Source organism: Equus asinus, chromosome 6 (genome assembly GCF_041296235.1).
Source record: "Equus asinus isolate D_3611 breed Donkey chromosome 6, EquAss-T2T_v2, whole genome shotgun sequence".
Lineage (NCBI taxonomy): Eukaryota > Metazoa > Chordata > Mammalia > Perissodactyla > Equidae > Equus > Equus asinus.
Genome location: NC_091795.1, coordinates 43,406,006 through 43,549,737, shown reverse-complemented (window position 1 = coordinate 43,549,737; position 143,732 = coordinate 43,406,006). Strand labels below are relative to the sequence as shown.

At 41.0% G+C, this 143,732-nt stretch overlaps 5 protein-coding genes and 1 non-coding gene across 26 annotated transcripts; 1 reads left to right on the top strand and 5 right to left on the bottom strand.

Moving 5' to 3' along the window:
* Nucleotides 1–6,607: 6,607 nt before the first annotated feature.
* On the bottom strand, nt 6,608–43,181 carry C6H2orf42 (chromosome 6 C2orf42 homolog). 3 transcript variants are annotated; one of them, XM_014836699.3, is made up of 10 exons: nt 43,077–43,181; nt 31,835–32,118; nt 30,618–31,452; nt 29,311–29,421; nt 26,514–26,618; nt 25,050–25,154; nt 21,561–21,668; nt 20,187–20,287; nt 17,877–18,039; nt 6,608–7,744 (listed from the first exon to the last, which is right to left on the bottom strand). In XM_014836699.3, the coding sequence occupies exons 3-10, from the start codon at nt 31,438–31,440 to the stop codon at nt 7,536–7,538; spliced, it is 1,725 nt and encodes a 574-aa protein (XP_014692185.3). In that variant the 5' UTR covers nt 31,441–31,452; nt 31,835–32,118; nt 43,077–43,181; the 3' UTR covers nt 6,608–7,535. The 3 variants fall into 3 exon arrangements, with proteins under 3 accessions (XP_014692185.3, XP_014692186.3, XP_014692184.3); XM_014836700.3 differs by having other exon boundaries at nt 43,024–43,123; XM_014836698.3 differs by having other exon boundaries at nt 42,886–43,079.
* A 12,696-nt stretch (nt 43,182–55,877) lies between these two features.
* Nucleotides 55,878–88,300, bottom strand: TIA1 (TIA1 cytotoxic granule associated RNA binding protein). 18 transcript variants are annotated; one of them, XR_011503944.1, is made up of 15 exons: nt 87,923–88,300; nt 80,727–80,823; nt 74,722–74,820; nt 73,910–73,964; nt 73,705–73,737; nt 72,988–73,106; nt 72,389–72,476; nt 70,051–70,154; nt 69,124–69,199; nt 62,709–62,817; nt 62,240–62,335; nt 62,040–62,124; nt 61,541–61,664; nt 60,335–60,480; nt 58,216–59,399 (listed from the first exon to the last, which is right to left on the bottom strand). XR_011503944.1 is itself a non-coding variant. In XM_014836694.3 (13 exons), exons 1-13 carry the CDS (start codon nt 87,946–87,948, stop codon nt 59,273–59,275), a joined length of 1,161 nt encoding a protein of 386 aa, XP_014692180.1. In that variant the 5' UTR covers nt 87,949–88,300; the 3' UTR covers nt 55,878–59,272. The 18 variants fall into 18 exon arrangements, 9 of the variants coding, with proteins under 9 accessions (XP_014692180.1, XP_014692181.1, XP_014692183.1 ...); XR_011503945.1 differs by lacking the exon at nt 70,051–70,154 and having other exon boundaries at nt 56,697–59,399; nt 62,575–62,817; XR_011503943.1 differs by lacking the exon at nt 70,051–70,154 and having other exon boundaries at nt 56,697–59,399.
* Nucleotides 88,301–88,480: 180 nt separating this feature from the next.
* On the bottom strand, nt 88,481–88,551 carry TRNAG-CCC (transfer RNA glycine (anticodon CCC)). The gene has a single exon. It is a non-coding gene; the product is annotated as a tRNA-Gly (tRNA).
* A 5,544-nt stretch (nt 88,552–94,095) lies between these two features.
* On the top strand, nt 94,096–114,014 carry PCYOX1 (prenylcysteine oxidase 1). The gene is made up of 6 exons (XM_044772636.2): nt 94,096–94,281; nt 95,289–95,495; nt 96,516–96,690; nt 109,313–109,524; nt 109,873–110,025; nt 110,453–114,014. The coding sequence occupies exons 1-6, from the start codon at nt 94,170–94,172 to the stop codon at nt 111,106–111,108; spliced, it is 1,515 nt and encodes a 504-aa protein (XP_044628571.1). The 5' UTR covers nt 94,096–94,169; the 3' UTR covers nt 111,109–114,014.
* Nucleotides 114,015–114,126: 112 nt separating this feature from the next.
* Nucleotides 114,127–123,236, bottom strand: SNRPG (small nuclear ribonucleoprotein polypeptide G). Its single transcript, XM_014836693.3, has 4 exons — nt 122,723–123,236; nt 120,091–120,113; nt 119,026–119,150; nt 114,127–114,481 (listed from the first exon to the last, which is right to left on the bottom strand). The coding sequence occupies exons 1-4, from the start codon at nt 122,752–122,754 to the stop codon at nt 114,431–114,433; spliced, it is 231 nt and encodes a 76-aa protein (XP_014692179.1). The 5' UTR covers nt 122,755–123,236; the 3' UTR covers nt 114,127–114,430.
* A 1,066-nt stretch (nt 123,237–124,302) lies between these two features.
* FAM136A (family with sequence similarity 136 member A) lies at nt 124,303–128,843 on the bottom strand. 2 transcript variants are annotated; one of them, XM_014836691.3, is made up of 3 exons: nt 128,652–128,843; nt 127,621–127,761; nt 124,303–125,780 (listed from the first exon to the last, which is right to left on the bottom strand). In XM_014836691.3, exons 1-3 carry the CDS (start codon nt 128,736–128,738, stop codon nt 125,592–125,594), a joined length of 417 nt encoding a protein of 138 aa, XP_014692177.1. In that variant the 5' UTR covers nt 128,739–128,843; the 3' UTR covers nt 124,303–125,591. The 2 variants fall into 2 exon arrangements, with proteins under 2 accessions (XP_014692177.1, XP_044628573.1); XM_044772638.2 differs by lacking the exon at nt 128,652–128,843 and adding an exon at nt 127,859–128,020.
* Nucleotides 128,844–143,732: the final 14,889 nt, after the last annotated feature.

Below are 143,732 nucleotides of genomic sequence, written 5' to 3'. Positions count from 1 at the left end.
TGATGGGCCCCATCTCTCAAACACCTATTAACCAAGTTCACACACAGGCTGAGGAGCATACAAACCAAATGCCAAGGTACTGATTCACACCAAAAAATAGTGGCCATTCTAGTGGACTGAAATGCTTGAATTGACCTGACTGGCTGATTTTTTCCTCGTGAGCTAAAGATTGCTTGGTGAATATCGACTTAGAACAAAAGTGACCAATCTAAAGTCATGTCTCTCCTTTATGGCACAGCCCCTCTTCCCTGCTACACGGAAATCATGGAGCTGAAGTCCCTTCAGTCAAGACCTGCCTTTCTTAGGCAGTGCCACAGCTGACTTCTGTACTTCCGAGGATGGCCCAAACCCTTCTGCTCAGTTCTCCAAACTGCTTTATAACACAATCCATTAGACTTAACCTAAATTACAACCACTTTCCAGCCCTTCCGTCCTGAGATTGCTCCCAGCCGTTTGACCAGTATTTGGGGTGTCCTCAAACTTTTAGGCAACAAATTTACAGGTAATTTCTAGGTTTATGTTCATGGAAGGCTAGTCATCCATTACATGTGAATTTTACTGGTCTGAAGGCAAACTTATTTCCTGTCACTTAGGTACACAGGCTCTATCAACAAAACAGAAGACCTTTCTCGAATTAGACTGTAAGTACCTGCGGGTCCGGGCCTTGTAGGTTTCAAGTATGTTAGTATGATTCAGAGCAGGAAGGACTGCTTTGGCAGAGAAAGAGGAAGAAAAACCTCACTCCTCACTTAAAATGGCCCTTGGTCAACTAGGCTTATCTGCTCTCTTGATCTGAAACACAGAAGCTATCTGCCTTGTTCAAAACCAAGGAGTATTCACCTACAAAGCCCTGGGGTTGGAGGAGCTACTCCAAAATACCTGGGCCCTTATTAGTTTGCCTTATCCTGGGAATTTCTCTATTGCAGGCTCTAGCTAAAGTTCAAGACTTTAAAAAAGTGAAAATGGAGAGGGGACTTCTGCCCTTGTTGCCTTTCTTGTCTCCTGCAACTCCACATACAACTCAGCTGCGAGTACGAGCTGCCATTCTCACGACATAATACAGAGAACACAACCGTCCCTGAGGTACATCAAATCCAAATTACAGCCATCACATTTCTGCCTTCTGCACTGCTGACTGGGAAATGAGCAATGGTTTCTAGAGTAGAGCAGCAGGTGCAAGGAGAGGTGGCTTCTGCCAGATGGTTCTAAAAAAAGGTCCAAGTCTGATACACAGGAGTCTTTCCATTAACCCATCCATGACCAAGGTAATGTGAGGGGGAGGTTGCCCCTTTTGGGGTTCTCAAGCCCTGCTGCCCTTGATCCATCACCTAACCTGGTTTTGCCTTGATACAAAAGGCCGGTGTGGCCAAGGGAGTGGGGATACGGAGGGGGAAGCCCACAGTGTAATTTGCCTTCTCTCGTACCCTCTAGGATGGTCCTGAGCATCCCATACCCTAGAGGAGGGCTGACTAGGTAGTGCCTCTTTCTTGCCAGCACCCTGTTACCGAACCTTAACATGGCCTCCAAGAGCACTGGCCCTACCATATCCTTGCTGCAAGATGTGAGGCTTGTTACCGAACCTGCTGAATCAGTGTCCTCCTCTATATAAAGGCATAATTCCACCTAGCTCACAGGACCAGTTGTGGGAATCAAATGAAATGACAGCTTGTTTGAAAAGCCTAATACAGTCCCTGACCCATGCTAAACAAGCACTTCAGGACACATTAGTTTTCTTCCTTCCAGGAGCTAGTCTCGCACTCTGTCAGACCAGCCTCATATAAACTCCTGGAGGCTGGCTTGTCTCCAGGGCTGAGGCCATCACAGGAAAGATGACTTGGCCAAAGCAACGTAATATGAGTGAAAGATTCTGGAAGGGGCAGCAAGAGGAGAAAAACAACCGAAGGGTGCCCGAAGGCAGAGTGTGCCCTAGACAGGGCTCCCAGCAAGGAATTCTGTGGTCTCTCAGGTAAGTAGTTTCACACGTTCTGGGGCCCAGAGAAAATTCCAGTAACCACTCCTCCCTAGATTCTGATCAGGCCTCAGGTTCAACTCATCAGATCACAGATGAGCCCTCTGCCACCTTTTCTTCCAAAGCCGCTGGGCAGGCGAGGGAGCTCACACTAAGATAAGGGAAGTTTCTGTCCGTTAAAAACCAGTACAGAGAACACACAACGCCTTTTTGTCCTAAGGACGACGCAGGGATTAAGGCCCTTGCAAACTGGCTCTAAAGCACCTGGTGCGAAAAGGAAATTTTATATTTTGACTTACCACCTACCATGTGCTAGACTAGTAAGTCTGTGAAGTGGATGGTACTATCTGTATTTTACAGGAAAATCCGACACTCTGAGATACTGAATGACTCAAATTGCTCAACGCAACTGTGGCAGGCCTGGATTCGAACCCAGGTCTCCTTCCAGAGCCGCGGCTCTTTCTTCTCCCACCCGGCGGCCCATAGCAACCGGGGGAGGGGTGGCCCGCCCTGGGCAGGCGGGGAGGGCCCTGGGCGGGGGCGCGGCTGCGGCCAGCCCCACGTGCTCCTAGCCCAGGCCGCTGCCCCGGGGGACCCGGGGGCCGGAGTCCAGGCTCGGGCCAGCCCGCACGAGGGCGCGGCCGCCCAGGGCGCCAGGAAGTCGGTGCCCGGTCTAAAAGCGGGTGTGAAGGCCCTCGGGACACGGGGGGCACGCCTGGCGGCGGCCTGGCCACCCAACAACCTCGGAAGAGCCTCGTGCAGGGCCACGGCGCCCCGCCCGCCCGAGCCCGCTTCGTCAGCACCTTCCACCGGCTAGCCAGCCGGCGCTCTGGCCGGGGCTCGCCCTGCAGTGGGTCACGAGGCGGGCGCGGCCCGGTCAGCCCCGGCGGGCCAGCGCTGGGCGCCGCACCCCTCCCCCGCCGTCCCCTTGCTCCCCCCGCCGCCGCGCCACGTACCCGACCCCGCCCCCGCGGGCCACGCGGGGAACCCCGGTGACGTCACCACCCTCCAGCCCTCGCCTTCCCGCGCTCTCCAGAAAAGACGCGAAGGTGGTGACGTGTCGCGGGTGGGGGGCGGGCAGTGCGGCTGCGCAGGAGGCGACGGCAACAGAACGTCCTGCGGCGCCGCCTGGTGGAAGAAAGAGCCGCCAAACCGGCCGGAACCGGCGGCGCGGGCGGGAGGAGAGCGTGATGACGTCATCTCGCAGAGGAGGAGGGGGCGCCGCGTGACCGGCCCCCGCCCGCCGCGCCCCGGCTTCTTTCTCTTTCTCTTCCTTACAGTAGGGTGTGAAAGCTTCATTTTTATGCCCCTTCCTTTAAGGTTATAACCTTGCCTTTTTTCGAATTTATTAAAGTAAGTAAATTGTTCATTGGAAGACTTGGGGAGAAAAAGATATGAAGAAAATGAATACCAGCTCCGCTCCCTTTCCTGTTTACTTCTAGCCTTTCTTTTACAGTAAACAAAATTGTGATCTTGCTTTAACAGCGGTGTTAAGTATATACGGAAATTCTTAAGGAGGGACAAAGCACTATGGGAGCGAGCCTCGAGACTAAGTTAGCAAAACAGGGTAGAAGAGGAACGGAGCAGTGCAAACAATGGGCGAGAGGGGAATGGCTAGTATTTAATGAGCGCTGCACACACAGTCTTCTCTACGATGCACATCATCCAGAGGAGGAAACGGGCGCAGAGGGTTAAGTAACATGCCCAAGGTCGCACTATTAGTCAGCGGGTGGCAGAGTTGAGGTTTGAACCCAGGGCTTAAAATAGGAACCTTAAAATGGCAGGCGTGGGGAGGACAATGAAAAAGCCGGGCTGGGGAGAAGGGAGAAAAACCGCAGGAAGTGCATTTGATTACTGACCTGTTTGCTAGTTCTAACTATCGAATGGGGACTAGTTCTGGGGAGCAAGGCTGGTGCCTCCCTCACTTGGCGCTCTTTGTGGGAGAGCGCCCTAAAGCACCTGGCACTGACAGGCTGCCGTACACCTAGCTGCATGCTGGCTAGTGCCCTAGCTACGTGCAAGGGCTGCTGAGTGTCACCGGCGTCCAGCACTGCCGTCTCCCGTTAGTGGCAGTGGAAGGTGGGAATCGCAGTACTAGTTCAGGCATCAAGTCTTGCTTCTCAAAGTGCGGTCTGCAGTCCAGCAGCATCTCTGCAGTCCGGCACTTTTGGCCTTCAGCTTGATAGAAATGCAGAATCTTGGACCCCACCCTAGAACTTCTGAATCAGAATATTCGTTCTAACTAGATCCCTGGGTGATTCCTATGCACATTCAAGTCATCCTGCTCCCATGGTGAGCTAGGTGAGATGGTGCAAAGACGTACAGGGAGCTTGCAGAGCTGGATGGGGGGAGGGCAGGCAGACTAGGAGCAAATCTGTAAGGAGGTTTAAAAAAGAAAATCAAATAGGGAGTGTCAGAAAATATCACAAGATGCAAAGGAAGAAAATCAGGAAATCAGACTCCGGGAGATAAAAAAGAAAAAAGAGGGAAATAGGTTGAGGGGGTAAGCAGATCCATCTTGGGAGAATTCACACAAAAAATCAGACAGAAGGGCTGTTCTCTAGCTGATTTTTCTGTGTTGTCTGTGACTCACGCGTGAGAGGGTTCAATTCGTTCAAAGGGCTGCAGGAGGGCAGCCCCTACCCCTTCCCTCACCTTCAGCAGATAGAGTGGGGTTTCCCTGGGTTCTTTTAGTGGAGGGCAAGGTCTGGGCTCTTTCTGACATGGGAGAAACAGAACAGTTTCTCTTGGATGACTACCCAGGCTGCACTCTGTAGGTGATGAGGGCTGGGGGCGGGAGTGTGTGGGATGTGTGTGCCCGTGTATGCACATGTGGGCTGGAGGGAAGCGCAGGTTATTGGTAGACTGGCTATAACAGGAATCAGTGAAAGAAGGGGTGGACTTACATGACTGGGAATCGCTGGGCCCATAGGGCCACAAGGCTGAGGACATCTGGTACCCAGAGAGCCAGGTGGCAGGCCTACAGACCTTCACTTAGGTGGGGGGTTCTTGGAGTCCGATTTCCTGGAGGTCTCCCAGGGACCTGTCACTCCTCTAAATACTAGCAAGCTGAGGGGATGATAGCAGTTCCGGTAGAGGCAGGGACATGATAAGTTAGAAACAAAGTGGTGTGTGTGGAGGAGTAGCAAAATCGTTCTCACGATGCCTGGGATGTTAGGGGCCAAGCCGTGTTGCCTGGAGAAGGACTTAAGGTGGCATTCCCCCTCTATCCATTAATACGCTCAGTCTGAGGACTCTGTCTCTGCATTGGCAGGAAGCTGTGTGGACATGGAGGGTTTTGAACTGTTCACTCCAGAATACAAATGGTGGTTGCAGCCTGGAAAGGCAGCAGCCAGGCAGCCCTTAGAGCGCTTTCAGTGACTAACAGAGGAGGTGTGCAATGGGTAGTACGGATGGCAGCGTGTATGGGGAGGCAGATGGGTGCAGGGTTTGAAGAGCACTGTCCTGGTGAGAGTATCTAGGACCACTCTGATTGTGTGGAGTGAATCTGAGATGAGGTCAATGCTGGTGTCCAGGGGTGTCTGGACGCTGGGAGCAGGTACAGCCATTCTACTAGTACTCCTAGGCCCATGCTTGACCTGGTAAAGAGGGTGTCAAATTAGAAAAAAGGGTCAAAGTAACTCTGAACTCCATTCCGGATTCTGATGGGCTGGGGTGGTCCTGGGTGAAGCACTTGAGTGGGGGCCTCTGGGCAGATCATTTGCCCCAACCCTGTGTTTTATAGCCCCAGTGGTTCTAGTCAAGTGCTGCTAGACCCAGGCATTTGCCTGTCATTCACAGGTTTGTCTTGGTCAAAATGCTGTGAGTGATGTCCTCAAAGTACTCAGGATGAAGGATTTCTCAGAATGAGCCAACCACTGTGTTTCCTTGGGTGTTCTTGCTTTTCAGGCAGGCTCTCTGCTTCACTTAGTTTTAATTTCTCCTCTTCTCTGTACTATCCAAACCCTTCCTCTCCTTTAAAGCCCAATGCAAGCTCTAAGTTCTCCGTGGACTCCTCTGGATTTTCCTCGAAGGTTTCCCCCACTGTCTGAAGCACTGAGGAGCTCTCCACAGCACCTAGCCCCTCAATCATACAGGATAGACAACACTTAATTTGCCTTCCCATGCCCCTCTTGTAGGGGCACGGCTCCTGTTAGCAAAAAAGCTCACACCCCTCTCCCCTGCAAATTAGGCCAATCAGAGCCTTGCTTGGAGGTTTTTGCTCTTTGGATCAGGCACAGAGCAGAGGACTGAATCCTGCTCTAGAGTGGAAGTGGAAGCCACACTTGCAGGCACCTCAGGAGCCAGAATTCCAACTAGAAGGAGCTGCTCTGTGCTCAGAGTGAGTGAAGCCCCTGCAGAGGCACAGTTGGGGCAGATGGATGCTGGCTCCGGGAGTCGTGAGGCCTGGCCACACCCTAGCTCCACCCCAGGATGGTTGTCCATGAACCAGTCATTCGTTCCTATTTTTGCCTCAGCTGGTTAGAGTTGGGTTTTTGTTACTTGCAAACGAAAGAAAACCAAGAGCCTACTTCATATGGATTTTTCTTGTCTTCCCAAGGACGATGAATTATAAGGAATTTATGTCAAAGCAACATGATAAAGTGGGATAAAGTGGAAAGAACATGCACTTGGGAGTAAAATGAAACATTTTTAATGCTGTTTCCAGCAAGATACTTAACCTCAAAGAGGCTGTTTCTTTAACTTTATAAAAGAAGGGGTAATGCCTAAACTCAAAGAATAACGAGGACTAAATGAGAAAAATGATTAAGTGAAAATGCAAATGAAAGTGCCTGGCACACAGCAGGCATACAGGAAACATTCATCCCTCCTTTTCTTCTTGAGGACAGGCTTCCACTTCTGTGTCTTTCAGTATCTCCATTCTGTGATCAATGAACTCAGAAAGAGGAATTGAATTTTACCAGCTGTTAAACTTTTTGGAGAATAAAAAAGGAAATAAATATCAAGTGAACAAGCAACTACAAGCATTAGTTTGAAATGTCAGTCTTCCCTTGACACCGGGACCTCTTTTTCCTATTTCACTATCACCTAAATCTCCCAAGAAAAATCATCAGGCCAACAGGAGATAGAATTTGGAAAAACTAGTGACACTGTGCTATATTTGGGAACAGAATAAAGGGGCATGACTGGAAGTCTGCCAGGATGGTCCCAACATTCTGCCCTAACCAGAGTATCATTAACTTTCCAACACTGTTGGTGTAAGGCGGAGTGTTGCTAACTTCTCAGAGAGTTAGAAAAAACTTGAACTTTAAAGGTGAGTCCTTTAAGAAGGAAAGTGAGCTGGTTTTCTTTTTGTTCGTTTAAAAACTCTAGCCAGAAATACTACCCAATGTATAATGAAGGCTATACACAGCAGCACCGAAAGGCTATGCACAGGAAGGGTTTTTCTTCTTCACAGAGTCCACTTGAATGCGTTGAGAAACTGCATCTTAGCTAAGAGCAGTTCACTAAGGAACAGGGCCATCTAAGTGCCTAATTAGTATTTTAAAGTTGTCAAGGGGTGGGGATGTGCAAATTTAGCAGCAAAAGACTCTTTCGTTTTGCCTCAAGGGAAAGTGATGGTGGTCAGAGGGGCCAGTTCTAAGGGCTGGTCCAGGGGTGGCCGCTGGTCTTGGTACTCTGCCACATGCCCGTTCCGGTGGTGACCGTACTCAAACTTGATCCGCAGCTCGCCAATCTTGGATTGGGGAAGGATATCTGGGATCCACTCGATGATGAAAGGTGTTGGCTCCTTTTGATCTGGGGAAGTGTTGCCTGAAGACAAAAAAAAAAAAAAAAAAAAAAGGAACATTGATTAGGACAATTCCAAAACTTGAGTCAGGACAGATCTTACTCTGTTCAGGAATAAAACAGGAAAAGAAAAAGAAATTAACAAAAAAACTATTTGAGAGAGAAAAAAAGGGAGAAACAACAAAAAGAATCAAGCAAAGGGAAAAGCGATTACTGCTGTATCTATCCAAAAGAAAATTTCAGGCAATTGTCTGGCATTGTCAAAATAAGACCCAGCCTTTATGAAAACTGGGCCAAAAGAATCATAAGGAGAGCCTGGACTGAGAGGAAAAGACAGCTGGATGAGATTAAAAGGGAGACTAGCAAGAAAAGGTCAAGTTTCAAGGAAACCAGGAAGAAATAGAATTAAAATCTACATGGTTCTACAAGTGTGGTACTGGCATATGTCTAGACAGATTAAAAGAACAAAACAGAAAGATCCAAAATGGACACAAATAGAACAGGAAGTTCGCCTAGGGTAAAGGTGGCATTTATAATTAGTAGAAGAAATACAAGGAAGTGTTTCTTATGATAAATGGTGTGCATCAACCAGATAACTATCTGGAAGAAGATAAAAGGTGGCAGAGTCTTACCTCATACCTTACATCAAAATAAATCCCAGAGGATTACCTAAAGCAATCTACTGATTCAACGCCATCCCAATCAGAATCCCAATGACATTCTTTACAGAATTAGAACAAAGAATCCTAAAATTCATATGGGGCAACAAAAGACCCCGAATTGCTAAAGCAATCCTGAGAAAAAAGAACAAAACGGGAGGCATCACAATCCCTGACTTCAAAACATACTACAAAGCTACAGTAATCAAAACAGCATGGTACTGGTACAAAAACAGGTGCACAGATCAATGGAACATAATTGAAAGCCCAGAAATAAAACCACACATCTATGGACAGCTTATCTTTGACAAAGGAGCTGAGGGCATACAATGGAGAAAAGAAAGTCTTTTCAACAAATGGTGCTGGGAAAACTGGAAAGCCACATGTAAAAGAATGAAAATTGACCATTCTTTTTCACCATTCACCAAAATAAACTCAAAATGGATTAAAGACCTAAAGGTGAGACCTGAAACCATAAGGCTTCTGGAAGAAAACGTAGGCAGTACACTCTTTGACATCAGTATTAAAAGGATCTTTTCGGACACCATGCCTTCTCAGAGAAGGGAAACAATAGAAAGAATAAACAAATGGGACTTCATCAGATTAAAGAGCTTCTTCAAGGCAAATGAAAACAGGATTGAAACAAAAAAACAACCCACTAACTGGGAAAAAATATTTGCAAATCATATATCTGACAAAGGCTTAATATCCATAATATATAAAGAACTCTCGCAACTCAATCACAAAACATCAAACAACCCAATCAAAAAATGGGCTGGAGACATGAACAGACATTTCTCCAAAGAAGATATACTGATGGCCAATAGGCACATGAAAAGATGCTCATCATCGCTGATCATCAGGGAAATGCAAATCAAAACTACACTAAGATATCACCTTACACCCGTTAGAATGACAAAAATATCTAAAACTAATAGCAACAAATGTTGGAGAGGTTGCGGAGAAAAAGGAACCCTCATACACTGCTGGTGGGAATGCAAACTGGTGCAGCCACTATGGAAAACAGTATGGAGATTCCTCAAAAAACTAAAAATAGAACTACCATACGATCCAGCCATCCCACTACTGGGTATTTATCCAAAGAGCCTGAAGTCAGCAATCCCAAAAGTCCTGTGCACCCCAATGTTTATTGCAGCACTGTTTACAATAGCCAAGACGTGGAAGCAACCTAAGTGCCCATCAACAGACGAATGGATAAAGAAGATGTGGTACATATATACAATGGAACACTACTCAGCTGCAAAACAGAACAAAATCATTCCATTTGCAATAACATGGATGGACCTTGAGAGAATTATGTTAAGTGAAATAAGCCAGCAAGAGAAAGATAATCTGTGTATGACTCCACTCATATGAGGAATTTAAAACTATGGACCAAGAACAGTTTAGTGGATACCAGGGGAAAGGTGGGGTGGGGGGTGGGCACAAAGGGTGAAGTGGTGCACCTACAACATGACTGACAAACATTAATGTACAATTGAAATTTCACAAGATTGTAACCTATCAATAACTCAATAAAAAAAAAAAACTGAAAAAAAAAATAAATAAATCCCAGAGGATCAAAGATTTAAATGGGAAAAACTCAGGTGAAAGCATGCTTTTGAAAAAATATAAACACTAACAGAATTAAAAATAAGAATATGGTATTCAGGGATGGCCTGGTGGCATAGTGGTTAAGTTTGTGTGTTCCACTTCGGTGGCCCAGGGCTCGCAGGTTCAGATCCTGGGCACAGACCTACACACCATTCATCAAGCCATGCTGTGGTAGCATCCCACGTACAAAATAGAGGAAGACTGGAACAGATGTTAGCCTAGGGTTTTGCCCGGACAACCTTCCTCAAGCAAAAAGAGGAAGATTGGCAACAGATGCTAGTTCAGGGCCAATCTTCCTTGCCAAAAACAAAAGAGAGAGAGAGAGAATATGGTAAATATGGTATTCAAAACTATGGAGAAAATAAAGCACAGAAAACAGTTCATTTAACAAAAAACAGAGAACAAAACAAGAAGACAGAAGACCAACTATATCAATTATAATAAAAATAAAGGGGGGGCCAGCTCCGTGGCTGAGTGGTTAAGTTCGCACGCTCCGCTGCGGCGACCCAGGGTTCGGATCCTGGGCGCAGACATGGCACTGCTCGTCAGGCCACATTGAGGCGGCGTCCCACATCCCACAACTAGAAGGACCTGCAACTAAGATATACAACTGTGTACGGGGGGGGGGGGGGGGGGGGTTGGGGAGATAAAGCAGAAAAAAAAAAAAAGAAGATTGGCAACAGTTGTTAGCCCAGGTGCCAATCCTTAAAAAAATAAAATAAATAAAATAAATAAAAATAAAGGGAAAAAACCTAAAATTGGAGAAAAATCAAAACCAACTATATAATGTTGATAACAGAGTCAACTAAAACAAAGTGTCACAAAAAAGTTACAAGTAAAAGGATGGCAAACATATCAGAAAAATGAAAAACAAAAGAAAGCTGATGTCACTGTTGTGATATTAGTCAAAGAATCTAGGGCAAAAGTGATTTTTACATTGATAAAGTATTGCTATGGACTGAATGTTTGTATCCTCCCAAAATTCATAAATTGAAAACCAAATCCCAGGGCCGGCCCGGTGGTGCAGCAGTTAAGTATGTGTGTTCCACTTTGGCAGCTCGGGGTTCGCAGGTTCAGATCCCAGGTGTGGACATGGCGCGGCTTGGCACGCCATGCTGTGGTAGGCGTCCCACATATAAAGTGGAGGAAGATGGGCACGGATGTTAGCTCAGGGCCAGTCTTCCTCAGCAAAAAGAGGAGGATTGGCAGCAGTTAGCTCAGGGCTAATCTTCCTCAAAAAAAAAGAAAGAAAGAGAACCGAATCCCCAATGTGATGGTATTTGGAGGTGGGGCCTTTGGGAGATGATTAGGTCATGAGGGCAGAGCCCTGATGAATAAGATGAGAGAACTCAGAGACCTCCCTCGCCCTTTCTGTCATGTGAGGACACAGTGAAAAGACTGCCCACTGCCCTCTATGAGCCAGGAAGCAGGCCTTCACCAGACATGGAATCTGCCAGCATCTTGATCTTGAATTTCCCAGCCTCCAGAACTGCTAGAAATAAATTTCTGTTGCTTATAAGCCACCCAGTTTATGGTATTCTATTATAGCAGCCTGAATGGACTAAGACAATATAACTTAAACTGACATCTGTCAGTAACTCTGATGTACCAAAAACATTGCATTACAATACTTAAAAGACTTTTCAAAACATAAGAAGACATTCAGAGAAACATAATTGTAGTAGGAAATTCTATCACGACTCTCTTTGCAGGTCAAAGAGATAAAAAATGAAGACAATGAGGACTTAAATAAAATAATATGGTTCATTTTAAAGCTATATAAGACTATGTTGGATAAATAACGTCTTTGCTAGTACAAATTCATATCATATGTTCCATTAGTGAGAAAGTATTTTTAAATACCTAAGAAAATAGAAATTCAAAAAGCACATCTTCTGACCTCAAAATAATAAAACTAGAAATTGATACCAAAGAATATAAAAATCAAAAGCCTCAACCAGGGGCTGGCCCAGTGGTGCAGCAGTTAAGTGTGCATGTTCCACTTCTTGGTGGCCCAGGGTTCACCAGTTCGGATCCTGGGTGTGGACATGGCACCACTTGGCAAAAGCCATGCTGTGGTAGGCGTCCCACGTATAAAGTAGAGGAAGATGGGCACAGATGTTAGCTCAGGGCCAGTCTTCCTCAGCAAAAAGGAGGATTGGCAGTAGTTAGCTCAGAGCTAATCTTCCTCAAAAAAAAAAAAAAGCCTCAACCAACTGGAAATTTTAAATACTAAGTATTGGGGACATAGAGAAACTAAACTATAATTATAGACTATTTAGATATTAGCAATAGTAAGAACCCTAAATGTTATTGTCAAATATGAATTTAAAAAATTAACTGACAATTCCATTTTAAAGGCTATAAAAATAAAATAATTCCAAGAAAATGTTAGAAAAAAAATTTTTTTAATCAGTTAAATCTTTCTTTCTGTGAAGAAGACTGGCCCTGAGCTAACATCTGTTGCCAGTCCTCTTTTTGCTTGAGAAAGACTGTCCCTGAGCTAACATCTGTGCCAATCTTCCTCTATTTTATATGTGGGATGCCAACACAGCATGGCTGCTGATGAGCAGTGTGTAGGTCTGTGCCCAGGATCCAAACCTGTGAACCCAGGGCTGCCAAAGCAGAGTGCGTGAACTTAACCACTATGACACTGGGCTGGCCCCAGAAAAATTTTTTAAAAGAGTTAGAAGAAATTATTACAGGCAAAAGCAGAAAATAGTTTAAAACAGAAACTTAGGGGCCAGCCCCATGGCCAAGTGATTAAGTTCATGCACTCTGCTTTGGCAGCCCAGGGTTTCGTCAATTTGGATCCTGGGTGCAGACATGGCACCGCTCATCAAGCCATGCTGAGGTGGCGTCCCACATAGCACAACCAGAAGGAGAAGAAGAAAAAATGAGGATTGGCAACAGATGTTAGCTCAGGTGCCAATCTTTGGAAGAAAACAAAGACACTTAGAACAAGTGATAAATATATACAAGAGCCAGTTCTTTAAAAAAGACCACAAAATAGATAAAATTCTGGTGCAGTGTATAACTACAGACTTAGAACAGATTTTAAAAGTTATGTGAGGGGCCGCCCCAGTAGCCCAGTGATTAAGTTTGCACGTTCCGCTTTGGGCCCAGGGTTCGCCGGTTCAGATCTCGGGTGTGGACATGGCACCGCTCATCAAGCCATGCTGTGGCAGGCGTCCCACATATAAAATAGAGGAAGATGGGCACGGGTGTTAGCTCAGGGCCAGTCTTCCTCAGCAAAAAGGAGGGGAATTGGCAGCAGATGTTAGCTCAGGGCTGATCTGATAAAAAGTTATGTGATTACCATCTGTAACCAAAAATTACTAAAATGTACACAATTTAAATTTTGGATGAAAACATGAATTTTGGAAAAAATATGAATGACAAAAACTGACTCAAGAAAAGATAGAAACCATGAATACAAATGTAAATCAGAGGAAAATGAACAAGTTTTTAGAGATTAAATTCTTGTAAACATCCAAGAAATGGCTATTTCTGGGGCCAGCCCCATGGCGTAGTGCTTAAGTTCGGTGTGCTCTACTTCGGTGGCCTGGGTTTGCAGACTCAGAGCCCGGGTGCAGACCTGCATCACTCATCAGCCATGCTGTGGTGGCATCCCACATATAAAATGGAGGAGGACTGGTACAGATGTTAGCTCAGGGACAATCTTCCTCACCAAAACAAAAAAAAGAAAGGGATATTTCCTAAGCTATTTAATTTGATCCAAAGCTTTCTAAAATCATTTTCTATATAACCATTACCAAAACCCAAAAAAGATAGCCTCCAAAAAGGAACCTGTAGGCAGTTACCACTTATGAACAGATACTAAAACATCCTAAATGAAATATTAGCAAATAGAATCTACATATATATTAACAGAAAAAAGACCAAGTAGGATTTATTCCAGAAATGCAAGATTACTTCAATTTAGCAATTTATTAATAAAATTCACTGAACTTACGTGAAAAGACAAACCTCAATAGATGGCAAAAAGGCATTTCAAAAATTTCAATACTAGGGGCCAGCCTGGTGGCGCAGCGGTTAAGTGCACACGTTCCGCTTCAGTGGCCCAGGGTTTGCCGGTTTGGATCCCGGGTGTGGACATGGCACCACTTGGTAAGCCATGCTGTATTAGGCGTCCCATGTATAAAGTAGAGGAAGATGGGCATGGATGTTACCTCAGGGCTGGGCTTCCTCAGCAAAAAAGAGGAGGATTGGCGGCAGATGTTAGCTCAGGGCTAATCTTCCTCAAAAAAAAAAATTTTCAATTCTAGTTTCAAATAAAAGTACATAATAAACTAAGAATATGATATGTTGGGGGCCAGCCCATGGCCTAGAAGTTAAGTTCGGCACACTCTGCTTCAGCAGCCCACGTTTGGTTCCCAGGCATGGACCTACACCACTCGTCAGCCATGCTGGGGTGACAACCCACATACAAAATAGAGGAAGACTGGCACAGATGTTAGCTAAGGGCTAATCTTCCTCAAGCAAAAAGAGGAAGATTGGCAACGGATGTTAGCTCAGGGTGAATCTTCCTCAGGAAAAAAAAAGTATATGATATGTTCTTATAATAATAAAAAAAATTTATCTGAAAATAATAACCAATAGTTCATTATTTAATAGTGAAACATAGAACAACTTTTTTCCAGAAAAATATCCTATGAAATGCTAATGGTATTCCCCTGAAAAGTGTTCACTGGTCAAATAAATTTGGGAAACCTTAGGTTAGATAAAGTTTTTTAAAAACTTTCTTTTTTTTAGAGAAAGGTGTTTTTATTTCAGGATCTTTTTAATAGGCAAACGTATGGCATAAATTTCTAAGAGAGATAAATTATATTCTAAGACACTACTCCCTACTGCCTTCCTACTCAACTGTAACATTTTCTGAGATCTGAGTGTATCTTACAACCAGGGCAGTTTTCATACAGCAAAGTTTCTTTTCTTTCTCTTTTTTTTGAGGAATATTAGCCCTGAGCTAACATCTGCTGCCAACCCTCCTCGTTTTGCTGAGGAAGCCTGGCCCTGAGCTAATATCTGTGCCCGTCTTCCTCTATTTTCTGTGGGATGCCTGCCACAGCATGGCTTGCCAAATGGTGCATATGTCCACACCTGGGATCCGAACTGGCGAACCTGGGCCACTAAAGCCCTGCTGTGCCACCAGGCTGGCCCCCAAAGTTTCTTTTCTTATCAAAAAAGTTCTTACTAAATTTACTGAGCATCTTACAATCAAGGGTCTTAGAATCAAATATGATACGTAGCATTTCTCAAATTTATCTGACCATGGAATGTTTTTTTCACAGGATACTTATCACTGTCTCTTCTTCAAGACGAAGTTGGAAACTGGTCCTGGAGGAGTCTTTACTATAGTCTAAAATAATTGTAGCTGTTAGCTTTACTATTATTCATTGTTGCTCTTGAAATCATAGCTAATATAAAAAGAAAAAGTGATGAGATATAAACATTTGATAGGAAACAAAATTATCACTGTTTTTCAGGTGACATAACTGATTTCCCAGAAACCAGAGAAAAACAACTCTTACACTACTAGGAGCTCATTAGGAAGGCCAATTTGATAGGTATACCAATAATCAGGAGCTTCCCATACATCAGCAATAACAAGCGAGAAACATGATAAAGGTCTTATTCACAAGAGCAGCAAAAAATATATGTAGGAATATATTCACAAAAATTTGACAAAATAATTACAAATTCTAAATTTCTCCTAGAAGAATAAGTACACAATTAGAGACATGAAGGGGACCACTAGGCAGATCACAAAGCTAAGGTAATTAAAATGATGACTGGCATTCATTCATTCTTCATTCAACAAGTCCTCACTGAGTGCCTGTCATGGACCAGGCACTGTGCTATCTTGGGGAGCAGTGATGAACAAGGATGACATCGTCCACTGCCCTGGAAGAGGTTGGAGTCTAGTCAGTGGAAAGACGGGTGAGCGCCAGAGGGCTAGGAGTGCAGGCTCCGGCATCCAAGACTGCCTGGGGCTGAGGATCAGCTCCGCCCTTACTAGCTGTGTAACTCCGGGCAGGTGACTGCACCTGTCCTCACCTCAGTTTATGCGTCTGTAAACGGGGATCAGAGAATCTACCTCTCAGTGGGTTGATAGGCATTCAAGGAATTAATGTATGTAAAGTACTTAAAATAATAGCTGGCACAGAGTAAGTGCTTGTTAAGTGCTACTTGTTATAGTTGTTATTATTATTAGATTATTATACAAATACCCCAGTTAAAAATAGACAAAGCAAAAGCAATTCATCAAATACAAATCACTAATATGAAAAGTTTAGTCTCATTAATACTGAGGGTAATGCAAATTAAAAGAGTGAGATAACATTTTTTGCCTATCAAATCCACAAAGATTAAAAAAAGAGGCACTCTTTTTTTGGCTGGAGTAAACTGTACAAATATTACAAGCTTTCTGGAGACCATTGTGACGAAAACAATCAAAAGCCCTAAAAATGTACATAACCTTTGACCCTCCAATTTTGATTTTAAGAATTTATCCCCAAAAATATTCTAAATAATTTAGGAAATAATTAGGGATATAAAAGGCTTATCTAATAGGAAGTTAACTCTAAAAGGAAGCATTGTTTATAACAGCAAAAAGTTTGAAATAACTTAAATTGAGGGTCGATTAGAGTGAGTTACCTTAATGAATGGATTTTATGCAGCTGTTAAAAAATGTATTCACAAGAGCCAAAAGGCAGAGGCAACCCAAGTGCCCATCAACAGATGATGGATCAACAGAACGTAGGACATGCATATAATGGGATATTATTCAGCCTTAGAAAGGAAAGAAATTCTGACACCTGCTACAACATGGATAAACCTTGAAGACATTACGCTAAATGAAATAAGCCAGACACAAGAGGACAAATACTGTGTGATTCCACTTACATGAAGTCCCTAGGGCAGTCAAATTCATGGAGACAGGAAGTAGAAGGGTGGTTGCCAGGGGCTGGGGGGAGGCAGGAGTGGGGAGTGAGTGTTTGATGGGTATAGTTTCAGCTGAGGAAGATGAAAAAATTCTGGAGACAGATGGAGGTGACAGTTGTACAACACTGTGAATGTACTTAATGCCAGAGAACTATACACTTAAAAATGGTTCAAATGGTAAATTTTATATTATGTATGTTTTATTACAACAAAAAAACGTCAAAAGACAATGCTGAAGACAGACGTAGAAAGCTGTTCATGATATATTTTTAAATGAAAAAAGCAGGGGTCAGCCCCATGGCATAGTTGTTAAAGTTTGGCGTGCTCCGCTTCAGCAGCCCAGGTTCTCAGGTTTGGATCCCAGGTGCAGACCTACACCACTCATCAGCCATGCTGTGGTGGTGACCCACATATAAAGTGGAGGAAGACTGGCACAGATGTTAGCTCAGGGGTAATCTTCCTCAAGCAAAAAAAGAGGAAGACTGGCAACAGATGTTAGCTCAGGGCTAATCTTCCTCAGCAAAAAGAAAAAAAAAGTGAAAAAAGCAGCTGAGGTATGATCCCATGTTTTGGAAACTTCTTGATGCATGGAAAAGAGTCTGAAAGGGTATACACTAAAATCGTGATGGTGATGTCATCTATGGTGGGTGGGACTACAGACGGTTTTTATTTTTCTCCTTTATGCTCTATAATGAAATCTATGATTTCTGTATAATGAATGTGTATTACTTCTGTAATTTTATTTTAAAAGTAGGGGCTCAAATGAAACAAAACACTTTATCCCATGATTGTCTTCACAAGATGAATGAATATGTCTTCTCTGTTTAAGGTCAAGACCCAAAGTCTAGGACAGAGTCATACACACAGTTGACCCTCAGAGGAAGATGTGCTATTGAAACCACTGATGCACTTACCAACTTTGAGAAAAGTTTTCAGTTCCAAGGGTCGCAGCACTGGTTGCTTTTCTACACGACCATAGGTTTCTGCTATGCTCTCTACTTCCACTTTAGGGCATTTAAACAGCTCATAAGTCCCATCCCGGTTCTGGATAAAACTCCGGGTGATTTCCAAGGGCATCTGGACATGGAGATGATACCAAGAAAGGTGAGAAAGGAAAAACTGTCAAAGCAGACAAACATTTGGATGACAACAGATCTTTTTTTTTTTTTCCAGATGTACATTGTAATACATTTCGAATTCTGTGTAGACAATAGATCTTTTACTTATTCATTCTTTCTTAAGTGCATTCACGTTAATTAACACTTTCCCTTGTATTTTCAAGTAAATTGTGTCAACAGATCTGCCTCTTCTCCCATACATCATTCCTGGCCTTCCTTTTTTTCTCTGTAACTTTAATTCGAAGTCCAGCCAAACCACACTGAACTGAACTGCTAACATCCTCAGGGTTACATGAGAGCTACTGGCACAGACCTGCTTTAAAATCTGTTTTATTCCTTCCCCTACTGCTCTGCTAGCAGCACCCTTCTAAAAACTCTGTTGACAGCACCTAGAGCTGACCTCACATCCCGTGGGCTTCACACCATCCTTGGGACTGAGCCAGACAGAACTTGAACTGAATTTTGTCTTTGCCACTAAAGAGCAGGGTGAGCTTCTCAGAGCCTGTTTCTCATCTGCAAAATACAGTCAACACCAACACATGGCTGTGAGGCTGAGGGAGGTGATATAGGTAGATAACACCCGACAGACAGAAGCTCAGTGATTCCTAGCTCCTTCCCTCACTTGCCTTTGCTCTGGGTTGTTCAGTGCCTCCCCAACACCGCCCATTCCAGGCTAGACACTGCCTCCCCGACGCCCTGCATTTAAAGAAGTTCCTCAAGGATCTTTAGTGCTACACAGGCCTCCTCTAGGTGCACATGTAAGTTCTACAGCCACCAAACAATTCATTATTTTTCTGAACATAATGCCTTACAATTAAGCTCATCTTAATGTATCAAAGCACATTATGCTGAATTTTCTACAATATTCCATTATGGTAGGAAGGGAAAATCCTCAAGTTTTCAGGATCTGCTGGAAAAAAGCGTTTAAGAATGTCTAATATTTCCCTTGTGAAAAAGAAAACAAGGGGCCGGCCCTGTGGCACAGCGGTTAAGTGCACACATTCCGATTCAGCGGCCCAGGGTTCGCCGGTTCAGATCCCAGGTGCGGACATGACACCGCTTGTCAAGCCATGCTGTGGTAGGCGTCCCACATGTAAAGTAGAGGAAGATGGGCACCGATGTGAGCTCAGGCCAGTCTTCCTCAGCAAAAAGAGGAGTATTGGCAGTAGTTAGCTCAGGGCTAAGCGTTCTCAAAACAAACTAATGAAGGGTCATTTCTCTAATGAGAACTAAATTGCAGTGTGGGGAGGAGAACTTAAGTGTGTTGGGCTCACTCACTTCACCAATAGGACAGCATCTCAAACTATTTATATACTTCCTAGCCGCCTGCCAGTTAATCTAGGGCTCACCACAGATAGTAAGGGATCATTATTTAATTTACAAGAAAAATCATCCCTGTTTTCTGATTCCAAAAGCAAAGAAAAAGGATACTCCAATTTAAGATACTTTTTGTGTGTGTGTGTGAGGAAGATTGTCACTGAGCTACTGTCTATGCCAATCTTCCTCTATTTTATCTAGGATGCTGGCACAGCGTGGCTTGACGAGCAGTGCTAGGTCTGCGCCCAAGATCCGAACCTGTGAACTCTAGGCCGCTGAAGCAGATCTCACGAACTTAATCACTATGCCACCGGGTCGGCCCTTTAAGAGACTTTTTCAAGCTACAGGGAATATCCATTAAAATCAGAGTCAGAGGGGCCAGCCCGGTGACTCAGTGGTTAAGTGTGCACATTCTGCTTTGGTGGCCTGGGGTTTGCTGGTTTGGATCCCAGGCACGGACATGGCACCGCTTGGTAAGCCATGCTGTGGTAGGCATCCCACATATAAAGAAGAGGAAGATGGGCATGGATATTAGCTCAGGGCCAGTCTTCCTCAGCAAAAAGAGAGGAGGCTTGGCAGCAGATGTTAGCTCAAGCCAATCATCCTCAAAAAAAAAAAAAATCAGAGTCAGAACTATAAAGACTATAAAGCCATGAAAATTTCTGAATAATCTCTTAGTATGAAAAATCTTTGATGTCTGTAACTCAAGGAACTGTGCAAACATACTTCCCACACTTGCTTCTCTCTCTTCCCTCTCTGCCCTCCCACTATTGTAGAATAAACTCTTACCTCTGGGGTATCTAAGATTTGTTTAACTTGCAGGATATTAGTGATATGCCAGGTATACTTGGAAAAGGTTCCCAGAGGCAAGGCGTCTTTTCGAACAAAAGCTTCAATGTAAAAAGGGGACAAAATTAGACGACCAAAAAATAACATTCTCCTTCACTGTATTTGTTATCCAGTTTCTAGAGAGTTCAGTGCAGTACTATTCCTTCTTTATAGAATCTCAGCATTTTTAAAAAGGAATTCTAGAGGCAAATATATAACAGGTTTTGGCAGAACTGTGACAAATCAAAAGACATGTATAAAGTCTCCGAGGCTTCTTTGAGATGCGGCTTGTTTTCGCTACCTTAGAAACTTGTTTCTTTGTTGGTAAAGCTACGTGCATAGGACTCCATTTTAAAACAGCTTCTTACAACCTCTTTGACCTTAGATATATCAGAGGTCAAATGATAGTCCTTAAAGTAATTATGCAGAGTTTCAGTCTGCTAATGTGGTTGCCAATCCTTTGTTCTGCCTGCAGGATTATAAAGGGGTTCCACCGAAGGGCCTGCAAAAATAGCTAAGGGACGGGTTGAAACTAATGTGTTAGGGCCTAAAGTTTTAACTGGAAGAAAGAATCAACGCTGCCTCTAAAGTCAGAGAGAGAAGCTGCGAAGACAAAGATTTTCATGGCCCTCAACACAGTGATTCACAGCTTGCACTATTCAAAACTAGAATGAAATCTCAACAGTCACTATTATATCATCAAATAACAATCCACTGAAGAACCAGCACTGATTTCTAGCCGTGGTGACTCCGGGGCTATGTGCCCTGAGCAAGCTTTTCCTCTTCTTTTCTCTCCCTTCCTTCCTTATATTACTTAATGAGTATCTTGAGATCTCTAATAGAAAGACGTTATCTAAAACCAAGAAATAAGTACCAGAATAATGTCATTATAAAGTGTTCCAAGCCTAAGAATTACTCTACAAATAAAATCTTCCTTCACCAAAAACTGGGAATCATGAAAAACAAGGTTTAGTTTTTGATACGTATTGGACTATGCTTGCAAGAAGCTGGCCCAAATAACAATTGGAGCCCGCAACGCTTTTGTTGAAATTGGTTCAGATCTAGAAAATACCAGACTTCTCGGTGGGCACCTTCATTGCACCTCATTGCTATTCTTCACCACGCGTGCGCTGTCTGGATCTTTCCAGCACCTTGGACTGGATAAGCATGGGGCCTGGGAAGAGTGTGATCAGTATTCCAAGAGGTGACTGGCTAAAGCTTCACGCTCTCAGCGTTAACTACAAGTCCTAATCCTGAAAATTCCACACGATTTTTCCAAACATAATTCTCTACGGTCAAGACATCTATTGCTATTCCTGAGGAAAAATCCCATACCTGTGGTGGAGTTGGGAAGCCGTTTCTTTGCACTTCCTATAGATATTCTCTGCTGCAGGGCATCAAAAAAGGTCTGAGGGATGTGGAACACCAGGGGCTCCGGTTTGCCTACAGGAAAGAAGAAGAAACTCATTTAAAGAAAGTCAGTGGGCTTCCTGGTGTGTAGGGAGAGGGGGCAGAAATGAGTTGATGGGCAGTAGTAACTAAAAATGCCACTGAGATTTCCTGATGCAGAGGCAAAAAGAAGGCTCCGATTGACCTTTGTAAGTCAAGCACCGTCACCAGCCCTATTCTTGAACCCTTGCAATCACAAAAAATTCAGCAGACCTTTGTCATTCACCAAGGATAAGTTTCAAACCCCCAATTTTGTAAACACCACCACAGAAGACTTTTCCCTTTAAAGGGCATATGAAGTGAGATGAGAACAATGAGTCTGAGCTGAGAGTAAACTGGATTCACTGCCGCTCACCATCTGTCTCACTTGCTATCTGCCTGCAAGTCTAAGCAAAGTCACCGCATGCTCTCACTCCGATGGCCAGGACCACGAAGGCCAGAGACCACAAAGTCAGGACACTGTTTATCCAATGAGCATCAGTCTTTCTGTCTGAATATGATCTTTTTTTTTAATATTGGCAACAGGTGCCAATCTTCTCTTTTTCTTCTTCTTCTTCTCCTCCCCAAAGCCCCCCAGTACATAGTTGTATATTCTGGTTGTAGGTCCTTCTGGTTGTGCTATGTGGGATGTAGCCTGACGAACAGTGTCCTGTCCATGCCAAGGATCCGAACCAGGGAAACCCTGAGCTACCGAAGCGGAGCGCGCAAACTTAACCACTCGGCCATGGGGCTAGTCCCTGAATGTGATCTTAAGGCAGGTAAAATGTTTGAAAATACATAACAAACCTCTTAAAAGAAACTTGCAAGGCATGAATTCAACAGAAAGACTGTTGGGGGGAGGGGTTGAAAGAGTTCAGAGTTTTCCTTAAAACTTTGCCTGAGGGGCTGGCCCCAGCAGAGGGAAAACATCCAAAACCATATGGGTAAACATGTAACCTCTACCTGCCTGGATACAACTTAAAGAATGGCTCTTGGGGCTGGCCCCGTGGCTGAGTGGTTAAGTTCATGTGCTCTGCTTTGACGGCCCAGGGTTTCACCGGTTCAAATCCTGGGCACAGACATGGCACTGCTCATCAAGCCATGCTGAGGCGGCATCCCACGTGCCACAACTAGAAGGACCCACAACTAAAAATACACAATTATGTACCAGGGGGGCTTTGGGAGAAAAAGGAAAATAAAATCTTAAAAAAAAAAAAACAAAAACGAATGGCTCTTAAAGACACTTTAGATGCCTTTTTGAAACAAAAGTCAAGCCAGGAAAAATAAAAGTGAAAGGTTTTCTAGAATTCCATAGACTTTACATTCTTTCAACTAATTTTGCCTAGTTTACTGAATGCAGAATGTCAATGACAAAACGGTCACTGCTTTTGAGCCACTAACATATTAGTATCTGGGCAGTTTAGAGACATCACCACACAAAGACTTTTTAAATCTTTCACCTTGCAGTTAGATTATGGGCTACACACAGGTCAGTACAGCTCTAAAGAAGTGCTAACTTGAGCCAGCCCTGGTGGTCTAGTGGTTAAGATTCGGGGCTCACCACTGTGGCCCAGGTTCATTTCCTGGTCGTGGAACCACCCCACCCATCTGTCAGTTGTCATACTGTGGCAGTGGCTCACATAGACAACTAAACTAACAACTAGGATACACAACCGTGCACTGAAGCTTTAAAAAAAAAAAAAAAGAAGTGCTAGCTCACCACAACTCAGCTGATGTGAGGCTAGAACTTAGGTTTAAAAATTAATCTTTTTTTTCTCAAAGTAAACATTTTTATTCTCAGTTTTGCTTTAGCTGTCTTTAGTTTTGAAGCTAATCTTGAAAAGCCCTCATAAAAGACAGACTCACAGTCTGGAGCTGATGGTGACTTGGACAAAGGTACTGGTACTGGAGATGTGAGGGGGGTGGTAGGGAAGCGGGAAGGAGGAGGACCACAGAGTGTAGCTTACACTACTGTCAATGTTCTATTTTCTGTTCTGGGACGTGGGTTGCTAGGTATTTATTATATTATTTCAAACAATAAATAAATAAAATTTTAAAAGAAAAACATAGACTCTCTCTTTAACCCTCCTTAGCTTATTTGATTTTCTAAAAACTAACTTGTAAAGTTTTATTTATTCTGAATTAATACAAATAAAACTAATCATGTATTTCAAGACCTCCATTCTTGTCACTTTCCTCATCATGAGGCTATAACTGTTCTAATCCTTCAAAACTCATTTTCCTTTTCCTCTTTTTTTCTTTCTCCCCAAAGCCCCATTACATAGTTGTACATCCTAGTTATAAGTCATTCTACTTCTTCTACGTGGGATGCCGCCACAGCATGGCTTGATGAGTGGAGTGTAGGTCCACACCAAGGATCCGAACCAGTGAACCCTGGGCCACCAAAGTGGAGCGCATGATCTTAACCACTCCGCCACAGGGCCGGCCCCCAAAACTCATCTTCTTTTACTGAGTGTCTGCTGTCATGCTCCTATTAGTTTGTGGTGCTTTATTTTCAAAATGATATTCATAAGCTGCAAGACATTCAGCAAAGAATGTCAAAATGATATGAGGTCTGTAAACGTGCCATAAGGAGGCTTTGAAAACATGAGATGTATCACTTGGAACAGAGAAGACCTATCAGGCAGGGCAATAGGTGGGTACCCAGTGGCAGGGACTGTTATTTGGAAACAGGAACAGACCTAGTCCACATGGCTAGAGCATAGACCGAGAACCAACAGGAAGTATTATAAGCAAATATTTCCACTTAGCATGAGGAAGACCTTTCTCAGAGCTATCACTTCCAACAATGTTATGAGCTGCCTTACCATCTATCAAGGATGCTTTTAATGATATGGGAAGAACTAGCTGAATGGTCCACCTCTGAAATTGCTGAGGTTCCATGAGGCTATCACAGTCAACCCAAATCCAGCCTGTGTCCTCCACTCTTCCTTAGTATGTCTACGTAATTTCATATAACTATCTTAGTCTCACACTTTTAGATTTTCTCTAAACCTTTATCCCCCTTGCTTCGATTTTAAGTTTGAGGGTTTGAATGATCTTCTAAGGTTTTGGTATCTCCCTCCCCCTCCACACACACACACACATGCATGCATACACACACGTGCATGTACACCAAGATCAAGGCTATCTACCTTCACTGAATACCTATTTGCTGCATTTTTTTCTCTTCCCTCTCTAAATTCATTTTGCTGGTCCTGCATTTTAATTATGTGATTGTTCTTTCTTTCATTTAGACTTCTACTGTCTTGTGGCCCAATGCACTCTGGACTGAAGCCCAATTACTTTTCCTATCACAACAGAGTAGAACTAGAACACAATTAGTTTAATTTCTCCTCCTTTCAGCAACAGCCCAGCGGGATGAGCAAGACTCACCATCAAACTGATAGTGCATGGTCTGGTGGATGCGTTCTGTGACGCTGGCCAGCCAGTCTTGGAAGGATAAAGTCACTTGTGTCTCATCCAACAGCTGACCACAGGCTAAGAAAAACAAAAAACACAACTCTTCAGGAACTTTTATCTTTCCTTACAGAATAAACAGTTAATTGAAGTTTCAAAAGTTGAGGAGCATGTAAAGAAAAAAAAAGAAGAAACTGAAATTCAAAGAAATTAGATGCATTAAGTGAAATGGAAGATTCTAGGATTTTTTTTTAAGAATCCATCTAGGAAAAAAGAAATGAAAAGCTCCAAGACCCTATTAGGTTCAAGATTACAAACCACAGAAAGTTTGCCATCTGTCAACACTAACCTGCAAACTGAAGAAGGGCCTTGTATGGCTGTTTTAGGAATCTATGAATTGGCCCTACTCCTAATGAATATGTCTGTACGCCCACAGACCTACCATTCTACTCCCTTCCTTCTCCTGAAACGCCTTCACATGCCTGAAGAATGTTCCCTTTTGTAGAGATAATGAAGCTATAAGTACTATTCATTTGAAATTAAAATTCTCATAGGTAAATGCATATAGTGATAATTTGGATTAAAAGCTATTTCCCTTTTTCTTGATGCCAAAGGAAGTGATACAAATTTGTTAAAAATCTTCTGCCTGATACAGTTGATCTGTTTACTTCCTGACCCTCCAAAAGTATTTATTCCTGGAATGTATAAGTTCTTAATCAGTTAATTAAGATTTGGTCTTGTATTGTTTGCTGTTTATGTATTTGTCTTATCTTCGAAACCAGAGTATGAGAGCAGCATAAAAACATCTAGTGTTTAGTCACCCACCCACATCACAGCAAGTATTCTATAAATACGACCAAAACGGAACTATTTTTTTACAATGTATAAGGAGAGTTAAGAAAATGCCGATCTCCAAAAGTATAAGCTTAATCATTCTGAGCAGAAAAGTGACACACATAAATATTGAAGTTGTGTTCAAATTAAGTCATTCTTTCTGGTAAATTTAGAATGACAGCCATGCAGTTGCTTTTAGGTATATTTTCAAGCCTCACTAACTCTGGAGAACAGGTTATATTTGTCTTTCTCAACAAATATTTACCCTTGCATGATTGTAAAATCTGTTTCTTCTTCAACTCTGAATCTCCACCTCAACTGCATGTGGGTAAGAAGCAACAAGAGGAAAATATCCTACAAAGATAGCCGCGGCCAAACACGTCCATCACTTTTGCTACATTCGTTATTTAGAAGGCACGATTTAGAGCTGAGCATGGTTTGAGACCACGTTACACACTAAGTCGTGTGACAGACCTCAGCCTCAGTGTCTGGAGCGTCAGCACTCCTTGGGGGACAACATGCAACATGTCGTTTGCTCACGTTGCTTTGGGCTTCTTTTGGATGCTCTTCCCTCTCTTCAGCCCATTCTGGGGAGGGGAGACTTACCCTGCCTTTTTAAAGAAGAAGCAACCACAGGCTTTTTCAGGCCGCTTTTCCTTAGATTACTGCTCACTGCATCTTGCGGCAACAGTGAACTGTTCGTCTGTGCACCTAAACCACAAATCATTATAGGGTTTAACAACATTTCTGCAGAATACAACTCGATTTGATTTTAATTTCTGAAGAGTCTAAAACGTATGAAAAGTCTTTGCTAATTTCTAAGTTAGCTTTAGTTTCTAGTAGGAATTAGCATTAGCCATTATATATAACATTTTCAGTTTCTTACACTGTTTGTAGGAAATTGTGTGGGGGAACCAGAAGTGAAAGGAAGAAAAAAATTCACCTCCACTGCTCCCTCCTCTCAGACAATCACTATTAATTTTTTGGTGAACTATCTTTCATTTTCTTTTGTGTGAACAGTTTTGCTGGTTTTATGATTTTAAGTAACTGTGATTCTATATACCAGGATTGCTAGATTTTTTTTTTCTTGCTGAGGAAGATTCGCCCTGAGCTAACATCTGTTGCCAATCTTCCTCTTTTTGTAAGTGAGCTGCTGCCACAGCATGGCCACTGACAGACGAGTGGTGTAGGTCTGCACCTGGGAACCAAACCCAGGTTGCTGAAGCAGAGCATGCCGAACTTAACCACTAGGCAACCGGGACTGGCCCCAGGATTGCTAGATTTAGCCAAAAACTTGTTTTTTAAATTTCAAATAAATGAATAAATTTTTAGTATAAGTACATTCCAAATATTGCATGGGAGCTACTTATACTAAAAAATTACTCATTGTTTATCTGAACTTCAAGTTCAACTGGCCATTCTGACTTTATCTGGCTACACGAGTGATTGAAACACTTCCCCAAATTCTTTTTTCTATTTGAGGAAGATTAGCCCTGGGCTAATATCTGCCCCCAATCTTCCTCTTTCTGCTGAGGACGATTGGCCCTGAGCTAACATCTGTGCCCATTTTCCTCTCCTTTATATGTGGGACGCCTGCCACAGCATGGTTTGATAAGGTGGGTAAGTCTGTACCTGGGATCTGAACTGGTGAACCCCGGGCCACTGAAGCAGAGCATGTGAAGTTAACTGCTGCGCCACCAGGCTGGCCTGTGCCCAAATTCTTTATAATCATTTGTAATGGCTGCTGGATAGTCTACCAAGTGGCTTTATCATGCTTCATTTAAGTATCCTAAGTGGTTGGCCCTTTAGTTGTTTGTAATTTTTCAGTATTATAAATAACCATAAAATGAGCATCTCTGAACAAAATGCTTTTCCTATACCAAGGATTATTTTCTTAAAAAAGATTATTTAGAAGTGGAACTACTGGGGCTGGCCTGGTGGTATAGTGGTTAAGTTCATGTGCACCACTTTGGTGGCCTGGGGTTTGCCAGTTCGGATCCTGGGCTTGAAGCTAGCACTGCTGGTCAAGCCATGCTGTGGAGGTATCCCACATAAAATAGAGGAAGACTGGCACAGATGTTAGCTCAGCAACAATCTTCCTCAAGCAAAAAGAGGAAGACTGGCAACAGATATTAGCTCAGGGCCAATCTTCCTCAAAAAAAGAAAATTTTTCTTGAATTTCAAGTTTTTGTAGGAAAGACCAATAAGTAAAATTTAATAACAATTTCTGCTCTACATTGCTGCCAGAATTACCTCTCAAAAACACAGAAATTACCATGTCACTTTGTTTCTCTATCTTTCTCCAACTTCCCAGCACCAAAACGCCTGTCATGACCACCTGACCCCCTCCAGCAATACTCCCTATGGGTAGGAACATTTTTTTTTTTTTTTTTTTTTTTAAAGATTTTATTTTTTCCTTTTTCTCCCCAAAGCCCCCCGGTACATAGTTGTGTATTCTTCGTTGTGGGTTCCTCTAGTTGTGGCATGTGGGACGCTGCCTCAGCGTGGTCTGACGAGCAGTGCCATGTCCGCGCCCAGGATTCGAACCGACGAAACACTGGGCCGCCTGCAGCAGAGCGCGCGAACTTAACCACTCGGCCACGGGGCCAGCCCCTGGGTAGGAACATTTTTAAGGCTCTTAACAGATACTGCAAATTACTTTTACAAATGGTTATAGCAACTTACACGACACTAGCCATGCTGAAGAGCCCTGATTCACCTCTGCCTATGGTTGCGTCATTTAAAAAATATTTGCTAATTTGGTAGCAAAAAGTGCCTTGTTTTAATTTTGCATTTCTAAAATGTTTGCAGTCCTCTGTTCACGAGTGAGTCTGGAGTTTGTCCCACACGTGTGGACCAGATAATATTTCCCTTTTGTGTAGAGTCTAGGTCTGTTGACACATCTACTAGGGCACTTCAGCATTTCATATTGATTTATATGAGTCTTTGACGCTAGTACTATGTGATTTGAAAACGAAAAAAATATATATATATGGTGCCACATGCTGAAAATGCAAGTATATTCCTAAATTAGTGCAAATAACAATAATTAACCATTGTCACAAGTCTTTTTTAAAACACACTATGGATGAAAACTTCATAACACTGTCCTAAGATAGATTAAGGTCTAAGACTACTCTGAGTGTTTAGGGGATAAACAAACACACACAAGAATAAAAGTGGAGCCTGCTTGGATCTTATTCTTGGCCAGCAGAACCAATGCTTAGCTTGACCTGACAAAGAATCATCAATGGAGGGTAAAACTTTTTTCAGGAAAAAACCCATAAAAAGTCTTTCATGTAATGGCTGAGATTCAGTGAAACACATAATACACAGTAAAATAATGTCTCAAGATAACACCACCAAACAAATAAGCAAACCAAGAAACCAAACAGCATCTCACCAGATCCCTCATCCTTTTTCCTCTTCTTTGGCTTTGAGGCCGTTGACTCACAAGCTGATACTGTTGATTCTGAGTGGCAACTTAACTGGGGCACAATCATCTCTTTAAGACCTAAAATATAACAGAGTTCTGAATTATTAACACTATCCAGGAGTAAGTATGGGCCCCTACCTAGAGAAAAATTAATTTATAAAAATCCAAATCCCCAAAACAAATTATGGAGCAACTGCCTGAGTTAAAATAAGTTCCTTTAAAGAACTCCCTAAAACATGTTTTTGTTGATAGACCGTTAACTTGATGGAAGGCTCTACAGAGAAATGTAAAGCTAAAAAGTCGGGAGCTGCTGCCAACTAAAGACCAGTAAGAAATGAAAATAAAAGCATTTACAAGATAAAAGTATGTTAACAACAAAAGTCTTGATCTAGAAACTTTTAAAGGTCTTTTGAGCAAGGTACTGGTTTCCCCCATCTTCAAAGATAAGAAACAAGCACGTGGGGCGGCCCTGTGGCTGAGTGGTTAAATTCGCATGCTGTGCTTGGGCCCAGGGTTTTGCTGGTTCGGATCCTGGTCATGGACCCAGTGCTGCTCATCAGGCCATGCTGAGGCAGCATCCCACATAGCACAACCAGAAGGACCTACAACTAGAATACACAACCATGTACTGGGGGGCTTTGGGGAGAAGAAGGAAAAAAAAAAAAGAAGATTGGCAACAGATGTTAGCTCAGGTGCCAATCTTTAAAAAAAAAAAAAAAGAGGGGGCCACCCCAGTGGCACAGCGGTTAAGTTTGCACATTCTACTTTGGTGGCCAGGGTTCGCCAGTTCAGATCCTGGGTGTGGACCTATGCACCGCTTGTCAGGCCCTGCTGTGGCAGGCGTCCCACATACAAAGTAGAGGAAGATGGGCACAGATGTTAGCTCAGGGCTAATTTTCCTGAAGAAAAAAAAAAAAAGAATAAAAAGAAAAAAAACCAGCAAGCAAGCCAAAATAAAAGGGATTTTTTGGTTCTTTGTTTTTATTAACACGGGGCATCCATGGAAGAGTAAAAAAAATCAAAGCAAAGCTAACTTTGCTAGATTCATCATCTCAATGAAAATACCCGAGTTTCTTGATCGTTAATTTCAACCAACCAACCAACCAACTTTTATCCAAGTGTGCTGACTGGGATTAAAAGAAGGAATGCTTTTCACTTGAATTATCTAGCAACTGCTTCTGAGGGCTGCTAGGACAATCTCCAAATGCCATCAGTGGAACTCTTTCATTGCCATTTTAGAAAAACAGACTAAGTGTGTCAACCATACCACCTACCGCTGGAATCAAAATTTAGGAAGTCTGAGAACTCCTGCGCCAATGTCTCGTCGCTGGCAAAGGCACAGATGCAAGCGAAGAAATGAATGCATCTCTGGGCTGCCTCCTCCTTGGAGGCATTCGACTTGTGTGATTTCAGAGTCTGGCATGAGCAGAAGAAACGGCGCTCGGGCGAGCTTTTGGCACTGATCTTCTGCGCAAAGGATGTATGCAAATACCCCAAACTATGCTTCTGGCTTGCCTTGCATTTCACCACCAAAATGTTTTTAGTAATCCTCTGTACCAGGGGACCTGTGGGTTCTGTGGCCAACTGCCAGATGGTCTGCTTGGTTTCTGGGGAGGCCTGCATTGCGTTCAGGACCGAGCTCTTTAGGGTCAGAGGGGTGGCTTCTGCCTGGCAGTTCACTGCCAGCTTGATGTGCTGGCACTGGTTTTCCACAACACCCTGGGTGGCAGCTTTCAGGCACGAGGGGACATAACACCGTCCAGAACTCAGCTGAGTGATGATCGTCCCATCCACCGTCTGGATTGTTGTCTCTGAGACACCTAGTTCCACAAAGCAGCGGTAGTCCGGGCCCCGGTCTCTTTGCCGCACTGAGTAGACCTGCAGATCGGAGCCTGTGATGATCTTGACAGCTTCAATACTGGGCTGCTTCCGCGCACCATAGCGGAATATGGTTCCACATGTCTTGTTCTTACAGCTCAGGCCCCGGGTTCCATTGTAGGTGCCGCATCGGGGACACTTTCTGATACCCCTCAGTGTGGCCTTCCCCAAATCAGATAAGAAAGCTGGGACTTTAGTCCTCAGAGAGTTTGGTTCCATTTTTCACAGGCCCTAGAAAAGTCAATATGCCCATCAGGACAAGCATACATTCACACACACACACAAAGTTAAAATCACTTACGATATTTAGTACAGAAAGTGAAATGTACAGAAGCTACCTGCCATTTTCAATTGCACCCTCAAACAGAACATCAATTTAAACCCTCAAAAAAAAAGTGGGAGAAAACTTTGCCTTTCATATCTCTACATATTTTTAAAAGTCCTAATGTAACAACCAAAGCATTTTTCTAGGTTCAGTCCTGTTCTATACAACAACCTAGATTAGTTACCTAACCTTTCTATGCACAGATGTTTAACTTGAGCGAGGACTGAAAATGGGAAAGATGAGTTCTCCCCCTTCCACCACTCCCCACAAAACCCAGTCCAATCCTACCTGCATCAGCTGCCAGCACATCTGGAAAACAGTGTAACCTGAATTCATAAGACCTAAGAGGTGTTTCGTTAGTTTGTGAGGATCATAGAGCACAGGCGAAGACATAATCACTTGCAGGGTAAATGATACTGCTTAACCCAATGTCTTCTGAAGTTTGAACTCTGTGGTGAAGCGATGCAGACATTCTGCCTCCCTCTTCTTGGCCAGCCAGTGGCAAAGCTCCTGCCCAGTGTCCCACAGTCAAAGAAGATTCCCAGTGCTCCCAGTGGAGGTCTTGGCAGTCTCTAAGTAAAACAAGAAAACATGTTAAAGTCATACAAAGACAGGATAACGCTTTCCTCTTAGAAATCAGATACAATAGGAATCTAAGTCTCTCACAAATATTTGAGCAATATTTGACAGAAATTTTTATGCAAGTAGTTAAGTGTTTTGTCCTTCCAGTTGCAAGAAGGTAAAACAGTGCTAACGTCATCACACAGGGAGTTGTCAGGAACCCCTAGAGCCAGGGTATGTAATTGGTCAAACCCTCAGCCTTCCTCCTAGTCATGCATTACACTGTTAGAGCGCTTTATGCTTTTCAAAGTGCATTCCCATTATTTCATTTGAACCTCACAATATTAGCATCTCATTTGAGCCAGACAACAACTGCTCTTCAGATAAAAATTAAAAAGTTAACTAACTTGCCTGAGGTCCCCCAACGAAATCAGCAATGTGGTTTCCACTAACCCACAGTGTCTGCCAAAAAGAGTATGAATCTCTGCTTTTGCTTTTCCCCTCAATATTATGAAAATTTTCAAACATATAAAAAAATACAATTATACAGTGAACTTCCATATACCCACCCACTAGATTCTATAATTAACATTTTACTATATTTGCTTTATTACATACCTATGTATCGATCCCTTTCTCCATTCATCTGTGCCCATATTCCTCTATTTTACATGTGGGATGCCTACCACAGCATGGCTTGATAAGCAGTGCATAGGTCCATGCCAGGGATCTGAACCAGCGAACCCCAGGCTGCCGAACTGGAGCACGCACACTTAACTGCTAAGCCACTGGACTGGCCCAATCCCTCTTATTTATTTATTTTTTTGAGGAAGATTAGCCCTGAGCTAATATCTGCTGCCAATCCTCCTCTTTTTGCTGAGGAAGACTTGCCCTGAGCTAACATCCATGCCCATCTTCCTCTACTTTATATGCGGGATGCCTGCCACAGCATGGCTTGACAAGCGGTCCAAACCCAGGATCCCAACCGGTGAACCCTGGGCCACCAAATTGGAAAGTGCAAACTTAAGCACTACGCCACCTGGCTGGCCCCCAATCCCTCTTGTATTTTGATGCATTTCAAAGTAAGTTGCAAGCATCAGTTCAGCATGTATATTATTAACTAAAGCTCATTTTAATGCTTTTTTTTTTTTTAAAGGGAATCTGCTTGCGATTTTGAAACAGGCTGTGAGCACTGCTTTTCCCCCCGATCCCAAGGATGGTCTCAACAAAATATTTTCCCTTCACATTTTCTATAGTCCATTGATTAAAAAACTGGAAAGTACAGATAAGAATAGCCCAGGAATGCCCATCTTTTCAGTGGTGCTGTGAACTAATCCCCAACTGTAATATTCACTAAGTGAATAAAGCTTTGTGACGTATGATCTACAGCAGGCTTTCTCCACCTTGGCACTACTGACACTGGGGGCTGAATCATTCTTTGTTCTGGGGGCTGTCCCATGCATTGCAGGATGCTAGCAGCATCCCTGGTCTCTACCTATTAGATGCCAGTAGCAGTCCATCCCTCCTCCCCAAGTTGTGAAAAAACAAAAATGTCTCCAGCTATTGCTCAATGTCCTCTGGGGGCAAAATCACTCCAGTTAAAAACCACTGATCTAGAGGCATTAGCCTGTTTACACATTTTCCTCCCAGCTCAATGAGCTTCTCTGGTAGGCATTCCCATTCAGCCAAACGTGTTCTTAGAAGACCATGTTGTTCCAAAGTCAAAAGATGGCAAAATTAGTTTTCGCCCTTTACCATCAATTATTTCCGTGACCGAGTCTTTTAACTTCCGAGCTCAGGTTTTTTATCATTTGCATAATGGAAAAAATATATATACACACACACACAGACACGCACACAATTATATATGAAAGAGCTTAGCAAAAAATTAATCAATTAAAAAAATTATGTTGATGATGCTGATTTAACTTATCATTAAAGTGAGAAAAAAGAAGAACTTCTGCTCCTTAAGTGAGGAATTGCTTTGCCAGTTGTGGTGAAGCCCTACGGCGCCGGAGGTCAGCATCCTCACGGGCATGCCACTCTTTCCTCTTAGGTTTTCTTTTACTTTTTTAATTATGTTCTGTAGCGGGCAACTTGTTACTATCTTTCAAAATTACAAAGGCATATTTCCTTCTTAAAAAAACTTTTAATTTTGGAATTGAGATTTACAGAAAAGGTACACAGATAGTACAGAGTTCCTACATGCCATTCACCCAGCTTCCCCAAACGTTAACATCTCAAGTAACCATGGGACATTTGTCAAAACTAAGGTTTTAATATTGGTACAATACTATGAACTCTACTACAGACTTTATTTGGATTTCACCAGTTTTTCCACTAGTGCCCTTCTTTAAGAATACATTTTTTATTTTAGAATAATTTTAGATTTTCAGAAAAGTTGCAAAGATAGAATAGAGAGTTCCCAGATACCTCTCACCCAGTTTCCCCCAGTGTTAACATCATATACCACTGGGGGACAGCTGTCAAAACTAAGAAACCAACCTTGGTAGGTCATTACTAACTAAACTCCAGATTCCATCCCCTTTCTGTTCCGGGTCCCAATCCAAGATGCCACGCTGCATTTATTCCTCGTCTCCTTAGTCTTCTCAGATCTATGAGTTTGTCTTTCCCTGTTTTTCAGAATCTTGACAATTTTGGTCAGGTATTTTATAGAATGTCCCTCAATCTGGGCTTGTCTGATGTTTTCTCTGCATATTCCTTTAGACCCAGAAATTCCACTAATAAGAATTTATCTTACATACATACTCCCACATGTAAAATGAGGGACATATAAGGCTATTCACTGACGCATTTTAGTCACAGCAAAACATGAGAAACAACCTAATGTCCATCAAAAAGTAACTGGTTAAATTAGTTATGGCATATCCTTATAACGGAATACTTAAAAAAATACTTTTACAGCTATTTTAAAAAAGATTGAGGAAGTTCTTTATGTATTGGTCTTTAAGATCTTTAAGAAATATTAAGTGGAAAAGCAAGGTGTAAAACAGCATGTATAATATGTTGTCAACTGTGTATAAAAAGAAGGGGAAAACTATATATATTTATATATATATTTATATTACTTTGTAATTGAAATACAAATTTTTTTTTAGATGTGCACAATTGTCTCACCCACCACTTTTATTTGTTTATTTTTTTGGTGAGGAAAACTGGCCCTGAGCTAACATCTGTTACCAATCTTCCTCTTTTTTTTTGCTTGAGGAAAATTGTCCCTGAGCTAACAGTCTTCCTCTATTCTGTATGTGGGACACCACCACAGCATGGCTTGACAAGCACTATGTAGGTCCGTGCCTGGGATCTGAACCTGCAAACCCTGGGCTGCTGAAGCAGAGCATGCGAACTTAACCATTACACACCGGGTAGGCCCTGAAATACAAATATTTTTTAAAAATCTCCAAAAGAGTAATCTAATAAGTGTAGTTACCTTATTGGCAAACAGAGGACAAGTGTGGGAGGGAAACTTTTTACCACATACATTTTATAGTTTAATTTTAAAAAAATAATACAGTCACCTTACAAAATTATAATGCAAAAGCAGACTAAAAAGCTAAAGACCCCTTTCAGTCCCATTCCTACCACCACCACCATCCCGATATCCCACCCCCGCCACCCGGCACACCAGATCCCCACTCCTCAAAAGTAACTACAGTTAACAGGCTGGCGTATATCCAGCAGGTTATTTTCTTTACGTTTATAAATAAACAAATACATGCACAGAAGTAGGTTTTTGTTTTTAGAAAAACGGAATCAGACACATTGCTCTGAAGTTTGCTTTTGTCACTGAACATTTTATCATAGATTTCTTTCCATGTCAGCACACCTTTTTAAATGGTTGTACGATAATCTGTAGTGTGAATATACCATAGTGTAACTACCTCTACCAGTGTGTTCTTAGTTCTAGACAATGCTGCAAGGAACATCCTCAATATTTATCTTAATGCATAGATGTAATCATTTCAGTAGAATAGATTCTGAACATTGCTTCTAGTTTTCTTAATTTATTTGGGGGGGCTGGTCCAGTGGCATAGCGGTTATGTTTGCGCACTCTGCTTCGGTGGCCTGGGATTCACAGTTTTGGATCTCGGGCACGAACCTACAAACTGCTCATCAAGCCAGGCTGTGGCAGCATCCTAGATACAGGAAGACTGGCACAGAAGTTAGCTCAGCCACAATCTTTCCCAAGCAAAAAGAGGAAGATTGGCAACAGACGTTAGCTCAGGGCCAATCTTCTTCACACACACACACAAAATAATAATAAATAAATAAATAAATGAAGGGAATTTTAAAACATTTAATTTTAGAGGATATCAGAGTGAAGATGGCCTAAATAACACAAAACCCAGAATCCACAAAATATTGATTAAATTTTTCCTGGGTATATAATTTTTTTTTTAAAAAAACAGCTTTATTAAGATATACATCACAAACCATAGAATTCACTCATTTTAAGTGTATGATTCAACGACATTTATGAAGTCTATAGAGCTGGGTATCCATCCCTACAATCCAGTTTTAGAACACTTCCAATCATCCCCAAAAGATCTCTCTTGCTGTTTGCAGCTCGTCACCATTCCCACCCCGAGGCAATCACTAATCTGCTTTCTGTCTCCATAGATTTATCTTTCCTGGACATTTTATACAGGTGGACTCATACAATAAGTGGCCTTTTATGTCTGGCTTCTTTCACTCAACATGATGTTTTCAAAGTTCAGCACACTGCAGCACGTATCAGTACTTCATCCCTGTACACCGCCGAGCATCATTTTGTTTATCCATTCACCCATCTGACAGACACTGAATTGTTTACAATCTTTGGCTATTACAAACAGTGCTGCTGAGAACACTGACACGGCAAATTTTTGTGTAGACAAATGTCTTCATTTCTCCTGGGCAGATACCTAGAAGTCGAATTGCTGGGTCATATGGTAAGTTTATGTTTAATTTTTAAAGAAAATGTCAAAACCGTTGTCCAAAGTGGCCGTACCATTTTACATTCACACCAGCAACATAAAAGCGTTCCTGTTTCTTCACTTCCTGGCCAACATGTATTACAGTCTTCTTGATTACAGCCTTTTGATTACAGTGGGTGTGAGTGGTATCTCACTGTGGTTTTTTTGTTTGTTTGCTTTTTTTTTGTTTTGTTAGTTTTTTTTTTAAAGATTTAATTTTTCCTTTTTCTCCCCAAAGCACCCCCAGTACATAGTTGTATATTTTTAGTCGTGAGTCCTTCTCGTTGTGGCACATGGGATGCCACCTCAGCATGGCTTGAGGAGCGGTGCCATGTCCGTGCCCAGAATCCGAACTAGCAAAACCCTGGGCCACCAAAGTGGAGCACGTGAACCTAACCACTGGGCCCTGGGGCCGGGCCCATATCTTGAATTTTGATAGAGATTGCATTGTATCTGTAGATCAACTTGGGGAGTAGTGCCATCGTAGCAATATTAAATCTTCTAGTCCATGAACATGGACTATCTTCCTATCTTTAGATCTTTAATTTCTTTCAATGACGTTTTGTAGCTTTCAGTGTACAAGTCTTACACAACTTTTGTTGCTCAGTTTATTTTCTAAGTGTTTGGACTTAGTTTATGGTGCTTTTCTCTATGCAGGAAGTGTTCATTTTCATTTTAATCAAGCATAATTGGTCTTAATTTTAAAATGGGCAAAATATTTGAATAACTGTTTCCCCAAAGAGATAAGCAGATGTCTAAATAGGCATATGAAATGTTGCTTAACATCATTATTCACTAGGGAAATGCAAGTTAAAACCACAGTGAGTTACCAAGCCAGCCCTGATGGCCTACTGGTTAAAGTTCAGCGTTCTCACCACTCTGGCACCCCGGGGGTTGTTTTCAGGTTGCGGAACACCACCATCTGTCTGTGAGCAGCCATGCTGTGACGGTGGTACACATGGAAGAACTAGAAGGACTTACAGCTAGGATATACAACCATGCACGGGGGCTTTGGGAGGAAAAGAAAAAAGAGGAAGATTGGCAACAGATGTCATTAGGCCATGCTGAGGCAGTATCCCGCATGCCACAACCAGAAGGATCCACAAGTAAAATATTCAACTACGTACGGGGGGAATTTGGGGAGAAAGAGCAGGAAAAAAAAAAAAAGGAAGATAGACTGGCAACAGTTGTTAGCTCAGATGCTAATCTTTAAATAAAAAAAAAATTTCTAGATAACTTTTTGCAGAAATTGACAAGATGATCCTAAAATTCATATGGAAATGTAAAGGACCTGGAAAAGCCAGAACAATCTTGAGAAAGAAGAACAAAGTAGAAGGACTCACAGTTCCTGATTTCAAAACTTACTATAAAGCTACAGTAATTAAGAAAATGTGGACAGAGAAGGACAAATACTGTGTGATACCACTTCTATGTGGAATCTAAAAAAGTGGAACTCATAGACACAGAGAATAGAATGGTGGTTGGTAGGGGTCGGGAGGTGAGAGAAATGGGGAGATGTTGGTGAGAGGCTACAAGCTTCCAGTTATAAGATTAAGTTCTGGAGATCTAATTTACAGCATGGTGATTATAGTTAATAATACTGTATGATATACTTGAAAGTTGTTAAGAGAGTAAATCTTAAATGTTCTCACCACAAAAAAGAAATGGTAATTATGTGACGTGATGGCTTGTTAGCTAATGCTAGGGTGGTAATCATTTTGCAATATATAAATATATCAAATCTACATGTTGTACACCTTAAACTTACACAATGTTATAGGTCAATTATATCTCAATAAAGCTGGGCAGGGGAAAAGGACAATGTGGTACTGGAATAAGGACAGACATACAGATCAATGGAAAAAATAGAGAGTTCAGAAACAAACTGTCACATTTACAGTCAACTGATTTTTGACAAGGATGCCAAGATCATTCAATGGGGAAAGAACAGTCTTTTCAACAAATCATGCGGGGACAACTGAACATCCACTTGCAAAAGAGTGAAGCTGGACCTCTACCTCATACTGTATACAAAAATTAACTCAAAATGGATCATAGACATAAATGTAAGAGCTAAAACCATAAAACTCTTAGAAGAAAACATAGGAGTAAATCTTTGTGACCTTGGATTAGGCAATGGTTTCTTCGATATTATACTAAAAGCATAAGTGACAAAAGATAAAAATAGACAAATTGGGTTTCATCAAAATTAAGACATCTGTGCTTCTAAGGTCACCATCAAGAAAGTGAAAAGATGGGGGCAAGCCCTGAGGCCAAGCGGTTAAGTTCTTGTGCTCTGCCTCAGCAGTGTGGGGTTCATCAGTTCAGATCCTGGGTGTGGACCTACACACCTCTCAGCAAGCCATGCTGTGGTGGCATCCCACACAGAAGAACTAGAATGACTTACAACTATGATATACAACTATGCACAGGGGCTTTAGGGAGAGAGAAAAAAAGAGGAAGATTGGCAACAGATGTTAGCTCAGGGCCAGTCTTCCTCACCACAGAGGGGGAAAAAGAATTCTACACTTAAAAAAAAAAAAGAAAGTGAAAAGATAACTGACAGAATGGAAGAAAATAGTTGCAAATCATACTTAGGATACGGGACTTGTATCCAGAATATAGAAAGAACACTTACAACTCAACAATAAAAAGACAAATAACCCAATTAAAAAGTGAGCAAAGGATCTGAATAGATATTTCTTCAAAGAAGGTATATAAATAGCTAATAAGCACATGAAAAGATGTTCAACATCATGTCATTAAGGACATGCAAATCAAAATCACACCAAGGGGGGCTGGCCCAGTGGCAGAGAGGTTAAGTTTGTGTGCTCTGCTTCAGAGGCCCAGGGTTCACCAGTTTGGATCCTAGGCAGACCCATGTACTGCTTATCAAACCATGCTGTGGCAGGTGTCTCATATATAAAATAGACAAAGATGGGCATGGGTGTTAGCTCAGAGCCAATCTTCCTCAGCAAAAAGAGGAGGATTGGCAGTGGATGTTAGCTCATGGCTGGTCTTCCTCAAAAAAAAATAAAATAAAAACAAATAAAAGTAATATTAAAATAAAACACCAAGGTGCTACTTCATAGCCACTAAGATGACTAAAAAAGACAGATGATAACAAGTGTTGGCATGGATGTAGAAAGACTGGAACCCTGATACATCATTGATGGTACTGTAAAATGTTGCAGCCATTTTGGAAAATTGACAGCTCCTCAAAATGTTAAAAAGAGTTACCACATGGGGGGCTGGCCCTGTGGCCGAGTGGTTAGGTTCGCGTGCTCCGCTGCAGGCGGCCCAGTGTTTCATTGGTTCAAATCCTGGGCGCGGACATGGCACTGCTCATCGGACCACACTGCGGCGGCGTCCCACATGCCACAGCTAGAAAGACCAACAACGAAGAATATACAACTATGTGCTGGGGGGTTTTAGGGAGAAAAAGGAAAAAAATAAATAAAAATCTTAAAAAAAAAAGTTACCATATGACTATCAAGAGAATAGAAAACATATAAAAGTTTGTACATGAATGTTCATAGTAGTGTAATTCATAATAGCCAGAAAGTAGAATCAATCCATTTGATTTATCATCAGTTGTTCAACTGATGAATGGATAAACAAAAGGTAGTATATCTATACAATGGAACATTATTTGGCTACAAAAGGGAATGAAGTTTTGATACATGCTACAACATGGAAAAATAAACCTTGAAATATCATGTTAAGTGAAAGAAGCCAGACACAAAAAGGTCACACATTGTATGATTCCATTTATTTTTATTTATTTATTTATTTTTTGAGGAAGATCAACCCTGAGCTAACCACTGCCAATCCTCCTCTTTTTGCTGAGGAAGACTGGCCCTGAGCTAACATCTATGCCCATCTTCCTGTACTTTATATGTGGGACGCCTGCCACAGCATGGCTTTTTGCTAAGTGGTGCCATGTCTGCACCCGGGATCCAAACAGGCGAACCCTAGGCTGCTGAAGCGGGAACACGTGAACTTAACCGCTGTGCCACTGGGCTGGCCCCATGTATGATTCCATTTAAGTGAAATATCCAGAATAGGCTAATGCACAGACACAGAAAGTAGATTAGTGGTTACCAGGGACCAAGGAGTCACAGCTAAGGAGTGTGAGGTTTCTGTTCGGGGTGATGAAAACTTGTACAATTCTATGAATATACTAAAATCACTGAATTGCAACAATTTAGAAGTGGATTTTATGTTACGCGAATTATATTTCAATAAAGCTGTTACTAAAAATAGAGAAAAAATATTTGGAATGTAAATGCCAAAGGGCTAATTTCCTAAAATGAATTTTTACACAAAAATAATAAAAAGAAACAAACTCACTAGAAAAATGGGCAAAGGACATGAAAGGACAGCTTGCGAAAAAGAAAAAAGAAAAATGACTTTAGAAGTGCGAAACATCCTCACAACAAGCAAGAGGCAAATGAAAACAAGACAATACTTTGGCAAAGTGATAAAAAGATAAATGTTATCATCATGTTCATGAGAAGGTGGAAAAATAGGCACTCTACATTGTTGGTAGGACTATAAGCTGCAACATGCTCTCTGAAGGAATGTAAATGAAATAAATGTAAAAGACACTTTGACTTGGCAATTCCACTTTTGAGGTTGCATGAGTTATACTCTCACATGTACACAAAGTATGTACAGGAGTACTCGACGCAAGGTAGTCCACAATTGTACAAGAATGGAAACGGTCTAAGAGCTGACTAAATAAATCATGGCGTAACCATACAATATGCCACTATAAAGCCATGAAAAAGAACCAGACAGACCCATATGTACTGATAAGGAACAAATATCAAGATAGACTGTGGAAAAAAGGTGTAGTATTTCATGTATAATATGATAGTCTTGGTTTAAAAAAGACAAGACAGGGGAGATATATATACACACACACAAACATAGAATATTTCTATTGCCTCAGAAGTGACTTGGGAAATAGAAAGTGGGAGGGACACTTCCGTTGCACTGTTTTGTATTATTTGAATTTTAATCGTGTATCTAGTACTAGTATCACTAATGACAGACTCCATATTCAAAGCATATACAAACAAGTAACACAACCTGTAAAGAACCTCTATCTAACTCCTGCCCATCAAAAGTACTCCCCTTGTCGGCGAGTTCACAAAGCCTCCTCAGCAAGAGCGTGTAAAGAGACTGGTACTGGAAGAGTTAACCGACGAACCCTCCCTGGAACTGCTGGGTTTCCATCCAGGTACTATTTGCCTGTAGAGCTATATACACAGTGTGGTGGATGCTGTTTAATACTTGGGAAGCACAGGAAGTGGAGAACGAATGATCACCATGAGTAAGACATAAAACTTGCTAACGTTTATTGAGTACACTCCATATTAAGCCCTTCCCGTGCATTTACTCATGTATTGCTCACCACGATCCTGTGAAGTAGCTACTATTTTACCCATCTTAGAGATGAAGAAACTGGCTCAGAGGAAGCAGTGATCTGATGAATATCTCACAGTCACTGGGTATCTAACGTGAGTTTGGAATCTACTGGATTCCTTGTCAAACCACAGGGAAGGGAAGGGAAAAGTCCAGAAGCCAGGCCTCCCGAGTCCTGGCCCAGGGTGCTGCCATCAGCCTCGCGCTGTTTCTGAGAAGCAGAGAATGGCCGCCAGGGCCCTGCAGCCACGCGTCCGGGTACCGGGCCTGCGGGACGCACCCCGCCCGCCCCGCTTCCGGGATCCGCCCCGCCCCTGGAAGCACCACCGAGGACCTGCTTCCCGGCATCCTCCCCGCGCGCCCACTCACTTCCGGTCCTAAGTAGGCCCAGGCAGAAGCATCACCTGGCCGGCACCCTGCTGCTTGGACACGCTCTCCGTTGGGATCCTCAACTCTCCGCCCTTATCCTACCGCCGTCTCCACCCTCTGTCAACACGGCCCGCTTACCTGCCTTGCGCCCCCCCGCGGCCCCAGGGCCCCACGCTGACGACCGCCCTCACCTCCTCTCTCTTCGCCTGCCGGGCCCTTTTACAAACGCGGCCAAACTGTTCGCTGTAACAACAGCCGCTATTGGTCGGGGCCGCCCACGTGCGGCAAGGGCCCGCCCCGCTCAGCTCGTGTTGTCTGCTGGGAGTTGTAGTTCCTTCTTCCGGGAGGCCTTTGAGAGTTGCTGCGGAATCTGGTGGGGGAATCTGCGCCTACCTGGTGGGTGGAACGGTCGGGTTCTTCTCTGGGGCTGGCGTGCTTCTGGCTGGTACGCAAGGCACCGACACAGCTCTAGGGCTGGTCACGACTGCTTCACGCCTGGGAGAGTCGTGTTTCTGAGAGTTCCATTAGTAATTGATGCAAAAATCGCCTGAGATTTTCTAGTTAGTAGCAGATGTCGGCTGCGATTTATTGTTTTGTCAAGGGAGGTCTTGTCCACCGCAGTATTTGCTGTTTCTGTAACTTGTGGGATTATATCAAGTTATCTTTTTCTCCCTTCACTACACTCTGACATGTTACTTGAACGTTTTCCCTTAGTTGAAATCGGCTTCCTGTGTGTCCTACCTAGTTCTGGTCCTTGGAGTTGTTGGGGCCCAGGGCAGGCAACCCCAAAATATCCCACAATAGCATATTGATTTTGAATTCAAGTTGCTTGTCTCTGTTCCCCCGAAAGCAGGAAATAAATCTCCCGCGTGAAAGGCGCTCTCCCTGCGTCCTGATCCCCAGAGCCAGGGGACTCAGGGCCAGAAGCCCGCAGAAACAAACCTTGCTAATTGACTACCTCAAGTCGAAACTCTGCTTAAATTCCTCACTATTTATGTCCCTCAAATCTGTTTCTTTGTCCTGTCATTCCTCACAAATTTATTCTCTTTGCGTAAAAGATATATATATACTGCTGCTTTGTTCACTCTCCGAGCATCGTTTTTAATGGTCTCTAATACAAACGTATTAAACTGGATTTTTTTCTCCTGTTAAGCTGGTCTTGTGTCAGTTTTATTATAGTCCAGCCATAAGAACACAAGAAGGGAAGAAAACGGATTTTTTCCCCTGTCCTGACAGAATCACACAGAATAAACTGAAATGCTCTTTGATCACGAGTGAAGAAAGCTCCAGAGTCCACTGTGTTAAGGGTGAGGCTTGTGTGTAGTGGAAAACTCGGGCATGAGATTTCCTGTACCTTTGGCCCTGGTCCTGCTACTTACTTAAGGTGGCGCTGTGGGCAGATTGCCTGAGTCTTCTCAACTATTAGTAAGAGAAATGATCCTTTCCAAGATTGAGGTGTGTAATATCGTTTCTTAAACTGGAGGAAGGGAGAGAAGGGCACACTTTGTTCCAGGAGATTTTCTAATTTTGTCTTTCCATTTTGACTGTAAGTTTTTAAAATGATCATCAGTATATACTGGGTCATCTGGATGATCACCTAACAGTACTGCAGGGTTTCAATGCCTGGTTGTGTTTATGATTGTATTGCTGCCGAGTGATTATCTAAAGCAGTTGTTCTCAACTGGGAGGGCTGCTGCTGGCGTCTGGCAAGTACACCCCGCGGGTGTTAAAGATCCTACAGTGCACAGGACGGCCCTCACAACAAAGAATTATCTGGCCCAAAATGTCAGAAGTGCCAAAGTTGAGAGACCCTGTTGTAAAGACAGAGGGTTTAACTTTTTTTCAGTGGAATCACCCAAATGCATCCTAAGAGATCTGGATTTTAAGTTGAGACATTATGTGGTCCAGTCAGGAAGGCAGCCATCAAGCCACCCCATTCTAAAAGAGGTTTCTTTCTTCCAAACACTCAGGGTTTTTTCATTCCTTCTTCAAAGAAGGGCCTTTGAAGAAGTGTTGCCATCACAGAAGTCCTTTCTGAGCCCTCTCTTCATGAATAGATTTCTCAGAATTGCATAATACTCTCAAGTTATGGTTGGACACAGTAAGCCGCCTTTCTCTGTTCTCTGAGCATCATGATTTCAGCCTTGAGGTAGATTTTTGTTGTGATGCCTGCGTCAAGCTATTAATTCACAGTGAGCCTCCCTGGCATCATGATATATTGTAATAGTATAATTATTATACAAGGAAAGGAAAATGTTAGAGAAGTGACACTGTAAAAGTTCCAATTATGTGGCAAACCAGGATCTGAGAAAGAATAGTGACTGCTTATCACCTTAACCAGCACTTAACAATGTTGCCTGCTCTGTGCTAAATGTTTTTTGTGTTAATGTCATTTAAGCCTCCTAACAACCAGAATTTCTATGAGACAAACCAAAAAAATAGCATATCATGTTTTCTGATCATAATTAAGTTAGAAATCAATAATAAAACATGGGAATCCAAAAACACAAATAAATAGGGTATGTTAATTTTCAGTATGTTAATATCTTTTCCTCTGCCATCTTACTGAATTCTCACAGGCCGCACCCAGGCCGCTGAAGCAAAGGGCATGGAACTTTAACCCCTCGGCCACGGGACTGGCCCCCCTCTGTTACTTTCAAAGATAAATGCTACATTTTTTCTGCAACTTGCTTTTTTTACTTAATATAATATATCATGGTTCTAAGTCAGTACATGCAGTTGTACCTCATTCTGGTCTGACTGTAAAGTATTCCGTGCAGCTGTATCAATCAAGATAGGCTGGACTCTAACAGTGACAAACAACCCTCAAATCTATGTGGCTTGAAACAACATTCCTCAATGTTTAGGGTCAACAACCTTCCATCAGCTGGGGCCTCCGTCCTGCATTATCATCTTCCTCTAGCTCCAGCACCCAGGCTGGCAGAATACCCCCCATCTGGAACACTGCTGGCAACCATGGCAAAGACATGCTGGCTCTTTAGAGTTTCTGCCCAGAAATGTCTCAGGTCACTTTCACTCATTTTTTTGGACTCCCAACAGATGCCATCAAGTTATTCCTTAGTGAAGCTGGGCTTATGATTTTTCCTTTCTCCTACTTGTCTGTTTTGGTTTCAAGAATTTCAGTCCTCATAAAATAAGTTTGAGATTATTCTCTCCTATTCTCAGGAAGAGTTTGTATTGTTTTATTGATTAAATCCTTTATTCATTGTAGAGTGTTTGGTAGAGTTCACCTCTAAAGCTATTTGTGCCTGCTTTTGGGGAAGTGGTGGTGGTTTTGTTTTTTTGCTATCCAGATTTTTAACTACTGCTTTGAGTTCTTTCATGGTTATTAGACTATTGAGGTCTTCTATTTCTTCTTGGAATTATCTTTTTTTTAATTCATAAACTTTGTTTTTTAGAACAGTTTTAGGTTTACATAAAAATTGAGCAGAACGTACAGACAGTGCCCCCATACTCCCTATCCCTCGATACCACCTTTCTCACTGTTGACATCCTGCACTGCATGGGACATTTGTTACAATCGATGAACCTACAGTGACCTATCATTATCACTCAAAGTCCATAGTTTACACTAGAGCTCACTCTTGGTGTTGTACATTCTATGGGTTTTGACAAATGTGTAGTAACACGTATCCACTATTATGGTATCATAGAGAATAGTTTCACTCCCCTAAAAATCCTCTGTGCTCTGCCTGTTCATCCCTCTCTCACTCCTAACTCCTGGCAACCACTGATCCTTTTACTGTCTCCACAGTTTTGCCTTTTCCAGAATGTCATATACTTGGAATCACACAGTATGTAGCCTTTTCAGATTGACTGCTTTCACTTAGTAATATGCATTTAAGTTTCCTCATTATTTTTTAAAATCTTGACAGTATCTATAGTAAAAGCCCCTCTTTTATTCTTTTTTTGTTGTTGTTCTCTTTTTTTCTTGATCAATTTCACCACGATGGGGGCCGGCCCGGTGGTGCAGCGGTTAAGTGCGCATGTTCCGCTTCGGCGGCCCGGGGTTCGCCGGTTCGGATCTCGGGTGCGGACATGGCACCGCTTGGCACACCATGCTGTGGTGGGCATCCCACATATAAAGTAGAGGAAGATGGGCACAGATGTTAGCTCACGGCCAGTCTTCCTCAGGAAAAAGAGGAGGATTAGCAGCAGATGTTAGCTCAGGGCTAATCTCCACCCCCCCCCCCCAAAAAAAATTTCACCACGATGTTATGTAGTTTATTAATCTTTTCAAAAGAACAAACTTTTTGGCTTGTTTGAGCTGGTTTACTATATCTTTGCTTTCAATTATATTAATTTTTGCTGCTATCTTTATTGCTTCCTCATTGTTCCTTTTTTTTTTAAAGATTGGCACCTGAGCTAACAACTGTTGCCAATCTTCCTTTTCTTTTTTGCTTTTTCTCCCCAATTCCCCCAAGTTCATAGTTGTATATTCTAGTTGTGGGTCCCTTTAGTTGTGGCATGCATGATGCCCCCTCAGCATGGCCTGATGAGTGGTGCCATGTCCGCACCCAGGATCTGAACCCGTGAAACCCTGGGCCGCCAAAGTGGAGCGCGCAAACTTAACCCCTTGGCCACCGGGCCAGCCCCTCTTCTAACTTCTTACGCAGGACACGGAGCTCATTAATTTTTAGCTCTTCTTTTCTAATATAAGCATTTAAGGTTATACATTATTTTCAAGGTGCCATTTTACCTGCATTCCACAAGTTTTGATATGTATTATTTTCTTTAAATATTTAAAAATTTCCACTACGGCACTTCTTTGACCCATAAGTTATTCACACACATATTTTGGAATTTCTACAAATTTTTGTTACTGATTTCTAACCTTTTTTATGTCCAGAAAACATGATAAGCTACTTTTTTTTTTTCTTTGTCTGATGGAAACTCTGCTTTATCCATCTGTTAATATACAAAGAATAGCTCCTGATACGTAAAGGCATTTTCAATCAAAAAGAATTTGTGTGCTATTTGCACAGTAGAACAAATACTCACAGTTCTTTGATTTTTGACAATTGGTAGTAATTATCTTTCAACTTCCCTCACCCTTCCAGCCCCTATGATCTTTTCAAACCAATTATTGTCTTCAGTATTCCATGTGTACTTGAGAAAAGGTGCGTATTTTGTTTGCCATTAATTTGGCCACATCAGCGTTGTTTATGGTTTCCTGGTATGTATTTTTCTGTGTACTTTTGTTTTAGATGTTACTTAAGAGTAGCACATCTATCTAGATTTTGAAAATCCAATCTTTTAAAATTTATTAGCTTAAATATCAGCTATGGATATTTGATATATTGTGCTTATCAATCTATTTGGAATTATTTCTACTGTCTCATTTTGTGATTTGTTTATCTGGCTTTCTCTGCATTCCTTTTTTTGCATTCGTTTGGACTTCTTTTTTTACTGCCTCTTCTCATTTTGGAAGTTACATGCTCTACTGTTTTTTTTAGTGATAGTCCATTCTCTCTGAAAAATAAAGATCTTAGAACCTTTTAATCACTGCTGTGGTATGTTATTGTCTAGTATTTTAGTTCTTAGAAAAAGGCATTATTGTTGTTTTATACAGTCAGTAGATTAAATTACATATGTACAGATTTCTTTGCTTATCATTCCTTTTTGCAGCTCAGATATTTGTTCTGGGATTTTCTTCTTCCTGAAATATATGCTTTAGAAGTTCACTTAGACTATGTAGGTAAGTATGAACTTCATTTTATTTATCCTTCTTGGGATCATCGTGGTTTTTGAATCTGAGAATTCCTTTTAACAATTCTGGAAAATTCTCAGCATTATCTCGTTGAATATGGCCCATCTCACATTGTTTTCTCTTTATGGAACTCCAGTTTAAGTATATTTTAGACTTCTCATTCTATTCTCCATGCTGTCTTCATTTTCTACCCTTTGTAGTGTTCCAATTTACAGATTCCATCAGCTGTATCTAATTTGGTTGTTTAGCCAGTTCATTGAATTTTTTCTTTTAGCTATTGTATTTTTTTTTGGTAAAGACTGGCACCTGAGCTAACAACTGTTGCCAAGCTTCCTTTTTTTTCCCCTTTCTTCTTCTCCCCAGAGTCCCCCAGTACATAGTTGTGTATTCTAGTTGTGCCTCTGGTTGTGCTATGTGGGATGCCGCCTCAGCATGGCCACCAATGAGTGGTGGAGGTCTGCGACCGGGAACCAAACCTGGGCCGCTGAAGCAGAGCATGCTGAATTCAACCACTAGGCCATGTGGCCGGTCCCTGATAGTTTTTTATTGTGAGCTCCAGTTGATGACTTTAATTTGAGGTAATCCTGAGGGGCCTGGGTGGAGGATACGTTCTTCCAGAGAGGATTTGTGGGTATCCAAACTACATAAGGGATTCCTGGGGCTGGCCTGGTGGTATAGTGGTTGAGTTTGTGCGCTCCACTTCAGCAGCCTGGGGTTTGTGGATTTGGATCCTTAGTACAACCTACACACTGCTCATCAAGCCATGCTGTGGTGGCGTCCCACATACAAAATACAGGAAGATTGGCACAGATGTTAGTTCAGGGACAATCTTCCTCACCAAAAAAAACACAAAAAACAAAAAACCCTACACAGGAGATTCCTTCTGATTGATAAAAATAATCAATCTAATCAAGAAATGGACAAAGTATGAACAGACATGTCACAAGAAAGAAATGCAAACACCCAATTATCATAGGAAAAAGTGATTAACTTTACTTGCAATCAGGAAAATACAATTAAAGAGATCATTTTACACGTATCAGTTTGGCAAAAATAAAAGCTTAGCAACAATCAGCATTAGTAAAAGTAGGGGGAAATGAGTGCTTTCTGACATTACTGGTTGGAGTGTAAAATGGTATCGCCTTTTAAGAGGGCAATATAACAACACAGAATACAATTTTTACAATTCACATTTCTTTAACCCATCCTTCAATTTCTACATATCTGTGAGAAACAGTATACACATGCACAAAAACTCATTCTTCGACTGTACTCCCAATTTACTTTTTATATAAAAAGGAGATGAATGTCTTTTGTTTTGTATTTCTGAATGGTTGAAGGCTGGGGTTGTTTTCATGGTGGTCGTTCCTTTTGTGGTTTATTCATAGTTTACTGTATTGAGATTTAAAAAAATTATTGCTTCTTTAAACCCATCTCCTTTCTTCTTCCTTCTCTCTACAGCCAAATGACCCGACAAGGCAGTCTGCACTAGCTAACTGTTCTCACCTCCCACTCCTTCACGCACTGTAATCCACATTTTGCTCCCACCACTGCACTGAAAATGCTCACTTTGAAGCCACCAATTATGTCCTTATTGCTAAATTTAGTGGACTTTTTTTTCCATTTCTTGTATTTTTCCTCTCTGCAGTATTTGACACCCTTGACTACTTCTATTTCCGTGTATTTTTTCCTCTTTGATTTCATCATGGAGCCTCGGTAATTCCTCCCACTGGGCAGGCAGCTCTTTTGCATTCTCCTTTGCACACTTCTCTGCCTCTCCCTGGGTGATTTCCACCCCATGGGTTGAACTAGAAATGCGGAAGACTTCCATCTCTCTGTTCAGCCTGGATCTCCCTTCTAAGTTCCTTATCATTACCTACTGGGTATTTCTACCTGAATGTCACACATGGCCAACCTCCACATTTTGTAGTCTTTTTTATTTTGGAAGATTAGCTCTGAGCTAACATCTGCAACCAATCCTCCTCTTTTTGCTGAGGAAGACTGGCCCTGAGCTAAATCCATGCCCACCTTCCTCTACTTTATGTGTGACCCCTGCCACAGCATGGCTTGCCAAGCGGTGCCACGTCTACACCCGGGATCCGAACTGACAAACCCCAGGCTGCCAAAGTGGAATGTGTGCACCTAACCACTGCGCCACTGGGCCGGCCCCATAAGCTCCACATTTTGAAAGATGGAACTCATCAGCTTTCAATTCCTGCCCCCTAACGAGTGTCTATCCTTGCTCACCCTCACAGACTGCTCCTCTAACTTTTCTCACCACCCATTTAACTGCTCAAGCCAGGAACCTGGAAGACAGCCTGGGTAAACACAAATTAGATCAACGGCTCTCTAGAACGTTTAGGATAAAAAAGTTCAAGGTACTTGGCATGGCATAAAGAATTGGCCATGATTTGATACTTCAGTTTTAGCTCTTATCACCCTACACACCCAGTACTCTAGCTGGCTGTACTATCAGCACATGGCAGAAAGCCATCTGAGCAAAAGCCAGATTGTTTGAGACAAACATTCATTCATTCATTCATTGAACAAACATTTACTGAGCACCTCATTTCCCATGTACTGGATATATACAGCATTGAAGAAAACAGTCACCAGCTTCTAGTTTAGTGGGGAACAGGTTTTAAAGATATAATCACACAAATACATAATTAAAAATTGTGACAAATGCTATAAAGGAAAAGTATAAGATGGTTTGAGAGGCTACTGATTTAGATTGTTGGGTAAGAAAGGAGGGCCTTTTGGAGGAAGTGACATTTAAGTGGAAACTTGAAGAAAAAGATCAGGCAAAAGGCATTCACGAGACAAGGCCCTGCGATGGGAGTGGAGTCTCTGTCCCCAATCCACCTTGCTTTGTGAAACATTTCTCCTTTGCCAGTTGCTTCAGTGTTAGACTTTGTCAATAGAGGGCACTGGGGGAACAATGCATAGTGGTGGGAAGGCACTTCCCTTATGGGTTCTGGTTCTCTTCTCTTTTTTTTAAGAGGAAGACTGGCCTTGAACTAACATCTGTGCCAATCTTCCTCTACTTTATATGGGACGCCGCCACAGTGTGGCTTGATGAGTGGTGCTAGGTCTGCGCCCAGGATCTGAACCTGTGAACCCCAGGCTGCCCAAAGTGGAGCAGGCAAACTTAACCACTCTGCCACCAGGCAGGCCCCTCTCTTCTTTTTATTCAGTGCAGGAGCCAGTGGAGCACTGTACAGAAGACCCAGTGGCACTCCCCTCAGCAATCCTTGGGACCTGCTCCAGCTACCTCAAGCCACTCTCCCCACCTGCAGCTGAGACCACGGCAGCTTTCATAACACCAGCCTGCAACTGTCTCTAGGACTGATGGATAAAATACAGGATACCCAGTTAAATTTGAATTTCAGTTAAACAAGTAATTTTTAGTCTATGTATGTTCCATGCAATATTTGGGGTTCTTATTTGCTATATCTGGCAACTCCAGCTGTCTGCCCCCACATGGTGGACCATTTCTATAGACCATCTCCAGCCTGCCCATGCTCTCTGGCAATGGTAGGTGGCTTCTAGGGACCACTTCTGGCCCTCTGTCACGTGTCTTCAGCAGGCAGTATTCCTGTGGTAATCAAGCCCTCTTTGGAGAGGTCAGAGTCTCAGGCAGGGCTCTCCTAAACCCTTAGTTCCTTCATTGTCCACTCTCTCCCTAAGTAGTAGATGCTTTATTTTTTTTGCACCTGCCACTTCTGGATCCCTTTGAGTCCTTGTTTTACCCCTTTTGGTAGTGAACCACCTTATTTAACAACTATTCATGTTAAAATTTCCCTTTTCAAATTTTTGTGTTGGTCTGTCTCCTGAGTGGACCCTCACTGATATAAAGTGTTTATTTCCTCAAGAAACTGAAAGATGAGTGTGGAGTGGAAGGGCTTCTGGGAGAGTGGGGTGGCCTCCTGTGAAGTTGCATAAGTAAAGATTACACTTTAGAAGGCACTACAGGCCATATTAAAGATTTTCGATTACATCCTAAATGCAATTTGAAGCAAACAAAGCCTTTCACGCACTGGAGTGTCATGATCAGATTTACATGTTTAAAAGATTCCTTGGGCTTTTGATTCTGGTAAAAGCGTTTGCAGCCTGGTTCTGGATCTTTTCACTTCTCCTTCTGGAAACCACTAGAGAGCAACAAAGAAAATATATGACCACTCACCTCCACAAACAGTATCTTGAGTGAAACTAGGGAGGCACAGAAAACTTAAAAATTCCACATTGAGTGAAAGGGTGGGACTGGAGGGGAGGCCAACAGAGTGCAGTTGGGGAAGAACAGAGGGTGAGGAGGGGATGGTGGTGGCAGATCGCAGAAATCACCATCAAATATTCACATTCAATATTCACTCTGAGAACACAGCCAAACCCTGAGTGGAGCCTGCTGTGAGAGGACCTGAACAACTGTGTGAGCACTGGGGGAGGCAGGGAAGGAAGGTGTGAGAAGTGACTAGGAGGTCCAGAGGTGACATCTTTCAGAAAGCAAGTTAGAGGATCTTCTTCTTCTTCTTTTTTTTTTTTGAGGAAGATTAGCCCTGAGCTAACTACTGCCAGTCCTCCTCTTTTTTTTTGCTGAGCAAGCCTGGCCCTGAGCTAACATCCGTGCCCATCTTCCTCTACTTTATATGTGGGACGCCTGTCACAGCATGGCGTGCCAAGTGGTGCCATGTCCACACCCGGGATCCAAACTGGCGAATCTCAGGCTGCCAAGAAGCAGAATATACTTAACCGCTGTGCCACCAGGCCGTCCCCGAGGATCTTCTCGAAAGACAGGGACAAGATCCCTTAATGAACAGAGTAAAGAACCAAGGGAGCTCAGAGCTGGCACAGAATCCCTTCTGAACAAAGTCACATTCCAAGAGAGAGAACTCATGCTATACTTCTAAGTAGAGTATTCACTGTAGCCAGAGAGATGAGAAACCTGGAGAGAGTCCCTCCCCTTCATCCTCCTGCTGGTACTTGGTCTAGCAAAATCCAACTGTTTCAAATATAAACAAACAGAAAGGAATAAGCATGGCATTTGTACAATAACACTCTAAAAATAGGAGTAGCAAAACTTACCTAGAGTTTCCCTGGAGAAAACTCCCAAGGAAAATGTTTCCACAAAGCAACTGAAAATAATAAACCAAGATTCCAACAAGAATTTTTAAAATCTAATGCAGCTGAGAAATACAAGAATTCAGGGAAGAGATGTCCCTGAAGTGAAACTGGTAGAACTTAGGACACAGAAAAAGACAAAACCATCTCAGAAATGAAGACTAAATTAAAAGGATCACAAGCAAGTCTGGATACCACAGGGAAGTATGATAATGGAGAGAGTTCAGAAATGAGAAAAGTAAAAAAAAATAAAAATAAAAGGAATTAAGAACAAATCATAGAAACAGATGATAGGCAGAGAAGATCCCACATACAACTGGAGTTGCCAAAGAAAACCGAAATGGACATAGCACAAATATTTATGGATATAATTCAGGAAAACTTCTCTAATATTAGTTTAGTGCATGCACTTCTCAAGAAGGAACTTTTTCTTCCTCATGCAATGCTTCTCCTGACAATTGCCCCTTTTCATTTGCCTGATTTTCTTCCAGCTTTTAAGTCTTCTCACATCCTCTACAGCTCTGTAAAATGTCTCCTCACACAATTATCTGCATGGCCCAACCTGTCAGATAATCAGGTCTAGCCCTCGGACCATCAGTCTGCCTGGCTGCCGGGTCACTTCACAGCTCTTATCCTGGGACTTCCCTTTATCTCATTCCTGTTTTGGATCCCGTTTCTAGACACTACATCATATTTTTTCTTGATTTACTCTTGTTTTGATGGAGTATATCCAGGAGCTGAGAACCAGTGAAAGGAAGAAAATCTTTTGAGAACTTGCATGTCTAAAAATGCCTTTATTCTGCTGCCATACATGACAGTACAGCTGGATATACAATTCCAACTTCTGAGGACAGTATTCCATCGACCCCTGGTTTCCAATGTTGCTACTATTATTCTCAATCCTTTTGCTAGCTGGTAAATTTTAGAATATTCTTATGTCTAGTGTCCTAAAATTTCATGGTGGTATGCCTTCGTATGGGTCTTTTATATTTATTGTGCTAATTCACTAACAGCCTTTTTTCTTATTCTTTTTTACGTAACGTGTTTTTTTTAAAGATTGGCACCTGAACTAACATCTGTTGCCAATCTTTTTTTTCTCTCTCTCTTTCTTCTCCCCAAAGCCCTCCAGTACATAGCTGTATATTCTAGTTGTAGGTCCTTCTGGTTCTGCTATGTGGGACATTACCTGAGCATGGCTTGATGAGCAGTGCCAGGTCCACGCCCAGGATCTGAACTGGTAAAACTCTGGGGCCTGGAAGTGGAGCACGCGAACCCAACCACTCCACCATGGGGCCAGCCCCACTAACAACCTTTTGTCAATCTTTTTTTTTTTTTAAAGATTGTATTTTTTCCTTTTTCTCCCCAAAGCCCCCCGGTACATAGTTGTATATTCTTAGTTGTGGGTCCTTCTAGTTGTGGTATGTGGGACGCTGCCTCAGCATGGTTTGATGAGCAGTGCCATGTCCACGCCCAGGATTCGAACCAATGAAACACTGGGCCACCTGCAGCAGAGCGCTCGAACTTAACCACTCGGCCACGGGGCCAGCCCCTTTTGTCAATCTTAAGACTCATCATTTCATCAGGGGAATTTTATTTTCTAATAAATTCTATCCTCCCCTATTTTCTCACTTCTCTTCCTGGAATTACTGTTGATTATATATTAAACCTCCAGAATTGATAGGTATTTCTTCCCCTTCACTTTTGATTCTGTTCTAGAACATTTCCTTCTTTTAATATTCTCATTATACTCATATTTTAATTTCTTGTTACGACATTTTAGTCGTATCCTGTTCTAGTTTCTTAAATACAAGTATCTTCTTTTATCTGAGGATATTATAGTTCTTGGAATTTTTCTAATTCTTGAGAGTTGCTTTTTGTTTGGATCTACCTTTCACAAAGTTTTCCTCAATTTCTGCTGGTCTTTGGCCATCTTTATTTAAAAGGGAAGCACTACAAACCTGTCTGGAGGATTGGAGTATGGGGGCAGGGCTTACTGACTGGCACACTCCACTGTAGGGGGATTGGTTGCCAGGTGGCTTTTTGGTGGGGACCCTCAAATGTCAGCATTGGTCTTTCCTCTCAAGAGTTTAGTTTTCCACAGAAGGATCCTCCACATCCTGCCTGGTGTCTCTAAGTGTGGCTCTTGGTATCCTAGAACTGAACAAGGATAAGGAGCTAGAGATCTCATTTATCCAGTATGTAAAATTGTGCTTAATCGCTATTTTCTGTACAGCATCTCAACCTAGCCTAGTAACCCTGAGTCATACATCTATTTTTTCCTTTTTTAGTTGAATTACTATGAAAGTAATTTCAGCCTCCAACCTTAGAGGCCATAGTGTAAATGCTATTTAATTGAGACATATTCACATATATTTTATTAAAGCTCTTAAAATTTGTTGTTTTTGGAGGTATGTTCTTCAAGTTCTAAACACAGCAATCAACATGTAGTGACTGGAAAAAATGTAATGATCCCCTACAAAAATGATTTGTTTTTATAAATCATCACTCTTTCATTGAAAGGATTTGCTTTTTATTTCCTATAAACACATTTTATTTTTCCAACTCAACTGTAACCTCAAGGGCACCCTAACTCTCTTTGTATAATCAATCTAGTCCTTATCAACTGCCTTCTCAAATGCAACACAACTCTAACACACAAAAAGGAAGATGAGCAAGCACAGGGACAAAACACAAGAACAGAACACTAGGATGTGAATCTTATTTTCAACAGGGAGAGCATATCAACAAGGAAAATGAGATCCTGGTTTCAAAATGAGTTAAATCTGCAGAATGCCAATTATTTGTGCTATTAAACAGTAACCAAGTACAAACCATGGTTTCTGAAATGAGATTTCTCTTTTAAAAATCTAACAAATATCTGGGTGAACATAACAATATGGCTAGGTCAAAAAGAAAAAAAAATCTCTCACACACAATAATAACTGCAAGAAGATCTCACAGGTTATAGAAAACATAAATGAACTTTAATATCGAAACAGTCAGGGCAAAGAATACTGGATTAATGACCCATTAAGTGTGAATCACTTCAGGTTCTTTACAGTACCAGATATTTTTAAAGTAAAATCTGAATGCATACTGAAGAGAATGAAACCGTTTTTAAACTTTAATTTCGTACTTGATGCTAATACCAGCATGATTTTTTAGACTGAAAAATCTTTATATGATTTGTTTTAACACTAAGAGTGAGATTTAAACCAAAGTTAGCAATGTTCCTGAAATGTGAATTTGTTCAGTAGTAACCTTTTCATCTGGGTAATATACCACTTTCTTCTCAAAAAAGTAGTCAATGTACATTTTAAGATTTGTACAATAAGAAAATATACTGGCTAATAAAAAGTGTTACTGTTATTATTATTTGAGAGTCTAGATGAAAGAAAAACTGCATTTTTGCTTAAATTATTTATGCCCAAATAATTTACCCTGCAGTCCACAGATGTATAGGAAATAAAATCTTTTTGAATAAGAGAAAAATAATGAGGGTCCTAAAATAGAAACATAATCCAGAAGAATCTAAAAACAGCTTCCTGATATTTTCTCTTTTGAGTATTTCATTTAAGCTGCTTTAGGTTGCATGCCCTGATCTGTAGAAGTTAACAAGGAAATAAAATTTCCAAGTATTTAAAAAATTTACTCATTTTCCATAAAGCAACTTTTAATCTATCAACACTTAAAAATACACAGTGACTTAATGAAACATCAGTACAACTGCATAGAATTGAGCTCCAGAGAATTATACACTTATGAGCTGTCTTTCCTGGGCTCTGGTTTACAAGAGTATTGGCTTAGAGACCAGCTTAGAGTCATTTGCTCCTACCTAGAAGGTACAGGCCAGGAAACTTAAAGATTTCACAGGCCTTTTCTGTTTCTAAATAAAATGCTAGGAGCTCTCTGAAGGTCTTAAAAACAACCAACCAGCCGAATATGTATACTGGGGACCATTCCCCTTTGTGAGTCAAGGAAGAACGGAGTTTATGACTTTCACTGAAAACAAAACAAAATCTCCCACAATTCTTCTAAGAGACTCTGAAATGTACTAGAAATTTCAAAACTAGAACAATGCCATCAAAGATTAAACCTCTTAATGCTCGGAGCCACCCCAAAATAATAAAATTGGGAACTCCAGGAAAACAGGTACCAAAAGAATCAAAATAACAATTGCACTGAGGATTCTCCTCTTTGAAGGCTGTTTAAGGAGGTAGGATTTTAAGGGTTTTTTTTGTTTATCTTTTGGCCTCTGAACATTTAAAAAATGCTTTGCCCGGCTGGTCCTTCAGGCTAATTTTGGAGTTCACAACGAACCCCAAGCCTGACATAAGGATATTCTACAGTTTCACAGCTATCATTTGTACATTAAGTTGATTTACTCTTTTTGAGTAAATATAACTAGAAAATGGCAAATTAATATATTCTTTACATACAACTTTGTGTCTTAAAATTCTTGAAAAACAAGAGCAGATGACTTTGTATTCAAAGACTACCAAAGTGTGTATTTGATATTCACATGCAAACAACTTAAAACTTTATAAATCTCCTGTCAACTCTGCATGATGCCTTTAAGAAGAAAATGACATACAAAGTTTGCTAACTGTGCAAAATATTAAATTGCTAAGACATTTTACATAATGAAATAATACATGTAAATGTAGAAGCTGACACATGAAATTAACACAGGTTCAAAAGAACTTATCACATTTCAGAGATTTTCTTTAGTAACAAGTTTTTGTTTTTATATTTCCTGGTACACAGCAAAGTTTATCACAGAAGATAAAAATCCTTTTAAACAAATCCAACAGGGAATTCTTGAGGCACCTTCTCATATAAAACACAAGATGAATGCAATTATCAATCCATCTGAGAAAAGTTTTCAATCTACGTGAACATCATTTTTTTCATTTATTTTACACAACTTTAATAAGGCAAGACAAATTTGTGAAAAAAATGTAGATACAAAAATGATGTAAACTAATAATTTATATTTAAAAACCCCAAAGGGAAAACAGTGAAGATGGGACAGTTCAAACAATGCCTTTTTTTAAAAAAACCTAAAACAGAATTGTGCACAAGCTGAAGATTACAAAGAACTTCTAGACTCTGCACAGTTTTGGTTGTTGGTTTGTTTTTTTTTTACATCTTTATATTACATGTTTTAAATCATATCAGGAATGCAAACTAGAACTGCACACTACCTTAGTGGAAAAAAGTTCAACATTGTGCAATTTTCTGCCTCTTAATTTAAAAAAAGTGGCAGCAATCCCTGCATTTGTATTTGAAACAAGGATCTGAGAAACTTTATCAAAAAAGGTAATGAAGGCAAAAATTGGCAGACATCCAGCATCTTGTTTCTTTTTAAAACAACGTGGATGATAAGTAATTTCATGATTAAAAAATGAATCTTTTAAATAAATACATTGTATCTGACATTTGCACTGACTGATTTGATAAATCTTTAAGTAAACAACGGCTTTACTACACTCCCTGTAGCCTCAAGCCACTGGCTTTAGATTCTGAAGTCCTTTTTCACTGGGTTTCATACCCTGCCACTCGATACCCTGCAGGCTGATTAGGCAACATGCTGCCATTTTGTCCTGGAGGTGGCTGCACTCCGTAATTTGGTCCCATCCATGGTGCAGAAGACTGTGTCTGACTGGTAGAGAATGTCAAAGAAGCAGAGGGCAGGGGAAATTCACTGATTAAAATAAAACGTAATGCGAAGAACAAATAACACATACATATGGGAGATATTCTTTTTCTTAAGCTCAAATGTAACAATAATTGTTATGCCAGGGAAAGCAAAGGCAAAAGTTTTTTCTCTTAAAAATTAGTATCCTCATGAGGCTTAGTTTGGGCAGTTTAATTTTGTTAGTTTAATTACAGCTAAGGAAATACCCTTAACCTGTAAACATTTATCCCCTTTGACTCAGAAAAAACTTCTCTCTCATCTCAAAAAGAAAACTGTCCATTTGGGTTGGACACATGTTGAACAACCCACTACCTGAAAGAAACTGGATCATTTGGTATGATAAGGACTAGCATTTATATTACTCAAAGAAGAAATCAAAACAATCATCAGCACACGTAAGCTCATAAAGTTTTTTCAACATTACAAATACAAGATTCTTTTTAATAAAAACTGCAAAGTATTTTAATTTCCAGCTTATTTTTAGAAATTTAAGTAAAACTGCATTAATTTAGGGTATATAAAGAAGCTTCCATATAACAATGTATGAACAAACTCTTTTGCGCAGAAAAAAGTGTAATGAATAAAACAACTAGCAGTGAAATAACTGTATCGAAGAATGGCTAGGTGACCATTATCAAGTAAAAAGCTTAACAATGATCAAGCTCTTATTTTCTTACTTAAATATTAGTTAATTCATTACCAAGCATTACCAAAATTCTTCTAATGCTGGTTATATCTCAGGGCAACATATTTCTAGGCAAATCTTTAAAGAGATATACTTAAAACTATAAATGCCTTAAACAAGACAGCGACATTACCTACGGACTACTTAAAATCTCCTCCCAAGTTCTTGACATTTTCAAAGGCTAATAACAAAGGAAAAGAGCAAATGTGCTTACTTAAATCCCTGTTGGTTCCACGCCTGGCCATACATTCCATATGCAGGTACTTGCCAACCATTAGGCATATACTGGCCAATTTGTTGTGCATTTCCATACCACTGGCCCCACTGGCCATAAGCTTGTGGATATCCAATTTGATTCTGCTATTAAGTAAAATTATAACAGATCATTTACTATTATTTGAAGTTAAATGTACATATACAGTCCTAATATATGACAAATACAGAGCCATAACACACAGGGCCATCATTACAATTAAAATGAAAGATAAACAAGAGTTTAGAAAGTGACTGCTAAAAAAAAAAAGTGAGGTTATATTGCTGTAAGTCTATGTGATGCCCTGAATGGCATACTCTTTGTAAGGTAGGCAGGAGGTAATACCCCAGTAATAAATATTAAACTCAGTATAACGTTTAAGTGTTTTGTAAACTATCTACATGACTGTTTCCTTTAGATAGGGAAGATACAAAGATTACTTATCCCTATATTCAGTTTACTTAAGAAACATATATAGAGTCACGACTGTATGTCGACATTCTGGTCAACGATGGACCGCATGTACAATGGTGGTCCCATAATATTAGTACCATATAGTGTAGGTGTTTAGCAGGCTATACTATCTAGGTTTGTGTAAGTACACTCTATTATGTTCCCACAACAATGAAATTGTCTCCATTTCTCAAAATGTATCCCTGTCGTTAAGCATCAAATAACTGTAGCTTAGGATTTTCTTACTCCTATCTTGGTGCTCCATTTACAATTTCCTCATAGACATCTTTGTGGGATCAAGTTTGAACCACTAAAGCTGCCTGGAAAAACAAAAACAGCAAAATCTGGAAGAAAATGCCAAGGCTCTCTATACACTTATAGCTTTATTTTTGTTTCAATTGAGTCAAGCATGCTTGTGAGTTCTCCAAATAGTATGTGAATAAAGCTACCAAGTATTAAGAAAAAATTTAATACCCTGTTAGGTTTGTCGGAGCATTTTAAAATCCACTTTGTGAGCATGAGTCAACTGAGGCAGTCACATTCATCATGTCACCACTGTAATCCATGAACCAGCACTCTGGAACTATAATACATGTAGGAAGAGCCCTTATATACTCCCATTTAAGCTAGAAACTTATTAACAAGGATTATCAACAATTTCATTTTAAAATAACCTTATTATTAGCCCAGAAATTACTCTGAAAAGTCTCTCACCTGTTGCACGGGATTTATCATATCAAGAGTTTCTTTGCCCCAATAGCATTTCACAACATGACCTTCAATGGTAGTTCCATTAACAGAGACAATTGCATGTGCTGCACTTTCATGGGAATTGAACCTATTGAAAACAATATTAAGAATCACCCATATAAATTATTTAAAATACTTATGAATAAAACCTATTTTTAAAAATCAAGCTGAGCCTAAGTTAAAACAGGCAGTTCAAATAAAAGAATCAAGAAAATGGCATATTTTCATTGCTATTTGTTTCTCAAAGATCTTGTAGTTAGGCAGAAACTTCTTTTAATAGAACGTGTTTTATTGGCCTTGTTGGAAGCAGGGAGCTATTAAAAAACAGTGGCAAATAGGCTAAATACTGGAGAAAATTTCTATTTCTTTATAACCAAGGTACATTGTTAAGAAAACCACTAAGTTAAATGTTCAAAAATGACTTTGGGGGAAAAAGTTTTTTTTTAAAAAAACCCACTCATACCGAACAAATGAATATCCTTTATCTGGAAAGACTCGAATTTCCATTATTTGTCCAAATGGCGAAAAAGTCTGACGCATTAGTTGTTCTGTTAGACAGAAAACAAAAACAAACCACACTAAGTTACATTAAAATCTCACAAATATCAAGCTTTTCAGGTCAAAAATTCATCTCAAGATGCCACACAAATAAAGCTCCCATACCTGTTAGCCCGGAAGTGACACCTCCACAGTACACAGTACAGTTGCTTGGACTAGACTGATTTACGACCTCATCATATGATAGCTGTTTGGTGTTTGCTGGGGAAGGAAAGTTTTATATTTTTAATTCATTACATAAAATGTTCAGAAAGAGAAAAGCAGCATTAACTACACTACTGCAATGGTAATATTTACCTTGTTATATATATTACATTTGAGAATTAAACCTCCCCCAAGAACGTCTAAAAAATTACTCAGTATTTTCTATTTAACAGGAGACTTGACATTAGAGATATCATCAGTTATTATTTATAATTACAAAAATGAAAACTAAGTACATTTTTGAACAGTAGTCTTGATTTGCTTCTCATCTATTTCTGCAATAAGTCTCCGGGGAACAGCTCTAACATTTAAAATCTAGCGTATTTTCCTCCAAAATTCCACATTTCCTTTTCTTCTCCAATACACCTACACTCATATGTACTCTTTGGAGCTGGAGGCTTTCGGGTTGCCCAGTTAGTTCTGATTTGTCTTCCACCAAGCCACTGGCCACCCATCTGCTGAATGGCGTTTTCGGCATCCTGTTCCGTACAACATTAGAAATGACAAAGAAGCCACTATTAGTTGATGTTAAACAACTGTTAGCAGTAGAGAAAACTCATGGTTGCATTTCACAAATGTTTTTTGAATGAAAATGCTTTATGACATACACAGTATAATAGTTTTCCTAAAATGCAAGAGTGCTTTTAAATTATCTTCCTTTTATTTGCATAGCAGACTTTGGGAATGTTAATCACCTGAAAAAGTCCAGAGCCCAAAAGCCCTTAGGAGGTGGCAATTATAAAGTTCATGCAACAACTCAGACTATTATGGAGGAAATCTCCCCTTAGACAATCCAACAAGCTTATTATAGACAGTATTTGGTTTCTCATTCACCCATCAAGTAAACATTGAACAGCTATCATGTTCTAGGCAGCAGGTTAAGTACTAGGGATATGCTGCTGAATGAAGCAGACGTGGTCTCTGCTGCGATGGAGCTTACATTCTTTTAGGCGGACAAATAAAGTAATTACAAATTGTGGTAAATGTCATGACAGAAGCAAAAGACTGAGATAAAGAATATGGGCATGGGAATCTATTTTAGACAGCCTGATTAGGGAAGGTCTCTCTGAAATGACATGTTAGCTGAAATCAAGAGGAAGAGGAACAAGCCAAGTCAAAACACTGAGGAAGAGGGGTAGCCCAGTGGCGTAGTGGTTAAGTTCTCACACTCCGCTTCGGTAGCCTGGGGTTTGACGGTTTGGATCCTGGGTGCAGACCTAGCACCACTCCTCAAGCCATGCTGAGGCGGCGTCCCACATAGAAGAACTTGAAGGACCTACAACTCGGATATACAACTATGCACTGGGGATTTAGGGAGAAAAAAAAAGAGGAAGATTGGCAATAGATGTTAGCTCAGGGCCAATCTTCCTCACTAAAAAACATAAAAAAGAAAATCCTTAACTGTTGAGTTAGAAATAGTGCTTATCACCACCAGGGAGAAGCCAAAAACAAACACACACTGAGGAAGAAAGCCCTAGTAGAGGTAAAGGCAGTGCAAAGTATGTGAAGGCAGGAGTTTGATTTGCATCTGAAAGCCTGTGACAGACAACTACTTTCAGTGGAATCGGCCAAGCAAGAGGGAAGGATGCCAGAGGAAAAAAACTGACAGGTTTTAAGTAAGAGCTTGTCATAATCTAATCTATGTTTTAAGGCCATTCTTAGTGCTACAATAGTTTAGAGACGGGTAGTAAAAAGAAAAAGACACTTTGAGACTAATGCAATATCCAGATTTAAAAACATGTTGGTGGCCAGGACTAGGGCAGTAGCAGTAATCTAAAAGAAGATCAACAGAAGGGTGGGGGGGCGCACAGTTAAGTAAAAGGGGAGGAATCAAAGATAACTCCTAGGTTCCTGCTTGGGCGGCAGGGAGGGTAGTGCTAGCATTTATTGAAATGAGAAGCCTGGGAGGAAAGAATGGAACAGGTCTGAGGAAGAAACAAAGAGCTCCATGTAAGACACTTGAAGTTTGAGATGACTGTAAAACATTTAAATTATGATCATTGTTAGTAAGTGTGGAGCACAGAGAAGTAACCTGAACTGGATATAAAATTCAGACTCATGAAGAAAGACTACAGAGAGAAAAGAAAGCATCCTGGGACAGAGCCTGAAAAACAGCAAAATCTAAATATTGGGTAAAGGAAAAGCCACTAGCTAAGGTGACTAAGAAGGAGTAGCCAGTGATGAAGGAAGAAATGCACAAAAATGTACTGTCATGGAGCCAAGGAATCAGAAATCAAGAGGTGAACTTGAAAAAAGTAGTGTTGGTAGAAAGGGAGAATAAAAGCCAGCCTGGAGCGGCCTGAACAGTAAATGGCGTGCAGCTTTGGTTTGCATGTGTCAAATGTGGGCTCAACCTAGCACAAAAGAACAGGCAAATTCAAGGCTAAAAGCCGTTCCTGAGACACACAAAAAGCAAATGCATATTCTTAAAAAGAAACAAACACTGTTTACCACACAAACCAGTTTGAACTCCATGAGATGTTTAACTACTGTTGTGATTGAACTGTGTCCTTAAATTGATATTAAGTCCTAACTATTCACCACCCCCCAACTGTGAATGTTACCTTATTTGGAAGGAGGGTCTTCGCAGATCTACTAGTTAAGATGAGGTCATACTGGATTAGGGTGGGCCCTAAAACTATGACTGATGTCCTTCTAAGAAGGGGAGAAGCTGACGGATGTGAACACACAGAGGGAAGAAGGCCATGTGAAGATGAAGGCAAAGACTGGAATGATGCAGCCACAAGCCAAGGATGCCAAGGATTGCAGGCAACCACCAAAAGCTAAGAAGAAGGCAGGAAGGATTCTTCCACAGAGCCTTCGGAGGGAGCACAGCCATGATGACACCTTGACTTTGGACTTCCAGCCTCCAGAACTTTGAGAGAATTTTTGTTCCTTTAAGTCGTTCAGCTTATGGTACTTTGATACAGCAGCCCTAAGAAACGAATACAACTACTTGCTCACAAAAGAGGGAAAAAATTTTTATAGGGTGTGTTGTGCGTGTGTGTGGGGGGGGGATAGTGAATGGGAGATGAAGAAGTGGAAGCATATGCAAACAACTCTTCCGAGAAGTTTGATTTTGAATTATACCAAAGAAATGGGGATACAGGTCAAGGGATATGGGGTCAAGTGTGGTTTTAGTTAAGAGATACTAGAACATGTTTTTTGGTTGACGGGAATGATCCAGTGAAGAAGGAAAGACTGATGCCACAGGACAAGAACAAGCACAGCACATATTATACAATTCCATTTATAGAAAATGTTCATAACAGGTACCTCTATATAGACAGAAAGTAGACAACAGTTGCTCAGGGCTGGGGGGAGAGGGTGTAGAAGGAAAAGGATAGTGACTGCTAATGAGTATGTAAGTTTTTTTGGGGGAAGGTGAAAATATTCCCAAATTGTGATGATAGTTGCATAATTTTGTGAATATTCTAAAAACCACTGAACTGTACACTTTAAATTAGTGGGTTTTATGATATGTGAATTATATCTCAATAAAGCTGCTGTAGGAAAAAAGGAATAGGCACAGGATCAAAGTCCTTGAAAAGGCGGGAGAGGTGGGATCTCACTCATAAGTGATTTGGCCTTTTTCAGGAAGGACCTTTCCTCAACTGTCACAGGCGGAAGAAGGGGAAGGTGGATGACTTTTATGTAAGTTTGGTGGTTGAAAGCCGAGAGAATTCCTGTATGATAGCTTCTGTTTTCTCAGTGAAGCATAAGGTTGACAGTGTGGGGTGATGATGGAGAAAACAGTGAGAAATATTTGAGGAGACAGGAGGGGGGCATGAAATAGTTATCAAAGAGCAGGAAATCAAACTTACTAGAGAAACAAAGGTTTGCAAAGATAGTACCATGTACTCATCTAACTGTGTGACCATTAAATTAGAAGCAAGACCAGGTGAGTCAGTTTTTCTCTAGCAACATTCAGTTATTTCAGTAGGCACAAAAGCTTTGTTCAACCAGCACTGGGGCTTGCCTAGCATGCACAACACGGGAAAAGAGGCAAAGGAGTTGGGGGTGGTTGCAATCAAGGCTGTGGCACTTGATAACACCAGAGAGTGCCTGCCAATCATGTATCACAAATTTTATAGAAGCTGAAATGTAAATTCAGAAAGAATATATTAAATCACTTACTCAAAGTTATACCTATCTGATGGTTGTCAGGATTCAAATCCATCTGGCTGACTCCAGAGGCCACATACAGACATCCTTTGCTATATGACTCTATTTCATACTAAATATGCATTAAATGGCGATTTTTATACAGCGGGGACCTATACTCAACAATCTTAAATGGAAAAAATGAGTTCATGGCCCACCCAAAGCCCCAAACCTATTTCCCCAAATAGCACAAAACACTAAAATCCTATATATCAATCCTCTAATGAACTCACAGTAAATTGTGGCTATCAACCCACTGTATGAAATCACTTTTCTACTTTTCCGAAATATTATGTTGTGATAAACAGTAAAGCTTTCAGAATCAACTCTACTTTTATAGTTTTTTTTTTTTATTTTTTTCCCTTTTTCTCCCCAAAGCGCCCTGGTACATAGTTGTATATATTTTTAGTTGTGGGTCCTTCTAGTTGTGGCATGTGGGATGCCGCCTCAGCGTGGCTTGATGAGCGGTGCCATGTCCGCGCCCAGGATTCAAACTGGTGAAACTCTGGGCCGCCAAAGCGGAGCGCTCAAACTTAACCACTCGGCCACAGGGCCAGCCTCTACTTTTAGTCTTTATTTTCTCATCTCACAGAAAAAAAAAAATAAAAGCTTACAACTGGTAGATGGGACACATACATGAGAGAACTTTTATCTTTTCACCTCTCAATATGTTTTACCATTTCCAACTTTTCTTCTAATTTATGTGTTTTTCCTGACCTCTTAGGCTTGTCCACTTTCTTCACCAGTTTTTCTATTTCCTAGAAGACGTCTTCACTTGCCGAGAGGAATGATAGCTATACTGTTTAACACATTTAAACAATCCGATTGCAAGATACGATGTTACTGTGCGAACAGGTGAGATACAATTGCAATATGTTCTGGTTCTCTTGCCTGAACTTGAAAGCCACGTGAACAGATTTCACAGATTTTTGGGGCAGATTTTTTATTTGGAAAGTAAATTTTGGGCAAAATGGTTGCAAGCTGTTATAGCAGGTATCTGGATAGTAAGAGCTCATAGTGAAGAATAACCAGACATTAGTTCTAATGTAAGCAGACAAAGGAACTAGAAAAAAAAAAGTTTTGGTATTATTTGGCATAATTGCAAACAAATGCACCTTTAAAAAACCCTAGAAGGAACTGGCATAAGAAGTGACGCTCATAAATTTGACCTAAAGTCGTCAAGAAATGACATAATATCTATTTCAAATACTCCAATAACTAAAGAAAAGCCTTTCTAAAATACATTTCATATTATCAGAAACTTTTAATGGCTCATTCTAATGCACTCTTACACAGACAAGTATAGTGTTTCTGTACTTATCATTGGCAAAGTCATAACATAGAGGCAATACAATAAAATCCAAGGTTAATGAAATCTTAGTGTATACTCCAAGATTAGTATATATAAATTCTCCCACTATTCACCCCTATATTTTTGAAGATTTTATTTTTTCCCTTTTTCTCCCCAAAGCCCCCCAGTACATAGTTATATATTCTTAGTTGTGGGTCCTTCTAGTTGTGGCATGTGGGACGCTGCCTCAGCATGGCTCGATGAGCAGTGCCATGTCCACGCCCAGGATTCAAACCGATGAAACCCTGGGCCGCCTGCAGTGGAGCATTCGAACTTAACCACTCGGCCACGGGGCCAGCCCACCCCTATATTTTTGGAAGTGTGACATCTATGCATTTAACTGTTTTGAACATTGAGTTATTACACTAAAAAAGTTTATTATTTATTTGAATTTGTAATATATTTACAAGGTTCAAACTTCAAACAGTACAACATAGCAAGAAGCTTCCTGTCCTGCCCCCCATCTGCCTGTCTCATTGCCTACCCTTAATTGCAGGAGACCCTGCAACAAGTTTCTTGTTTATCTCTAAAGAGGGAAAAGAACACAAATACACACGTCACATAAATATACGCACGCTTCTTTCTTACACAAATGAGCTTTTTCATCTAACAATATGCCATGGAAATCCTTCCACAATCAGTACTTACAGAGCTTCCTCATTATTTTTTTTATTTAAACAATGGTACAGTATTACTCTGTATGGAGGACATGTCAAAGATTTTATCCAGTTGTCACACTAAATACGAGCCTTTTCCTTCTTTATATATGCTATTATCACCTCTCATTTGATCAACTGCACTACCCTTCCTCTTCTCTGCAAAAACTAGAAAGTTCAAGCCCATGCAAATTGGTGTTCAGTAAATGTTTGTTAAATGAAAGAAATGATGAAATATTTTCAAATACATTAATATACAGATTTAAAAAACCCCACCCATTGGAACATTGCATTAGCTATTTTTAAATTATCATGGGAATATAAAACAGGGAGATAATGAATTAAATACATGAGATTTTCAATATCTACCTTTTTAAATAATTAAACAATTTCTCCTTTCTATTTTCTGAAAAGATTTTGTCCGTATTTTGCATGCATCAGGTGATAAATAAATGCTGAATAAATGACCAACCAGGAGAAAGAAGATATCCTCTAGTGAGGTTGTTAATTACCAGTGAAATGAATGGTAGATAAAAGATTAATACTTAAAACAAAATGAGTATCTTAGTGCTTTACTCTCAGAGCATTGCACATGCACTTTTTATTGAGCTCACCCATTTGTTGAAAAAGGAGACAAAGCCATATCCCTTAGACTTTCCTGTTGCCATGTCTTTTACCACTCGGGCATCTCTGAAATTAGAAACAATCACAAGTTTAGGTTTGTAAACTCTCCTCTGGATACCAGAAAGAATTTCATACACAACTCATTTTCATGTTTCATCTTCATTAAAATGAACCTTTAATGCAAATTCACCTTTTATTCTACAAAATTTATCATGTATTAGCAAATAAGGCTTAATTTTATAAACATGCAAATCAATAACTTCTTAAATATATATGTATACATTGTACAGAAATTGCCTCCCACTTCAAAAAGTTTTTAAACTTTTAAATATTAAGCATGGTGAAAGCAGCTATTTACGTGAATTACTTAACCTCTTATAGGGTTCACAGGCACATTAGGTGAATGGCTTTCTTTAACCATGCAATTTATAATTTGCTATTTGATACCATATACTACCCTAATCATTAAAAAAATAAATAGAAAACTGGAAACTAAAAGAATAAAAAAGTTGTATATTCCCTGAATTAATTAAATTATTCCATTTTCTCAGATCAATTCAGACCCCCCTTTTGGACTATGGGTAAATTTCGAGAACTTGACATTTTCAGAAATGCTAAATCATTGAAGAAAAATACTAGACACACATTTTAGTTTTAAACTATATAAGAAAAGATTTTATACTGAATTTTAAAATAGCAATCATATAAGATTGATTGGAAACTACAAGATATAAAAGCAAAATTTTTAAAAGTCAGAAAGTAAAAAAGCACGCCAACATTTATCCACTGTGAACCGTAGCTTGTAGTTAGCCAGGGCAATTCTGTCCATTCTTCAGAGATACTCTGCAAAATAACCAGAGCCCTATTATTTGAGATTGAGTCAAAAAAACCCAGCCATGATAGCTAAAACTCCATACCTCAAAAAATTGGACTCAAATTGTGCTTCACAGGCAATCTGCTTTTAAGTTAGCCAGGTATGTCACAATGCTTGTTCTCTCAGGACACATGAACAAAACAGGCACTTTTACAACAAAAACCCAAGTCAGAAAGCCATGCAATATAATTTTATATTAAAGAATACATAAGCATATTTTGATCAATTTAGGAGTGATTTATTAAGTGTTTAGGATCAAAATGACAAAGAAGTGGTGCTAAAGAGGGAAAACAAATGCAGGTTACTTCTCAATATGTAAAAATACTTATTAAATTGTCTGTATGGTACACATGCATTTAATTTGGTAGCTGATTCACTTCTATACCAAAATATGTTAGACTACCCTAAACTCAAGGAACAGGAAGAGTTTAAACTGTATAAAGTGGGGAAAGAAAGTACTTTTTTTTAATACCAAATATTTCAATAGGCCACCATTTACTGCATACCTTCTATAAATCAAGCACTGTCGTAGGATCTCTACAGAGAATATCTATCATGAGAACCTTTTAACATATAGTTACCAACTTATCTCTTTTAACAAAAAAATCAGGAAATGATGCTACCAACTGAAAATGGTTCTTTTAAACTTAGGAAAACAAACTCCTTGAGTAGCCTAAAGTTGACACATTATACATTATCTCAACTGAAAATTATAAAATTTAAAGAAAGGCCTTACCAAAAAAAACAAAAAAAATCAATAATCATGGTTGACCATAAGAAAATCTACAGACTAATTACGCTACCAACGTATTTAACAAAAAGAAATTATTGACCTATTATTAAGAAGTCAAGAAATTGCTAAAATTTGAATGTCATTTAACTTACCCTCATTGTTAAACACTCTTTATCTAATCCCAAACTAAAATTCCCATGTTTTCAGAAAAACTACTTGAATCAAAATCAAAGCATTTAATAAAACAGCTAATCTGTTAAAATTTCAGAAAATTATTTTCTTCTTAAAGTTTCAGGAAATGTTAGCCTTGAAATATACTTAGTTCTTACTTATTTCTGAAAAGATTCTCTAAAGAAGCAGCAGCAAAGATCTAGATCAGGGTTCTTTAATCTTTCCTTAATCCTTTTATGATCCTATCACTACTCTGAAAATAAGATACAACTTAACAAAGATACTCCACACCAAAATGAAAACAAATACAAAATTTTGCATACAGAGACTTATAGAGCCTTTAAGAGGTCAAAGGTTAAGACCTCCAAGTCTAGATATTTGAAAGCAACCTAACCATCATTAAAACCCTAAGACAGACTGAAAGGAACAATTAAGAAATTAGAACTTATTTTTCCTAATCAGTTATCACAGATGATGAAAAACGTCACCTAACAGAAGAATTCATTTATAAACCCTTATCTTGTAACTGCCTTTAAAGTTGACTCCTTACTTATGACCATTCCTTCGTCACTATACATTTTTATCCCCCTACCAATGAACTACAACTCTTCAAATGAAAACTCCCAAAATTCGTCACCAATACTACTAGCATTTACTTTCCAAGTCTCCTCACCTTCTCATCTCTGCTGTTGGTCTGTTCATCAAACCAAACCAAAGCTAGTGTTTCCTTTTACTACTCTTCTAGCTGAAACAATAATAAAGCAACCAGAAACCCTAAAAAATTTCTGTTTTCTAAATTCAACAATTACTTCTAAGAAAGTACTATAATCAACTTACTATTCTTTATTACAGTATGCTTTTAAAAATATTAAAGTTCTTTTATGACAAATACTACCTTGAGTGAGCTATTTACAAAGGGCCTAAAGTGTATGATTAATAACATATGCAAGCAGGACAGTGCTTTACAAAATACTAAAAGGTATCATTATTATTATTATTGTTAACTGTAACAACAACCAAAGGGCAGATACTTGGGAATTAACACTTAATAACTGCTTTTTAGGTTGAATTGTTAAAGTTTCTTTTTGTTAAAATATATTAACACAAAATGCATGGTATCATAGAAGTGCCCAAAGGGTCTAAATTCCTTAGACACAGCACAAGTTTTGTACTAAAGATTATCAGCAAGCTATGAAGACACTTACATAAAAAGCAGTATGTACAATAAAGCAAATTTGTCTCTTAAAAGCTAATGCTAATTAAAAATGGATTTTAAGATAATTGAAGACCAAAGATTTATTTTATCAATGGGAAAACCATCTTTGGCTGTTAACTGCTTGAATAGTCCCTAAACAATGTAATACATTATATTCAAGTGTTAAAAGTAATGTCCAAAATTCACAATAGACTTTCAAATTACTTCTACATAAGATGGTTTCTAATTAAAAGCACTTTAAATTTATCTTCTGTTACTTACGATATTCTTCCAAATGGTGCAAAAGCAGCTTTTATATCTTCAGTTGTAATTTCTGGACTGAGATCACCAACAAAGACATGGAAATGATCTTATAAAGGGAAGGAAGGGGAAGTGAAAAGAAAAATAAAATTTTAGAATTTAAAAAATACTAAAATCTATTCAATAAAGTATTCTTAAAATAACTTACAGATTATAGTAAAGTATAAGTAAAACACTATCCTATATCTATAACAAATCCTATCAATTTTAAACATAATGAATCAAGGTGACAATACAGGTAAGCTTCTCCTAAAGACTGTGATATGCCTAACTGGAAACTGACAGTTATATTTCTACTTACAGCCATTTATTATACTGTTCTAAGAAAATAAACTAATAATATATAAGTTCTGCAAAAAAATTAATGACTTAATTACCATTCTCATAGTAATTATTACATTTATTCAGTTTACCACTATATTAATGCTTTACACATTAAAATAAAAGTGGTATTGTGAGTTATGAAGACTAGACTCGCCTCAGTTAAGACAATTTACTGAAGCTAGCTACATGATATATTTGGTTTAACCATATTTTGTGAAGAACAATCAAAGAAATACCTTGCATTGCAACAGTTTGATGTTAAAGTATTTGACAGTTTTCTCAAAAGCCAACAGTTTTGGTTGCCCAGACATTACACCATTCAGTTTATGTGAATCCATGTGCAAGTGAACTAAGACTGAAGGCAACAGAATGAAAACAGTAATCCCTTCACTTTATATCAGAGCCACTAAAAAAGCATTGGAGAGAAATAATGATCCCATATGTGAAGTTTTTAAAAAAAGACAATGCTCAAAAAAGAAACACTTTAAAAATACAAAATACTTGGATCAACACTTTATAAAATGGACATATATATCAATTTTGACAAAGTATATTTGGAAAGAAAAGTTACCCCCACTTGGCAGGCCTCAAGCAACACACTGGGTTGCCATTTGGGAAACAGTTTCAGGAGCAACTCAAGCAATCAGAAGATCTGGGTATGAAGCACAGATTGTGACCTCAAGGAAGCAGGGTATCTTGCCCTTTAGTTGGTGAAAGTATTTCTAAGGCATCAACTGCTACCAAGGGGGTCAGAGAACTTGAGATAGCACCAAAGTAGTGGACGAGCCACACTTGGTCAACACTGAGAAAAGGGGGAAAATATTGCCAGAGATACAATAGAAATACGACCTCCTCCCTCCCCACTCCCCCCAATATCAAACAAAAAAAAATTCAGGTGGTTAGTGAATACCCTTTCAAGAGATTTCATTTTATGTTTAAGAAGATACAATTACCTTGTGAACGCTGTGTGCTGACAACGGTACTACCTGATGACAAAGATTAGATTTGTTCTTAAATTTATTAACACAAACACATTCAATCATATCTTAGGATAACGATCAAAACATTACTGCAAACATGTATGATGTTTATATGCTTTACAATAAAACTACTGTGTACAATAAAAACAAACGTTCAAAGAGTATAAAATATACTTACTGCTTGTATCTTTCTTTTGACTGCTGGGGGTTGTTGCCCAATTCACTTTGACTTCCTAAAAAAATTTTTCTACATTTATACTCCATAAAATAAAGAGCTCAAAATAAGATATTACAACATTTGCATCTATGAACACATAGGAAGGTGTTTGTTCAAAGACTGTTTTTTTGTTTAAATTTTTCCTTCTTCTCCCCAAAGCCCCCCGGTACATAGTTGCATATTTTTAGTTGTGGGTCCTTCTAGTTGTGGCATGTGGGACACCGCCTCAGTGTGGCTTGATGAGCAGTGTCACGTCCACGCCTAGGATCTGAACCAGCAAAACCCTGGGCCACCGAAGCAGAGCACATGAACTTAACCACTCGGCCACGGGGCTGGCCCCTGTGTGTTTGAGATGAAACACTCAAGGGGATACCAGTTCTGGTCAAAGTTTCAATACTTATCTTTTAACCTACACTGACCCAAATAATGCTGACAAACGCTAATTTAACATACTTCTCTGTTAACATTCAACTAACCTTTCTTATCTAAAGTACCAATAAATTTTTTTCCTTTTATTCTTCCCCATTAGTATCCAATTGTCCTAGATGTTTCATCCAGGCTTGAGTAATTCAACAAATATTTTAGTATTTATCAGGTGCAAGTCACCATGAAGGATACTAATATAAACACACCCTCTAAAAGCTTTATCTCATCTTTTTAACATTACATGTGATCTTTTGCTGTAAAGTGAATAAAATGCTTCTAAAAAGGAAACAAGCTATATGCAACTTAAAATTTTCCAGTGCAAGTCACCTTTAATTATGACAGCTTACCTTACCCATTATCTTCCGCCCATTCATAGCAGCTAGTGCTGCAGCTGCATGACGATGCTCATAAAACTCCACAAAACAATATGGATCATTTCCAGCTGTCTGTTGAAGGAGGAACACAAAAGCCAATTTTAAGTTTTATATTCCCATTAACTTAAAATTATGGAAAGTTTTATACACCTCAGTTATCAGGCCATGGAGAATGAAGGGTCCATTCCACAAGTAAATCTTTAGCTAAGGAAGTGAACACTCAAAAATGAACTATTTTTATAGAAAGCTGTCTTCTTCAACAAGTCATAGTATACTAGTATATATAATTTAATCTTTTACTAATGACTAAGTGTCCTAATTATGAATGGATGAATATATAGCTATATTATATATATACACGTGTGTGTGTGTGTGTTCTCCCCATCACCATATAATATAATCACTTCTTTAAGCTACAGAGGTTAAGTCTGGCTATACTCCTATGTTCTCAAGTCTTGGTGTTGGCTTTTAATAATTTTTCTGTCCCTTCCATGTTACATGTTACTTTTTATTGCTATAAACGTGCATATATCCTTGCTGCTTCTAACTAGCTGAGCAGCAGAAAATGCCAGCCAACCTTCTTAAAACTGTTTCTAAAACATAAGTAAATAGGCTTTGAAATCTGAAGAGGTTCTTTGGTAAGTAAAGTTTTAGAATAAGTTTTAGAATGTGGATTTTCTAACATTAAATTTTTGTCTGCTTAGCAGTCTTTTAAAAATTCTCTCCTCTAGAAATTACAATGGATACCACAGAAATACAAAGGATTACAAGAGAATACTATGAAAAACTATATGCCAACAAATTGGACAATAGGGAAGAAATAAATTCTTAGACACATACAACCTCCCAAAACTGAAAGAAGAAATAGAGACTCTGAGTAGACCAATCACAAGTAAAGAGATTGAAAGAGTAATCAAAAACCTCCCAGAAAATAAAAGCCCAAGACCAGATGCCTTCTCTGGAAAATTCTACCAAACATTCAAAGAAGATTTAATACCCATCCTTCTCAAACTATTCCAAAAAACTGAGGAAGATGGAACACTTCCTAACATATTCTACAAGGTTAACATCCCCCTGATACCAAAGCCAGAGGAGGAAACACAAAGAAGGAAAATTATAGGCCAGTATCACTGATGAACATAGATGCAAAAATCCTCAACAAAATACTGGCACACTGAAGACAGCAATACATTAAAAAGATCATACACCATGATCAAATGGGATTTATACCAGGGACACAAGGATGGTTCAACATGTGCAAATTAAACAATGTGATATACCACATTAACAAAATGAGGAATAAAAACCACATGACCATCTCAACAGATGCAGAGAAAGTATTTGACAAGATCCACATCCATTTATAACAAAAACTCTCAATAAAATGGGTATAGAAGGAAAGTACCTCAACATAACAAAGGCCATATAAAACAAACTCACAGCCAACATCATACTCAACCAGGAAAAACCGAAAGCCATCTCTCTGAGAACAGGAACAAGACAAGGGTGCCAACTCTCACCTGTTAGTCAACGTAGTACTGGAGGTTTTGGCCAGAGCAATTAGGCAAGACAAAGAAATAAAAGGAATCCAAATAGGCACTGAAGAAGTGAAACTCTCACTGTCTGCAGACGACATGATTTTATATATAGCAAACTCTAAAGAATCCATCGGAAAACTATTAGAAATAATCAACAACTACAGCAAAGTTGCAGGGTACAAAGTCAACTTTGAAAATCAGCAGCATTTCTATACTCTAATAACAAACGAACAGAAACAGAACTCAAGAATACAATCCCATTTACAATCTCCAACAAAAAGAATAAAATATCTAGGAATAAATTTAACCAAAGAGGCGAAAGACCTATATGATGAAAACCATAAGACATTATTGAAAGAAATCGATGATGATATAAAGAAATGGAAAGATACTCCATGCACATGGACTGGAGGAATAAATATAGTTAAAACGTCCATACTAGCTAAAGCAATCTACAGATTCAATGCAATTCCAATCACAATCCCAATGACAGTCTTCACGGAAATAGAACAAAGAATCCTAAAATTCACGTGGGTAACAAAAGACCCTAAATAGCTAAAGCAATCCTCAGAAAAAAGAACAAAGCTGGAGGCATCACAATCCCTGACTTCAAAATACGTTACAGAGCTATAGTAATCAAAACAGCATGGTACTGATACAAAAACAGGCACACATATCAATAGAACAGAATTGAAAGCCCAGAAATAAAACCACACATCTACAGACAGCTAATCTTCGACAAAGGAGCTGAGAACATACAATGGAGAAAGGAAAGTCTCTTCAACAAATGGGTACTGGGAAAACTGGACAGTCACATGTAAAAGAATGAGAGTAGACGATTCTCTTATGCCATTCACAAAAATAAACTCAAAATGGATCAGACTTGAAGGTAAGACCTGAAACCATAAAACTTCTAGAAAAAAATAAAGGCAGTACACTCTTTGACATTGGTCTTAGAAGGTTCTTTTAGAATACCATGTCTACTTGGACAGGGAAACAAAAGAAAAAATAACCAAGTGGGACTTCATCAGACTAAAGAGCTTCTGCAAGGCAAAGGAAACCAGGAATAAAATGAAAAGACAACCCACCAACTGGGAGAAAATATATGCAAATCATATATCTGAAAGAGGTTAACCTCCAAAATATATAAAGAACTCACACAACTCAACAACAAAAAACCAAACCACCTGATCAAAAAATGGGCAAAGAATATGAACAGACATTTCTCCAAAGAAGATATACAGATGGCCAATAGGCACATGAAAAGATGCTCAACATCACTAACCATCAGGGAAATGCAAATAAAACTACACTAAGATATCACCTTATATCCATGAGAATGACTATAAATCACCAAGACAAAAAAATAACAAATGTTTGAGAGGACATGGAGAAAAGGGAACCCTCATACACTGCTGGTGGAATGCAAACTGGTGCAGCCACTATGGAAAATAGTATGGAGATTTCTCAAAGAGTTAAAAATCAAAATACCATACAACCCAGCTATCCCACTACTGGGTATTTATCCAAAGAACCTGAAATCAACAATTTAAAGAGACACATGCACCCCTATGTTCACTGCAGCATTATTCACTATAGCCAAGAAATGGAAGCAACTCAAGTGCCCACTGACTGATGATTGGATAAGAAGATGTGGTATATATGCACAATGGAATACTACTCAGCCATAAAAAAGACTAAATTATCCCATTAGCAACAACATGGATGGACCTTGAGGGTATTATGTTAAGCGAAATAAGCCAGACAGAGAAAGACAAACACCATGTGATTTCACTCATATGTGGAAGATAAACTAACACATGGACAAAGAGAACAGTTTAGGGGTTATCAGAGGGGAAGGGGGCTGGGCTGTGGGCACAAGGAGTGAAGGGGCATGTAGATACGTCAACTGACAAAAAATAATGTACAACAGAAATTTCACAATGTTATAAACTATTATGACCTCAAAAATAAAATTCTCTCTTCTTTTCTGTTAGTGTTCCAAGTAACTGAGGTATGATGATAAATGAAGCTATATGTTTCATGTAAATTAAAGAAGCAGAAAAAACACTCAATATTTTACACCTATCAAGTGCAAAATACCAAATGACTTTACAGTCCATTTTGAAATTCCTTCCATAATCTCCTCAGCAGAATTGTTAAAATAAGAAACTAATTCAAAAGACTAGAATGATACTAGAATAAAGAAATATACCATCTTGTTTCAAGCACAATTAACAGTTTAAAAAAGTCACTGGCAATGATTTTAAGAATTTTAAGGGTCAGCCCCATGGCTGAGTGGTGAAGTTCGTGTGCTCTGCTTCGGCAGCCCAGGGTTTTGCCGGTTTGGATCCTGGGCGTGGACCTAGCACCACTCATCAGGCAATGCTGAGGCGGCGTCCCACATAGCACAACTAGAATATACAAGTATCTACTGGGGGTGCTTTGGGGAGGAGGAGGAGGAGAAGGAAAAGAAGAAGAAGAAGAAGAAGAAGAAGAAGAAGGAAAGAAAGACTGGCAACACATGTTAGCTCAGGTGCCAATCTTTAAGGGAAAAAAAAGAATTTTAGAGCAAGGAGGCAACCACAAAATTGATGATATTGAGATTATCCATTATTTTATTTTAAAAACATTAGGGATTAAAAGAATGTTTTAAAAATTGTATAATTCAAACTAACAGCACAAAATGCAAATTCTCCTACAAAGATCAGTGTTGACAGGCATCAGAAGGTGGTTAGGAAAGGTAGCTTACACTTAAGAGAAGAGCAATCAAATAAAAAAGAACGTTCATTTTACTTAATTTGTACCCAGAAAAAACTGTACTTTTTAGATAAAAAGAATCTAAGCATACACATTATCAGCCTTTATACTCCAAGGAGCATAAAATTCATAAATAGGGACATCAATTCAAAACTTATACAAAGTGGCAGAGGCTAACCTAGTTAGCCTTTTCTTTTTTCTTTTTGTGAGGAAGACTGGCCCTAAGGTAACATTCACTGCCAATCCTGCACCTCTTGCTTGAGGATTGTCTCTGAGCTAACATCTGTGCCAATCTTCCTCCATTTTGTATCCAGGATGCTGCATGGCCTGATGGGCAGTATATAGATCCGCGCCCGAGATCCGAACCTGCAAACCCCGGGCCGCCAAAGTGGAGTGCGTGAACTTAACCACTAGGCCACCGGGCCTGCACCTAGTCAGCCTTTTCTGTAGGTCAGGCAGCCCTTAACATTTTGCCTAGTGATCTTTACCAGGCAAATATCCAGAATGACACAGACAGGGACAGAATAGCAGCGTTCAAACCAATGGACAGGATTCATATTCAGATAGATCAATCTGGGTTTACATCCTTGCTCTGCCTCATTTCTGCATATATTAAATGGGAATAACATCTGCTTTATAACGTTTCTATTGAGCATTTGTGATAATGCATCAGAATTAGAATAATAATAGGTAGCAAGCATTGCATAAATGCTATTACTGGGATAAGGAAGGAGACCCAGATCAAGGAAAGACTGGTTTTAAATTCTCCATCATTTTCCTGTCTCTCCCTCTTATCTTTCTCTATGGGTACAGGGATCTTTTCTTCTTTATCCAAAGGCATACAGATATTAAATGTGTTAAGAAAACACTTAAGAGTGTAAAGGACAAAAACATCTGTTGAATCCATCTATATTATAAGTAGATGACCCTGTATCATTCAGAGAAAGGCCTGACATTTTAAAATCTAAGAACAAACCAAAATCAATTGACTAAACAATTTTTCAAATACACAGCAAAAAGAGTTACATTGGCATACAATAGAAAAGAAAGTAGCAAATACACAGACACATCTCTGATTTTCTTTCCTGGGGAAAAGAAAACCAAAAGTTTACAAGAAGAAGAGACCATAGGATAAAAGATTTCTCTTCAGCACTCTTTCCCATCAAAAAAACTTTGTCTTTTTATATACGTTATAATTCAGGATTAACACCAATTAGATGAATGAATTCAATGTTTTTTCTAAATATAAAGGTCTGATGGATGGGAACTGCCGCGATGCAAGAAAAACTTGAAATAATGACCTTTAAAAATAAAGTTAAAAACAAACAATTTCACAGTATCAAATGTCTATTATTTTTTGACCCAATTTCCCAATTTAATTGTAATAACTGAATTTCTAGACTAGCTAATCAACTGACACCACATATAAAATAAACAATTCTGATGCCTCAAGGCACTTAAAACAAGAGCCTACCCATAGTTCTCACCTGCTCTAGAAATCATTAGTTCTATTCTCTTCTTCCTTTATTTAGTAAAACAAATTAAAGTCAGTGGCCAAATTATTACAAATTCACTAAAATCCCAACGTTACACTGCATAAACTAAGAGTTCCTGGAAGTAATAGATTTAAATAATGTTTTTTAAAAAAAGAAGAAAGTTAACTAAGTAAAATACCCTTACATCCATAATCATTTTGCAGTTTTTACAAGGTCCAATCTGGCTAAAGAGCTGGAGAATTAGAGCTTCTGTCACATCTCTGGAAAGGTTACCGACATACCTGAAACACAAAGAAACACAATTTACCATCTTAAATTTGCTTCTTTTGCATCAGTTTCTAAAGTTGCTTACTGAAAAATAAACTTTGGGAATAGGTAGATATTTGCCTTAAACTACATTATTTGGGAATAGCTTATAAAAATTTGCCAAAACTTCAAAACCTCTTTCAAAACAGATGCAAGGTATGTTACCTGCAAATATATTAGACACTGTTAGTAGAGGGGAAGCATGTGTGTGTGTTAGTCAAGGTTTGCAAATTAAACCTGTTTGTTTCTAAGTTTCTAGGTTTACCCTAGGAAGATATGCTTAAAAATCTCTCAAATGAATCACGGGACACACAGAACATTTTATACAATAAATCCTGAGAAGCTTTGCAATTACTTCTACTTTTACAGTATTAATGAGTAAATTTTCTTCCATTTTTAATTCATGATTCCCCTAACAGAGTCCAATATAGGTATACTTTGGTTTACACAATAAACATATTTTTGAGAAATCATGAGTAAATCACTTCTCAGGTGTTATGCATACTCACAAAGGGATGGGAAACCTTTCAATGAGTATCACTGATCAGTGGAAGTGGAGAGTGAGGAGAAAGATTCCAGGACAGACCTTCCACAGATAACATGAATTAGTAACCAACACACTTAATTACTGTAAACAGTGTATTCCACGATCACACGACTGGGATGATCTTTATTTAAAAGGTTTAAATAAATAAATTTTCAAAATGGGACTTTTGAAATTAGATTGCCTCTAGACAGGTCAGTGACAGAAGTTATCACTTCTGAAATCAGAGAATGCAGTCTCCCAACAACCACAGTTTCTTATTCTTCTGCCAAGAATCCTTCAGAGAACAATGATGAAAGGTATGGACTCTCTCTCCAGAAAAATAAACATCTATACATGACGGAAAGTGTTAATTCCTTCCTTCCACTTACCCGTTCAATAAACATATTGAGCGCTTACCACAAAGGCAGTGGAATAGGTTAAAATGGCAAAGGTCAAAGTGCTGAGTTTCAAGGAACAATGAATAACATTTAAAGATCAGGTAGAATAATGATACTCAAAAAAGCAACAGCAACAGCTATCCAACAGCAATTTTTCCAGTACTGGAGGTTATCATTACACCAAATCTTTATTCTGAAAACTCCATTACAGTGTAATCTAATAGCTCTGGCTGATGAGGGAAAAGCTCTTCTTTACAGAGAAATGCTAGTCAATAAACATAGACAGCATTAACACATTAAATTAATAATGTGTAAGCCCTAATGAAATAACTGATTCAGGCAAGAATCATTAACAGATGCAGAAACATTAGATGAAAGTTTGGTGTGAAAATGGATACCTGCAGGGTAACAAAGTTATCACAAAGATTACTTAACAGTGGCCAAAGGGAAAACCCTACCTTAAAAAAGTAAGAGCTTTGGTCATTTACCACTTTGACCCAGTGATCAAACTTTAAACCATTTTTCAGATGGACAACAAGACACTATGTACAATATGAATTATACAATATCACCTATGAAGTATTCAAATCAAAAAGCTTTAACCTGAATCTAGTCAAGCTTAAATTTAGATCTAAGTGTACAATACTGGGCATATAAAAACAATTACACAAATCCACAAATGGGATACTGTATAAGACAACTTGCTTGATGTCTTCAAAAAAATTATCCTAAAAAAAAAGGAGGACTGTTTTTGATTAAAAGGAACTTAAAATTTTGACACTGACAACCAAATACAATGAACATTCTTTGACTGGATCCTGATCAGGGAGAAAACAGCTTTTTTCTTGAAGAACTCTAATTTATAAATGTAGAAGGAATGAGGGAAATCACCATCAAAACACCACAGTAATGACTGCTACTGGCAAGATCCACCCATGGATCTTTTATGGTTGATGAAACTCTAAGGAGAAATAGGATATATGTAGAGCTTCAAAATATCTCCTCTAAGATATTATTGGTTTTAACCAATGAACTGGTTGTTTTAAAATATGTCCAAATAAAATATGTCCACAATTTCTTTGATACCCCCTTCTGCGAAGTGGAGCTTCATTCCCTCTTCTTGAGTGTGGGCTAGTCTTTGTGACTTAATTCTAATTACTAGAGTATGTAGAGAAAAAAAGTACACAGTCACTGTATAGTGGGAGAAACAGATTGTACCATGGAGAAACAGCACCCTTAAAAAGTGCCATGGGCAGGAAAGACGTCTGACATATTAAAGGAGAGTAAAGAGAGAGGACGACTAAATGCAATGTCTTATCTTTGACTGCATCCTGGAATATAAAAAGGACATCAGTGGAAAAAGTGGAGAAACTGGAATAAAGCTTGTAGGGTTTTTTAACTTTTTTTTTGTGAGGAAGACTGTCGCTAACATCTGTGCCAATCTTCCTCTATTTTATGAGGGATGCTGCCACAGCATGGCTTCACAAGTAGTGCTAGGTCTGCGCCCAGGATCCAAACCTGTGAACCCTGGGCGCCGAAGCGGAGCACATGAATTTAACCACTACTACACCAGGCCAGCCCCAGAAAGCTTGTAGTTTTGATAACCATACCATAGTTATGTAAGATGTTGACATTAAGGGAATCTGGGTGAAGGTTATGTGAGAACTCTGTACCATCTCTGCAACTATTCTATATCGATTCTTGTCTGACTCTTGTGCCTATAAGAAATTCTCAGGATTGGGGGGCTGGCCCCGTGGCTGAGTGGTTAAGTTCGCGCACTCCGCTGCAGTCGGCCCAGTGCTTCGTCGGTTGGAATCCTGGGTGCGGACATGGCACTGCTCATCAAACCACGCTGAGGCAGCATCCCACATGCCACAACTAGAAGGACCCACAACTAAGAATATACAATTATGTACCGGGGGGCTTTGGGGAGAAAAAGGAAAAAAACAAAATCTTTAAAAGAAAAAAAACTTCTCAGGATTGCATATGTCTAAATGAATAAAATGGCTCTTCTGAAAGTTAATTCTAACATCTACTTTCCTAAAGCTAGATAATCTAGTGGCAAGTGGACACTATTTAGGGAACCTGAGTTCTATTAATTACTCTTTGCAAAATCATCTAAGACTTTCTGAGAAATATTTTCTGAGTGATATACCTCATTTGAAGATAGGTAATAAAAAAAAATAAGCTACTTTAAAAAGCACCAGAGTTTGTATTGTCTTTATATTTGTTTATTTAACGTGGCCTGTTGTATATACTATAAGCTCCAGGAGCCTCTACCAATTAACTCTATGCACAGGTGTTTAGAGAAATGCTCTTCAGAGAAAATCACATGAACAACTTGTTCTCAACCTCTGACAGGAATACAATAAACTACAAGTAACATATATAACATTCATATCAAAGAAATCAAATGACAAGAAACTTTTCTTCCTTGTGTAAATAAAAATAATCCATTAAATTAGTCTTTGCTTTTTACCAGTAAGTAAATCACTAATACCTCAAATTTTCCAAACAACTTAAGATGCTATTACTTTCCAAGTCTACTTGCTAAATAAATACTAGTTTGAGACAGAAAGCCCAAATCTGAATTCTGCAGTCCCTTTTTATAATCAAGATACTTTCAATGGAAAAATAAGTTTCTTATAGTTTGTAGAATGCTAGTACTTTAAAAAGTTCATTCTCATTTTTATGTTTCTTTAGTTGTTCAATACTTTGTAATATATTATTGTTACTGAAGCCCAAGGATTTCCTACTAATAGTATGGATTTAAGTTACACCTGTGTAGTGAATTATTTATTTTTGGCTGCCAAACATCTTCCTTCCTATTTTCTTCTTCTTCTTCTTCTCCCTAAAGCCCCCCGGTACATAGGTGTTTATTGTAGTTGTAGGTCCTTCTGGCTGTGCTATGTGGGATGCCACCTCAACATGGCCTGATGAGTGGTGTCAGGTCCGCGCCCAGGATCCAAACCGGTGAAACCCTGGGCCACTGAAGTGGACCACGTGAACTTAACTACTCGGCCATGGGGCTGACCCCCTCCTTCCTACTTTGAGAGAAATCTTCATCCTGTGGCAGAGCCTGACTCCTCTAAAGAAGCTGAAAAGGCTAGATATGGTTTTGTAGTCTCCCTTGCATGTGATCTAGGCTAGGTCAATTAGAGATACCAGTTCTGAACATAGAAGACAAAGATAGGGCTTCAAGAAGCAGAGATTAAAGAGAATCCATTTGGTGGTAAACAGCAGTGGAGTCCAATATCCAGTGAAAGTGGAAGCTGTGTATCTATCTGGTCCTAATTATCCTATTTTGCCAGAGTTACTCCAGTTCATGGGGAAAAGGTGTATGTCTTTTACTTATTTAAGTATGTAGAACAACAAATACTTACTTATACTATACACTAGCATCACAACCCTACCATTATTTAACAACTGTCTACTCTTTACAAAGGATAGTTTGTTGCATGATAGCTTAAACCCTCTTACTATACTAGCTAGCACCTCCTTCACTTGGAGATCACACCATATACATAAACCAGCCTGAACAAATGAATCTAATACTATGCCAGAAGACATCCTAAGACATCCATGGTCTCAAGACTGTTCTCGTTTTTACTTATACTTTGCAACAAACTAACATTTTAGATGACTGATGTTACACATTTGTAAATAAACCTTATTGCTGACTTCATTCTCACATCCCACATACAATCCCACATACCAATGGGTGATTCCTGTTGCTCTGTTTTCAAAACACATCCAGAATCAAACCACTTCTCACAATATATTGCGAAAGTACTGCTGACAAGAAATTGAATACTGGCAATCTCTAACTTAACAAGGCGATGCTGAACACTCATTTGTGGCAAATGAAGGCATTTCCTCTGAAGCCATTTAAGTACACAGGTGATACTTAGATTCAGACTATATTTTACCCTCAAGAATGAGTAAAATCTTAATTCATTGCTAGGAATTGTACCAGTTTTTAAAACAAATTTATTCAACACTTGCCATGGGCCAGACGCTGTGCTAAGAACATATTAAAAGACCCTGAGTTTCAGGGTCATTAAAACAAACGATTTATATTAAAAGTAAAAATATTGCTGGGAAAACTTAAGGATTGGTATCTACTCATATTTAATCAAGACCGGTCTGACTGGAACAATGGGAGTTTTGGTTGAGGGAGTAGAAGCAAGGGAGGAGAGAATAGGAAGTGTTAGAGCATCGACTACTTTGGGGAAGAGGTTTTTGGATTGGGTGTTCTAGTAAAGGATGCAAGGGAAAATCAGTCCTAGGCGGAAGAGCTCAGAGTTGAGGACAGTAGAGTTGCAGGATGATGAACAAAAAGGTATATGACCTTGCGTGAGTTACTTAAAGTCTAAGCTTAGCTTTTCCTCATGTTAAACACGGGCCCATTCACCGCAGAGTTCCGATGAGGATTAAAGCAGCTTGGAAAGCACTTAACACAGAACTCACATTATCACAAGCATTAAAGTAAGCACCTGTTGAATAAAACTTCCTTCCTTCTTTCTCCTGCAATGGTTGGTCCCCTGTCCCCAAGCTAGTACTGTTTAACCACCTGCTTTTGCAGACTGGCCTGAGAAAGCTGAAGCTGTCTTCGTTATTTGATATTCCCAAATCAATGTACTAAAAAGGTTACATTCCCAGATATTTCTGGCCATTTCTGAAATTAAAAATTTCAAAATAATCATCATCTTAAATTTAAAGACATTATAAAAGATGAGCAGTGTTTAATCCAATATGCTGCTGGCTATCATACTTCTACCTAAGAGGCAAGGGGGAAAAAGGCTTCCATAAACTCTGTGAGGCTAATAGTTTAGGGAGTATTCATCTACAGATGTAATCTTTCAAAAAACATGGTCATGCACTAATTGCTGCATCCTATTAAAAAGATACTTAAGATTAACAGACTACCAGGTAAACTAGTAAAAAAGTTTACTAATCTATCAAGAAAACAAGTGTAACTATATTTCTCATATAGATTACAAGATGGAAACTTTTTTGGTGATGGAAAAAAGAACTGATTACACCGTACTTCATGACAACAACCGTAATAGCTAGAGAGCTGCAAAAAGAAACCTAAAATGGTATTTTTAACGCAGAGAGTTCTCAAACTGCCAGTATTCTAAGCATAAAACCAAAAAAGCTATGTCAAAAACCCATCGGGCTTTTTCTTTTTTTCCGAGAAAAGCAACAAAGGCAGGAGCACCTCATCCGATAATACTTCGAAAAACAAAGGAAAATGCTATGGTGGAAGCTACACGACAAAGAAAACATCCCAAACTGAGATCACTTAACACCAAAAATTCTCCGAGGTGACTAAATATGTTAAGATATTTATCAATTCTGGTTTCATGCAAACTGCCCGCTGGTTCAGCAACATGTCAATCAAAAGTAGCACACGACAATAAAAACGTATTAAATCCACTTCCTCTCAGTTGATATATACCTCCGGGTGAGATTTCCATTTCTAAAAAGCAGTTTCAAAATCCTTAGCGTGTCCGGTTTTTAGGCTTTTTGGTCAGGGGTCGGGATCGGGGTCGGGGGAGCTACAGAAGGAAAACCAGAGAGGTTAGAGAAAAACATCTGGCTTCCTTCCAGTTGGCAGCTGGGAGAATTCAAGTTTTACCTCACTGAAAAGGAGTACAAGCAGCCTCAAGAGAAAAAGGTCTATCAACGAGAAGACAACGAAAGGTTTCAGGAGGAAATCAAGGCGAAATGAAAGGGAGGCGGCTGAACAGATCAAAAGAGGTTCATCAAAACGGAGGGGCGCGAAAAGAGAGAAGGAAAGCAAGGGACAAAAAAAAGAAGGTTCGCCGACTTCTAAAAAAGAGGTTTGAATGAAAAAGTCCTCTGTCCAGGCCTGAGGCCGCAGAGGGCCCGTGGCGAGGCCAAAGGCCACGCGGCGGGGTCGCGCAGGTGAAGAAGGCGGCGGGGGTCGAAGCCCTCTCCCTGCGCCGCGTCCTCTCACTGCCCGGCTCTCCGTCCCTAGCATCCCAGGGCGCGCCCAGGAGAGGAACCACGACCCCGCGGCGTCCTCGGAGAACAATAGGCTGGGGAGCGGCGCAGGGCCGAGGCCTCCCTCCGGGACCACCACCATCCCGTCCCCCACCCCCAGCGCTGCCCCAGACTCACAGAGTCTTGGGCGTCTCGTCCTCCATGGCTGCTGCTGTCGCGGTCGCGCCTCCGGGTCCAGCTCCCTAGTCTTTTATTACCTCCCAAATCTTTTGGGCCGCTATGGCTGCGGGATAGCGGGGTTCCTCGGCTGACCGGAGGTTACTCCGCCTCCTTTTTCGGCGGCAGTTACACCAAAGCGGCCGGCCCAGCGCGAACAATGAAGCCCCAATACAAGATGGCGGCGAGCCGGGAGCCCCGGAGCAGCCAGCGAACTGACCCGGGCCGCGCAGGCGCGGAATAATCCTGCACTTTCAACCTCCCGGCCGCCAGGCTACACCTCAATCCATAGGTTCACTTGTTGCGCAGCCGCTCTTCCACCCGACGCTGGGGTGTCTCAGACTGCGCAGGCGTAAGGATTAACTATTTCAGGCCTTGCGGAAACTTTTCTGTCTTCCAGTTCCAAATTCGAGTGTTTCAACTGTGAATTATAATGAAATAGAAGTCTGTATGGAAATTAAAAATTCGAAGTTTTTAGAACTCTTCAAGTTTCCTTGTTCTGAAGGTGGCAAAACTGCATGCGCCGCCCGGGAATCGAACCCGGGTCGCAAGAATGGGAATCTTGCATGATACCACTACACCAGCGGCGCTGACGGAAGCTAGGCTCGCTGAAATATCCTAAGACTGAACACAAGCAAACGTCAGTTCCCATATAAGGATGATTTGTTTATCCTTATACAAACAAAAGTTTACTGAGAGTCTATACTTTGCTGTTTTTCATTGATACAAGAAAGGATTTATTTTCTCTCATCCCAATACAGTTGAATGATTGTTTCTACTTTTTCTGTACAAAAAAACTCAAATTTTTTTAGTTTAAAAAAATAGTTTCATTAAGAATTTGTCTTGGTGTTAATCAAATTTTTGAGAGTCAAGAAGATATTTCCAGATCTTTGCCGAATTTTTCTTTAATAATTGCATTTTATTGGTATATTCAATGTACATTGGAAAATACTTGAGATATTTAATGCAACTCGATCATAAGAATCCTAAAACCAAATGAGTTAGAAGATATGTAAATTTCAGTCCTCTTCGAGGGAAGCAGAGAGATGAGGGCTCTGAAATGTGGTTCAGCGTACTCATTACGCATTTTGTTTAAACATAGAAGAATGTACACATTCAAAAATGTGACGTCCTCTTCGAAGTCATTCCTTTAGACTAGGATACTTTTGGATTTCCATTTTTGGAATTGTCTTTAGAATCTATGACACATTCTTCGGAAATTATTCAAAGACATCAAATAGTCTTTTCAGGACGAATACGAGAAATGTTAACAGTGGTTAGTATTTTTTAACAGTTTTTTGAGATATAACTCACATAACATACAATTCATCCATTTAAAGTGTACAGTTCAGTGGTTTTTATTGTATTCACAGAAATGTGCAACCATCACTATAATCAATTTTAGAACATTTTCATCACCCTAAAAAGGAAACACCCATTGGCAGTCATTCCCTATTCCCCACCCCACCCCACTCCCCAGCCCACTAATCTTCTGTCTCTATAGATTTGCCTATTCTGGACAATTTATAGAAAATGGAATCATAAAATATGTGATCCTTTGTGATTAGCTTGTTTTCACTTAGTATTATACTTTTATGGTTCATCCATGTTGTAGCATGTATCAATGGTTCATTCCCTTTTTTTTTGCCAAATAAAATTCCATTGTATGGATATAGCACAAGTATTTTTTAAGCTCTAAGAACTTTATCAAAATTTCATTTTTATTTATTATATTATTTATTTATATATTATATATTTAAAGTTACAAAAGTAATACATGCTCACTGTCACAAGTAAAACAATATAGATAAATAAGGAAAAGATTAATACTTCCCTCATTCTTCCCCTCTTGAGGTAATGTTAATGGATTAGTTTGTAAGCTCCCACATCTTACTTTACATGCATACAGATACACACGTATATAAGTACTTGGGATTTTTTGTTATTTAAAGAAATGTGCTTATGCCATGGATCTTACTCTGCAACTTTCCCTTTTCTAATTGAAGTATAATTAACGTATTATATTACTTTCAAATATACAACGATTTAATATGTGTATACATTGCAAAATAATCACCACAATAAGTCTAGCTACCACACATCACTATACAAAGTTACAAAAATTTTTTTTCTTGTGAGAATTTTCAAGATCTGTTCTCTCAGCAACTCTCAAATATGTGATACATTATTATTGACTATAGTCACCATGCTGTCCATTACATCCTTATGACTTATTTATTTTATAACTGGAAGTTTGTACCTCTTGATCCCCTTCACTCATTTCACCCGCATCCCTCTGGCAACCAATTTATTCTTTGTATCCATGAGTTTTGTTTTGTTTGTTCATTTGTTTTGTTTTTTAGATTCCACATATAAGTGAAATCATATAATATTTGTCTTTGTCTGATTTATTTTACTTAGCATAATACCCTCAAGGTGTATCCATGTTGTTGCAAATGGCAGAATTTCATTCTTTTTTATGGCTGAGTAGTATTCCATTATATCTATACATCTTCTTTACCCATTCATCCATTGATGGACACTTAGGTTGTTTCCATAGCTTGGCTATTGCAAATAATGCTGCAATGAACATAGAAATGTTTATATCTTTTCAAATTAGAGTTTTTTTGAATAAATACCCAGAAGTGGAATTTCTGGATCATATGGAAGTTCGATTTTTAATAAATTAAATTTTTTTTAAGGAAGATTAGCTCTGAGCTAACTACTGCCAATCCTCCTCTTTTTGCTGAGGAAGACTGGCCCTGAGCTAACATCCATGCCCATCTTCCTCTGCTTTATATGTGGGACGCCTACCACAGCATGGCCTGCCAAGCGGTGCCATGTCCGCACCTGGGATCCAAACCAGCAAACCCCAGGCTGCCGAGAAGCGGAATGTGCATACTTAACTGCTGCGCCACAGGCCGACCCCTGTATTAATTCTTTATGTATTTGGGGTATTAACTCCTTATCGGCTATATGATTTGCAAATATCTTCTCTCATTCACTAGGTTGCCTTTTTGTTTTATTGATGGCTTCCTTCACCATGCAGAAGCTTTTTAGTTTGATGTAGTCCCATTTGTTTATTTTTGCTTTTGTTGCCCTTGCCTTTGGAGTCAGGTCCAAAAAATTGTTGCCAAGACCCATGTTAAGGAGCTTATGGCCTATGTTTTCTTTTAGGAGTTTTATGGTTTCAAGTCTTACATTCAAGTCTTTAATCCCTTTTGAGTTGATTTTTGTGTCAGGTAGAGGTCTAGTTTCATTCTTTTGCATGTGGCTGTCCAGTTTTCCCAACACTATTGAAGAGACTGTCCTTTCCCCATTGTGTATTCCAGCCTCCTTTGTCATAAATTACTTGACCATATACGTGGGGGGTTATTTCTGGGTTCTCTATTCTGTTTCATTGAACCATGTGTCTTTTTATGCCAATACCATACTGTTTTGATTATTATAGCTTTGTAATATATCTATAATTTTGAAATCAGAGGGCATGATGCCTCCAGCTTTGTTCTTCTCTCACGCAGCATTCTTTTCTCACTTAAGTTTACATCGTACGTAGAGAGGCCACACCAGTGGCCAGCAGTTCAGTTCGTGTTCTCCATTTCGGGGCCAGGGTTTGGCTGATTTGGATCCTAGGCGCAGACATGGCACCGCTCATCAGGCCATGCTGAGGCAGCATCCCACATAGTACAATCAGAAGGGCCTAAAACTAGAATATACAACTATGTACTGGGGGGCTTTGGGGAAAAGAAAGAAAAAAAAGAAGATTAGCAACTGATGTTAACTCAGGTGCCAATCTTTAAAAAGAAAATTTACATCATAGATATTCTCTAGTTCAACTAATACAGATCTAGTTAATTGTTTTTTAATAATGGCAAAGTAATCCATAGAATGAACGTGTCACAATTTATTCAATGGTAAATTGAATAAATGACCATAAATGATATTGAGGGACATTCAGGTTACTCCTGGTTTCTTTTCTCCTACTACAAATAACGTTGCAATAAGCATCCTGGTATATATATTCTTATAAGTGATTCTTTTCTTTCTGTAGAATAGATTCTCAAACATGGGATTTCTGAATTAAATAATCTATCTATATATTTATATAGTCAGGGAAGTGAAAGATTACAGAAATTAAGAAGGGCGGGTAACTGGTGCTTGTCACTTAGGCTCCTACCCTGCCACAGGGGCTGGGAGAAGGGGCTCTATCTTCCTGTGTTGGCATTGGTGGGAACAAACAGTAAATTTTTTTGGCAGCCTTGAGTTTTCTCAGGCAGGCACTTTAAAGGGAGCTAGGGTCATTCCAAGGGTGCAGCTTGAGCTGTTAGAAACTGTGTTAGTGTTTTTTTTCAAGTCTCTATAGACCAAGGTTGAGGCCTAGTTGAGAAGAGGAGCCTGGCTAGAGTTTGATCGAGGAGAGTATCGTAGTGTTTAGCCTCCTAGAGAGACTGCTCTTTTGAATAACACTTCTTTGAATAAATGTTTGTTATATTACCTTATTATGACCCTTCATACATGTGGTAACATTTGCCCTCCATGATTTTTAAAAAACCTTCTTGAGTTTCAGTGGCAGTATTATTTCGAAAGGGCAAAGGCGCAGAACGAGAAAGCCTTCAGCCCACTTCCCACTTTGCAAGTCTTTTACACTGTCTCTTCACTGAGTGTCCTGTCAGTAAATTCTTTCCCAAGGTTTCAGTAGCAGAAATGAAAGTTTCCAAATATGACACGTGTCAAGGTCACTAACATGGTCAGTTCTAATCAAGCAAGAAATACTTATTGAGAGCTTGGTAGGCTTAATGCACTGCGGTGTTGTGGACATAATGTAGTTTGGAAAAAGGAAAGTAAAAGGCACACATAGTTTAGCTCTTTCTTTGTAATTTCTAGATGTAGTGGAAAAGGGCACCTAATGTTCATATTTTTATCTTCTTAAGTAGAAGTGTTTATTTCTTGTACGACTTGCATCTTGTTCCATTAACACCTCCACTCCCCCTTTCTTACTCTGCTCCAGTGGCCTCCTTGCTGTTCCTCAAACATGCTAGGCATCTTCCTTTCCTAGAAAGCTCTTTCTCCTGATATTTACCCAGCCCACTCTCTCACTCCCTGCCAGCTTTTGCTCAAATGCTTTCTTGCTCAATGAGGCCTACCCCGACCATCCTATTTGAAGTTGCACTCCATTCCGCAGTCCTCTCACCCTACTCTATATATTACATCATTTACTTATTTTTTCTAATTATCATCTGTCACTCTCCACTAGAATATCAGCTTCATTAGAATAAATATTTTTAAAAATCTGTTTTGTCCACTGATTTTTTTCAAGCACCTAGAACACTGCCTGACACTCAGAAGGAACTCAAATATTTGTCCAATGAATGGACGCTTATTGCACTGAATTTCTATTCCCTTTCTCCAAGCTCCACCTTTATTTCTATCTAACTTATTTTCCTTCCATCCTTACTGTTCTTCATGGTCTTACACCGATTTTTCTTTTCTTTTGTTGAGGTGGGGGGGGTGAGGTGGAGTATTTTAATTACAGAAATGGGATCAAATAATACCCTTCACTCAGCCACCAGCTTGTCTCACCTAACAATACTAGGACAATAGTTATAGATCCTATATTCTTTTTAATGCTTGCATAATGTTCCATTGTATGATATGGGTACTCTACTTTTAGTCATGTCTGTCACTACTTTTCCACTCCCTTCACATTGGACCACTCCATCCCCAGTTTCCCTCATTCTTCCTTTCACCTAGCAGCGTTTACCCATTCATCTGTGCCCAACAGTCCCCAGAACATAGTGATCACTCAATAAGTATGTGTCGCTCCACCGGTCTGTTTCTGACAGTGATGAGCAGTGTGCCTTCTTTGAGAGGGAGGCACTGAAGAGACAGAAGAGGGCACTAGTGAAGAAATAATGTGTTTCACTCGAATACATAGGGAGGAAGAAGGAGAGCTGGGGTGAGCCTCCGCCGGTGCCTTTGGTGTCTTCCTGAAGCAGCGAGGGCCCCAGAGGGACCAGGCGGGCCTGGAGGACCGAGGGGACAATGGTTGGGGGCTCCCGGAGGTCTGGGCAGACTTGGGGCGCCAGCCGCCTGCGCGGGCGGGGCGGAGGGGCGCGGCCGGCCGGGGGCGGGGCGGGCGGAGCGCGCAGACGCGCAGTGGCTGGCCTACTGGCGGGTGCCGGGGACTGACTGCTGCGCTGCATTAGCCATGGGGCTCACCGCCAGGGAGCTTGTCTCGTCGCTTCTGGGGCTGGGGCTGCTGCTGTGCAGCTGGGGGTGCCCCGGGAGCGCCGAGCGACGGGCCCCGCCGGATAAGATCGGTAGGCGAGAGCGGGGCGGCGCGGACGGGGGTGCGGGAGCGCGCCCCGCGCCGGCCGGCTCGCTGCGTGGTGCACGGACTCCGCAGCCGCGACGCCCGCCGGGCCGCGTGGGCCGCGCGCTTCCCGGTTGGCGCCTCGGGGTCGTTTTCGGTGCCCGAGCACCGTGCCTTCCCGGGCGTGGAGATCGGCCCGCTTGAAGAGTGGGCCGTGCAGGGGGGTCCGGGGCGAGTGGGCGGCCGCCAAGCGTCCCTGCAGCCCGGGTCTCGGAGGCCCCTCTCGTCGCCTTGCCTTGCCGCACCTTTGGGAGGCCAGTCCTCTGGTTCGTCCTGGAGAGACGGGCCGCCTGTGCTCTGCAGATGACAGGCGCACGCGGGCACAGCACGCTGAGCAGTGCAGACAAGCTGAGCCCGACTGCATCCCTTGATAGCTGGAGCCCCCTGCCCCCGTCTGCTTTGCTGAGGTGGCCAGCTCTCAGAGGCCCCTGGCTTGCACACAATTTCTCTGCCTAGGACTACGACACAGCCGAAAGAATGCACTCTTTTTCCAGTTTCAGTCTTCCTGGTTTTTTTGCTCCCTGTTTGTTTTGTTTTGCTTTCTTTTTTATTCCCCATAAACTGTGTTCTTTGGGTTCATTAACCTACCTACATTAATGAGACAAAACAAATCTAAGCAAAAATGGCGGCCCCTTATTTAAAATGCGTGCTGGGAAGGCCCACCTTCTCTGTTCCCATGCATTGGGCACAAAGAAGGGTGAGCGGGCCTGTTGGTGCATCGACGAAGAAATGTGAGATCTTTGGGCATCTGGCAAGAAAAAAATCTAATGTCAGTTTGTAAGTTAATCTACCGGTTTTATCTGGGGCAGGGTCTGAGAGATTCAGAGTTCCGTCTTCACTGCAATTGTCACTTGCCTCCCTCTCCCCAAGCTTCCCCAAATTGTTGACAAAAACAAAACAAAACCCACATAGCTGGTAAGAGGGAAAGAAATTGTTCTTTTTTTTCCCCTATAGCAATTATTGGAGCTGGAATTGGTGGCACTTCAGCAGCCTATTACCTGCGGCAGAAATTTGGGAAAGATGTGAAGATTGATCTGTTTGAAAGAGGAGAGGTGGGAGGCCGTCTGGCCACCTTGACTGTGCGGGGGCAAGAATATGAGGCAGGAGGTTCTGTCATCCATCCTTTAAATCTGCACATGAAGCGTTTTGTCAAGGACCTGGGTAGGTAATTTGGCTTTAGAGCTAAGCAGATTTCTGTGTAACCATCCATGGATATTTTTCTCAAGATTGGGAACTGAAACTTTTCTGTCCTTTACAGAGAAATTGGAAAAACTCTTTTCCCCACTTTTCCTGCTAGCAGTTAGTACTGCCTTAGTTAGGAGCCACTCTCCTGTAATGGGACTCTACTTATCTGTATCTTCAGTTATCTGGAATTACAGCCATAGGGCGGTGGTGGGAGTGGTTGCTCTTAAACCTGGGGTTCATGTTGAAGAATCAAAGAATGGCTTGAGTTAGCAGAAACCTCGTGTGCTTATTTTGCAGCTGGGGAAATGAGGCACAGAGGCTTGACATGTTTGGCTTAAAGTCACTCACATAGCTATGGGTGTAGACATATGCCTAGAACCTGGGGCATCTGACTGCTTCCCTACCTGCAGAGGAGCTGGGACAGGTTGTGGGGGGAAGGCTGGCAGGCCTCTGCAAGTCCTTTCTTTCGGGAATATTTGTGTAACTTTGGCCTCCTTCCAGTTATCTGAAATACCCTGTTATGCAGAATAGGATTGGCATAGGAATGGGGATAGCTTGTTTTTCTTAGCTGCATTCCACCTCTCCTGTGGAAGCTTCTGGGGTCTCTCTTTCCTCCATGAGGGCAAATATATAACAGGAGCGATTTATGCTGCGAAGATTCATGACTGGCATTTCTGTTTTTAAGTTGAATTCAGTTGGTACTCTTTTTTCCTTTGACTTTTTAGCCTTTTTAGACTAACAGTAGCCAGTCTAATTTTGATATCTCTGCATGATCATCTGACCTAACTTTTGGAGACTCTGCTTTTGGACAGTGTAGTGAGTGTATAGTGTGTCACACACTGTTCTAAAGATAGAGCTCCTTTAATATGTCTCCTGGGAACTGTGGGAAGCCCGGGATTCACTCACTTCAGAGTGTGCCTGATAGCTTCCGATTACCTTTTTTCCTTTGATCAGCATGGAAACCACTGACCTAGCTCCCCCTCTCTGTTTTTGCAGGTCTCTCTACTGTGCAGAGCTATGGTGGCCTAATGGGGGTGTATAACGGAGAGAGACTGGTGTTTGAGGAGAGCAGCTGGTTTATAATTAACATGATTAAGCTAATTTGGCAGTATGGATTTCAGTCCCTCCGAATGCACATGTGGGTAGAGGATGCATTAGACAAGTTTATGAGGTAATTTTTTTCTCTTCCGTTTAACCTAAGACCTTTTAGTTAGATGTTCTTTAGGAATTACCGTTTCTTGGAACAGTTCTCTGCCTGACTGCAAGGCCTGTTTGTTGGTAAGATTGTTAGGCAAAATGTTTTTTATAAAATACGCAAGCCGGTTATCCACTTGGAAATTGAAAGGGTACTTTATTTTTGCTTCTGAAAATGTGTATTGCAAATGCTTGTTTAGTGTTCCTGGGCTTTGTTAAATTCTCTCCAAATATTAACTCCTTGAAATCTCAGGACAGCTCTCTCAGGTGGGTACTGGTTTAGCTTTATACAGGTGTAGAAGGTGGAGGCATAGAGGTTGCAAGTGTGCAGGCACACCCACTTAGTAAGTGGTGGGGCTGAGTTCCTCCCCAGGCAGGCTGGCTCCAGAGTCCTTACTTTTCATCTCGGCACTGTGCTGGTGTTGTGTGGATTAATGAGGGAATGTGTATAAGAGCTTGTAAAAGGGATCAGAAAACTTAAATGAGCTTTAATGGTGACGTGATGTTCCAGTGGGCCAGCAGCCTGAGGTGGAGTATCAGTTCTGTGCCCCAAGAATTTAAATTAAGGTACTAAACTCCAGCACTGTCCTGGGTAGTGAGAATACAGGTGGCTTTTTTTTCTTCTTTATGCTTTTCTATATTTTCAAAATTTTCTATGTGTATGAATGCTCATTGCTTTGCAATAAGGAAAAATAACATTTATTAGCCAGTCAAACTTTGAAAGATGCAACCTTTTGCTTTTTTTAAGGCTCTTGGCATGTGCTAATTTTTATGCTGGTTTACAATTTTAGATGCTGGAGAAATTCAACTTGTAAGTGCTAATAGTAGTTTATTACTATGACTGTTCCAACATAATAAAGTACTTGTTAAAAAGGTAAAATTACATGTCATATGACTGGGTATTGCCCAGAACAAATATAGGAGTGGAGTACGATGAATACACTCTAGTTTCTGTAACTTATATTAGTTAGAGATTTCTTTCTTTCTAAACATCATTCTTAGGTCAAATCCTTGAACATCTTTTCAGTGGGTACATTCAGTTCAGCTACAGTGCAGACTGTTTTAAAGTAGGCATTCATTCATTTATTCATTCACCAAATATTGAGTGCCAGGCACTATTCCAGGTCCTGAGGGTGTAGAACCTAGAACATTTCCCTGTCCTCAAAGAAGATACATGCTAATAGAGAGACAAGCAATAAACCAATAACTAAAAAAAAAATGCAGGATTTTTTAAAGAGAGACAGCTAGTCACTCTTTAAAGAAGGTAGGGGGCACGTTGCTGCATGCTCAGCAGGAAAATCAAGTTCAGATGGCATCGGATGCAGCTCTGCCGGTAACACACTTCTTACCCGTGGCTTGCTTGACATGTAGAAAGTTGCCCTTTGACAAATAAAGAAATCACTTTGGAGTGAATTCAGGGTGTTACGGAACTGTGAAAAAGACCCAGTGAGAGGATACATAGATTATCCTATTTTTGATTTTAGAAAACAATTCCCAAGCTTTATGAAATTACTGCCCCCCGTCTGTGTTTGATATTTGATTATATAGCATTGACCTTTATGTTGTTTAAAGGGCCATGCATCGTACATTTCTGTTTCTTTCAATAAATCAACATACAAATCTTATTTTGACAATTTTATCATGCGCTATGAGATAATTGGAGACAAGGCTGGTATTGAGCCAGCATGTGCCAGTTGTTGAAGTAGTGAAATTCTGCTGGACTGTGAAATAGCTGTGTGTTCCCACTCAAGGCATCTGCCTGCTTTTCGGGAACCCCCCGCCCCCACCCTGAGCAGGGAATCTTAACTCAGTCCCAGTGGTGTAGGCAGTCTACTCGCTGTTTAATTCTTTGCCAGCGGTTAAATATTGGTAGTATTCCATGTTGGAGTTACTCAGGAATGTTGCAACCAGGATTGGGAGCTACAGAGGTTGCCAAAGAAGAATCTGGAACAACGAATTCCCTTGCTTTTCAGTAAAGCAGTAGTTCTCAACCCTGGGTGCACATTAGAATCACTTGGGATCTTTTTAAAATAAGAATGCTATATTGTACCTCTAGAGATTTTTGATCTCGTTGTTCTGGAGTAGGGGTCTGGGCATTGGTATTTTTAAAAGCACCTCAAGTGAATCTTAACTTACAGCCAGAGTTGAGAACAACTACGTTAAATGTGCAATTGGAGAATGCTCTTGAGTTTTTCTTTCTTTGAATGGTATAAAACCTAAAGTTCTTGCTTGAAAAGTTTTTTCTCTTTTTTGGATATATATGACAGATCCAGCTAAGTCCCCTTGAAAGTGGCTTGTGTCATCTTCTGCAGAAACTCTTGGGAGATTTGCTGACCAGCTTTGGGGAGGTATCTTGTCATTTCTCTGCTTCCATTTCAAAGAGTGCACGGTGTGAGCAAAGGCCCATATGACGGTAGTAAACCATGACACTTGAAAGAGGGTTCAAACTTGTAGGCAACACCCCACACTCCTGGGAGTATGCATTCATTCTTCTCGCTGTTGGATGTACTTGGGTGGAAATTCTGTAGCCCGTGATATCCACACTTGCCAGGTTAATGTCCAGTTCTGAGCAATTATTTATGCAGTTCTTCTGGTTCGATGCCATTCTTACTCCAAAGTCCAATCTCTAATCTCAGTCTTTCAACAAAACCTTCCCCTAATACTCTTAGTCACCATTGATCTCTCTTTTCCAACGTCCGTTAGGAATTAGATGGTGCACAGCACACATACACTTGTGTTGTTGTGTAGTATGCGCAGTAATTATAATGTAGTAGATAATTCCCTCAAATGTTTGTTGAATTGAATCCTTTGGTCCACTGTGGCTTCCTGTTGAGATTTCTTGGTGTCTAGGCTAGGGTACAGCTCATTCTTGTCTCTAGCACTTAGTGCGTTTCTGGGGACCTGTTAGATCCTTAACACTTCTTGGTCTGAGACTGATAGGACTGACAGTGAAAGGCTTTATAAACACCCTTTTTTCCTTCTAGTTAACGGCTAACAAACATTTTGCCATTTTTTGTTTCTTTCTCTCATTTCCCAAATCCAGTCTGTCTGGAATCCTGTCAGTCTTTAACATATATCCAGAATTCCACCACTTCTCACTGCCACCACTCCTGCCACTTTGATCCAAGCCACTATTATTGTTCATCTGGCTTGCTGGAATAGTCTCTTTCCGCCTTCAAGATGTCTACATCCTAATTCCTGGAACCTCTGAATGTGTCGCCTTACATGGTAAAAGGGACTTTGCAGATATGATCAAATTAAGGGTCTTGAAATCGCAAGATCCTTCTTGATTATTTAGATGGGCCCAATGTAATCCACAAACGTCTTTATCAGAGGGAGGCAGGAGGATCAGAATTAGTGGGAGATGTGATGGTGGAAGCAAGAGGTTGGGGTGATGCTTGAAAGGGGCCATAAGCCAAGGAATGCAGGTGGTTTATAGAAACTGAAAAAGGTAAGAAAATGGATTCTTTCCTCAGAGCTTCCAGAAGGAACTAGCCTTGCCAACACTTTGAGTTTAGCCCTGTGAGATTGCCTTTGTATTTCTCACCTGCAGAACCATAAGATAATAAATTTGTGGTGTTTCAAGCCAGTAAATTTGTGGTAATTTGTTACAGCAGCAGTAGGAAACTAATACACCTTCCAACTCATCTCCCTGCTTTTGCCCTTGTGCTGCCACAATCTGTTTGCAGCATAGCAGCCGAAGTGGTCTTTTTAAAATCTAAAAGTCATCACATTACTTCTCTGCTCAGAAACTTTCAGTGGCTTTCTATATCCTGCAGAGAAACGGCTAAAATTATCCCATGGTTTGGAAGACCTGACAAAGGACATGGATAATCTCATCCCTTATTTTTATATTTCCTGTTTCTTATGGGCAGAATTGTCCTCCCCCCCACCCCGGCCATTCATATGTTGAAGCTCTAACCCTGTGCACCTCAGAATATGACTGTATTTGGAGATGGGACTTTTAATGAGGTGATTAAGTTAAAATGAGGCCATTAGAGTGGGCCATATCCAATCTGACTGGTGTCCTTATAAGAAGAGATTAGAACACACAGAAGAGGCACAAGGATGTGCATGCACAGAGGAAGGACCGCGTGAGGACACAGTGAGAAGGTGGCCATCTGCAAGCTGGGGAGAGAGGCCTCAGGAGAAACCACACCTGCCAATGCCGTGATCTTAGATCTCCAGCCTCCAGAACTGTGAGAAATACATTTCTGTGGTTTAAGCCACCTGGTCTGTGATACTTTGTTGTGGCAGCTCTAGTGAACTAATACACTGTTAGCTTCTGCCTACTTGTTCTACTCATTATTGAGAGTGGGATGTTAGTGTCTCCAGCTGTGATTGTTGAATTGTCTGTTTTCCCCTTCAGTTTTGTCAGTTTTGCTTCATGTATTTTGGGGCTCGGTTGTTAGGTACATATATGTTTATAATTGATATGTGTTCCTAATGGCCTAACCCTTTTATCTTATAAAAGGTCCTCCTTTGTCTCTAGTAACAATTTTTGTCATAAAGTCTATATTCTCTGATATTGGTATAGCTACTTCCAGGTCTCTCTGTTACTCTCTGTGTGGTGTATCTTTTTCCATCTTTTTACTTTCAGCCTATTTGTGTCTTTGAATCTAATGTGTATTTCTTGTAGACATCATATAGTTGGATCGTGTGTTTTTATCAACTCTGCCGATCGTTGGACTGTTAGTCCATTTGTGTTTAATATAGTTACTGTTAAGGTAAGTTTTATGTCTCTCATTTTGCTATTTGCTTTCTGTATGTCATACGTTGTTTGTTTCTCTGTTCTTCCATTACTGCCTTTTTGTATTATCCATTCATCTGTTGGTGGACATTTAGGTTGCTTCCACCTCTTAGCTATTGTGCATAATGCTGCAGTGAACGTGGGTGTTTAAACATCTCTTTGATCCTGTTTTCAATTCCTTTTGGATACATATCCAGAAGTGAGATTGCTGAATCATATGGTAATTCTACTTTTAATTGTTTGAGGAACCTCCATACCCTTTTCTATAGTGGCTGTACCATTTTATTTTCCCACCAACAATGGACAGGGGTTTCTCCACACCCTTGCCAACACTTGCTATTTTTTGTTAGATAATGGATATCCTAACAGGCGTGAAGTGATAATCTCTTTGTGCTTTTGATTTGCATTTCCCTAATTATTAGTGATGTTGTGCATCTTTTCATATACTTGTTGGCCATTTGTGTATCTTCTTTGGAGATGCGTCTATTCAAGTTCTTTGCACCCCCCCCCCTTTTTTTTTGGTGAGGAAGATTGGTCTTGAGCTAACATCTGTTGCTAATCTTCCTCTTTTTGCTTGAGGAAGATTGTCACTGAGCTGACATCTGTGCCAGTCTCCCTCTATTTTGTATGTGGGACACCACCACATCATGGCTTTATGAGTGGTATATAGGTCCACACCCACAATCCGAACCTGTGAACCCTGGGCCGTTGAAGTGGAGTGCGCAAACTTAACCACTGTGCCACCAGACTGGCCCAACTTTGCCCATTTCTTAATTGGACTTTTTGTTGTTGAGTTATAGGAGTTCTTTTTATATTCTGGATATTAAACCCTTATCAGATATATGGTTTGCAAACACTTTCTCCCATTCTGTACATTGCCTTTTCATGCTGTTCATTATTTCCTTTGCTGCACAGAAGTTTTTTAAGTTTGATATAGTTCCATTTATCTATTTTTGATTTTGTTGCCTGTGCTTTTGGTGTCATAGCCAGGTAATCATTGTGAAATCCAGGGTCATGAAGCTTTTCCCCTATGTTTTGTTCTAGGAGTTTTATAGTTTCAGGTCTTATGTTTATGTCTTTGATTTATTTTGAGTTAATTTTTGTATAACATTTAAGGGTCCAGTTTCATTCTTTTGCAGGTAGATATCCCGTTTGTTGAAGAAACTATCTTTTACTCATTGTGTAGACTTGACACCTTTGTTGAAGATCATTTGACCATATATGTGAGACTTTGTTTCTGGATTCTCTATTTTGCTCCATTGATGTATATGTCTGTCTTTATGCTGGTACCATACTGTTTTGTTTACTGTAGCTTTGCAGTGTACTTTGAAGTCAGGAAATGTGAGACCTTTAGCTTTGTTTTTCTTTCTCCAGATTGCTTTTGTCCTTTGGGGGTCTTTTGAGATTCTATATAAATTTTAGGATTTTTTTTTCTATTTCTGCAAAAAACGCCATTGGGATTTTCATAGGGATTACATAGAAACAATGCAATTGTAGATCACTTTAGGTAATAAGGACAATTTATCAATATCAAGTTTTCCAGTCCATGAACATGGGATGTCTTTAATTTCTTTCAGCAATGTTTTGTGGTTTTCAGTGCACGAGTCTTTGTCTCCTTGGTGAAGCTTACTCCTAAAGGTTTATTCTTTTTGATGCTATTGTAATGAGATTGTTTTCTTAATTTCCTTTTCATATTATGCATTGTTAGCGTATTGTGCCTTTTTAAAAAAGATTGAGATATAATTGACATGTAACATTGTGTAAGTTTAAGATCTACAGCGTGCTGATTTGATACATTTGTATGTTGCAGTATGATTACCACCACAGCTAGTTAACATCTCTGTCGTGTCACATACTTATCATTTCCCTTATATGGTGAGAACATTTCAGATCTACTCTTAGCAACTTTGGAGTATAGAAGACAGTATTGTTGGCTGTAGTCACTATACTGTGCGTTAGACCTCCAGTACTTATTCATTTCTAGTTGCTGTCCTTTTTTGTTTTAAAGAGATATTTTCTACTCTTTATTTCTTCGTGTGGATTTGAGTTTCTGTCTAGTGTTATCTCAGCCTGAAGGACTCCCTTTAGTATTTCTTATAGGGCAAGTCTGCTAGTGTTGAATTATCTGTTTTTGTTTACTTGGGATTATCGTAATTTCTCTTCATTTTTGAAGGATAGTTTTGCTGAATATGGAAGTCTTGGTTGTCAGTGTTTCAGCATTTTGAATGTGTCATGCCACTGTCTTCTGGCCTTCATGGTTTCTGGTGAGAAGTCAGCTGTTAATCTTAGTGAGGATCCGTTTTGTTGGATGAGTTGCTTTTCTCTTGGTGCTTTCAACATTCTGTCTTTGTCTTTCCACAGTTTGACTGTTCTGTGTTTCGGTATGGATCTCTTTGAGTTTATCCTGCTTGGATTTGTTGAGTTTCATGGATGTGCAGATTAATGTTTTCCATCAAATTTGGGACGTTTTGGGCTATTATTTCTTCAATTTTTTTTGTCCCTTTTTCTCTTCTTCTGGGATCCCCATTTTGTGTGTGTTGGTGTACTTTGTGTTGTCCTACAGGGTTCTCATGCTCTGCTCATTTTCTTAGCTGTTTTTCTTTCTGTTCCTCAGACTGTATAATCTCAGTTGATCTTACTTTTTTTTTTTTCTTTTTTTAAAGGAAGATTAACCCTGAGCAAACTGCTGCCAGTCCTCCTCTTTTTGCTGAGGAAGACTGGCCCTGAGCTAACATCCATGCCCATCTTCCTCTGCTTTGTATATGGGACGCACACCACAGCATGGCTTGCCATTCGGTGCCATGTCCGTACCCAGGATCTGAACCGGCGAACCCCAGGCCGCCGAAGTGCAGCGTGCGCACTTAACCGCTGTGCCACCAGGCTGGCCCTCAGTTGATCTTATCTTTAAGTTCACTGATTCCTCTGCTGTTTCAGATCTGCTGTTGAGCCTCTCTAGGGAATTTTTTATTTCAGATGTACTTTCCAACTCCAGAATTTTTTCTTTTTTATAATTTCTGTCTCTTTATTGATATTCTATATTTGGTGGGACATTGTTCTCATACTTGCTTTAGTCCTTCAGACAGAGCTTCCTTTAGTTCTATTAAAGTATTTATAATAGCTGATTTAAAGTCTTTGTCTAGCAAGTCCAGGGTCTTGGTTTCCTCAGAGACAGTTTCTGTTGATTCCTTTTTTTTCCTCCCTGTGTGTGGGCTATACTTTCTTGTTTCTCTGAGTAGCTCATAATTTTTGTTGCAACTGGACATTTAAAATAATAATACATGGCAAATTGGGAAATCAGATTTCTCCCCAACTCAGGGTTTGTTATTGTTGCTGTTTGTCTGTTTAGTGACTTTCTGGGACTGATTCTGTTCGGTCTGTATTTGTCAGTTATGGCTGTGAAGTGTGTGTGCTGGGGTGTGTTTTCAGTGTTCTGGCAGGTGGCTTACAGCTCTCCATTAGCCTTTACTTCCTGCCTGCTCAAAGCCTCAAGGTTGGCCAGACATGGCCGATTCAGGCCTTCTCAGGTCTGTCCTGGGCATGGCCTTCTAGGTCTCCAGAATGTGTTGGTGTTTTTCATTCCCCAGTATTTCTTTTTGAAGTCTTTTGGTCAGGGGGTGGCCCTGTGGCCAAGTGGTTAAGTTCGTGCACTGAGCTCCAGAGGCCCAGGGTTTCACTGGTTCAGATCCTGGGCGCAGACCTAGCACTGCTCATCGGGCCAGGCTGAGGCGGCGTCCCACATGCCACAACCAGAAGCACTCACAACTAGAACATACAACTATGTACTGGGGGGCTTTGGGGAGAAGAAGAAAAAAAAAAAGCCTTTCGGTCAGCCTCTTGTGAGCCCCAGTTGGTATCTCAGCTTCAGGCAGCTGTGATGTTAAATTGCCACTGATGTTTTTGACACATGCCCTCAGGATGGGCTGTTTGTACAGAGTGAGCTCCAAATCAGGTCAAATAAAGACAAACCCTGATGATGGAGCTTTTCAGTGAGCTGCCAGATAGGTCGAATGGTGGGACTTCTCTGGGGATGGGGGTTTTGGGGAGCTCCAGACCTGTCTTATTCCCTCCTGTGGCTGCCAGCTTGCTGGTTTCACAGTGATTGTCGTTGCAAGGCTGCTGATTTTCAAGGCTACCTTGGAGCCGGCAAGAGGGGAATGGGAATAGGGTAAGTTAAAATGCCACAGGGCTCGTTCTTACTGAGAGTCAGACGTTTTTCTTGAATAAATACTCCTGGGATTTTGGCAAGTCTTTGGTTTCTTTCTAGAGTTCTGAAAACATTGATGTTGACAGTTTTTGCCAGTGTTCTCGTTGCTGTTATGTGGGAGCAGATTTTCTGAGTTCTGACTCCACCATTCTAGAGGTGCTTCATCCCTCACCCACTAGCCTTCCTTGTTTTTTTCTGCCGGTGCCTCCTCCTGTTCTCCTGGGTCTCTCTGCTTTAGCTGCACTGGCCTCACTGTTGGTGAATGCACCAGGCATGCTTCTGTCATAAAGCCTTTGCACTGCTCTTACCTCTACCTGGAATATTCCCCCCCCAGCTACTGAATCGCTTGCATCCTCACCTCCTTCTCAGGTCTTTGCTCAGATGTCACCTTCTCAGTGTGGCTTTGTTGACCACTCTACTCAGTTTTTAATTTTTTGTTTATTTTTTCCTTTTTCTCCCAAAGCCCCCCACCCCAGTATATAGTTGTGTATTTTTAGCTGTGGGTCCTTCTGGTTGTGGCATGTGGGGTGCTGCCTCGGCATGGCTTGACGAGCGGTGCCATGTCTGCACCCAGGATTTGAACTGGCTAAGCCCTGGGCTGCCTAAGCGGAGTGTGTGAACTTGACCACTCAGCCACAGGGCCGGCCCCTACTTATTTTTTTGGACCATCTTACTTAGCGTTGCAACCTTGCCAACTCCAAGCATTCCCAGTCTTCCTTTCTGATTTATTTTTCTCCTTAATACTTATCCTTCTCTAACCTGCTGTACAATTTAGTTGCATTGATGTATTTTTTTATTAGCTGTTTCCCCAACTAGAACTCAAGCTCCGTTAGGGCAGGGATTTTTTTTCTCTTTTGTGTTGATCTCTTTATCCTTAGCCCCTACAACAGTGCCTGAGTCAAGGTTGATGCTCCATAAATAGTTGTTGAATGAATGAATAAATAAGTGTTAAGGGTTATACAAATGTAGTTTAAAAAGGAAAAAGGCTGTATAAGCAATCTGATTAGCAGAAACTACTAGTTAACTCACATGTTAACTTTTTAATAGATATGTATTCTAATGCAGCTAGTACCATGAAACAGTTACAATGCTCAGTGTTTATATGGTGTGTATTGTCTCATGCCACCCTATAGGAGGCCTTTACTTAGGAGGCTTGCTTGAGTGGGGTTGGGGCTCAGGGCGAGAGGAGGCAAGGAGCAATATTTTTGTATTATCATATATAAGTTTTTTAATTGGCTACTATTTTGTCATGCTGACCATTAGCCAAAAATTGCTCTTCATTTTATTGAATATTCACTGTAATAATTTTTCTAAAAAACTCACTGATTTTACCCTTTTTCCAACTTCTTAGGGGCTGGAAGCCAAATGATGTGGTTAGAAGGAATTATTTTAGTTTCCCAGTTTTGGCATTGATACCAATTTTTGCAACAAAAATTTATTCAACATTTTGTACACTATGCTGTTTTGTTGTTGACACTGCCGTTGAGTCAGTTCTGACTCCTAGCGACTGTGTGTGCAGCAGAGCAGAACCCTGTCTGGTCTTTTTGCTCCATCCTCTCACCTTCCAGCGCTGTATCAGCTAGTGCTCCACTGCTGTTCCTAGGGTTCTCATCGCCAGTTTTTTTGGAAGTAGGTGGTCATGTCCTTCTTCCTAGTCTGTCTTAGTCTGGAAGCTCCGCTGAAATCCTTCCACTCTGGGTGACCCTGCTGGTATTTGAAATACCATTGGCATAGCTTTCAGCCTCACAGCAACTTGCAGCCATCACAGTATGACGACTGACAGATGGGTGGTGTGGTTCCCGGACCAGGAAATGAACCGGAAGTGAGAGCACCACATCTGGACCGGTAGACCACCAATACTGTGCTGTTAGACAGTAGGTTATATCAAAATAGATATGACATTGTCCTCTGCTCTTTAAAAAATTACAGCTTATTTTGAGACAAGAAAGTTGATGTAAAAACTCTCCTCTCATGATCACTGATCAGGATTTTTCTTTGGCACTTTTATTTCTTCTTTTGTTTCATCTACTTATTTCTGCATGTGCCTTATTACTTGTCCCTAACTGTAAGCTCCAGGAAGGGAACCATGTCTTTCTCATTTTTGTATCACTTGCGACCTGAAAAATTATGCATCGAATTACTGCACTACTAATTTATGTGGATTTTTTTTTCCTCCTTTGAGGAAGATTAGCCCTGAGCTAACTGCTGCTAATCCTCCTCTTTTTGCTGAGGGAGACTGGCCCTGAGCTAACATCCATGCCTGTCTTCCTCTACTTTATATGTGGGACGCCTGCCACAGCATGGCGTGCCAAGCGGTGCCATGTCTGCATCCGGGATCCAAACCAGCAAACCCAGGGCCACTGAAGAGGAACATGCACACTTGACCACTGTGCCACTGGACTAGCCCCATGTGTGGATGTTCTTTTAAGTCCATAAAGTGCAGAGAAATGTCAAGTGATATTTTCTAAAAATTAAATAATACAAAGTACTATCAAGTGCTGAATGAGTGGTATGGGTGCTAAGTTGTATGGGACTGTTGGAGGTGACAACGTCACTGTGGACTGGGAAGTTGGGGAAGACTTTGCAGAGGAGGTGGGCTTCAGGCTCTGGAGGAGCTGTCACCGTTCTGTGGTTAGGAACGGGAAGTGTCTCCCAGTTGGAGGGAAGAGCTAGTGCAGTGTTGGGGAGCATTATGCAGAGCATCTTCAGAGACCAGTGAATGGGTCAGGTGTACTCGCGAGGGTATGAGTGTGTGTGTGGTTGAGGGCAGAGGGGGCAAGTGGTACTTGAGCCTTCTGCTTGTATGTGACTTTTAGACAAGTTCTTTTACTTTTCCTTTGTTTTTTTTTATCTGCAATTAGAGCAAAAGAGTTAGACTTGATGAGTTTGGCTCTAAAATCCATGTCTCTCTCTCTCTTTTTTTTAAATGTCAGGACTTTAGTAAGCATCACTAAGCAAGATGTTTTTGGAGTAAGTGGATGAATGACAAAATAAGAGGCTTTTTAGGGCTTCTGGGAGATTCATATATGTTTCAAAGAAAAGAAACTGGAAGCAGGTAGATCAGTTATTCATTTTAGTGGTTTGAATATAAATCCTGACTTAAGATCAGGGAAATGAGAATGAAGTAACAAGAGAGATGTTAGAAAGAGTGATAAGGTTTCCTTCTTGTGTGGGTAAAGCAGAAAAGAGAAGTGATAATGTTGAAATTTGAAACTAAATGAACTGAGGATGATGTGTAGGATATTAGGAATGACCTGTTATTTTTGGTTGGGATGGGGGGATGGATGGAGAGGATCAAGCCTGGTGGAACGATAAAGTTTAATTTTAAACATGTTTAAGTGCTGCTGGAAGATAAAAACATAATGAGAACAAGACATACCCACTTCTTTAAAGGTGCTCCCAGTGACCATATTAATGCAGAAGAGTGTATACAAAGGACAGTGGACTTCCAGAGGAGGTGGAGGGAAAGGGAGGGCCTAGGGCTTCCAGGGTTCCAGGGGGAGACGGTGACATGCGATAGGCAGGAACTCGTCAGAAAGTAACATAAAAGTCAGTTTGAGTCTTATGATGCTATTTCCCTTCTTTATGCATGCCCTTGCCCCTATCTTGTTTGATTTTTAATGGTCATTTCTCTCCTTTCAAAAGGATCTACCGCTACCAATCTCATGACTATGCCTTCAGTAGTGTTGAGAAGTTACTACATTCTCTAGGAGGGGACGAATTCCTTGGAATGCTTAACCGAACACTTCTTGAAACCTTGCAGAAAGCAGGCTTCTCTGAGAAATTCCTGAATGAAATGGTTGCTCCTGTCATGAGGGTCAATTTTGGCCAAAGCATGAACATCAATGGTTTTGTGGGTAAGCCAAGGCTGGGAATAGGTATAGACACTAGTTCACAGAGGGGCTTACCTGATGCTATGGTGGCTCCTGACTTTAGGCCTTGAGTTGGAGAAGACTCCCTTTCTCTGTGCCACCTCAGACATTGTTTGCAAAATTGCGGATATGTAGATGTGCATTTTTACAGGGAGAGGGTCCTTAGCTTTTGTTAGTTGAATGGTTCTCACTTAGGGGAGATTGTGCCCCCAGTGGCCATTTGGCAATATCTGGAGACATTTGGAGCAGAACTCACCTAAATGGAAAGGGAGTGTGGGTAGAGGGCGTCTTAGAGAGTCAGAATTAAAACACATTTTTCCCTCCTGCCAACAGGGGCAGTGTCAATGTCCTGTGCTGATTCTGGCCTTTGGGCAGTAGAAGGTGGTAATAAACTTGTTTGCTCACGGCTCCTTGAGGCTTCCAAAGGCAACCTTATACATGGCTCAGTAATGTACATAGAGGAGAAAACAAGAACCAAGCAGATGGGTGAGTTTGAACTTCTATTTTATTGTTCCTAATTTCCCCTGTAGGAAATAATTGCTCAGGCAGAGAAACCTCTCTTCTGCCATCTCTCACTCAGTTCCAAATGATGGAATTTTAAATTGTATATGTCGTGCCCTGTAGAACTATTCCCAGATGTGCTCAAGTACAGTGGCGTGACACTTTGGATTTGAAAAATAATCTCATCCTCGAAAGTAAAAATTCCATATTTTATACTTGTTGACAAGGTGTGATTTCCTTTCCCAGTAGGAAATTGCTTCAATTTGGGACAGTTATCTGTCCCAAAGGAATAAAACTTCTTTAATTCCGTAGAATTATAAACTGTTAAGAAGGTATAAAATTATTTTTAGAGGGTATAAAATATAGTATATTAGAAACACTAAAGAAATGTATGCTTCCTTATTTCCTCTAGGAAATCCCACAAAGATGTATGAAGTGGTCTACCAAACTGGATCTGAGACCCGTTCAGACTTCTATGACATCGTCTTGGTGGCTACTCCCTTGAATCGAAAAATGTCCAATATAACTTTTCTCAACTTTGATCCTCCAATTGAGGAATTCCATCAATATTACCAACATATAGTGACAACTTTAATTAAGGGGCAATTGAATTCAACAATTTTTACCTCTAGACACTTAGATGAGTTTGATCTCAGTACAATCTTAACCACTGATAGTTCAGATTTGTTCATTAACAGCATTGGGATTGTGTCCTCAGTAAGAGAAAATAATCCTCAACCATCAAAAGGTGGGACATATGTTTGGAAGATCTTTTCCCAAGAAATTCTTACTAAAGAACAAATTTTAAAGCTCTTTTTGTCCTACGATTATGCTGTGAAGCAGCCGTGGCTGGCATATCCTCACTATAAGCCTCCGGAGAAATGCCCCCCCATCGTCCTCCACGATCGACTGTATTACCTCAATGGCATAGAGTTTGCAGCAAGTGCCATGGAGATGAGTGCCATTGCAGCCCACAATGCCGCTCTCCTTGCCTATCACCGCTGGAACGAGCACGCACACATGATTGACCAAGAGGACTTATACGAGAAACTGAAAACTGAACTATGAAATAACATTGTCACTCCCCCCCACCCCCGCCTTGGTTCCGAATGGAATATTATTGGCAAAAAAGAATACAATCTGAGATGATTTTGAAGCAGATGTTTTGCCATTATCATTGTTTAACTGAAGTCATCCCAGAGAAAATACAAAGTTCTAATTAAGTCGGAAAGTATAATGCATTTATGCCATCTCCAAAATTTCTTAACTCTTCTTTTAATATCCATCAAGATTGTTTCCCAAACTTGTCTGATCTTAAGAATCATGTGGAGTTTGTTAATCGTAAGAGATTCTCTTGCTTCTCTGGTTAATCAGTGGATCTGGGGGTGGGGCCCTGGATTTTAAACAAGACTTTAGAGGATTTTAAGCTGAGCACTTGAGGAAGAATTTAAAGACGTTATCTTTTAGTTGGGGACTAGTTCATTTGCAGTTCATGGCTGGATGTGATCTTCAGATAGTGAAAACTATTATGGAAGCTGGTGTGTTATGCCTGGCTTTAGTAATTGATACCTTTTCAAAGTAAATCTGCCATGCCTGAAGCCTTGACTTTCAGAATGTTCTTTGGATTCTGTTTCAGTTTTATTAGGGGTGACATTTCGAAGTTTTAGTGGTATAACCTTAAGATGTCATAAAAAATCTCAAGTAAAATGAAAAGCCAGGCTATTGATTTAAAGAATTGGCATTCTATCATCAAATCCTCACTTATGAAGCTTTCACAAATACTGGTAGATCCTCACAAAGATTCTGATTTATTGGATGGAGGAGAGGACCTCAGCATTGTAGCTTTTTAAAGTTCCTAATGTTGAGAATTGCTGATGTGGGGGTTTAAGATGTGTTCAAAGGGTTTTCAGTGCCTTTAAAGTCCCAAGAAACCCAATCCGTTATTAAAGCAGATCCATTTTGCAAAGAATGATTTCTCTCAATGAGAACTCAAGTAGTAATCTTCATAGTAAGAAGCATCGACAGTCTAATAGCAGAGGCAACTTTGTTTACTCCAGAGCACTTGACAATAGAGTAGGATATTCAGAATGACACTACGCTTGATCAAATCCAGCATATGCCCAAACTCCTGAATGCTTCTAAAGCTACTGTAGCATTTTGGGTGAGAAATTCATTGCTGAAATCTTTTAAGGTCATAGTTCTCAAATTTGGCTGCAAGTTGGAATCACCTATAGGACTTTAAAGCTTGCTGAATGATTCTAATATGCAGCCAAACTTGAGAACCAGTTCTACATCCACTGTGCAACGATCATGAATGACTGTTCTTATACTTGTGAATTCTAAAAGTAACTGCAACCAAGTTAACGTGTCCTGTTAAAAAAAAAAAAGTCCTTTACCAGATTATGGCAGTAACTACTTTAGCAAAATGGTCTAAGAGAACATTGATTCTTAGTTAAAATGATTTCTTCTCTACTACAATTGTGTATATTAATATGCTGATAAAACTGCCAAGATAGAGTTGATGTAAAGGCAGGGATTAAATTTTGTTTGTCAAAGCGTGAGCTTTTTTCTAATTTTATTCTTAACAAGCCTAAGACGCATTCAAGTTTTTTTCCTTTTGTGGTTTTAATGAAGACAATACAGAGAATGTCATACTGTGTTATGTGTATGTTAAAGATTGGTAAATACTAATGAAATAATTTATTTTCTATCACTTGTAGACTTTGTTTAGCAATGGGATATATATTTTACTTGTAAGAATATCAATTTAAAATGTTGCTGTTACATCAAAACTACACTAAGTTTTCCAACAGGGTATCTGAAATTGCTTCCTCAAAGAGCAAAACAGGTTATCAATATATCTAGCATATTAGATTGTTTGCAATTACAGTATTAAAGGGTAATTTTTTGTTGGAAGAAAAATACTATCAGAGCCTGTTTCCTGGTCCAGGAGACCACTCTACTCATCTTTTTGTAGGAGACACTGGTAAAAATTATGCAGGGGCTAACAAAGCTAGCTCTATTCCAGTGGTTCTCCAGCTTGGGTATGTATCACAATCACCAAGGGCTGGCTGGGCCTCACCCTCAGAATTTGTTTCAATAGGTTTGGAGTGGTATACAAAAATGTGCATTTCTATTAAGTTCCCAGGTGATGCTCCTGGGCTAGGAACCACAATTAGAGAACCAGTCTTATAATTCAGCTGTGTGTGGCTGCACAAAATGCAAGCCTGTAAACATCAGCGAAGATTTCTTTAGAGATGGTGAAGAATGGAAGAATAAAAATATATAGGAAGTCATATCAACTCTGCTTATTGTGATTAAGTTGGTTTTATCCCTCTAACTGTTCTTTTGCCATATTTTCTATAAATAGGAAATACCATTTTAGAGATGCCTATAAGTCATCCAGTGTGTTCTGTTTTATACAAGTACCTCACATACCCACGAGCAGTATACCCCATTTTCTACAGTTTTATTAAAGTGATTGATGATTTGTATGCTTTTTACCTATAATCACAAAAACCAGATCACAAAAAGAACAGGCCTAAGTATTTGCTTGGTAAATTTCTTTTTTTTTTTGAGAAAGATTAGCTCTGAGCTAAGATCTGTGCCCATCTTCCTCTACTTTATACGTGGGATGCCTGCCACAGCATGGCTTGACAAATGGTGTGTAGGTCCGCACCCAGGATCTGAACTGGTGGACCCTGGGCTTAACTGCTGCACCACTGGGCCAGCCCCTGTAAGTTTCTTAAGGTTAGGTTTATGATACAACCATCTGTAAAATATCTCTCATCTGAGTTTGTGCACCGTAAAATTTATGAGCAAGATGAGTATGTTACAGGCAGCATTATCACTACCTTCTGTACTCCACAAAGAATCACAATACACTGGAATGTTTTTCTCTGGAACTCTATTTCTACTGTGGTATTCAAAAATTTTTTCCCACTTAACGTTCAAAATAAACAACTACATCATTACTTCCTGTGTTTTACTTGTCTTGTACTATACTTGGAATGTAGATGTACTAAGAACAGAGTACATCAAAGTTATGAAAATTGCAGTTACTCTTTCAGGAGAAACCCACTCAGGTTTCCAGGTGTTTTATCTCTGTTTATTGTTAAAAGATGGAAAAAAGGCATCCTTGCCATGTTTCACATTTAATCAGACTCGCAGGAATAAGTTCATGTTAGAAAAAATTAGAATAAGGGCTAATATTCTATTTTCTATGCTCAGAACATCTGAGAAAGCATTTTCGCCTATTACAAAAGTTTATTTAACAAAAAAGTTCAATACGAAAATGTACATGACCCAATTTTTATGTTGGAGTAAAACAGGTGCTGTGGAGCAGGGACATGTGAAAGGAGCTGATTTCTCTGGGGAACACAGCCTTCGTTTATACTCGTTCCAAGGCTTCTAACATGATGATACTATTTCCTCGTATTACCTAAGAAAAAGAGAAGTAAATTTGAAAAAATTCACTTAACAGACCTATCGATGATTAAAAGAATTTTCACCAAATCATTAATGTTTTTCCAGTTTTAAATGTCAGTTTGTGACTTTTTTTCAAGCCACAAGGACCCCAAATAACTCAAGTCTTTCAATCATGAAGCCACTAAGCCCTTTGTAAGTGAGATATGCATCTTCTATATCAAAGGCTAAGTACCCTTTTGAGATGCCAAGTCTCCAATGACTCATTTCACTTTCTAAACTGTAGGACTCAAGTAACATTGCCCATCTGTGCCCCTAAGGGATCCATGAATTAACGGGAATAGGTACAGCAGAATATGTATGTCAGTTCAGGGTGTAAGATCATTGAGGGAACAAACCAGGATGGAAGTTGCAAAAAGCAGGCTTTATGAAGATGGTGTTTTAGCTGGGTCTTGAAAATTCTGTAGAATTTGGACAGGAAGAAATTCTAGACAGAACTGAGATGAAAAAGCATAAGAGGATAACGAAAGAATCTACTTTGAATGCAGTAAAAGCTTATGAAGGGAAGTGAGAAACAAAGATAGTATGCATCTCAGAAGGCCCCAAACACCAATCTTCCAGTGTTTGGAGGACATTTTCATGACACAATAAGCTAATGAAAGTTTCACAGTTGGGGGAATAACCACTGTTCTGGCAACTGCATATATAAATATAGAGAATGGGAGAGACCTTAAGAGTCAGGAAGAGAAATTTTAAAGAAAAGGCCCTAGGAGCACAGTGCCTGACACAGTAGCCATTCCATAAATGAAGATCAGCAAGGATACTCACGAGAGCATAGGTGAAATGGCTGGTGACTGAATTCAAGAGGGGGAGAAAAATAAGTCAAACTGGAAGGCAAGGGGACTGAAAATAAGGTGCTTCTGGTGGACTGCAGATCATAATGCAATTACAGATGAGGTCAAGCAGAGCTGGATAGGTCAAAGGACAGGAGAGGGATGAGAGGAAACATAATTTATTAGAAAGGGAGGCATTCTGGATAAGATTCAAAGTGGAGCTATGCTTGTAGGCAGCTGGAGTAAAAATAGCTATAACTTGTTCTTCTCTCCCCTCATTCTGCTTGCTTTATATATTACATACACTGTTATTTACTGTCTTCCTCACTCACATGTCATTTCTAGAGGGTAGGGACTTTGGTGCAATAGTCCAGTACCTAAAGTAGTGGCAGGCACAGAAAAGGCTCAATAAGTATCTGTTAAATAAACAAACGAACTCGCATGTGATTTCTGCAGCTCAGACTGGAAAGGAACATGACAGATGGGAGAGTGTCTTGGAGCCTGGCAGAAACCAACAGCAATGAGTATGGAGAGAAGGTGGCAAAGAGTTAAAGAGCAGTATTAAAAGAGAACAATGCCCTGACAATGACAGTGGGGACTGAAGCAGCCTACAGACTCTTACTCTTAAGTGAGGGATAGAAACGAAGAAAGCTAGACAACATGCTTGCCTAGTTCTCAGTTTTAAATTTCTGGTTTATTTGCAACAGATGATGAACATCATATATCATTGATTAAAGCATGAAAAACAGCTAGCTTCCTTTCCTAGCTCCCTCCTAAATTTGTCCATTTCTGATACTTTCCCTAGAACTCAAGGGTGGTGGAGAGAAGTTACTTCAGATAAACTAAAATTTTCAGATCTGAGGGATTTTTTTTAGGGGATTCATTAAAAAACAAAACTACGCCACTTTCACCAACATTTTCTAAAGTGCTATTACACACTTCTTTGCCTTCTCACATATATACAGGAAGAAGGGCTAGTCAGTGAACACTTCTGCCTTGTGGTGCTCTTCCTTTTTTCCCATTGTATTCCAGGCCCAATTCTCCAAATCAAACTGGAACCGTCAGGTCCCGAATTCCAGACGGCTCTCTTTCGTGCTTCAATACTAGTTTTTGCAAAGTGCCGCTCAGGCTTTCAGCCTTTCGCAAGGGCACAGCTGTCTAATGAAGACTACAAACCTACAGTGGAGCTATAGAAGCAAAAAGCTATTAAGAACTGAACTACGAAGCATCATAAAATACAGAATTTTTATTGCATTCTTTTTTTTAAAAGATTTTTCCTTTTTCTCCCCAAAGCCCCCCAGTACGTAATTGTATATTTTCGCTGTGGGTCCTTCTAGTTGTGGCACGTGGGATGCCACCTTAGCACAGCTTGATGAGTGGTGCCATGTCTGTGCCCAGGATCCAAACCGGAAAACCTTGGGCCTCCGAAGCAGAGCATGCGAACTTAACTACCCGGCCACAGGGCTGGCCCCTTTTTAGTACATTCTTAAGGGAACCTTGGGGTAGAGTGGAATCTTAAGGAAATAAGACAGAGGTGAGGCCACCGACAACCTGGGGATGTCTCAGAAGAGGCTAGTCAAGACATCATTAACTATCCAGCTGACAGATCCTCAAAACAAATTACCTCCCCCTCAGAACAGACACATTCTTAATGCTATTTTTAATACAATGGCATTATGAAATTCCAATGGCCTCAATCGATTACTGACTCGGACAAGGGAATAATGAAGCCAATGTAACAGTCTCCTTTGCCAAACAACTTGTGAAAAAACAAAACCATAACCAGTGTTTCCCTTTGTTCAACCTCAGAAAAGCTGTTCTTGCATTTTCTTTAGAATATCTTTATATTAAAGACCACTGATATATTACCATTACCTCATTTTCAAAGCGTTAACTTGGCTGTAAAAATTAGTGCCTACTAATACAAACTTCTTTTGGTTACACGAGAAGCACCAGAGGGGGAACAGCGGACTGCCTAAACAGAGGGAGTAGGTGCTCATTATTTGAATGACTTGGGATGGCGCTGTTTTTCCGAATTCTGTGTAAAGAAAATTAAGCCCATCAAAATTCAGGGGGAAAACTGAGAGAAAGATCCTTGATCTAGGCTTAATTCCTTCTCTGATAAAACTCCAAGAAGTGTCAAAGATTCTCTAAAAAGTTATCTTCCAAAGGTAGAATCAACTTTTAGATGTCAAGTCCTTTTTGAATCCTTTTTTAGCAAATCTGCTGAGGTATGAAATAAAAACCGAATTGACTCTCTATTAGAATGAGGGTTTCCTAATCCGTAAAAGGAAGGGCTAGAGGAAAATCTTGGGGTATTTAAAAACTGTTTTTATAAGAAACTGGCAGCTAATGATTTGCGAATAGTTTTATTCATTTTCAACAGAAGCTCAAGGAGAATGTACCTGAGAGGAAGGTCGACTTACGTGAAACTTGGAGGCAAGGGGTAGCCTCCTATCTAGAGACTCTAAGCTGTTCTTCCGACCTTTACCATTGATTTGCTTTTCAAAATGGAGGAATGGAAATACATTTGAAATAAGCAACATAAACCTTGGAAACAGTGATTAAAAAAAAATTTACACCCCTTTACTGCTCAAACATAAAAAAATAATAGTGAGGCAAAAAATCAAGGCTAACACTTAGGAGCTCTTGCCACCTCTTAGAGGTCTTCATGCTTAAAGATTTGCTAAAACTAAGTTGTCCTTTTTGATTCACCCTTCCCAAGAAACTTGGACTCACCACTTACTGGGTATATTGTCCTGTGCTGGACAAAGAGAGGGATTCAAAGCCTGGGTCTTGCTAAGAAACATCAAAAACTCTTCTTCAGTAGTCACACCATTGTGGCCTCATGAATGCAGAAATGTTTGCTCCTTTAATTAAGAACTCAGTCTTTCTATTCCCCCCTCCCCCCATTTTCTTCCATGTGAATGGCTGTTATCATGATTGTCTCTGGCAATTTTTACCTTGACTACTTTTAAATTTGGATGTGATAAACCAGAAAATATAGGTTGATTATGTACACAATTAAAATAAAAAAGTGTAATCTGTGGACTGCATTTGTTACAAATGTAAAATTTCAGGTTCCACCTCACACCTACTGAATTAGGATCTGCATTTTAACAAGATCTTCTGGGAAGTCACAAGCATGCTAAAGTTTGATAAATAGCTCTTAATCCTCACCACACATTAAAAATTACCCAAGGTCTTTTAACCAAAAAAAGATAGTACCATGAGAGATACAGTTTCAATTGCTCTCGGGTGGAATCTAGGCAGAGTTTGTTTGTTTGTTTTGGTAAAACTCCTCAGGTGATTATAAACGCTCTAGATCAGTGGTTAATCTTTGCCGTACATTAGAATCACCTGGGGAACATCCCAGACTAATTTGATTCTAAGATGCAACTAAGATTGAGTACTATTACTGCTCTAATAAAGGACTAACTATGGGCCTCTAACATAGAATAAAGCTCCAAAATGATTTCCAACAGGTATTTCAAGCCCAAGGACCCCACGGGGTTCTGTATAAGATTCAGATCTAACCTACAGGTAACTGGGACATTATCACAGTTAAATGACTACCATATGTTAAACTAAAAGGGAGCTGGAAAGTCTAATCTTGCCTGTAATGTGCCTAACTTCAATTTAATCCAAGAGTTTGACAGAAGAGAAGTTAATGTTTATTCTGAAAGAAAAATGAAATCTCTGAGAAAAACCTTACATCTTTACTTACCACCATTCCAATATTGTTCTGTTGCCCACTAGTTGCCATCTCCACACATTCGTCTATCACAAGATTCATAAAGGGATCAAATCCCCGCAATATTCCTTGGACATGTCTGCCACCATTTAATTTCACTATAAAAAGGGAAAAAGAACTTTTAATAAAACTGACCCTTAACTATCAACAATTCATTAAAAATTAGGTGGGATAAAACCCAGGCATTTGAGATGTATAATCCACTATCCTTACTATACGCCAAGCGCTGGGCTAAACATTTTACATTTACTTCCTCATTTAAACTTATAAGAACCCTATAAAGTAGAATTGTGCAACTCTTTACAAGGGAACTGAAGTATAGAGCTTTTCAGTAACTGGTTCAAGGTTATAAAGCTACTATGTGGTAAAGTTGGGACTCGAACTGAAGGTGGCTTGCCTCTAAAGTCAGTCTTTTTTTTTTTTTTTTTTTTTTAAAGAAAGGTTAGCCCTGAGCTAACTACTGCCAATCCTCCTATTTTTGCTGAGGAAGACTGGCCCTGAGCTAACCTCCGTGCTCACCTTCCTCTACTTTATATGTGGGACGTCTACCACAGCATGGCTTGCCAAGTGATGCCATGTCTGCACCCAGGATCACGAACCAGTGAACCCCAGGCCGCCGAAGCAGAACCTGCGCACTTAACCGCTGTGCTACCAGGCCAGCACCTAAAGTCAGTCTTAATACACTTCAAGTACTATATGGGTCAGATTTTCAGTCCCTGTCTAAGTCCTTTGCTTAAAGGAAAAAAGGTTAATAAGTTTTCAAATATTACAAAATAGGAAAATCCTGTTAATTCTGTCAAAGTGAGGGAGGGCTTATACGAAACAATAAAACGTCTGAAGTACTGTAAAATGTATTAAACATCAGAAATTAGGCAAATAAAATTGTCTAGTTAAGATTGTGATAAACTTGCTTAATTAATGGATATGAGTTAGAGGTTGTGTGCTTTGAATTTTTATAAAGTTGCTCCAAGTGTTATATACTGCCAAGACACATGTAAAAAGCAACTGAACAACAAAAAACAAAGAAACCCAACTTACATGATAACTTCTTGTCCATAAATCTAAAAAAGCAAGGGGTAAAGATTATTTAACTCATTTTAAAAATTTAAGCATAAATAAGCACAAAGTAGATATAGCCAAGATAATTTGTAAAATTTACACAACAGGAATAATGAAATTTAAAAGAGTAAAAACTTTACACTGCTATGAAGGATAAGGGAGTAATGGGACCACCTCAATTAGCACTTACACAAAGCACTGTATTTGGGGAAGGGGCAAGATAATAAACAAAGGGGAAGAGATTTAGAATACATTCATGTACATTAAATTGAGTCTTTATACTGATGTGATTTACAAAAACTTTCTTGTTCAATATTGACCTAATTTTCAACAACTGGATTTTATAGCCCTAACAGAAAAACAAAGATTTGGTTACTTCCAAAACCAAACAAAGCTGTGAAGAAACGAGAAGGTAATCAAACCATATCAATTCAATAGGCATTTTAATTTATATTTGAGACAGTAAGTAGTGTTATTTCACTTGATATTAAGCATCAATCTTAAGTGTTCAGGATATTCTTCAACACAAGTATATTTTAGCAAAATAAATGCATACTTTGAAACTTTAAACAATTTGAATTAAGAAAATCCCATCTCAGCAGGATAGTCTGAGACTATCAAGAATTTTACGTCTTCTAGTTATAGGCTAGAAAACAGGAAATTTCATTCAATATTAACGTATAAGATATGGGAGAATTCAAAGATAAATATGACATGGGGCCTGACACAAAGCGTGAGAAGATAGATTTACAGATAAAAATACATAGTGTGATGTTACAACAACTTTGTAAGTTATGTACTATTATTACCACCATTTTATAGATGGGGAACTGAGGCTTAGAAAGGTTAAGTAAACTGTCCAAAGTCACACAGCAGGTGAGAAAATTTGAGCAAACACAATGGTTCAGTTTAGCTGGAGAACAGCACACTTAAGTAGTGTGTGTATTACCTGGTGCTTGAATTTCAGATAGAGGAGCCTGAATACTGGGTCAAGAAGTCTGGACTTTATTACCCAGACAGCGATAAATGATTAAAGCAAAATCAGTCATTCAAAAGACTACCGTGGCAGTGATTTTTAAGAGGTGGGTGGGAGAATTCAGTACAGCCAGGATATCTCAACCTTGGCATACTGAAATTTGCGGCCAGATAATTCTTTGTCGTCGAGGATGTCCAGTGCATTGTAGGATGCTTAGCAGCACCCCTGGTCTTTACCCACTAGACACTGGTAGAACCTGACTCCTTACCCCAACCAGTTAAGAACCACTGAGTTATGCTAAACCAGGAGGCGGGTATAAAAGTGTAAAGGAAGATGGTATGTGTGAGAAAGTAAACTTAGAAAAAATTTTGGGAGGCAGATCTGACAGAACTTCACAATTCATGAAATCTAGAAATGAGAAAAGTATTAAAACTACTTTGATTCTCTGAAATTCTTAAATAATATCTGTTAAGAATCAAAAAGGAAATCTAAGACTATAAGTAGAGAATGGTCCTTTTGTTAAAAAATAATTACCATTTCACCAGCTCCTGATGAATCCAGAGGATACTTACGAGATTTTACCAGCTCACCAATAAAACACCTTTTAGATAAGCATTTTCATGACAGTAATTTATTTTTCTTAACGCTAGCTTATGATTTAATAATTAAGTCTTTAACAGATCCAACTAAGATACACGTTTTTGCAGAAAAGATGGCTTTGATACAAAGGTGCATAATTAAACGCAAAATTATGAAATGCTAACTTGTCCTTAAGTCTGACTTCTTTCTGGAGCTAATGATAAATAAACCATACACAAGGCAGACCAGATGGTTGCCTTACAAACTGATTCCTGGAGCAATTTTGCATCCTTTGTACTATCCAACTAGTGCATGCAGAATTCCAGCATTACATGGTATAAACAAGATAGAGAAGTACTTAGGAGACATGGGACATCTTAAGAGTGTTTGAGGAAGTCAAAGCGTTTAATCGGGCCCTATCTAAAGTAGAAATATTCTACTTTGACTTGATTTTACTGGGTGCAGGGGAAACTTTATCCTCTGATTGGAAAAATGAAGGTTCTCCCACAGCTCTGTTCACAGAGCAAGGTATCACATGACATTCAAGTTTGACTTAAGTACAAGAAAGCTAGAAAAAGGAATGTCTAAGCTAAAATTCAAAGAAACAGCTACAAACACATTCTAAGATCAACGCGGCTTTGGATTCCTCATATACTATCGAACACCAGCATTCCATCCACCTCCTTAGTTCCTCATACACTTACTCTCCAGCCACCTTATCGAGAACAAGATGCTACTCAAGATGTTCCTCAAAGGGGTGCATTCGAGATCTTCAGATAACGAGGGAGACGGCGGGGGAGACGTGGGTCCGCAGCTCGGTTCAGGGAGGCAGGTCGGCGGAACGGAGGCGCTTCGCTGCCCCTGGTAACCACGCTGACCAAGACGAACGGGACGTGTGCGCGGGCTTCAGGCCCCGAAGCGCGGGACCCAGCCGGATCTCGGCGGCCTCGGACCGGCATGCATGCCAGGCGCACTGACGGGACATGGCGGGGGACTTACCGAGCTCGAGGCACGCAAAGAAGCTGCCACTTGAGCGCGGCCCTCACGCATACTTACTTTTTCAACTCAGGAGGGTGAGCTTTGCTCATGATGTCTTCTCACCGAGCTCAAAGATGCCTCCAAACGCAATTCGCGGCCTCCCTCACGCTCCCGCGGCAGGCCCGGCGTTTTGCGTCTGACGTCGCTGAGCCCGTGAACCAATCGATTGTCTGCAGCGTTCACATTTCACCTCGCGATACTTAGGGGACGCCCGAGAGTGTCCGTCCGTCTTGAGCTTCCGGCTGAGAGGCCAGCGATTGGCCAGGATGGAGGGGTGGGGCTTTGAGACGTCCTACTCCGTTGGGTTTCCTCTTCTGTTAGACTGAGATAACGTCCGGTTTCTAGCTTCTGAGCGACACTAGTCACTTCGTTGCCTTTGCGTTTCGCATCGTTTGTCTTCTTCATAGATACTAAATGAAAATAAACTCTGGAGGTGTGGGCCCCTAATATCTCTTTGGCATGCATTCCCACAGCATACTGTCATGCTAAGCCTAGGGTTCCAGTAACATTTCAATTATTGACCTCTACGCCGGAAGAGTAGGGTGACAAGGCTTCAGTTTCCAGGACTTTGAATCAAGACCCCGGAAGTGTATTCCTGGCTGACGTCCTCCAATTCTTTAACACTGCCTCCAGAAGCCCACATAATGTACTTTGCCCCTATATATAAAATGTGAAGTGCAGCGCACAAACGATCTCTAATATGAGGTACTGATTTTCAAGTCAAGAGTGTAAGGGTTAGAGGTGGTCTCTGCCTTGTTCCCAGTTAAGTTACCCAAAATAGGAGAATGTATGAATTAAATGCAATAAAGATTATAGAAGATTTAGGCCAAAACAGAAAAGCCTTGGTCATTTTAAGTAGGGGATTGTTCTCCAAAATTCAACTCATTCCTAATGTTCAGGAATGACTTTATTTAAATATCAATCATGGTAAAGACTTAAACTCATCATATATTTTGTATTCTCTTGTTACTCAAAATCTTAGACATTGCATTTTCTCTAGAGGGATCATAATTGTGTATCTTTTCCAACTCTTGCTGTTAGTGTTTATTTGAAGCTAGAGACCTGACATGGCTATTTATTTTATTTTATTGAGGAAGATTAGCCCTGAGCTAACATCTGCTGCCAATCCTCCCCTTTTTGCTGAAGAAAATTGGCCCTGAGCTAACATCTATGCCCATCTTCTTCTATTTTATATGTGGGATACCTACCACAGCGTGGCTTGATAAGCAGTTTGTGATAAGAAGGTTTGTGCCTGGGATCTGAACTAGGGAACCCCAGGCCACTGAAGTCGAGCACATGAAGTTCACCACTGTGCCACTGGGTCAGCCTTGATGTGGATATTTAATTTCTTTTAGCCTTATAGACAGGTTCTATCTTTTTACATTATGGACTTCAACTCATAGGGCCCTAGCCTGCCCTCAAAGTTTTTCCCACTTACAATGAACAAGTCCTGCACCCAAACCATAACTAATTTTCACTCTTCTGAACCTCTTAAGAAGCTTATTTCATACATTACAAAGAGAAACATGAGAAAGAGAATATATAACTTTCTCAAGTTATATATTCACAACCCAGATATAATGAAACACACACAATAGTGGAGGAAAAATTAAACCTTATTTATTTTTTAAAACCCAACCACTAGGAAAATATATCACAGCCTTGAAACAGCAAACAGACAGGCTATATTATCATCTCAAGTGATAAGCAGGTAAAAAGACAACAAAGTCCTTATCAAATGATAAGGTGCCAGATTTGGGGCAGGAACACTGCATGTTGCAAAAGCCCCAGGCAGAAGTGCTATTTGGTGTTGGGGGGCCGCCCCTCTTTTGCTCTAAAGGAGTCACAGCTCACCCCTGAGTTGCTTACTTTTTCTTCCTTGACCTTCCTGTTGCTAAAAGGATTGTCTCGATAGGGCTCTCTTACTTCAGGGGCTAAGTAAGCAGCACTGGGTTTAGGCTTTCATTCCATTCTGTTCTATGAAAAGCAGGTTTTCCCAAATTCAGTACTTCAGAACTCTCTTAATTAAGCAGCCAGCAGTTCCTCTTTCACTCTTCATTCCTAGATACCTGTATATAGCACAGTTGAACCCCTCTTTCCCATCAAGGGAGAGTGTTCCTGCAAGATTGTCCTGTCACTGCTGCAGACAGCCTCCGGGCCCGACGCGGCAGTCCGTGAGAGGGAAGGTCTGTTTCCCATCCCCAGTATGACACTGCCTCTCTCCAGGGTGAAGGATGGAATGTGTGAGAATTTTAAGAAACACACATCCACATCTTGATGGCCAGAAAGGGATATTCACAAGAAACTTTTCCAAGTTCCTATGCAAACTACCTCTCCCAACTCCACATCTTAAATCAACTTCATGCCCTTGTATATAAAACAAAACCAAGCAAAACAAAGACCCAGAAACCTTTTTCTGCCTTCTAAATTAGTTTATGGAAAATGGTGTGATGATCCTTGCAGTAAACAGAAAGTTGTCAACAAACGGAGAACACCTGTCTTCCCACTCCACCAGATCATAGGCAGGTGAGAGGAAACTGCCAGCCTGCTGGAACCTGTGTACTAAGAAGAATCTGGTACCTCGGAGGGCTCTGGTTGGGTACAAGGGAGATCCCTACAGCCAGGATAAGCACTCACCACATGAAACAGGCTCTCAGAAACTCTCCTGTGCTATCTCTGACTCATATGTTAGCACCAGTTTTTTCCATTTCACTTTCTAGGAGTGAAACATAAAGAAACCAATGTCCAGAGGAAAGTGACATATGCCTTAAACTCGCTGCCATCCTTAATTTCTTCATTCATAAACTTTGCTTAAAAGACCAAAATTCCCATTCCTCTTTTTAAATAGATTCCTGTCCTTAGCCCCACTGGCCAATGGCAAAGACTTCTATTTCCCAATGGATGAGAGAGACTCCTTCATCTTCTTGGTCATGGTTGGGATGAGGTGCATGTGGTCATCCACACATTTGGTCACACAACTCTCCAGCTGCCGCTTCACTTGAAGCTCTTTACTTCCGGCATCTATTGAATCTTTGGCTTTGTCATTGCAATGCATGGTGCACCGGGCCAGACGGTCCTGTGGCAAGAAGGAAGAGGGTAGAGAAGGCTGAGAGGTTGGCCTCCATTTCCCGAGTACTTATCATGCGCCAGGCTCTGTGCTACATATTTTGGCTTGACATATATTATCTTGATCAATTAAAGGGACACTATAGTGCAATCAACAAAGATTATACTGAAACGGAGGGTGGTACCTGGAGGTCCCAGACAAAGCATTACTAGAAAGCAGGTGAATGACAGAATAAATCGTAAAGAAGCCCTTTCCAGAAGTGAGAAGTAACTAGAGGCTACTGTTACTCAATTACAGAAAAGCTTACAAACATCTCGAGTCTTTAATGTCTGTCCTTGCTACAGAAAAACACTCAATTAACCAACATTTATTGAGCATCTACTATGTGCCAGGTACTCTTCTAGCGCTGGGGAATACAGTGATGAGTGAAACAGATAAAGTTCTTGCCCTTGTAAAACTTACATTCCAGAGAGGAGAGAGAGAGACAAACAAAATAAATAAGTGGAGATGTTGAGGAAACAGTTGGTTATATGAATCTGGACATCAGGAGTGAAGTTGGTCTACAGATACGAATGTAGGCATTGTCAGCATATAGATGATATTTATAGTTATGAGAACAGAAAACTAGACGGAAAAGAGAAAAGGTCCAAGGACAGCTCTGGGCCCTCCAACGCTCAGAGGCTAGAGAGGGGAAACACCAGCAAAGGAGGCCAAGAAAGGGGGCCATGGAGGGAGGTGGAAACCAGAGTGAGGCGCCTTGGTGGCCAACTGAATAAAGTGTTTCAGGGAGCTGGAGAGTGATCCACTGTGCCAATGACGCAGACAGGCTGAGGAAGATGAGGAAAGAGAAATGGCCACTGGATTTAGACCCATGGAGGGGAGTAGTAAGAGCAGTTCTGGCACAGTGGAAGGTAAGCCTGACTGGAGAGGACAGAAAAGGGAATGGAAGGAGCAAGCTATACAGAAATTCATGAATCAATTTTTCCAAGACTCTATCTATAAAGTCAGGTGTCAGAAGAAACATAAAGGAACTCATCGGAGTTCCGTGACCTTGGAGAAGTTATTCCTTTATAGTGTCAGTAATTTTGAAGAATTTTCTATAGCAGAATGTAAAAATGTATCACATTAGACATAATGTTTCCATGTGAACAGAATCCCAGGCTATGACAAACTGCTTCAGAAGTGGGCCCTGCTTTCCCCATGCTCCAGAAAAGCATATTCAGAGGAAGGGAGTAAAATGAAGTTGTGGCTACCTTTTGCTCCAGAGAGGGATACAGGGGGCTCTTAGCGACCTCGGAGGGGCTTGCGAGGCAGGCATCAGTGAGTCAACGATAAGGCTTCACACAAATGACTGCTCTTTAGTGACATGGGAGCTGCAAGTGTCACTTGGATGTAGCAAGTAGGGACATTCTTGGGTAGACACTTGTGTGGGTGTGTAAGTCCACAAATGATGGTAGGATCTTGCCCTAATCTGCACCTTTTAAAGATGATCCTATTCCACTTTCCTGGGGATTCGGCTGTTGTAAGAATGAATTATTATGCTTCAGAAACTTTATACTATACAGTATACATATATTTGATGTCTGTGGGGAAAAAAAGCCTAAGTTCTTGGTCACGAACTCCCTTGGTGACTCCCTTTTACATCTTTGTTTCTATGGGAAATACAGCACTCAACCTCTGGCACTTTTTCCAAAATGTCAAACCCTTGTGAAGATTGGTTGGCCACAGGACGGTCACAAATGTTAAAAGAACCAAGACGCTAAAACCAAGAGTTTTGAACAAATGCTTGTCATCTCCCGCAAAAGAGCCACATCAAGGACTAGAGCCCTCTCTCTGGGATATTCCTCACCTGGAACTTCTCCAACTCGCTGGTCACCAGGGCCTGGGCTTGAGCCAGAGGCGCGTGGCAGCGCTCAATGCACTGGTGTACCTGCTGCATGGACGCCTGGCTGTCCTCACAGCAGCTGGCGCTGCACCGGAACATGAGGCCCTGTAGAAGGAAGGCAGAGAGAGGTTAGGCAGGAAAGCCTCTGGTGACAGAGATGACCGCGGAGGGCAAGGGAGGCTAGGAGCATCTATCTATGCACCTCTCCTTAGAATAGACATCAGAACTTAAAACCACGAAGGGAAAGTTATCCTCGGTGCCTAGCAGAGTGTTTCATGGCCTTCTTGTTGCTGGCTCACTGGCACTTGTTGCATCAAAGGCTGGGTGGATGGGGAAGGTGGCAGTGGTCAAACAAAGCGAAGTTCTGAAAACCACAGGGTTCAGAGGTCAGCAACCTAGTAATCTACATTCCACCAGGGGACAACCGATCCATTAATCGACTCAAGGAGCACTACAAGGGAAACCCACAATCTGGTTAGGTAGGCAGGTCCAACGAAACACTTAGGGCATCAGAGCAGAGCAGCATATGAACCAGCGCTGTGTGGAGTGGAGTTCGATGCAACAGAACCGGGCATGACCTGGCCATTGGGAGGCCGAGCGCCTTCGTCTTTCCGGTCTTTCACCTTGGCCGTGCTCTTTCTGGGCCTCGGGATGCTCACCTGCAGAAGGGGCCGCGCAAGAGGGGCAAGTAGGGGAGGCCGAACGCCTCACACCAGGGGCTTTCTAACCCTGGTCTGGGGACGCCCTCTTCCCCGGATCGGCCTGGGTGGAAAACGGCCTTGCGCACAGATTTCATCCACTCAGTCGCAGCTCCCGAAGTTCTGGCTGTGGGCAAGGCGTGCTTCCGAGGACGCCGCGGCGACCCCAGGGCCGCCCTGACCCGGGTCTGCGGGGAGGGGGACAGCGGCCCGGGGCCTCGCGCGGCGGCTGCGGGAAGGGGCCGGGAGTCCCGGGCCGCCGGGGCTCCCCTCGCATCGGCCCGCGCGCTCCACTACCTGCATCTTCCGGATGTTCTCTCTCTCCAGACTCTTCACCATGGAGTCCACCGCCTCCTGCACGCGGAGCTGCTGCAGCTCCGCCATGGCGACCCCGCGCTGCGCCCCGCCGCGCCGGCGCCCACATGGACTCCAGAGCACCGGCCCGCCCCCTCGCCGCCGCTTCCCAGGTCACCGCGGTCCGCCCTTCCCGGGCCACGCCGCCGCCTGGCGTTCGAGAGGAGCAACTGCAGGCCGCGCGGTCTCGCTCCCTCCCGCGGCCTCCCGCCGGCTCCCGCTCCCACCCGGCCCCCTGCGGCCGCGGTGCGCGCCCCGCCGGAGCCGCCTCGGGCAGCGGAGGGTTGGTCAACCTCCCCCGGCAACCGGCCGTGAGAGCACTACGACTGCCTTTCTCCCTCTTCTTCCTCCCTCCGTCCCTCTTTCCCTCTTTTCCTTCAAATTCTTTTAAAAAAAATTTAATGTAATTAACATACAGATGAATATGCCCAGATCTTAGGTGTATAGTTGAGGAATTTTAACAAATCTTGCCTTTTCCCAATCTCCGCCCTTTCTTCCCCCATTCCCCCACCTCTGACCCCAGGCAACCACTGATCTGCTTTGTCACTACAGATTACATTTCCCCTTTCTAGAATGTGTACATAATCATTCTGGCTGCTTCACCTAGCATAATGCTTTCGAGATTGAGTTGTGTCCTTGGTTCCTTATACCACAATTTGTTTTTCCATTCCCCTTGACAAATAGAAATGGCAAGCAATAGGATATATTGGAATATATGAGGAAGCCATTTGGTGTAAACCTAATTCGGCCTGACCTTGTTTTTCCAAAGGGGCCTGACCATGGCCGTTGAGCATGCGTTGTATATCTGCTTCTGACATTCCCTATGGCAAGAACAAAGGCCCTTGAGATAAAGGTGCAACTTCCCTCCCCCTCCCAACGTTGGCATTTCCTTAAGGATTAAGCATCTTTCCTTAGGCTAGGAACTGATTGTTGCGCTCACCTGTGACCACCCAGCTCGAGACAACAGACTTGCCTCCTGATAGGTCCACTGAGATAGCAGACTCACCACCTGCTGTGTCCATCAAGCACTGTGCTGACAGGGCAATTGTGGGAGGGACATTTCAATCATATGTAAAGCATCCTCTTTGGGGGTATATAACCACTCTGTGTACCTCACTTCTTGCCCTTGCTACCTTCGGGAAGAAAGGCCCCAGGCCATGGTCCTCAGATTTTAGCTCAGAATAAACTCTCTCTAATTTTCATTTATATAGTGGTTATGCATTATTTTCATCGACACCCTGTTGATGGACATTTGGGTCTTTTTCAGTTACTAGCAATTCTGAATAAAGTGGTGACTGAACATCCTTGAGCAAGTCTTTGTAGACATAGATTTCCATTTCTCTTGGGTAAATATCTAGAAGTGGAATTGTTGGATTGTTGGTAGATGTATATTTGTGCATTTCTTTCTTTTTTTTTTTTGAGGAAGGTTAGCCCTGAGCTAACTCCTGCCAATCGTCCTCTTTTTGCTGAGGAAGACTGGCCCTGAGCTAACATCTCTGCCCATCTTCCTCTGCTTTATACGTGGGACACCTGCCACAGCATGGCTTGCCAAGCGGTGCCGTGTCCACACCCGGGATCCGAACCAGCGAACCCCCAGCCACCAAAGCAGAACGTGCACACTTAATGGCTGCACCACCGGGCTGGCCCCCATATGCATTTATTTCTAATAGAAAATTATTAGCCTCAAAGGCAATGCAGGGGCTATAGGTATTCAATCGACAATGAAGCATTTACCTGAGAGAAACAGCGAGCTGTTTCTGTGCTCCTGGAACAGTTCTATCTGGAATGCCCCACCCCCATGCCCAGCTTTACTAATTTATGCATTTATTTATTAAACATGTATTGGGTGCCTGCTAGACATGGAGTACTGTGATATGGGCGGGGGTCCATAGGGAGCATCAGCGAAGGTGAAGGGGGCAGACACAGGCGATGTTGGAAGAGCTATGGAAGTGACCCCAGGTGGCAAGAAGGAAGAGAGTGGTCCAGGTGCTTTCTTGGAGGAGATGACGAACAGGTGTTTGCCTGGCGCACAAGAAAGTGAAGAGAATGCCACGCCAGGCCGGGGAGCCGCCATGAACAAAGTAGAGTGTGACAGAGCTTGGAGCTTTGGGGAACCCAAGTGGTTCTGCTGACTTGGAACCTCGAGTAGAAAAGGAGACTGGTGAGTTGAAAGGGGTCCTGACACTGGAATTTAGGCATTTGCTGCCATTGGACACTAGATGGCGGGAGAACTCTATTTTGAGGGTAGTGGGACGCTTGACTCAACCCAAAGTCCTTTAAAGAAAGCAGAGTTCTTCAAGCACCAGGTTCTCTCTAGCTCGCGAGTTGGTAACTCCCGGAAAACCACTGTTCAGGGTCCCAGACATCCTTTCCATTTCAAGCTGGACTAGTGGTGCCCCCGGCAGCCCTGGAGTCAGGGTAAGGCCAGCTGTTATTACAATGTGCCAGGCACAGTTTTAAGTGCTTTATATGGATTATCTCATTTAATTCCCACAACAATCCTATGAGGTAAGTACTTTATTATCTACTTTTCTCCGGCTCAGGGCAGAAAACTGAGGCCTAGGGAGGTGAAGCCACTTGTCAAAGGTTGCACATTTACAAGCTAGACTTGATGGAGCTCGACTTCCAACCCCGAGACGCTGACTCCAGACTATAGGAGGAGGAAATCTCTGTCATGAGCGACAGTGTTTATAGTTGTGTCTCCATATTCCATGGAGAGTTCTTTCTTTCTTCTTTATAGCACAATCTGAAGCTCCTCATTTTTTCCCCTTACTCCTAAAACGTCAGACTGAATTTTTCCAAGTCTTAACTTGTAGGAGCCCAGGTAATCACGCTAAAATGAATTGAAAAGTCCTTAAGTAATGCAGCCTTGCTAGTCTGTGTATATGAAATGAATGGTTCTTACAGTGTTGATGAAAAATCGTGCCTCACTGCGTTAGCTTTAGAATGGGAGTCATGGTCGAAGCCCTTTGATCTCATCCAGGAAGCTCAGATACCTGTTTGTGTTATTATCCTGGTGCTTTGCGAGTAGGAAATGAGGTTTCAGGATCTGAGATCTTGTCTGGCCTCAGCCTTGGCTGACTCATTGGAAACAAGTCTGAGCTCTTTCAGGGTCCTGGATGGTCAGTTCCACAGTCTGGACTCCTCCCCCACCTCTCCTGCTGGCCCTGCTGTACACTCAGACCCTGGTGGTGGCTCAACAGTGGCCCAGCCACTCTGCCAGAGACCAGCGATGGCGCTAGGTAGACCAGCACTCTGTCCTGTTTACTTATATTCAGACCTGGGTGGGGATAGAGGAGGTCCCGGAGGCCTGGGATGGTAGGAGGAAGTGAAGTTCGCTCATTGCTGCCACCTTGTCTAAACCTCAGGTTAGCAATGAGTGACAGCGAGAAACCCAGCTATAGCCAACCTTGGTTGAAGAGCTCCGGGTGAACCTTTATGGATCAACGGATCATTTAAAAAGCAATTCTTACATTATCACTTTCTAGTCATCCTATTCCTTGGTAGATTAGGAAGTGTGCTGGGGGAAAAGAAAACTCTCAAAGAACACCATCTTCTGCAGAATGAGGAATTCAACTTTTTGGAAGTCACAAAAAATTTTATTAAAATACATTTGAAGTTTTGGTTGAATGGTTGTTTTATATATATTTATATTATTAAATGTAAAATAAAGCAAGTGTTTCATGATTATAAATATCCTAGCATGTAAATATCTCTTGAATTTATTCACATCTCTCTAGTCTATTGTTATCATGCTAGACAGAGCCACCATCATTATTCATATTTTATTATTGGCTTGGGCTACTGCAATTAACCCTGTTTAAATCTTTTGCTCATCTTCCTAGTGACTCATCTTTTACTTAGTGGTTTGTAGAATAGATTTGTATACTCCTGTAATGAGCTCTTTGTCAGTCATAGATGTTACAAATATTTTCTCCTACTTGGTGACTTGCCTTTTCACTTGTAAAATAGTATCTATTGATGAAAGAAGTCCTTAATTTACATGTAGTCCTATTTACAATTTTTTTCCTTTATAGTCAGTTTCTTTTGTGTCTTGTTTAAAAAATCTTTCTCAACTCCAAGGTCATGAAGGTGTTCTTGAGGTGTTAAAAAATTATATGTATTTATTTTTATTCAACCTTTCTTCTTCCAAATATATGCATTTTAAGGCTTTAAACGTGCCTGTTATACTGCTTTAGCTACTCTCACAAGTTTTTTGTTTTTGCTGAGGAAGATTCGCCCTTAGCTAACATCTGTGCCAATTTTCTCTATTTTGTATGTGGGTCGCTGCCATAGCATGGCCACCAACGAGTGGTGTATGTCCATGCCCAGGAAGCGAACCTGGGCTCCTGAAGGGGAATATTCCAAACTTAACCACTTGGCCATGGGGCCGGCCCCCCACAAGTTTTGATATGTAGTATTTTTGTTCAAACATTTCCTAATTTCCATTATGAAATCTTTTTTGATCCATGGGTTATTTAGAAATGTATCTCTAAATTTCCAAACATGTGGGTATTTTCTAGGTAATTTATTGTTATTAATTGCAGATGTGACTGCATTATGGTCAGCGAACATACTCTGCATATTTGCAGTCTTTTGAAATTTGTTGAAACTTCCTTTATGGCCTCAAAAAAGACTTTTCTGACTGCCACACTCCCCATCCCAAATGATCCTCTGTCATGTATTTGCTTAGCATCCTGCACTTGTCTGTGACAGTGCTCATCTCTACTGCTTGTTACTTCTCTCATGTTTATTTTCCTTTCTAGGTTAAAACCTCTTTGAGGACAGGGACATGTCTGTCTTTTTCATTGTTCTTCTTCAATTCTTTGCTTAGTGTCTGATACATACTAACCCCTCAGTAAAAGGTTGTCTAATAAATCAAGCCTTTTTTTTTTTGAGGAAGATTAGCCCTGAGCTAGCTGCTGCCAATCCTCCTCTTTTTGCTGAGGAAGACTGGCCCTGAACTAACGTCCATGCCCGTCTTCTTGTACTTTATACGCGGGACGCCTACCACAGCATGGTGTGCCAATTGGTGCCCTGTCCGCACCCGAGATCCGAACCAGCAAACCCTGGGCCGCTGAAGCGGAATGTGTACACTTAACCGCTGCGCCACTGGGCTGGCCCTGACACATTTATTTATTTCACTATAAAAGTAATTAACTTTAAATATTTGGAAACTAGAGAAAAGCAATAATAAATAGATAAATAAAAAACTTAAAATCCAGAATACTATTCCACTATTTTAAATATCACTATTGGCATTTTTATTTTTATTTTTTCAGTTTAAACAGGATAAACATTTATTTCTCATATGTCATTTGAAGGTAAGCAGTCAAGGGCTCATAGGGCAACTCCATAACTCCAGTCTAGTTCTAGTTGCTCTGCTATCCCCAGGGGCCACACCCTCATCCACATGATCTTGATTTATTTCTTTCCAGTCCTTTTTCCCATGTGGATTTTTAAAAAAAATTGCGGTAATAAAATATATATACTTTGGTATCTTCCTTTTACAATTATGAATATTTCCCCGTCACTATGTACAAATAAGGGGAAACATAGCCTGTGGCTAGCGATCAATTTTAAGTAGACGACTGAAATTATAATACAGTTTAAAGATTTGAATGAGTCTTGGGGTGGGGGCTGGCAGAACTCCCTGATGGTTGAGCAATCCAAGAGCAAAGGGGGCATGTCTAACTTCATAGAGCCCCAGGGAGGTGACCTGACTCCAGAGAGCTGATGGCCTCATGGTGGGTCTAGGTGGAGAGGGTGTTGGGCAGCCCCACAGGTTTCCCAGAGCTCAGTGTGGGTAGGAGCTGCCCCAGAGTGGCATGGAACCAGACAGGGCCTGAGACAGCCTGGGAGTTTCTCTTTCCCGTGGCGCAAATGGGAGATACCTAATGATCTCTGAGCAGTGGAGAGAAGCACAGAGCCCAGAAGGAGCGGAGAGACAGAGCTGGCCTGGACAGATCTTGTGTCTGGGAAGAGGGATGACTCAGCAGCACTTAGTGTGAGCTGAAGATGGAGACCTTGTTCCCTTGCAGATGCCAGTGTGGACAGATGATACAACTCCCCCTTCCAGCAGACATCTTCTTATTTAGATGCAGCTCTGGGATGGGCCCCCACATTGACTGAGATTGCATCTCTGCCACCCGGCAGACAGGAGCTCACATTAGAGATTCTTTAGTCTTAGAAGAACAAAGTTGCATTGCTTGTAGATCTGAGTTTGTGGACTGAGATTTATACCAGCTATGTGTGTGTTCCTTAGATGAAGAATCTATTAAAAAACGACAACCACCACCTAGCTGTGTGGGCCTTCACAGTCACTAAGAAATTGTGAGCTCTAGTTCTCTGTTGCAGGGCACCAGCACCAGCTGTGTGGCTTGAATGACGTTAGCCACTGTCTTGGTTCAGCACCCCTCATCCTTCCAAGACTGTTGTAATAAAAGTCCCTTACCCAGTCCTCCCTGAGGTAGTCTGCCCTCCACACTTTGGTGAGCTTTCTACAATATCAGTGTGGAATTATTTATAGTTCTCCCTTGTCCAGTGTCTGCTCAAAGTGCCCCCTGGCATACAGAGGAAAGTCCTAACTCCTAGGATGGACCAGCAGGTCTGTCAGGATCTGCCTGTAACCTACCCTTCCAACATCATCTCTCCCCTCCTTACCGTGTGCCAGCTGTGCCCAACCACTTATAGTCTCCTAAATGTGTCATCGTCTCTTTCCAGGCCCCTGGTCCACTGCACGTGCTGTGCCCTCCGTCTGGGATGCCCTTCTCCACCTCTCTTCTCTGCCCTGTGGGCTTCTACTTAAAACTTGGCTCAGATGCTGCCCAGCTGGTGCCTCCTCCTGTATGCTCCTCTAGTACTTTGGGTTTTCTGCCATCTTCTTCCATCACAATATCCTTTTTATCCCATTGGAAAGCAGGGATCTCAAACTCACCTGCTTTTTGGGTCCTGGAGGAAGTACCAAGGAGTGAAGCTGGTCTGGTGTCAGTACCTATATCTGCAGAGTGATGGGAAGTGTGATAGACTGAAGAACAACATTCTCAATTTTTTTTTTCAAATACCATGGGCCCAGACAAAACACGGTTAATCTGGCTCTTGAGACTCTTCAGTAAAGTAATTATTTGTTTTCTTTTTTGTCACCCTCCCCAGCCCCGCCCACTAGAATTGAGCCTTTTAAAAATGCTGTACTGTTCTTTGCATCTTCCTTAACACCAATTACAGTACAAGACCACAAGTAATCAGGGAATGTTTACTGAAGAAATTAATGAGTGGAAGGCTATATCTTGCCTTTCTGTAAATTTTCTCCCCTTCCAAGTTTGCCTTGTGGGTGGTGTGGCCTCTGACCTCCTCCCTGTGCTGGCGATGGCCTTGGGTAACTTGGTGAAGGGCTTTTGGAAAAGACGGAGCAAAATTAAGCCCTTTATGGAGAAATAACTTTAACTAGAATCACAGAAGGAGAAGGGACCAGGAGGGGGTGGGGATAATATGGTTGGGACCTGGCTGAAAGTGGTTCCCAATCCTGTTGACCCCCAGCTAGATGCCTCTATCTGAGACCTTTCCTATCTCTGGGCTTCAGTTTCCTAACCTTGAAAAACAAAACAAAACAAAGGAGAGGCAAATTTATAGTCATTAGCTGGTTTCAGGGAAATAAGCAGGACAGAGTACTTTTGGGTTCTCAGGGGAAAATCTCTTTTCAATATGAAGAATTATTAGTATGAATCAAATCATTGAACATGATTGAGCCTGGGCTAAACCAAGTTAACCTGGTGACACAAGACAATGCCCTAGTGCTGTCCTGTGGGCTAAAACAGGGCGTATGATATATTTGAGTGGGTGTTTTTCAAAGGATAGCTGAACAAGTATTTTAAATATATATATATATTTTTTTGAGGAAGATCATCCCTGAGCTAACGTCTGCTGTCAATCCTCCTCTTTTTGCTGAGGAAGACTGGCTCTGAGCTCACATCTGTGCCCATCTTCCTCTGCTTTATATGTGGGACGCCTACCACAGCGTGGTGTGCCAAGCAGTGCCATGTCCATACCTAGGATCTGAACCAGCGGACCCCGGGCCGCCGAAGTGGAACCTGTGCACTTAATTGCTGCACCACTGGGCCGGCCCCTAAAATATTTTAAAAATTAGAATTCTCAGATATCTTGTGGAACCCTGAAGGCCTCTCTGTGGAGCTCTAGGACGCTGTGGGGAACAGTCTGAAAACTCTTGATCTAAACCAACCTTCTTATGAAACTGGGTCCTGAAAAGACAAAGGAGTTTCATATGGTCACACAGTAGGTGAGTGTCAAAAAAGAAAGTAGAAATAGATTTTTCTGACTCTCAGCCCAGTATTTTCCATAAACCTCTGAAATGACATGGTCTGAACACCCCTTCCACCATCCTCTGGGCCCTGCTCACCTGAAGCCATAATGGTAAGAAGGACAGGCCCTGGAGCTGGACCCAAGCTTGGGGCTGAGTGGGGCCTCATCTTTCTCATCCAGGATGTTGGCTTCAATGCTAATAACAGCAGCTTCCGTTTGTGTGCCAGACATACTAGGCACATTAAGGATACTACCTTTAACCCTCTCCAGAGCGTTGTGCATGTTACTGTTATCCTCACAACAGAGGAGTGTCAAATAAAAAAACAAATCCAGACTTAGTAAGGAGAAACTTTAATTCAAAATGATTATTGCAATAGTGGGAGGGGGACTACTTTACAGGGGAAGGGGACTACTGTAATAGGGAGCTCACTGTGACCAAAAGATCTGTAAACCCCCGGAGAGTTAGGGAAACAGAATTTTCATTTTATTGAGCGGTAAACAAAGCAAGAAAGAACCAGGTGTGGGAAGTGGGATGAAAGGATGCCGAGACCAGCTAGTAGATCAGAGACCATTTTACCCTGAGGCCAGCCTACTTTCTGGGAGGGACCCTCTCAGGGAGCTGCGTGCTGGCTCAGGCTGAGAGGGGGCCAGAGTTCAGAGGTCTGGAGAAAGGAGAAAAGCTTAATGAAAAGTTTCTTTAACAAGCATCTTGTTCCCATTGATCAATAGGAACAAGAAGTTCAGCTAATCATTTCCAAGGCAAAGGATGGGGATTTGGAGTCTCTGTGTTTGGCCTTGTCATAAGTAAATAAGGAAGGCGTCTGTGAATCTCCTAACGGTCTTATGGGGAAGGGTGGCTCCTTGCAGTAAGCTGTTCCGGAACACAAGGGGTGGGGGGATTTTTTAATCTTCACTGTTTTCTGGGATCACTGGGCTCAGATTAAATTCCACACTGTCCAGGAAATGGTTTTAGAGGTCAAATAAATTGTCTAAGGTCACATAGCTAAAACGCAGTGGAAATGGGACTCAGATGAAATCTGATAGACTCCCAAACACACACATTCTACCCTGCTGCTGCTGGCCTCAGTAGTCTAAAATTGTATAAATGGCTTTTGTCAACTTAAGCATTTCTCACAGCACCTCGCAGGGTGCTGGTCAGGTGTACCTGGTAAATTCTTACTGAATTGAATTGTCCTATTTTGTTAATGGCGTCGAGGGGATGTGGTGTGGGAGTGGGGCGTAAGTGAGCGGATTCAGCCCTATTATATCTTTTAAAAAATGTTTACAAAACACCATTTGAATGTCCTTTGCAACATTAGAGTTTAAATACAGTAAATTACTTTATTAAAATCTATATTTTTTCCATTTCCCTCTTTTATTTTGAAAAATTTCAAACACAGATAAATGGAAAGAATAGGACAGTAACCACCTACTTATGTAGCGTTCTCTTAGAGTCACTAATTGTTGACATTCTTCTACATTTACTTACTCTTTCTATACGTATATTCTCTTTTCTGACCATTTAAGGTAAGTTTGAGACAATCTGACACTTCTTCCCTAAATACTTCAGTAGGCACCTCCAAGAACGAACGCCTCATCTTGCGTGACACAATACCGTTATCACACCCAAGATACTTAACATGACCCCATGGCATCATCTAATATGAGATCACATTCAAATTTGCCTCATTGTCCTCATAATGTACTTTGTGGCTGAGTTGTTTTATTATTTTCTTTCTCCAGCCAGAATCCAATTAAGGATCACATATTGCATGTATGTCATGTCTCTTTGGTAGTCCTTAATCTAGAATAATCTCTCACCTTTTCTTGTCTTTTATGACAATGAGATTTTTGAAGACTGCCGGGCTTGTTGTCTTGTGGGATGTTCCACAATCAGGACTTGTCTGATTGTGTCAGCATGATTAGATTCAGGTTAAACATTTTGGGCAAAAATTCTGTATGTATACTGCTGCTGTTATACAGTATCTTAACCTCACAAATTTGATTCTCTACACATTTTATTCTACTTCTATCCATAACTTCATTTCTCCTGCTTTCTTGGAGAATAATGTCATCCAGCCCTTCTCCTTTAGGACTGCTCTTTCATCTTCCCTCTGAATATATATTTTTCAAACCGTGGGTGACAACTCATTAACGTGTAGTGAAATACATTTAGGGTATTGCAACCAGCACTTTAAAGAACAAAATAGAATAGACTAGAATGAGAGAGAAGATATCAGAATGCATGGTACGTAGTAAGGGTTAAGGACTGTTTTGTGAAAGCTTTTGTTTCTGTTTTATATAATATATATGCATAAGTATAAATGTGAAATCATACTTTTTACTTTGGGAAATGATCAAAAGAGTTTGGAAAGTCCTGTGCTGAAGTATTGTGCAGGTCACAGATTTAGGTTCTATTGAAAACAGGTCTACAGATTTAATCTTGGGCTGAGCATCAAACTCGTCTGTGTTCTTAGCCTACCTCTGACAATCTGTCTTTCTGCTAATTCACGGACAGAGCCGCTCCTCCCTTTTCCTTCCTTCCTTCTCCCTTCTACAAGTCGTGGACAGTACTATTAACTCTCAGGGGTGTGGTGGCAGGCCATGAGTTAATGTCTTTGAGGTGTGAGGTAAATAATAATTATTTTTGTTGGGAATCCTATATTTCCCTCTTTCCCATTCTTATTAATGTGGTTGTCATAGTGAAAGCAACAATGACAGTGATAATAATAATAATCTGTGCAGCCTGCCGTGGGCCAGGTTTTGGGTGCAGAAGTGCTGAGGAGCCCTGGTTAGGAAGGCCTCTTGTGGGGTAATGTTCACTTCAGCCTGGAGGAGGAGACCTGAGGCCTGTCCCATGTGTTCCTAAGCCAGAGGGCTCTGTTTCTCATTGCAGTGAAGGCTCATTTGGGGAATTTCGGTTGAAGTCTTAGTATCTGTGCTGGCCTTAGGCCTCTCTTCTCTAGGACTCAGTTTATCTGTAAAATGAGAAGGATCAGATCAGACCATCTCTGTGGCTTTCATCAACTTTACTCTCTATGACACCCTTTGCCAAAGAGACTCAGAGTCTCTTGCCAATTGGAAAGCATATCTGGCTGCCAAATTTTGAAGAGTAAGAGTGGAGGAGCGATCCAGTCTGAGATTTTTCAAGACTGGTGGAGGTGGTGGGTATGGAGAGGATAAGCCATGAAAATAGTGGGCAGTTAGAGGACAAAATGAGGACACTGGCTCATGAGAAGACCAGGGATTAGGGGAGAAGTTCTAAGAAGCAATCCACGGAGTTACCAAAGACTGATTTCATTCACTGTAAACACTGAATACTTTATCTGCTGTAAACACCATGCAGCGCAAATATCAAAAATACATCTGAGTTCACCAAGAAGCGTGATGCAAGTAGCTTGATGTGGTTTCTCCTGGTGGTATTAGAATGTCAGTGGCACCTCACATGAAGTCTAGACATCTCAGATCTGACAGGGCAAGCACAAGCAGCTCATTCCTCATCTGACCCAGGAGCACTGTGAGTCATTTAATCCTAGAGAAATGAAAATGTTTGCCTTCAACTTTTAAAAACAAGATCTGTACACTTATTTGTGTCGTTAAATCAATATAACTTAGTTGGGTGTATGGGGGAGCCGTGGGCTGGGAGGGGGAGTTGCCATTCGGGAGGTCAGTGCTGAAGTGGGGGGGAGGTGCTGAAGGCAGGGAGTGAGGGAGGGGCTGCCACCCTACCAGCAGCCCCACTGGACTTTGCAGTTCCAGCTGTAGCCTGTGGCTCCTGGTCAAGAATTCAAGGTCAGGAGGCAGGACCATCAGGTTCCACCCAAACTCTTAGCAGACTTCCGGGGTCGCTCCAGCTGAACACCAGACAGAGTGGGATGTATTTCTTCTCCTGACTTGAGGTAATTTTGGTAATAATGAGAAAGATAATCAGTGTGACTTTCTCTCCTCCCTGTTAGAAGCATGGAGAGTTGCTTAGCCGGGGGATAGATGAGCACATTCTTAATGGAGGGGCAAGATATGGAAAGCAAATGCCCTTGGCTCACCTGTGCTAGCCTGAGAGGACCTCAAGCTACCCAGAGCAGAACTGTGCATCCCTCATAGGAGTGAGGCACAGGATGTGGCCAAGGCTGGGTTTCTCCATCATTTGTATACAGGGATGATAAAGCTAAAATATATGTGACGGCAGGCATGAAAGAGATAAGATATTACACCTGGACAACCACAAAAGGATGGCTGTGTATGGTAGGTATGTGGTGAGTAAGAAAAAAGGAAGGAACTAGTCATGGGTATCCAAAGAGTTGCCCGAAGTACAGGCAGGTTGTATGTACATGAGCCTTGAGTGTATTTCAGCACCGGATTTCCGATACCTTTTTGTCCCTCATCACTACTGCACTGGAGCTACCATATCCTCATGGCACCTTAGGCCCCCTGTAACCTGGGGACGTAGACATCATGTGGAGTGGTCATCCCTGGGGAATAAATGAAGGCCAACTGAATGAGGAAAGCAAAGGCTATTTATTCTGAACTTGATATAGCAAGGCAGTCAGCCCCATCTCTTGTGTTTTGGCAGAGACTCAAAGGCAGGCAGAGGAGTGGGAAAGCTTTATAGTGGAAAGAGGAAAGGCTTCAGGTATGTCCTGACTGGAGGCTGTTGGCCTGGGGAAGCTGCAGGACGGCTCACTAGAAATGGGGCATCCTATTGGATTGGTTAGAGAACACATTTGGCTTTCTCTAGTTGGCCCTGAGTATGAAATGGGGACAAAAATTAGGGAAGCTGTCAGTTATTGAACAAGTCCTGGCCATTTGGGGCTGATTGTTACTGAAGTTACTGTTTCGCTTCCTGGATTGTCACTAGAGACACCCATCTGGCTTCCCACAAGTCTGACTTATAGCAGGCTGGCTTCCTGGGTGGCTTACTGTGGATAAGGAGGCTCAGTTAGTGTATGAAGAATTTAGAGAGTAATAAATGCATTCCAACTGGTAGTTACCAGACTCTGTCGCCTGAGCTAAGATGATCAGATTCTCTAGGCAAGATTTGGGAGGAAACATTTCATTTTCTGATGAAGGACTCTATAGTTCTCTCCCCCTGCCACATCTCTGCCATTTCTTTTCTTTTCTTTTTGAGGAAGATTAGCCCTGAGTTAACATCTGCTGCCAATCCTCCTCTTTTTGCTGAGGAATACTGGCCCTGAGCTGACACCCATGCCTGTCTTCCTTTACTTTATATGTGGGACGCCTGCTACAGCATGGCTTGACAAGTAGTGTGTAGGTCTGCACCCAGGATCTGAACTGGTGAACCCCGGGCCGCCAAAGCAGAACATGTCAACTTTGCTGTGCCACCGGGCCAGCCCCTCCTCTGCCATTTCTGAACCCTGTCATGCTACACTAGAATCCACTCTGATTCCTACACTCTCTCTCAGTACCATGGACACAGTGGAGCTTGTGTGGGTGGCAATTGTTGACCAAAAGTTTGAGGCCACAGGAGAAGTAACACAGCATCACAGCACAGCAAACAACTTTACCTTGAACACGGGATAGTGTGGTTCTAAATCTTCAGCCTCTCACGCCCTCAGTGGAGAAGTTGAACATCCTACCTGCCCTGAGTTTTGGCTCCTCTTTCTCCCACTCCTACTGTCTCCTCCTGTCTATCTCATCCCCCAGCCCTCCATGGTTGTTTTTCTCTGGCTGTCCAGCCCGACTCCTGGGAGCTTCTCTTGTATACCTCAGTTAAATAATAGAACCATTTCTCCTCAGGAGGAATTCTGCTGCAAACTCTTAGAATAACATTTTTCTTTTCTTTCTGCTATACAAATGTTTTAAAAATTAGTCCGTATGATAGGTACATCAGTGTTTGCTGTATCAGTGTCTGTGTGTACTTTCCTGTGTGCCTGAAATATTTCAAATAAAAAAATTAAAAGGAAAACAAATAAAGAAAATAAATGGACCCCATGATCAATCTGGAAAAGAGAGGAAGTAGGTCTGGTGGTGGTGAGATTTTAATTAATTTATTTACAAATATCTAGTTGACTGTGTGCTAGGCATTATTCTAGTCCTAGAATATCTATTCATTTAGATAGCTACTCATTTAATCCTCATTCTAATACTATGGGGTAGGTATTATTATTCCCATTTTACAGATGAGGAAACAGGGAAGTGAAGTAACTTGTGCAAGGTGGGGAGTAGCAAAGCCAGAATTCACACCCAGGCTATCTGGCTCTGGGGGCCACACCCTTAACCGTCATGCCTTCATGCTTCTTGACAGGAGTTCCTGTGGTCCCTGAGGATCAGTGGGGTTCAAGGGCAGTGGTGATAGTGGGGTATTGAGACTCAGGAGGGTGTAACACGGCAGCAAGCTGTTAGCGGTTTTTGAGGAGGGGGCAGTTTAGTGTCAGCAAAGTTCTTCATGGGTACAAGGGTATCAGCATGGTGAAATCAGGCTGGGTGTGAGAGGGGGGGTAAGGAAGACCTGGTGGGCTGTCTCTCTATGATCTGCTGTGGCTGCTGCCACAATGGAAGTTGCAAGATTTGTTATGGATGTTAAGTAGGATTGAAGAGCAACCAGGTGTCACATTGTACAGCAACCTCACTAAAAGTGTAGAAAACGCTTGCAATGAAAGAGTTCGTCTCTCATGGTTCCCCATGGCCTTGGACACCTTGATCACTGAACAGGCACTGCATTTCTTCCATCTGAGATGCAAGAGATCTTGC

Excerpts from the sequence above, each read along its gene's own strand:
- C6H2orf42 (XM_014836699.3), bottom strand. The coding sequence starts at position 31,440 with ATGGAACCAAACTCTCTGAGGACTAAAGTCCCAGCTTTCTTATCTGAT. Across the intron at positions 21,669-25,049 it reads CATGCACTATCAGTTTGATG|GCAAACCGGAGCCCCTGGTG; the intron begins GTGAGTCTTGCT and ends TCTTTCCTGTAG. Across the intron at positions 18,040-20,186 it reads AAATCTTAGATACCCCAGAG|ATGCCCTTGGAAATCACCCG; the intron begins GTAAGAGTTTAT and ends CTCCATGTCCAG.
- TIA1 (XM_014836694.3), bottom strand. The coding sequence starts at position 87,948 with ATGGAGGACGAGACGCCCAAGACTCT. Across the intron at positions 74,821-80,726 it reads ACTGCAAAATGATTATGGAT|ACAGCTGGAAATGATCCATA; the intron begins GTAAGGGTATTT and ends CTCCTTCAACAG. Across the intron at positions 62,336-62,708 it reads TCCAAAGAGTACATATGAGT|CAAACACCAAACAGCTATCA; the intron begins GTAGGTGTATTG and ends TTCCTTCCCCAG.
- PCYOX1 (XM_044772636.2), top strand. The coding sequence starts at position 94,170 with ATGGGGCTCACCGCCAGGGAGCTTGTCTCGTCGCTTCTGGGGCTGGGG. Across the intron at positions 94,282-95,288 it reads GGCCCCGCCGGATAAGATCG|CAATTATTGGAGCTGGAATT; the intron begins GTAGGCGAGAGC and ends TTTCCCCTATAG. Across the intron at positions 96,691-109,312 it reads GCATTAGACAAGTTTATGAG|GATCTACCGCTACCAATCTC; the intron begins GTAATTTTTTTC and ends TCCTTTCAAAAG.
- SNRPG (XM_014836693.3), bottom strand. The coding sequence starts at position 122,754 with ATGAGCAAAGCTCACCCTCCTGAGTTGAAAAA. Across the intron at positions 119,151-120,090 it reads TATGGACAAGAAGTTATCAT|TGAAATTAAATGGTGGCAGA; the intron begins GTAAGTTGGGTT and ends CCCTTTTTATAG. Across the intron at positions 114,482-119,025 it reads AGAACAATATTGGAATGGTG|GTAATACGAGGAAATAGTAT; the intron begins GTAAGTAAAGAT and ends TCTTTTTCTTAG.
- FAM136A (XM_014836691.3), bottom strand. The coding sequence starts at position 128,738 with ATGGCGGAGCTGCAGCAGCTCCGCGTGCAGGAGGCGGTGGACTCCATG. Across the intron at positions 127,762-128,651 it reads AGAACATCCGGAAGATGCAG|GGCCTCATGTTCCGGTGCAG; the intron begins GTAGTGGAGCGC and ends TTCCTTCTACAG. Across the intron at positions 125,781-127,620 it reads GCGAGTTGGAGAAGTTCCAG|GACCGTCTGGCCCGGTGCAC; the intron begins GTGAGGAATATC and ends TTCTTGCCACAG.